The sequence below is a fragment of the Emys orbicularis genome, chromosome 1, assembly GCF_028017835.1.
Source record: "Emys orbicularis isolate rEmyOrb1 chromosome 1, rEmyOrb1.hap1, whole genome shotgun sequence".
Classification (NCBI taxonomy): domain Eukaryota; kingdom Metazoa; phylum Chordata; order Testudines; family Emydidae; genus Emys; species Emys orbicularis.
This window is the reverse complement of record NC_088683.1, coordinates 41,777,050-41,910,481: the sequence shown is the minus strand read 5'-3', so window position 1 is coordinate 41,910,481 and position 133,432 is coordinate 41,777,050. Positions and strand designations below refer to the sequence as shown.

Genomic DNA, 133,432 nt, shown 5'->3' with positions numbered 1-133,432 from the left:
TTTAAAAATTGAATACTTGCATAAGGGTTACTCCCACTACAATGTGCTGTTTTGCGTCAGTGCCAAGTGGAACATCTGTGGAAAGAGACATTTGATCTTAGTAGCTAATAACTGGAAAGGAACCCAGAGATGGCTCAGTTGACTTATTTTTTTACTCAATAAACATTTTAAAGTGGAAGGCTTCATCAACTCAGTTTTTAATGATAGTTTAATATAAAGCTCTATAAATACCAATATCTAGCAGAGAAGTATTTGTGATGAACACTTTAGCAGCCAGAAGAGATACATAGAGAGAGGAAATGGTAGCTAAAACCCTGCAATTTTATGCATGCACAAATAAGCCTTTTAAAAAAAACAAACAACATGCATAAAAAGAGGGAATAAATGCAACCCAAAGGAAAACCTTTTAGCACATAAGACACTAAGGAACGCACGTGTTGAGAGTCATGTTCCATTTTGCCACTATCATTTGCTCTCACCTTGAGCTTGGTCCTATGTTACTAAACTAAATAAGTGCTTTGCCATTTACTTCAATGGGCACAGGATCAGGTCCTTTAATATCTGAGACCGTCTGTATATGGAAACTCTGGGCCTGTTCCACCAAGGTGCTGAGAGCAAAATACCTTCAACTCTCATGGAAGGTAATGGCAGTTAAGGGTGTTCGATAGAGCTAGTCAGGAAAAATGGGACAAACACTTCAGTGCATTTTTTTCAAAGTTTGCGTTGCTTTATATTTTTAAAATACATCTCAAAACTCTAAATTTCACCAAACTTTTGGAAATTTTAAAAATTCCTTCCTGCACTACAGTTGGTCAAATCTCAGGATGACTGTTTTGTGAAAAATGTCAATTCTGTTTTTCCTGTCTGTTTTTTTTTTAATTTCATTGAGATTTGGAAAATGTTGCCCAGTTCTACTGCTCAGCACTTATTAGGATCATGCGACATCTCCTGCATTGGCTTGGAGATGGACTTTTGCCTCTCAACTTACCATGATTTCTAAATGTAGAGGTAGACAGGCACAATGAGACATAAGCAAAAGAATTTTAATTTTTCTAAAACATCAGTGAATATAGGATTGTCTTATTTTTTTAACCCTTTCTAGGAAAAAAAAGATGTTGAAAAGAAGACCTTGATGAAATATACAGAATTCTGAATGTACCAGGGAAGATACAGGAGATGATGCAATATTATGTGAGCTAGTGTCAAATGACCAGGGATCATAGAGTTAACATAAGCAGAAAGTAATATCTCTGCATCATATATCCTCAAAGAGCTTAAGATAAGAAAAATTGCTGAGGAGAGCAATAGGGATCATTATGAATAGCTTATTAAAAGAAATGTGAATGTGGAGGAAAGTATACTTTGTGTGATACAACTGCTGATTCAAAGGGGAGGCTAAGTTTCATAGGTTTTTATTTGCTATTTCTACTGGTGCTAGGCAACTCAGGTCAATAAGAACCCAATTTCTGTTTGCCTTAAGGAGAAATGTAAATATGATCTGCATGTACTCAACATGTATTGTGAAAAATAAACTGTTTTTTTAATAATAGTGGTCTCATTTTCCCACTCCTCGACCCCCTGCCCACACACACACACACACACACACACACACAAACCAGTTGTATTGTTGATGAAAGATGTTTGGGTAAAATATTTTTGCTGTCAAGAAATTGTATGAAACCCGATATTATAGATTTATCCCATTTTAATATGAGATGGTGGCTTTGTTTATTTTGGAATGAAATAAGACCATAGATTCTAACCTCCCCCACTCCAATGTCCAGCACTGTACATCAGCCACACAACGTGACTGAGTGTAGTGTTGCCACCTGGTTATTTCATAGGCATTCTCAGTTTTTACAGAAACATCATGACTTTGTTCTGGAGGGCAGGTTTTCAAGGCCTAGACATAAAACCATTCCCTAACCTGATTAAAGAACCATTGTCTTCCTGTCCACACTGACAATTAGTAAACCTGTTATGACGTCAACACCTCGTAAGTATAGAAGAGAACTTTGAGCTAGCAGCGTTCTGGAAGTGGAGATGGGCCCTAAATCCAACAACCTAAATGCGTCCTGACCATTTTACAATACCAATTGTTCAATTAATGTTCACTATCCACTACCCTAAAAAGCCATTGCTTAGAATAAAAAAGCTTATGAGCTGCTCTTTTGAGCTTCCTGCTCTCTTACCTTCTGCAAAATTCAAATATCAAGTGCCTTTTCCACCTGCTCCAGCTAAGGTTGTGTCAGATGTTATATCAGAGATTATTTTTTATTATAACTTGGACTAAAATACTCCCTTAGGGCTCATACTTGGCACATGCACATGGTCAGCCCAGAAAGCAGGCTATTAAAAATGAAGTTTCCATGCTAACCATTTGAACACTGAGCAGCAAGTCTACAACATAGATATGCTATAGGTTTAGAGAGGACAAGAATGAAGATGGTAACTTTAGACTTGTTTTAGGGGAAGGTCCAGGGGGAGCTGGGGGGTGCTTTATCTGTAGCTACAGAGGGGTTAGTGACATGTCTGGAAACCTTCCTGAATATGCTATCCCTGCCAATCCACCTTCCATCTCCTAATTCCCCATCCATTCCTACATAGGAAGTAGCACGTGACTTACTATGGCCAGTGGTTCTGTCCAGTTCGGTGCATGGGCCACCAGCGCCCCAGGCAGACTTTTCTAAACAGTTTGAGAACCAAGCCTTGGGTTGCTGGTAGTTTAGGAAAGGAGGATCTCTTTTATGTGCCCCCCCACACACACACCCCTGCCCCATGGTGTTGCTAGGTGATTCTCAGTGCTCAGAAGACTATTTGCACTCTGTGATTGTTATGCCACCATTTAAAATCTTACATTGCCACCTAGCAACCGCTTGCATCTCTCAGACATGGGAAGTATGTAGCTTGTTATGCTGCTGGTAGGGGGAAGGCAACTGAGGACAAAGAAATTGGTTTCAGAATGCAGTGTTACATAATATTGCAGTACAAGACACCCCACCCCCACCCCGCTTTAGTCCTGCTGAACTGCCTTCTGTAGTACAGTTTCCTTGAGCACTCCATGGTCTGCTACATCAATCACTAGTGTTTTACTTAAGGATGTGGGGACTCTCCCAATTGGATTTGACTAGTGCACTAATCCCCTCGCAATATAAACTCTACATTGCTTGTATTGATGTATTTGAAACGCTCTTATCACAAGTGAAGGGTAAGTGAAATAATGCAAATGTAAATTGACTGCTATGCATGAAATCAAATGAAACAAATTACTGTTCAGATCCTGTTTTAGAATCCTCTCAATTTTGCTGTGGAAAGTACTGTAAACATAACGTGCCTTTTCATGGCAGGGAATGTCTTATTGTGTTTGGACAATGCCTAGTTTGGTAGGGCTCTGATCCTAACTGGCACCTCTAAGCACTACTTGTAATATAAATAACAATCAAAGGCAGTGACTGGGGCCTAATGCAGTGCCCAGTGAAGTCAATGGAAAAACTCCCATTGATCTCAATAGACAATGAAAATACAGTACAAACTGTAATACTTTTGAGACCATAATTGTGGCCACCAGGGGGCTGCAGCAACTAAGTTTCTGTTCCCTTTCCCAAAGGCTCACTTTCTGTGCACATGACAGTGCAGTTAGTTTTGTTGTCTTTGTGACCTGTCATTTGGTGTGTGTCCAACCACTTGCAGTTTTCAGGAAACTCCCTACTTTTTTGTTTTTCATTTAAATTATTTAGCTGATATTTTTAAATGCAGTGGGTCATTATTGAGGAAAAAAAGAATTGGAGAAGTATGCACAGAAAAACTTTGAAACAAAACCAAGCAGTTTGCTTTCTGAAAAGCATTCTGAAGATGTGGAATATATTGCAACATGAAACAAGGTTACCATTAAAGGCACTGAAACTACCATTCAAGTAAAAACCCTCCTGAACAACAGTGGAATCACTTAGGCATAGTCAGTTAGAATAGCCTGAAGAAGAGCTCTGGGTAGCTTGAAAGCTACAGAAGTTGGTCCAATAAAAGATTTCACCTCAGCGATTTTGTCTTTGGAATAACCACACAACATTGAACTCCAAGTGAATGAACCCTGATGAACATTCTTTCTAATTCAGCAACTAACATGCCACTGCAAAACCTCCAGTTAAAGCAGGCAGAGTAAGGGTGAAAAGGCCCCAGTGAAGTCAACTGGAGTTTTGACTGTCTGTCAAGTGGATGGGCAGATGCCAAGAATTGTTCATCAATTCAGACAAAAATTATTTGGGGCACCTCTATTACTGTAGCTAATACAAATGAATGTTGTGTCTCTGTTTGCTCTCTTATAAGGTAACTGCTGGATTTGACAGCTTTTGATCCGATCCTAAGATGTGAGGTGGCTGCTTTGCATTGCATTGTTAGTGGGTTCCAGCCCTAAAGCTGTTGTACCTTGCCATGGGAGGATAACCCCAATATAGAGGATCCTCCTGTGGCACAGAACTGGTGTAATGACTCCTGTGCCATACCCCCACCTCATCATATCCTGCTGGCTGCTGTATGGCCCTCATGCTATAGGCAGCTACAATAATTCAGAGCAGCCTACAGACGCCTCCAAATCATGCCAGGAGACCAGCCCAGGATCAGGGCAGTGCAAGGGCTGCCTTTGTATATACTTCTCCCCGCAACTGCACTATGTTCCCCATCTATAGACAGAAATCTGGGCCTTTTGGTGTTGGATTTTGTTCAGAGGAACACAGCTTTTGTTTTTATATTTAATTTTGGCTTCCTTCCTGACAAAGGAATAAACTCTTTATATAACGCTGATATATAAAGCAATGGCTAGGTATGGAGTTCCATAACTAAAAGGGGAATTTGCCCTGAGTAATACATTTTCTTTTAAAGAAAGGTGCCTTCTTTGCTCTGACCACTTTGTATGTTGCATCCAGTTTCCCTCACCTTTCATCTGTTTTATGTCTTTCTAGATTATTTTATGCATAGTTACTAGGATACTAGTGACATTCAGCCTTCAATACAATGTAGTACAATACCATTAGCATTGGTGCTGGCAGGACCGCCTATTATTAAGGTAGTCTGATTCTTCCCATTATTATAATACCCTCTTTTCAGTTGCTTATATCTTTGCCAAACTTTAATCATCGAGACTGAAATTCTTCCTAACACTTCCCCTCTCCCCGAGACAAAACAGTTCTGCTGTTTCTGATAATGAAGCTAGGGGAAAATACATTGTTTTGCTGATGTTAAAAAATTCTGGTAACTTTTTCTTTCAAAAATTCTAGCACCCCATACTTTGGAGAAGGGGTATGAAATTTAGCAAGGGGGGGGGGGTGGCCTTTAAGTCAGGGAAGTGTCTTTTGCCATCCCTGTGAAAATCCCTTCAAATGTATCCAAGTTATAAGCCTTTGAAAAGTCTGAGTTTGCACATGCTCAGTAGAGACAGATCTCTATAAAGATTTTGTCCTCACTGAGCATGCTCAAGCTTTTCACAGCTCCTAATGCTGACCAGACTGCGCATTCTCCCTCTAGCCCAGGCCTACGGGGGCAAGGCCGACATAATTATATGTCTCCCGCCGACATAACTACCGCCGCGCATTAGAGGTGGTTTAATTATGCTGGCGGGAGAGCTCTCTCCCGCTGGCATAAAGTGTCCACACAGGAGACCTTATAGTGGTGCAGCTGCAGCGTCTGTAGTATAGACATAGCCTTAGTCTCTATGCCTCAGTTCCCCAACTATAAAATGGGGATAATACCATCCCTTCACTTCACAGGGGTACTGTGAAGATAAATTCATTAGTGTTTGTGAAGCACTCAAATACTATTGTGATAAATGGCACAGAAAAGTCCATGAGGAATAGGATGACCAGATGTCCCGATTTTCTAGGGTCTTTTACTTATATAGGCTCCTATTACCCGCCACCCCCGTCCCGATTTGTCACACTTGCTGTCTGGTCACCCTAATGAGGAAATTGATAATTTTGTATTCAGAGCACAGTTTGAATAGTATGGGGCCACATATTGAACAATGAGAAAACAAAATATTGACTAGCTTCATCTATCCTGTGGACTGAATGAGGCAGGAGTCCTGTGGAAAAAATAGTATGTAATCATATAGCTAAAGACTGTATCATAATGCATACGCACGAGGGGACCAAATTAAGGTTTCATAGGTGACCTTAATTCTGGTATTTCCTACTTTTCGAGTGCTTGACTTTGCAATCTTAATAATAGAGAGCCAAGGCGGGTGAGGTAATATCTTTTATTGGACCAGCTTCTGTTGGTGAGAGCTTTCAAGCTTACACAGAGCTGCTCAGGTCTGGGAAAGTACTCAAAGTGTTACAGCTAAATACAAGGTGGAACAGAATGTTTAGCATAAGTAGTTAACACATATTTTAAGGGACCATTCAAGGTGAAGTGGCCCATTAACACCCCTCCAGTCATAAGGATTATAGTAATAAGGCATAAATCTAGTGTCTCTATTCAGGTCATGATTTTTAGTGTCTAGCAAAGGTATGAATTTAAGCTTCCAGGCTCATGTTTTGAAAGTGTTGTGCAGGTTTCCTTTGAGGATGAGGACTGATAGGTCAGATATAGAGTGATCACTTTGTGATGTGGGGTTTTTGTCTTTTATCATTTTCCTGTGTGAGTTCGTTCCTGAGCATAGTGATTGTCTGGTTTCATGCACATAGACTATTGCTAGTGGGGCATTTAGTGCACTGGAGGAGGTACACACCACGTGTTGAGATAGGCATGTATAGGACTCAAGGATCTTCAAAGGTGAGTTGCGCAGGGGGGAGGGTAGCATTGATCATTGTAGCAGTGGAGATATGTCTGCAGGTTTTGCATCTGTTCTGGAAGGGTCCAGTGCCTCTTTGAATTGGTGTGTCCTGGTCTGTGGGGAGCTTGCTTCTGATGATGAGGTTGAAGAGGTTGTGGGGTTGTTTGAAGGCCAGAAGAGGGGGTTAAGGACCCAACCCTGAAAGAAATCTTTCCTGAATCTTTCTGGCTTCTCCTGTCGGCATAGATAATCTACCACCCAGAGAGGCGGTAGCGATGTTGACAGGAGAAGCCTTCTCATCAACATAGCACTGTCTACACTGGGAGTTAGGTCGGTATAACTGCGTCGCTCAGGGGTGTGTATTTCCCACACCCCTGAGCAACGTATTTATACTGACATAAATTGCTAGTGTAGACCAAGCCTTAGGCTATGGATACACTAGACAGCTTACAGCAGCGCAGCTGCGTCATCTAAGCTGACAGGCGAGATCTCTCCCATCGACTTAATTAATCCACCCCCAATGAGTGGCAGCTACTACATCAGCAGGAGAAGTACTCCACACCGGCGCTTAAATCAGCATAAGTTATGTCACTCGGGGTGGCTAATTGACACCCCTGAACAACATAACTTCTTCGAGTGCTGTCCCTGTCGGTGCTCCACTCCAGGTGACGGTGCGTCCCAGCGCCGTTGATTGGAGATCTTCGGTAGCAGTGCCTGGTCGGGACGCACGCACTCAACTGCTGTCTCGCGGCATCGTTAGGGTCTGCCTGAGTGTGCGTGTTACGCACCCCCCTCCGTTCCTTCTCAACCATCCTCTGCTGAAGACAGGACTCGGGGCAGTGCTGAACCTCTTCCCTGGTCACTGAAAGAAATAAGTACAAAGACATAGAAATAGTTAGTTAGAAATATCCCAGTTATTTCCCTTCCTTTAGAATAGTTACCTAGTTTGCAGGGGGGGGGGGTCTTTTTTCCTCATGTTTGTCTCCCGTTGAGACACCCTCCCCAGGCATTCCTAGTTCAATAATGCCAGCGTCCCCAGGATTTAAGAAATGTGACTCCTGCAAGGAGCCTATGCCGTGGTCTGACGGACACTCACGTGAACCCCCTGCAGGGCACCTACAAACAGCCTGCAGCACCCGCGAAAGCAAAGCAAAAGTCGATGCGGTTTCTGCTCACACATCGCGCTCCGCAGGATCACAGCCCATGGAGCAGCAGCAATTTTTAAATCAAGATGACATATCAGTGGCCCCTGAGCCTGACTCTCCGCTCCTTGACACACAGCGCTCACTGTTTGACCAGCCGCTCTCGCCGCCTGACCTGGCTACCCTCACTGACAGTGAGACCGACATGCAGCAGCAGGCAGAGTTCTCCCCACCTGCTTCTCCTCCTCCACCGGAACCATTTATACCTCAAGACACAGCTCACAAGCACCAGCCTCAGTTTCCCTACTTCATTCCCCCGTGGGCGGGACCTCACTTCTCTCACCGCATGCCTTGGCCTCAATGGTACTCTTGTCCGGCTCCTGCTGCCACTCATCCTCATGACTCTTCCACCGGACCGCAAGCTTGTTCTGCGCCTCTATCTCAGCTCTGTCTACATCCTGAGCACCTGAACCCCCTCCTGAAGAGGGGGGCTCTGAACCATACCCTGATTCACTGACTTCTCTCTCTCCATCAGCTCCAGTCAGAGCCCTCATGCCTCCATCTCCAAAGAATGTGGACGACTTTAAGCAATTCCAGGAACTTTTCAAGAGGGTGGCACTCAGCCAGGACATCCCTTTAGAGGAGGTCCAGGAGACACAACACAGACTCCTCAAAATCCTCCAACCCTCTGCACCATCAAAGATCGCACTCCCGATAAATTAAGCACTTCTAGAACCAGCTGACACTCTCTGGCAGACCCCAGCCTCCATCCCACCAACATGCAAAAAGGCTGAACGTAAATATTATGTTCCTGCTAAGGATGTAGATTTCTTATTTTCCCATCCACAACCAAATTCTCTTGTAGTGGGTGCAGCCACACACAGGACAAAACAGCCATGATACCGGCCCACCCCGCAGAACAAGGACACGCAGGACAAGGACCTCAAACGGATTGACCTCCTGGACCGCAAGGTTTATACCTCCTCCACTTTGCAATTCAGAATTGCAAGTTATTCTGCCCTACTTGCAAGCTATGACTTTGACAACTACAACAAGCTCTTTGATTTTACCTCCCATATCCCTGAAGACGGGAGAGCAGACTTTGTCAGTCCTTGTCGAGGGTCAATTGGTGTCCAGGACGGCGCTCCAAGCATCTCTGGACATGGCGGACACAGCAGCCCACACTACCGCAACTGCTGTGGTTATGCGCAGGTCTTCCTGGCTGTCTGCATCCGGCATCCCCAAAGATCTGCAGACCAAAGTGGAGGACCTCCCCTTTGATAAAGAAAAGCTTTTTTCTAAAAAAACCTGACAAAGTCTTTCACACTATGAAAGACTCTAGAGCAGGGGTAGGCAACCTTTCAGAACCGGTGTGCCAAGTCTTCATTTATTTACTTTAAGGTTTCGCGTGCCGGTAATACATTTTAACGTTTTTTAGACGGTCTCTCTCTATAAGTCTATATATTATATAACTAAACTATTGTTGTATGTAAAGTAAACAAGGTTTTCAAAATATTTAAGAAGCTTCATTTAAAATTAAATTAAAATGCTGATCTTACGCCACCAGCCTGCTTAGCTCGCTGCCAGCCTGGTGTTCTGTTCACCTAGGCCAGCAGCGGGCTGAGTGGGGCCTGACCTCTGAAGCCCCCCACACCCCCAGAAGGGTGGGTGTGGGGGGCTTCAGAGGTCAGGGCAGAGGGCTGGGGGTGTGTGGAGGTGCAGGGCAGAAGGCTGGGGGTGTGGGGGGTTTCAGAGGTCAGGGCAGAGGGGTGGGGGGGTGCAGGGCAGAAGGCTGGGTGTTGGGGGGAGGGCAGAGGGCTGGGGTGTGTGTGGAGGTGCAGGGCAGAAGGCTGGGTGTGGGGGGGGTTCAGGGCAGAGGGCTGGGGTGCTCGGCTCATGGGGGTGCTCCCAGCCCTCTGCCCTCTGCCCTGAGTGGCTCATGGCAGGGGGCTGGAAGGGATATGTCCTGTTCCACCCCCTTCCCCAAGGCCCCGTCCCTACCTCTTCTCTGCCTCCTTTACCCAGAGCCGGCTTTAGCAAGGGGCCGCGGGGTTGCCACGAGCCAGCTGGAGCTCCGGCCAGGAGAGCGGGGCCACGGGGCTTTTGCGGAGCAGCGAGCACGCTGCCACTCCTCCCCCCTCCCTTTGCAAGGACCGGCACAGGGAAGGAGAGGAGGAGGGGCAGGAAAGCAGGCTGCACCACGGCTGGGGGAAGAAGCTGGGGAGGGAGGGAGCTTGGCTGCTGCAGGACGAAGCTTCTGCCTCCTGCCCCAGCAGGGGAGAGCAGTGGGCGGGGGGGGGCTGAGTGCAGCTGGGGGTCGGAACCGCAGCAGGCAGCCGCGTGCCATTCAAAATCGGCTCGCATGCCGTGTTTGGCACGTGTGCCGTAGGTTGCCGACCCCTGCTCTAGAGCAACCCTGCGCACACTGAGCATATATCCGTCCCTCCCCAGGAGACAATGGTATCAGCCTTATCAGAGGCCACATGCACAACAATATCACCGGTCCCAGCCCAGACCATATGATATAGGGAGGAATTGCACTACACCTCCTAGGCGCAGACAAAACCATGCACAACCAGCTACCTCCCACCCTTCGGGAAACAAACAGCAATTTTGAAGTGTTAGTCGAGGGTTTACACGACCACCCCTTGACTCCGCTGCCTATTTGCCCATTTGGCCACCGCCTCCAGGTTTTCCACCATGCCTGGCAACAGGTCACACAGGACCATTGGGTCCTAGAAATAGTTCAGTCAGGTTACTCCATCCCTTTCATATCCTACCCGCCCATCCTTCCCCCTTCCCCATCCCTCTTCAGGGACCCCTCTCACGAGCACCTACCCTCGCGTAGAAGTGGCTCATCTTCTACAGCTAGGTGCAGTGGAACCTGTGCCGACACAACATTGGGGAAAAGGGTTCTACTCCCACTACTTTCTGACCCCAAAAAAGGTGGGGGATGGAGACCTATACTAGACCTACGCCGACTGAACAAATTTGTGTGTGTACAGAAATTCAAGATGGTCACATTGGGCATAATAATACCCGTGTTGGAACAAGGGGACTGGTTCACGGCCCTCGACCTACAAGACACCTATTTTCACATATCCATTCATCCAGCACACAGATGCTTCCTGCACTTCACATTCGGACATGACCACTTTCAATACAGAGTACTCCCATTCGGACTCTCCACAGCACCGAGAATATTCTCCAAGAACCTAACCGTAGTCATGGCCCACCTCCTCAAATACGGGATTATACTTTTCCCCTACCTAGACGACTGCCTTATCAAAGGCGGCTCATACGATGAGACATTATGAGCGACCCGTTTTGCCATCTCCCTCTTCCACAGTCTAGGTCTGCAAATGAACTTCCAAAAATCCACCCTGACACCCACACAGCAGATCAAGTTCATCGGAGCTCAGCTGGACTCAATTAGAACCAGAGCCTCATTCCCACACAACAGATTCCTCGCTATTACACATCTCATATGTACGCTCTCCATTTGCCCCAGGATACAGGCAAGAACTTGCCCACAGCTTCTTGGCCACATGACAGCCACCACCTTCATGGTCAAGTATGCCAGACTGCACATGAAATGTCTTCAGGGTTGGCTCAACTCCAACTACAAACCCAGCAGACACAGCTTCTGCATGACACTAACTCCTCCAGCGAACATATTAGCCTCCCTACAATGGTGGACAAACCCAGAGAACCTATGCATGGGTGTTCCCTTCCATCAACACTCCCCAGTGCTCATGCTCACCACGGACGCTTCCCTGATCGATTGGAGAGCGCATCTGGGGGGACACATGGCACAGGGCCGCTGGTCCCGGTCAGAGACACATCTGCACATAAATCTCCTAGAGCTCAGAGCAGTCAGATACGCCTGCCTTCACTTTCTCCCCAACATAAAGAACAAATCCATTCGGGTCCTGACGGACAATATAGCATATATGTTCTACATCAACAGGTGGGGGGAGCACAATCGCACTCCCTATACATGGAGGCCATCCGGTTATGGAACTGGTGCATACAACATCACATAGAAATCACCGCTTCCTACCTGCCCGGGTGTCACAACACTATCACCGACACACTCAGCAGACACTTCTCCAAGGAACACGAATGGGAATTGCATCCCACGATACTACGACAGCTCTTCTCCCACTGGGGCACCACATCGATAGACCTCTTTGCCACAACCCAGAACTGCAAATACCATCTACTTTGCTCCAGAGCAGGACTCGGGACCGCATCCCTAGGAGATGCGTTCCTCATCCCGTGGAACAACTCCCTCATGTACGCTTTTCCACTGATCCCACAGATACACAGGGTTCTATGCAAGATCAGAGAGGACAAGGCCAGGGTCATACTTATTGCTCCGGCTTGGCCCAGACAGACATGGTATCCTTACCTGCTGCCCATGTCCATCCGTCCTCCGAGGACTCTATCCAACACACCAGATCTGCTCTCTCAGAACAACGGCCGGCTTCTTCATCCGCAGCTCCAGAAACTCCATCTGATGGGTGGTTCCTTCATGGTTCCAAACCCACGAACTAGTCTGTTCTGAGCAGGTCCAATATGTCCTCCTGCACAGTAGAATAGACTCCACTCGTAAGACTTACCTGCAAAAGTGGAAACGCTTCTCCGTATGGTGCTCCCATAGACCCTTAACGCCCCATGCCGTGACCCTCCCTGACATCCTAGACAACCTTTGGAAACTAAAACAGGATGGACTCTCGCTCAGCTCCATCAGAGTACACCTCGTGGCCCTCACCACCTTCCATGATTTGCTGGATGGATATTCACTTTTTGCCCACCACCATAAAACGCTTCCTCATGGGCCTGCAAAATCTCTACCCTGAGATTCATCCACCAGCAGCTGCCTGGAATCTCAACCTAGTTCTCCGAGGTCTTATGAAACCTCCCTTTGAGCCCTTGGCTACCTCATCCCTGCTCCACATGTCTATGAAAGTAACTTTCTTGGTTGCCATAACGTCAGCAAGAAGAGTAGGAGAAATAAGCGCCCTGATGGCCTACCCTCCCTACACAACCTTCTCTAAAGACAAGGTTACCTTGCGACCCGTCACCCCACCCTAAATTTCTCCCCAAGGTGGTGTTTACCTTCCACCTTAACCAACCAATATACTTACCAATATTCTATCCCAAACCTCGTAAGACTCCACAAAAAGCGTCATTACATACCCTCGACGTCAGACGGGCAATCGCATTTTACCTAGACAGGTCTAAACCATTTCGTAAATCCCCTCGGCTATTTGTCTCCACTACCAAGAGATCGAAGGGTGCAGCTACACCTCTACCCCATATAACGTTGTCCCCGGGAGCCAAAAAATCTTACCGTGTTATAGGTGAAACCGATTTATATCGAGCTTGCTTTGATCCGCTGGAGTGCGCAGCCCTCACCCCCTCACCCCCGGAGCACTGCTTTACCATGTTATATCCGAATCCGTGTTATATCGGGTCGCGTTATATCGGGGTAGAGGTGTATCTCTAAGCAACGACTCTCCAAGTGGATCTCTGACTGCATCAGATCCTGTTACCAGACTCAGAATGCTCAACCACCAGAGGGCATCAGAACTCATTCTACTTGGGCGATGTCAACATCTGTTGCCTTCTTCCATAACGTACCTATTACTGACATCTGCAAGGCGGCCACGTGGATATCTGACCACACTTTCGCCAAACATTATGCTATCACACAGGATACCACGGCAGACACCATAGTAGGCCACACTGTACTGTCTACAGTTGTCACTGCCATAACTCCAAAATCCCACCAACCATAGTGGGTACTGCTTCACATTCACCTGGAGTGGAGCACCCACAAGGACAGCACTTGAAGATGAGAAGGTTACTCACCTTGCAGTAACTGAGGTTCTTCGAGATGAGTGTCCCTGTGGGTGCTCCACTACCCACCCTCCTCCCCTCTACTTTGGAGTACTACTCTGACATCTCTATGGTAGAGAAGGAACCGAGGGGGGTGCGGGACGCGCGTGCTCAGGCAGAACCTAACGATGCCATGAGACAGCAGCTGAGCACATGCGTCCCGACCAGGTGCTGCTACCGAAGATCTCTGATCAATGGCACCGGGACACACCGTCACCTGGAGTGGAGCACCCACAGGGGGACACATCTCGAAGAACCTCAGTTACTGCAAGGTGAGTAACCTTCTCTTATGTCAACTTAAGCTGTAGTGTAGCCATAGCCTTAGTAAGTTTCCCAGACCTGAAGAAGAGCTCTGTGTATGCCCAGAAGTTGGTCCAATAAAAGATATTACCTCACCCACCTTGTCTCTCTTAGGCTATGTCTACACTGGCACTTTCATCACTAAAACTTTTGTCACTCAGAGATGTGAAAAAAACACCTCCCTGAGCGACAAAATTTTTGTGACGAAAAGCGCCTGTGTGGACAGCGCTTTGTCGGGGGGGAGCCGCACTCCTGATGACAAAGCTACCGCCCCTCATTGGAAGGTGGTTTTATTTTGTCGCCAGGAGAGGTGATAAAGAGCAGCCACATGGCGCACCTTACAATGGCACAGCTGTGCTATCCTGAGATTGACACAGCTACAACACTGCATACAACCTTACTAATGTTCTTTTAATGTAATTGTGTATAACTACCATGTCTTATTGCTATGTTCAATATTCAGTTAATATTAAACCTGCATATTGGATCTCAAAGAACTTTACACACGACATAAATACAGCATCATTGAAAAGCTTCTACCTGGGATAAAGTGTAAAAGCCATCCAGCACATACCAGTGTGTCAAAGGAAACTCTTGGCCAAAGACACTAGCCCTTGTCCTTATTTTTTTATGAAAAGATGAAAAGTGCCATCAGATCTTTAATCAGAGAACCTCTGTTTTTAAGTGAAACACCCACAAATTTCATAACAGTACTTTGTGATCTGTCTTGGGAGGATGAAGGGTTGAGATAACCCTGCTGAAATTTGAGCCTGTTGGTTTGAGAACATCTAGTATTTCAAAGCTGGTTCTTAGACCAGGCATTCTGTATAACAGCATGATCAAATTATGGCTGAAAACATTTATTCATAATTCTTAAAAATAAAAAGAAACCTATTAGAAGTTTTCCTGTCATAGGGCATGATCCAAACCCTACTGAAGTGAATGTGAATCTTTCAATTGATTTCAACAGGCTTTAGATCAGACCCATAGTAAGTACAAAATTTAAAATACTAGAATATGTAATTTGCCCTAGCAATGACTAGCTTGCTTATGTGTGCAGCCCCCCCCCCCCCCCACCAAGATTAGTGTTGAGACAGAAAGGAAACCGAATGCAAACAAGTGAAGAAATTCTCTACATCTGAAATGAAACGTTCACACTCATCAGATAAGTCAAACCACTGAAGTGAAAAAATTGCAAACAGAGACAGAGTTCTTCAACCAGCAGGGTGAGAGGACAGAGGCACCAACTATATAAACAAACTTCAAATCCCAGGTTACACACAACAGGCTTTCAATATGACTCCTCTTATGGATTCCAAAATAAAACTCCCTGTTAAACTTTTAAGTTAAGGTTGCTAAATTACAGAACAGCTGTGAAAGAATGAAATTTAAAGAGGCAAAAGTTTAGAAATTCTCAGCATCTCAGTGTGACTTTCTCAGTTAATATGAATTCTCTAAAATTATAATTAATGGATAGATTAGCAATACCATCATAAGTCTTAAAAATGGAACTTTAACTCTACCTTCTTGTGCTGTAATATTAGGGTAAGTGGAATTACTGTGGATTCTATGGATTATGATTGGATTAATGCTATGATGTCACTGATCTGATTTGATCAATATAATGAGCTTGCTGCATGTCTTACTGCATTTGAACGGCTTTCCATAAACAGTATGTGTCTTCATTATTGGAAGTGCTTTGAGATGTATATTATTTATGAAAATGGAAGATTTTCCCAAAACTGTATCACCAACTCTGAGAAATGGCATATGACTGATCATTCCTCAGCACTTTTTGATGGAAGTCCAAAGTATAAAGCTGAACAAGAAGAGGAATATATCACCCAAGGTCAGCTATACCCAACGTGCTAAATTCATACGAGAGTATGCCTATACGCCCCTATTGAGGCTAATGGAGTACACTGGTGTGAGATCAGAACTTGGCACAGTGTATCCCTTATGATCAGCTACCTAACTTTAAAACAGGTTAAATTTCTTATGGCTCATCCAGCCCAAAAAGTTAGGCTTTAAAAGTTTGGGGATACTCACAAGATTGGCTACAAACACTCTTACCCCAAAAGTTTCATCCTTCCTGGAAATATATTCTCTGCCACACAAGACTGATAATATGGCATTTAGGCCCCAGTTCAGCAAAGCAGTTAAACACATGCTTAAGTGTAACAACATCACGTAAGAAGACAGTTCCTTATCCCTCCTCTGTTTTGTTGCTTTAAAGTTGTTGCTTTAAAGTTCACAGAAATTTCAAAGTGCAAACATATTTCAGAGGGGTTGTGTAAATGTATTACAAGCTTCATCAGTTCACATTAGGAAGGAAAAGATTGGTGATGCCAGCAATATTACATTGAATTTACACTTGCCAGCCACAGTTTAGACTCTGTATCTGAAAAGCTTTTAGAAGCAATTGCCTGTGGGACCTAACAAGTGAACAGAGAAGACAACTTTTTTCCCAGCAAGTACAATTTCTCATACAAGATTAAGATGAAATATTATCTATTTATAATTTAAGTGCCAGCAGGATAGGATGCTCAGTACTAAATAAGGTACAAAAACACACACTCTTCCCAAGAGGAGGTTACAGTCTAAGCAGGCAGTCCAGACAGAAAATGGAGTGAGAGAGCCAGAGGATGATTCTAACAAAGGGCCCACTCCACACCTACATAGATCTGATTTTACTGGAGAAAGTTGGGGGCAGGAGCACAAAAGAAGTGAGAGAAAGTGGGGAAATCAATAAAATGTTAAAGTGAGAAAAAGTAACAGTAGGAAAATTAGGGGGTGGGAGGGAGTCAAAAAGGCAGAGAAAGTATCTCCCTCTCCCATGCTTCATCCTTTAGTGTCATCTACCAAATCCATTTACCAAATAAAAACCAACATTACTACCTATGCAGTCAGCAAAAGAAATCATGGTCAGGCTAGTGGCATAATGCAAACGCAGGTGGAGGACCAAGTTCAATTCTGCACTTCCGGTATCTTTAACCCTGGGTGGGGCAGAACCTCTGTGTAAATAATCTGCTCAGCCCAAGGATATGCGTGCGGACTTTAAGTGGCAGAAGGCATTTTCTCCCCTTCAAGCCAGGCATGTGCATCTGCAGCATTCCTAGCCTTTGCTGGCACAGGGATTCTGAGAGACCCAGGATTTAGGGGATTATTTTAGCCATTCTCCCATGTGCCAGTGCAGGGTACTGGACTGAGGCATCCTCCCAGCTTAAATCCTTTTAAACGTCCTGTTTTGTAAATATGCATTCTTACATAACTACCTACGAGTCAGTTGAAAAACAGGAGTAGTATGGGTGGTCTATTTATATACAGCCAGGTGCTGTCACCTGTACCTGTGTTGAATAGTGCTGTACGCCATGAGTGGTCCACTGAAATCAGTAGCACTGTTCATGGTATATGATGATACTCAGCGTGAATAAGGGTGGCAGAACCTGGCTTTCAGGGCTTGATTCTGCACCATTTAAGTCACTGGAAGCTTTGCTATTGACTTCAATGGGCAGGATCAGGCTGCCAGAGAGTGGCTTCATTCCACTTTCAGTAGGACTCCTTACTGAGACAAGTACTACTTAACATGAGTAAAGGTGGCAGAGTCTGGCCCCAAATGGCAATAAAAATGTAACTATCTCCTGTGTTCAGGGGTGGAACGCTTTCAGTGTGATGACCCAGACTTGCCAACCATCCCCATTTAGGAAGCACACTCCCTTAGTTTTCTTTATTTTAGTAAAGTATCACTTTTCCTTTCTGTGCCTCAGGAAAACTCTCCTGCACCAATATATGAATGGTGTTTCAAATGGTGTCCTTACTTTTGTCCCCTAATGTTCCTGAGTCTAGCCTTCAAATGTTGTCAGCTAAAACAATCCCACCTCTATTTACTCCTCTATTATTTTAATAATGAAAATTGCCTCTTGAGAGCATCAAGTGACTCAAACATTACAGTCATCAATCTTAGGCCACAAAACCCAGTGTGAAGCCGGTAATGTTATTTAGAGAATGAAACCCCTGCTGTTCACTAAAATCACCCTCTCCAGATAAATATTCAGTCAATTACATGCATTCCATACTCAGCTTTCCTTCCCTGCTCCTTAGAAGACCAGTCAAAGCAAACCACATTCTTAAAAATAATTTTAGGCACCATTTAAGTTTAAACAGTTTATAAATTATTGCCTAGTAATTTTTTCCCCATTTATTTGTTCAGCTCCTGTTGTCATTCAGCTATTTAAGCTGGATTCATCGTAATTTAGTTCCCTGTTAGCACAGTTGGAAGAAAAGTGGCCCAAAGACAGCAAATGACTGTGCAAGCCAAGCTATGTTACATTTCACACAAAGGCAAAATATGTTCTGTTTCAGAGTATCCAGACTAGCAAATGGGTGCTGGAGTCATGGCCTCTAATCCTAGCCTGGAGGCTGAGCTGGTTCCATACATTTATTTTAGTCTGAATAGGGTTTAAGCATTAGGGTGGAGACATCTTTATCAGTGCACCTCTCAGCAAGACATGATAATAGAAAGTAATCGTCTTTGATCTCAATATAGGCAATGTGTGTTTCACAAACCTCCATGTAAAGGGAACCTGCCTTTGCAGTTGTATAAACCTCCTATTGAATTGAGATAGTGCCACTGGTATCATGGAGGCTGAAGAAAAAACTGTTAGTTCCCTGCACATCTTTCTCTGGCAATTGTTGCGTCTTTTGCTCTTTACACAACAAAAAGAAAATGAAACAATTTCTGAATGTGGGGCTAAATTAAGGAAGTTCACAGAGTGTTGTCAGTTTGGAGAGCATTTAAATGCTGCATTAAGGGAGTGGTTAGCGGGTGGTATGCAAAGTGAAGCAATACAACAACCGCTGTTAACTGAGGTTGATTGTACCCTAGAATGTGCCTCAGAAATTGTTATATTAATCACGACACCGACTAATAATGTCAGGGAGCAATTGTTGCATCTTTTGTTCTTTACACAACAAATGTAATATGAAGGCACCACAGCAGCACACTGGGGTCCAAGTGACCATGTTTACTAAGAGCTTTTCTACACATACAGCACTGCAGCTGCACCAGTGCAGTGTTTAGTGAAGATGCTACCTACACAACAGGAGACCGTCTCCCATCAGCCCAGGTACTCCATCTGCCTGAGAGGCGGTAGCAATGCCGAGGGTTAGGTTGGTATAACTACGGTATAACTACGTCACTCAGAGTGCGACGTAGTTATACTGACATAAGTTGGTAGCGCAGACCAGGGCTAAGTATACACAACATACGAGGCCTACCTATATGTACACACTGCTGCTCGGGTACGTTACTAAACATAGAACGCAGAGAGTGCCACTAGAGGACTCTCAGACTTTTTAAAGGGATACTGCCCAGTTCCTACACACTGCAGAGATAAAAATCAAAGTTGTTCATACTGTTAAAAAATGGCAATTTGTTCTGCAAACCTATTGCCACTCTTGACATTTAAATCGGGAACTGTATTGCTGTTCGTAAGAGCAGGTAATATATCTAACATAATCTCTGTAAATTAGTATTAATGCTAGAGCAATGTATTTGTGGGGCTGATGCAGCTTTGGAGGATTAGATGAGGGTGTCTGATTGTGAAGTCATGTTATAAACACTGAGAATCCCTGATTCAAGGTATAGATCTATATCTATAAATAGGCATATAGTGGGATGTGATGTAGCAATTAAGCAAAAGACTTGGTACCAGGACTCTTGGGTTCTATTCCCAGCCTGCCACTTAATGATGTGACTTGTAGCCTCTCACTGAACCTCTTTGTGATCAAAGGGAAGTAGTAGCTTTTGGCAGAGTAACAGATACTACTGGGAGTCCCATGCAGTCATCCTTATCCAGAAAGGGAGTGTCAGTAATAGGGGGTCTCAAATGGGGAGGAGGAAAATGAAAAGTAGAGAATATTCAGGCCTTTTGCAGATATTTGGAAGAGTCCCACTACCCCTCTGGGACGGGGCAGTGGGAATAGACTAGAACTATTCCAATGGGAATTGTTTTGATAGTGATCAGGAACAAATAATTATCACATTTATACATCAGTAGGATGTACATGATGCTCTATAAAAGACAGTCCCTGTCCTAACAGTTTTACACCTATTGCAAACATATTTTCTTTTTCATGAGCTCAGAATGAAGTTTCCTAAAAACAAGCTTGGTTATAATGTTGTATCAGTTGATGGATTTAAGACACAGGCATTTCTTATAAGAGAGCTAGCCAAAAGGGTCATGTACATTTACCTGTTTGTGTTTATCTGAATGCAAAAGTTTGGAAAGTCTAGAAAAAAATCTGAATCCAAGAATACTATTAAAGTAGAAAGTTCAAAAGTAAAGACTAATATTTCATCTGTGTAACAGTTTTTTCTTTGTAGAATTTTTAAAAGTAAATCCACTTACTTAAAAAGAATGTTATTATCTTGGTAGATTTATAGCAGGATCCATCAAAAAGAACCTACCAAGAAGCCATCAGACAGAAACACAATGCATCTGCAGGCTGTGGCTTTGACTATTTGCTGACAAATTATTATTTCTAAATCCCTGTTCACCAAAGCCATTTGAAAATAGAACTTTTATTTCACTCATTTATGTTACACTATATTTTCCAAACTAAATAAGTGGGCCAAATCTTGCCGTCATTATTCAAGCAAAGCTCTCACTGATGAAAAAGATCTCATGATTTGACCATAAGGCCCAATTCAACCTATGTACTTAAACCTATGCATAATCTTAATCACATATTTAAGACTATCCCTATTCTGTAGACCATTTAACTATATGTTTCACTTTTAATCACATGATTAAGTCTCATTGACTTCAACTGAGTTACATCAGCAGAGAATTTGGCCCAGTGTTTATTATTATAAATGCCAAGCCGCAGGTTTTTTTTCTCCAGGAACCTAGCATAATATGAAGTAGGATTCAGGAAGCTGGCAAGTCCAGTTGAAAGGGGCAGCTCCCGGCTTAATGGAGTCGAGTGAGTACTCATCTGAAAGTTTTACTTTCTTAACTGATTTGAGCTATCTCCAGTAACAGCCAGAGGCCAGACATAATTTTCAGGTCTTGATGTGTTTTTGTCTTATCATGCTAATCAGTAGCTGACTACAGGCCACAGACAAAGAAAGTGCTGGGAACAGACAAGATGACCCTGTTTACTTTCTCAATGGCCTACAAACAATTGGTATGTATTTGCTGTTTACTTTCATCCAAATGAATTTATCTTTGGCTTATGTTAAAGCATACATATACAGCATCTTTGGAACTACTTTTACATAACTTTTACTTCTAAAGGGGCTGGCAAATCATTCAATACACCCTACTGTACAGTGTAGTCTTCTTTAAATCATCCTGTTAATTATTCTTAAAACCTGCATATTCATTCCTATTATTATTTACTTACCAGGAACAAAGCATTCTCAGTGGAGGGGATCTGACTATAAAATGAACTTCTGCAGGAGATTAGGCAAACCCAGAGTCTGATCATCTTTACAAAATGCTGCAAAATCTGCCTCTTCATAAGACTCTTTCCTCTGTAACAAGAATGACACCCCCCAACATTGGCATTCCATCTACCTAAACTGGCCCCCACTTTTGCGCAAAAAAATTAAATTAAATTAAATTAAAACCAAGTAAATTAAAAAACTAAACTAAAAATTAAAAACTAACAATAAATACAAACAAGCAAATCAAACCATCAACAACAACCACTGTCCCCACAGGCATAGGTTAGTTTTTAATCCCTAACAAGGAGCTCCATGAATCCACTAGAGACATGGCTATTGCTACTGATTTTATGTGCCAGGTGCTCACATAGTACAGTGATGGGCCGCAGTATAGAATCCCAATGTAGATAGTATATTTCTAGCACCTACAGGTCCCAGTCTGGAGCTGGAGCCCCAAGTTCTAAGCATTGCACAGACACCTAATGAAACGATGGTCCCTGAGACACAAAACGTATGTATGTTTGAAGAGCAGGAATTTCACTTGCATTATAATAATCTTCAACTCTTGTCCTCCTTTTCTCCTTCCACTATCCTCTCAGAAACAACCTGTGTTGCACACAGCATTTACCCAACAACTGCCTCTAACTTTACTATCAGCTTTGTATTGCCATCCACTGAATGCAGCCTACAGATACTTCTAAGGATGTTTTACTTCTTTGTAGGCCTGCACTGAATTGAGGTTCTGAGCCTAAAAGCTTCTCATGCAAGTAGTCCAACTGACTTCCATGAGAAATGATTACTTAGGTGAGGCTGGACTGAAAGCAGAGTGGCCCCAGGGATAGTGCATAAAAGGAGATGTGAGTTCTTCTAGTCCTGCCTTTGCCAAATCACCTCACTGTGCCCCTGTTTCCTAGCCCAGCCTTTGTCTAGCAGGTCTATTTAAAAGCTGTTACTTACTCACTCTTTGTATGGTGCTAAGTACCCTGGGCCCCTGGCACTACTGTACTAGCTCCTGCCAGTATTTCCATGGCCCTTATTACCATTGTATCTAAGTGTCTCACAGTCATGGGCAGAGGGTATAATAGGCCGGGGGAGGCTGTACCTCCCCAAACAGCTTGGCATAACCCTGCCCATGCTCTGCCTCCAGGTCCCCTCCTGCAGTTCCTGCTCTTCCCTGGCCCAGGCTCGCTGGGGCTGGGGCGGGCTGGCCTGCCACCAGGACTCGGGGCAGTTGGCGCTGGGGCCATGCCACCTGCCTGGCGCTTGGGGCGCTGGGACTGCGTCACCAGGTGCTCTGGGGCTGGAGGTGCTCGGGTGGCCTGGGGCTGGGGCCCATGGTAGAGGTGCTCTAGGCTCCTGCGGGATAGGAGGGACAGAAGGGGAGGAGGAGGGGCTGGGACTCAAGCAGAAGGGGAGGGGTCGGGGGCTAGCCTTCCCCAAAGGCCAGTTCACCGGCTGCCCATGTTCACAGTGATTAATGTGTTTAGCCTCACCACACCCATGTGAGATAGATAAGTGCTATTATCCCCATTTTCCAGATGGAGAACTGAGGTACAGGGAGATTAAGTGAATTGCCTAGTGTCACACAGGAAATTTGTGACAGAGCAGGAAATTGAACCTGGGTCTCTAAAGTCCAAGACAAGCACCCTAACCATTGGACAATCCTTATTCTCCAATAAATAATTAATAGTAATAAAGATAAAGCTCCTCATTTGTAACATCCCAGGGCAGTAGCCCTGTTCTCTTGAACGATCTACAGTATTGCACTATGTGCACCTACAGCTCTTTTTAAGTAAAAATAATATTTCTGGTTTAAAAAAAATTAAAGCATATCTAAAACCATTCTTATTAACAAATTAAAGAAAACCCTTTCAGTACCAAACACAACTATTCCTCACAGTTATATTGGCGCCAGTATCTATTTACCATCATTTTTTGTAATCCACCAAAATCAAAACCAAAAGAAGAGATGATGAAATAATTGCGGTCATAGAAGAAAGCATGTTAGTGTGGCAAAGTATAATGGCAACTGGGATGTTAAAGTACAAAATATTTATTCTACTACTGACAGAGCAGGGCTTCTTGGAAATCTCTCATTAGGACTGTGAGTGGAGAGCGAAGGCACAAAGCTTTAAGGGTTGGGTCCTTTTCAAACCATCTTGCATTTCTACAATTATTTTATTTGTTTGATATCTAAAATGATTCTGGCTAAATAGTGCACCAAATCTTTAGTTTAACTTTTTTTTTTTAATACTTAGTTTTCTAATCTGTTCAGATTGCCCAAACAAACTCCTGCCTTATTTGAAGAGAATTCCAGTCCCATTTCTTATAGAGTCTGATCAATGGCTCCTCATTAATCTCTGTCTCCCTGGGAACAGTCGAAGGAAATGAAGGGAACAGAGTAGAGGAGGAGGGTAGTCTCCAGTGACTATTCAAGTTATCAGGGTCCATCAACAGGTGATTGTCTCTCTTAGGCCTGGTCTACACTAGGAGTTTATATCGAATTTAGCGCCGTTACATCGAATTAACCCTGCACCCGTCCACACCACGAAGCTATTTAGTTCGACATAGAGCTCTCTTAAATTCGACTTCTGTACTCCTCGAAAACGAGAGGAGTAGCGCTAAATTCGAAATGGCAATATCGAATTAGGCTAGGTGTGGATGGAAATCGACGGTAATAGCTCCGGGAGCTATCCCACAGTGCACCACTCTGTTGACGCTCTGGACAGCACTTCGAGCTCGGATGCTCTGACCAGCCACACAGGAAAAGCCCCGGGAAAATTTGAATTCCTTTTCCTGTCTGGGCAGTTTGAATCTCATTTTCTGTTTGGACAGCGTGGAGAGCTCAGCAGCACTGGCAACGATGCAGAGCTCTCCAGCAGAGATGGCCATGCAATCTAATAGAAAGAGGGCCCCAGCATGGACTGATCGGGAAGTCTTGGATCTCATCGCTGTGTGGGGCGATGAGTCCGTGCTTTCAGAGCTGCGCTCCAAAAGACGGAATGCAAAGATCTACGAGAAGATCTCTAAAGCCATGGCAGAGAGAGGATACAGCCGGGATGCAACGTAGTGCCTCGTGAAAATCAAGGAGCTGAGACAAGGCTACCAAAAAACCAAAGAGGCAAACCGACGCTCCAGATCCCAGCCCCACACATCACGTTTCTACGAGGCACTGCATTCCATCCTAGGTGCGGCCGCCACCACTACCCCACCAGTGACCGTGGACTCAGAGGATGGGATATTGTCCACGGCCGGTTCCTCGTCGGAAATGTTAGCGGACGGGGAAGATGAGGAAGGAGATGAGGAGGACGAGGCAGTCGACAGCGCTTGCACCGCTGATTTCCCCGACAGCCAGGAGCTCTTCATCACCCTTACCGAGATCCCCTACCAACCGTCCACAGCCGTTACCCCGGACACCGAATCAGGGGAAGGATCAAGCAGTGAGTGCTTTAAACATCTAAACATGTAATTTTAACATAACTGGAATATTTATATTGTTAAGAATGGGCTTTTCATTCACTCAGTTAAACATAGAAACTTTTATTTATAACAAAACAGGAATATTAACTCTATTAGCAATTTGGTGTTCATGATTTATTTGGCTTAGTCAACTATTTAGTCCTAACTATGTATAAAAAATCAAATAATGTCCGGATATTCATGATTAGGCCACCACAGGACGCTCCACTCTGTAGTCCCTTATACTGCACTTAAACGAAAAGACGGTCAATGTGCCCGGGAATTGACAGAGAGTCCTCCTGGGATAGCTCAGCATAGCTCTCCTGGAGGTACCGCTCAAGCATGCGCATCAGGTTCCGTGGCAGGGCGATCTTGTTCGGTCCACCGTGGTAACACACGTTCCCACGCCATGAGTCCATTAAGTAGTCCGGGATCATGGCACGGCACAGCATGGCGGCATACGGCCCTGGCCTCTGCATGGTCTCCCGAAGCATTCTTCCCCTCTCGCTCTCCGAGATCCTCATTAGAGTTATATCGCACATGACGCCCTGCTTTAAATTAGGGAGGGGAATGTTAGTATTGGGACTGCTTTACAGCCACGCGGTGGAGGCGGCAGAGGGGCAGCATACAGGGATCTTTCCCGGGGACAGCCGCGAGGTGGTGGGACAGGGGCAGAGCTCATGCTTCCCTGATTGCTGCCAGCAGAAAGTGGCCTTGCATTCAGTGCGAAAGGAGCCCAGTGCTACTATTACATTTTTAAGCTGCCACAAGTCTACGGCTTACCATGTTTTCCTGCAACAAAAGTAGAGGTGTCCTGCCACGCTTCTCTGATCGCAACTGCAAGACCCCAGGCACTGAAGGCGAGGGCCGAAAATTCGACCTTGTCCTGAGTGCGCATGTGAAAGGTGCAGTGCATGGTGTTGTTCACAGAGAAAGACTATGTTCTTTGTTAGCAACTTCATTTATCTGTCTCAGGAATTCACTCCCTTTTTCCCATTCCCACAGACACATCTGCGACTGTCTCCCAACCCAGCCTGGCATCACACTCCCAGAGGCTAGCGCAGATTAGGAGAAGGAAAAGGAAGACGCGTGAGGACATGTTTTATGAACTTATGGACTGCTCACGAGAGCAGGCAGCCCAGACGACACAGTGGAGGGAGAACTTGTCACAAATGCACAGAGCAGTCATGGAACGGGAGGAGAGGTGGCGCCAGGAGGACCAGCAGGCTACTCAAACCCTGCTTGGACTAATGAGGGAGCAAACGGAGACGCTCCGGCGCCTAGTGGATGTTCTGCAAGACCGGAGGCAGGAGGACAGAGCCCTGCTGCTGTCTATCTCTAACCGCTCTCCCCCGCCACCAAGTCCCACACCCCCCTCACCAAAAGTCCAAAGAAGGAGGGGCGGCAAGGGCCGTTAAAACTTTCAGTCAGCCCCTGCACACTGCTGCAGCAATGTAAGGCTCTCGTTCCACAAAGTTTGAAAAGTCCTTTCCTACCCATCTCACACAAGCCCACGTCCAAGTTTCCTCCCCCCCCTTTTCATGTGCGGTTCATAATAAAACATCTGTTTCTGTTAAGTACTGTTTCCGAGAGTGTCTTTTAGAGGGGATACTGTCTGAAGGGGGGGAAGGGGTTTGTTACTTGGACAGGACAGTCACCTTTAGCAGGCTACAGAGGCGGGGGCAGGTCCAGCATCAGGACACATACACAGTGCAGTCACCAGTTACCCTGGTCAGTCTGGGAGGCGGTTTTCATGTTCTGGGGTGCGAGGGGGTTGATCTGTGACTTTGTGGCGGGGGAGGGCAGTTAGAGATCTTATGCCGCGGTCCTTATCCTGGATCACAGAGCCACGCAGCAGGGGTCTGTTACCCTCCGCCCCCTGCCAGAAAGTCACTTGGCCGACACATACACGCAGTCCCGCCCAGGACTGCTGGCAGGCTCCGTTGAAACAACCAATCCAGCACTGCGGAGCCTGTCAGTCCCGGAGTTTAGAAGCATCATTTGCATCAGAACACTAAACCCGCCCCCCGCCACAGTCTGCGTCCCCGGTTTAAAACATTCCCGCGAAAACAGTAAGAAAGAGAACCTTGTTCATTAACAAAACGGAACAGATTTTATTTGTTGGGAAGGTGGTGAAGGGGGTATGTAACTTGGAAGGATAGTCTACAGTAACTGGGTAAAGAAACGGGGGCAGGTTCAGCATCTGTGTCCACAAAGTAGACAGTCACTGGAGACCCTGCTCAGTCAGGAACCTGGCTTTCAAAGCCTCCCTGATGCACAGCGCGTCCCGCTGGGATCTTCTAATCGCCCGGCTGTCTGGCTGGGCGTACTCAGAAGCCAGGCTATTTGCCTCAACCTCCCACCCCGCCATAAAGGTCTCCCCCTTGCTCTCACACAGATTGTGGAGCACACAGCAAGCAGCTATCACAATGGGGATATTGGTCTCGCTGAGATCACAGCGAGTGAGTAAGCTTCTCCATCTCCCCTTGAGACGGCCAAAAGCACACTCCACCACCATTCTGCACTTGCTGAGCCGGTAGTTGAAGAGTTCTTTCCCTGAGTCCAGTGCGCCAGTGTAGGGCTTCATGAGCCAGGGCATGAGCGGGTATGCAGGGTCCCCGAGGATGACTGTAGGCATCTCCACATCCCCAACAGTTACTTTGTGGCCCGGGAAGTAAAGACCTTCCTGCAGCCGTCTAAACAGACCAGAGTTCCTGAAAACCCGAGCGTCATGAACCTTGCCAGGCCATCCAACGTTGATATTAGTAAAACGTCCCCGATGGTCCACCAGTGCTTGCAGCACCATGGAAAAGTATCCCTTTCTGTTTATGTACTGGCTGGCCTGGTGGTCCGGTCCCAGGATAGGGATGTGAGTCCCATCTATAGCCCCACCGCAGTTTGGGAATCCCATCTCGGCAAAGCCATCTATGATGAGCTCCACGTTTCCCAGGGTCACTACCTTTGATAGCAGTAGCTTGACGATTGCCTTGGCTACTTGCATGACAGCAACCCCCACGGTAGACTTGCCCACACCAAAGTGGTTAGCGACGGACCGGTAGCTGTCTGGCGTTGCAAGCTTCCAGAGGGCTATGGCCACTCGCTTCTGGACAGTCAGGGCTGCCCGCATCCGGGTGTCCTTTCGCTTCAGGGCAGGGGACAGCAACTCACACAGTTCGAGGAAAGTCCCCTTCCGCATGCGAAAGTTGCGCAGCCACTGGGATTCATCCCAGACCTGCAGCACTATGCGGTCCCACCAGTCCGTGCTTGTTTCACGGGCCCAGAATCGCCGTTCAACAGTATCCACAAGACCCAGTGACAGCGAGATGTCCTGGGCGCTGGGTCTCATGTTTTCTGAGAGGTCGGAGCTAGTGTCCGACTTCATGCCGTCACGGTGGTGCCGTAGCCTCCTCTCCTGATTTATCTGCAGCTGCCTCTGGTAAAGGTGGATGAGAAGCTGCGATGCGTTGAGAACTGCCACAACTGCAGCGATGGTCGCAGCAGGATCCATGCTCGCACTGCTGTGGCGTCCGCGCTGTCAGTAATCAGAAAAGTGCGCGAACTGATTTCCCGCCGGCGCTTTCAGGGAGGGAGGGAGGGCGTGAGTGACGGATGGATGACGACAGGCACCAAAAAGCACCCTCGACACATTTTTTTACCCAGAAGGCATTTGGGGCTCGACCCAGAATTCCAATGGGCAGCGGGGACTGCGGGAACTGTGGGATAGCTGCCCACAGTGCACCGCTTCCAATGTCGATGCTTGCCCCGTTAGTGTGGACTCACAAAGTCTCACAAAGTCGAATTACTGTCCTTAGTATGGACACACACGTTCGACTTTGTAATATCAATTCCACATAGTCGAATTAACTAAAATCGAAGTACTCTCGTAGTGTAGACATACCCATAGTCAAGAACAGTAAATATGGCCTGTGGCTAAGGGAGTGACCTCACAACTTACTTAAAAAGTCTTGAAGAGAATCAAGCTTGAATCACATGTTCAGGAACAACATACCTGTAGAACACGGCAGTTACTTTTTGACTGGACAGCATCACATATTTCAAAGCTAGCAAAACTTAGTTTAATAATGACAAAAAAGGCATATAGGCCCTGCAATATCCTCACTCAATTTCCTCACCAATTCTTACTTTCTTTGTTTTTATGTAGTTCTTACTCAGGCAGCCCTTCCATTGAAGTCCCACAAGGATTTGGAAGAACAGCAAGAGATGCAGCACAACCAGATGAATGAAGCAAAACAACTCATCAAAGTGGGATGGGGGTGGTGAAACACATGGTAAAAGGATCCCCTTATGAAGCCACATGCAAATTCACATTGCAACTTTTCCACACCATGCTGATGAGCAGCTAAGTAGCCACAAAAAGAAAAGGCAACACCAAGGGCTGTAACTCCTACTTCTGTGGAGGAGTTAACATACTAATTGATGTGAAGTGCTCTGCAAGCCATGTCTCTGTTTAGTGACTGGCTTGCTAGAGTCTTGTTAAAAATGATGAAGTATAGCCAACTGCTGGCAGACTGCATGTCAATTGGAGTTCCCTCCATGGAGGATGTCAAACTACTGAGGACTACAAATAAATATAGCTTAAGAACTTCCTTGTACTTAAGACTGAACTGTGAATGTGTGGAACTGAAGTGTCAGAATGGAGAAGGCTTACCTGGGAAATGATGCTGCTGAGAATAGCACAGGATGAGCAATTTGACTCAGCTAATATACCCTTGAACTAGATGATTACCAAGGTGCAACAGAATCAAGAGCCCAATCCTAAGAACTTTGTTTTCAGGCAAAAGGCAGCCAGCAAAAGTAACTGGAACTATGGCCTACTAGGTAATGGTTTCAGTTGCTGCCTCAAACCAGAAGCAGTGACAAATATCAAGCAGAAGGGGTATGTGTTTATGAAAGCTAGTGAACACAGTAGGGCTGTGTGGTCACTGGCTTTTGATTCACATGAACTAAAAAGCTGAAAGTAAAATGCATTCGAAACCATCACATTTTATAGCTAACAATACATGTATTCGTTTTTTCCATACTCAAGGAGCAGATACTTTTAGTCAGAATGATAAGAATACACAGCAAAACAAGAAAGGGCAGAAGTAAAGCCTCCATGAGAGAGCACACAGTATGTGTCTCTTCTGACAGGCTGCACTGATCTCTCTGAGACAAGAGGAGCTGTCCCTCCAATTCCTGGTGGAGGCATATTGAGAGGCCAGCATGGAGACTCTTGATGTGGTCATTCTATTGTGTTGTACCTGTTCTATAAATTGAGATCTTGTGTCTCCAGGATGCTCAGTCCATCTGCCTCAATAAGCACCACATTCACTCACACACAATAGTTTTCTTTACAGTTAGAAAGTGCAGATCCTTTTAAAGACAGAGCACAGTAAGCAAACATGAAAATTGATTTAACTCCCTGCAATGCTAATTTGGGACTAGAGTGAGTCTTTAGATACAATGCTGAGTAAGTGGCAGCTCATAACTGCTCCAATCCAGGAACAGCCCCAGGAAGAAATTGTGACTCAGAGATTCATAATTCCTTACTTTGAAGGGGAGAGAAGGGAATAGTTGCTATATATAATACAGCCCTGGAAAGGGTTCCACTTGCTTCCCCACTCACACCTGGCCAGCATCTCAGAGCCAGGACCCCTCCTACTTCCCTCTCCCCACCCACTTGCTCACAACCCAGAGACCAGCAGTTGTTCTCCATTCTACAGACCTGGAACCCATGTAGGCTGAGCAAGAATTTGAGTGTTTAAAACCCATTATTCCCTTGCTTGGCTGAGAAATGCATGGGCACAATCTCACCATTTGAGTGAAAGAATTAATGTTGCCTGCAACAAGCTGATAATTTGTCTTAGATCTATGTTTTGCCATTATATAATAGTTTGGAAGAAATCAAATAGGATTTTTATATAAAGAGTGTGGGAATTATGTTCAAAATAGTTAATAGCCCCCAGGCCTTTTAATAATATATGTTTTACAGCTCTCAAAAGTGTGCTAGGAAGCTCACATTACAAATAAGAAGGCAGGGTCCCTATGCCGGAGAGCTTCCAACCTAATTTCAGACATAAAACAATGAAAAACACAACAAAATAATTCTGAGGGGCTGAAGGAAAGGGGTTACAACAATAGGATTATGAGGTAACTCAGCAAAGGCTTGTGCACAGCATGGATGAATACAGAACTCCTTGGGGTTTGTTTGAGTATTTTGGACACATTGGGGTTTGTTGGAGTTGTACACATTCTCCTGCAACTCCGAAATTCGCAATGCAACTAAGGCTGAGGGATGCAAAAGGGGCTGTAAACCACCTTTGTGCTCTCCTAGTCCTGCTTCAGTTGGGCATTGGGCCAGCCCATCAGCATATGTTACATCACCTGTCAAGAACCCCAAGCAGTTGTTACAGCTGCCAGGGATTGCCAGGACACAGAGAAGCCTTGATCACAACTCTGCTTCTTATTCATGTGTGCCTCCTACTTTGGCAATCAGAAGGAGCGGTGGTGCCCTAAGGGCCTTTTTGGAGGAGGATTTTACCTACATGGTGTTATCTTCCCATGGGTTATATATGTTGGGTGAAGGTGGCCCCATTAAGGCCTCCCCCATTGATTTAACTGGAAGTTATGGACGTAGAGGTTTTGCAGGATCAGGTCTACGACTTAGCTCTGTGCACACTGAGCAGCCAAACCATGTCAGAGGACAGTTTTAAGAGTTTCTTTGAATTGGTTTGAAACTCAGGCCCAGATTCTCCTGTGTTAAGGCTGCTTTGTGCCACACTGTCATTGCAAAGTAGCTCTAAAACCAACAGGTAAAAGCCTGGCCCAACTGAAGTCAATGATACTAAACCAGTTTCTTTGGAACTACATCTTTACTGAGTTTAAACGTGGCTCCTAAATTTGAGTTGAAGATGGAGCACTTGATGAACTTGACATTGATGAATAAAGGCTTGAAGTGTTTCCCCATAGCCCTAATTAGTCTTATTTTGTATTGCTTCTGTCTAGTTTGAGGAAATGGAGACAGGTATAAATAAACCATATTTGTCCTCAGAAACAAGGAGCAAGAAATGAAACAATAAAAGAAAAAAATCCGTGGAATATTTGTTTTTTCCAAACAACAGTATTAATCCCTGGGAACTTTTATGTTGTCATTTTTCAGGGTATTTAAACAGATCATGTAATTTTCCTGCTAGCTTACAAACAATAAAACAAAAATGTATGGTGAAATCCTGTCTCCCACGGAAGTCAGTGGGAGTTCTGTCATTGATTTCAATGGGTCTAGGATTTCACCCCTAGACATTTACACATACACTAGATACCTGATATCTAGTTATTGTCTTTCTAAAATCTGTTGCTGCTAGAGGTCTGAAAACATTCTGGAAGAGTCTATTTTAAATCAAGCACTATATCTACCATGTCTGAGCCCTTCAAAAAGCTATTATGAGCCTATTTGTTTTAATTATATACACATCTATTTATCAGCGAAAATACTTTGTAGTAGATTTATTCTGATTAGGACCTGACATTTTATTACTATCTAAAAAGTTCTTGAAATAAGTTTACATATTGTAAAGCAGCCGAATTATTGTGTGTTTCAGAGTAAAAAATGAATTATTTGAGGAGAAATGGATCAAGTGATAAGAAATGGATTTAAAAAATGATATAAATAGAGCTGATGGAAAAATCTGTTTTCATAAAAATGTAAAATTTCCATGAAATTTTTTTATCTAAAGTTTGAAACTCAAAAATTTTCAACCGTCTTTTGATATAATTTTTCTAATAGCAATATGTATGCTAGCTGTAACTCAGATCCTATACGGCCTCAACTAGTCTGCTCCCTTTTCTGGGAGATCTGGCACCCTTTGTTTTAATACTATGTAAGAAAATAACTTGCACTGTCAGCAATTCTATTTATTTTTAATTTACAAAACTGACAGAACTTGTGCTAAAAAAAGGGTGATGGGAGTAGTATTTGCAGTTATACATTTTCATGTATTTATAAAATGTTAATGAAATGATATTCATTTGTTAGTAAAATAATTAAAATACATAATCATCTGAATGCCTTAAATGTGTATCATCTTTCCTCTCAAACACTCCCAAAGTCCTGTACAAACTATAAGCAATATTCTGGCTTTGTGTAAGTATGTGTTGCCATAGATGACTTTAGCTGAAGCCAGAATATGGTCCTATACTATCCATTCAGGAAAAACTTCCCCCACCTCTGAACTTGAATATACCTTCTGCTAATCTAGTCAATGAAAGATGAACATTCCATAGCTAAATATATAACCCTGCCTCTGGATATCCTACTCAATGAGACAATACAGTTGTCACGGAGTATGGGGGGACTCAGGGCCCTGCACCCCCGGCTCCCTGCGATTCACCATGACTCTCAGCCAGCCAGTAAAGCAGAAGGTTTATTTAGACGACGGGAATACAGTCTGAGACAGGTCTTGCAGGCACAGACAACAGGATACCCCTCAGTTAGGTCCATCTTGGGGTCCTCGGGCACCCCAGGCCCCCTCCGGAGGTCAGAGCCCTCCCTGCCTCCAGCCACCTCACCAGCCAGCTTCCCAGAGTCTGCCTTCAGCGACCCCTCCCACAGCCTTTGTTCAGTTTCCCGGGCAAAGGTGTCACCTCGCCCCAGCCCCCTCCTGGGTTCTCATGTTACAGGCTCAGGTATTTCCCTTCAGTCATTCTCCCATCCCCCAATGGAGACCATCCCGGCCACACTCCCCTGTCAGCACTCACAGACCACAGTAAGAACAGTCCCAGTTCGTCACATCTCCCCCCTTCGAGACCGAACTGAGCGGGGTCACTTTAGCCAGTGACCCGGGGAAGTTCGAACCTACCCCCGTTCCCGTGGATGCCCCCGCATCCCTCCCATTCCTGGGTGAGAATTACACCAGGCCCCTCCAGTTTCACTCCCCCCCTTAGGTCGGGGTGCTCGAGGGCATTCGCAGTTCGCATGGGGGAAGGGTTATGCGGCCTGTGCCCTTTTCCCACCCCAATACCCCTGGGGTTCCAACTGGGCTGCGGTCTCCTCCCAGCGCTCCAGTCTGGAGGTCTGTGCTTCGGGCTCTCTTGGTTCAGAGCCCCCCTTTTTACCCTGGCCGCCCTCTGGAAAGGCTCCTCTATGCTGGGCAAGGGTCCTAAAGCCGTTTTCCCCTTGTCCCGGGCCTTCCTCCCCCTCTGACAGGGGTCACAGGATCGGCAGTACTGCCGGACAGTAACAAAGACCCCAGGCCAGTAAAAGCTCCGTAGCAGCCTCTGCTGGGTGCGCCAGGTTCCCTGGTGCCCTGAGAGGGGAATGTCATGGGCCCGGTACAGCAGCTGGCGGCGATACTTCTGGGGTACCACCAGCTGCCTCCTGATCCCCCCTGACTCCATTTTCCCTGGGGGAGCCCATTCTCGGTACAGGAACCCCTTCTCCCACAGGAACCTTTTCCGGCCGCCTCTCCCCATGGTCTGTACCGCACCGAGGTCGGCCAGGTCCCTTATCTTCCGTAAGGAGGGGTCTTTCTGCACCTCAGCCTGGAACTCAGCAGCTGGGACAGGGATGGCCACCTGCTCTCTCTTGCCGGCTGGGTCTGAGGCCGCAGCCTCCCTGAGCCGTGTCCCTGGGTGTTCCCTCCCCACCAGGTTAGGGTCCTGCGCCTCGGGCAAGGCACCCTCCCCAAGGCCAGGGCGCAGTGCCCCTCGCCGGCTCTGACTGCGGGTCACAACCAGTGCACTTGGTGGGTTGCTTGACCAGTCCTCCAGGTCCCCCCCCATCAACACCTCAGTGGGCAAATACGGGTGTACCCCCACATCCTTGGGGCCCTCCTTGGCCCCCCACTTCAGGTGTACCCTCGCCACGGGCACTTTGACTGGTGTCCCGCCCACCCCCGTCAGGGTCAGGTAGGTGTTGGGCACCACCTGATCTGCGGCCACCACCTCGGGCCGGGCCAGCGTCACCTCTGCGCCCGTATCCCAGTATCCATCGACCTTCCTCCCATCCACCTCCAGGGGAACGAGGTACTCTTTCCGGAGGGACCGCCCCGCGCCCACCGTATAAACCAAAAACCCTGAGTCTGGAGCATCCCGCCCCGCAGAGGAGCAGGCCTGGAGCTCTCCTCCCTCCTTAGCAGGTGGTACTCTGCCAGCCCCCCTTCCCTGGGAGTGCTGCCTCTCGCCCGGCTGGGTCTCTACCCAGTCAACCCTCTGTGGGTTTGGTCTGCTCAGTCTGTCCCTGAGCCTGGGGCACTGGGCCCGTATGTGACCTCTTCGGTCACAGTGATAGCAGACCATGTCCCAGGGGTCCCCTCGAGTGGGTTGGATGGACCTGACGCTGGATCTTCCCCTTTGGTGGGGTTTCTCCGCATTTTCCCGCTGGGATGGCCCATGGTGACTCTCGCTCTGCGTTGAGGTGGGACTGTTCCTTTGGGACTCCTCCCTGCCAGCCCCTGACCGGCTCTTTACAAACTCATCGGCCAGCCGGCCTGCATGTCGCGGGTTCTCTGGCTTTTTGTCCACCAACCACAGCCTCAGGTTGGATGGGCACCGCTCATACAGTTGCTCTAGTACCAGCAGTTTAACCAGGTCCTCCTTTGTCTGGGCCCCAGCAGCCCACTTGCTGGCGTATCCTTCCATGCGGACGGCTAGTTGCAGATATGAGATCTCCGGGGTTTTATCCTGACTCCGGAACCTTTCCCGGTACATCTCAGAAGTCAGCCCAAACTCACGTAGCAGGGCCTTTTTGAATAGTTCATAGTCCCCTTTTTCCGCCTCTTCCAGTTGGCGGTACAAGGCCAAGGCTTTGGGGTCCAGTAAGGGGGTGAGAACCCGGAGTTTGTCTGCAGGAGGAACCTGGTGCAGCTCGCAGGCCGTCTCAAAGGCATCCAGGAAGTCATCCATGTCCTCCCCCTCCTTACGTGGGGCCATGATGCACTTATCAAAGCTTCGTGCAGTCCTGGGTCCCCCCTCACTCACCGCAGCCGGGGGCTCGCGGCCCTTCAGCCTCGCCAGTTCCAGTTCATGATGCCTTTGTCTCTCATTCTCCTCCCGTTCATGCTGCCTCAGTTTCTCTTTCTCCTCCCGTTCATGCTGTCTCTGGTGTTCACGATCCTCCAGCTCTCTCAGTTTTAGCTTTATCTCCCATTCCAGCCCATTCCGCTCCACGGATGCTGCGCGTGGCCGGGAGGATCCCCTGCTGGCCGGCGAGCGTCGCCGGGAGGATCCCCTGCTGGCCGGGGGGGTCACTGCGCCCTCGGTATTTGCTGGGCTCCTCCCCACCCTTCCCCTAGGCGTAGGAAGGAGGGGTCTCGGGAAGCCCTCAGCAGCCGGCTGACCACTCCCAGATGGGACAGACACTGGGGCCTGCGCTGCATCTGCCAGGCTGCTTCCCTCAGAGACAGGGATCAGTTCATTCGCGCGATCTCCCTTCTCCAGCTGGGCAATGAGCTGTTCTTTGGTGAGCTTCCCAGTGCGCACCCCCCTCTGCTTGCACAGCTCCACCAGGTCGCTCTTAAGCCGCTTGGCATACATCTTCCTGCTGGCCACTCACAGGCCTGTGTGCTCACCGCTCCCCACAGTCTCCAGGGAGACCCCTAGTGTGCCAGCCCTTCTCGAGGTCACCACCTCTCTGCCAGGGTCGAGCTGCAGACTCCTCCGCCCCTGGGACCACTCGCTGCGATCCCCCGGGGGACCCTGTTACTGCAAAAGTCCTTCTCGCTGGTCACACGCTCCCAGGGGTGATAACCGTCTCTCTCTGACTCCTCAGCACGCCTGGTCCCCGTCAATCCCCCTTCGTTTTACTTCTCCCCAGTCACTTACTGCAGGAAGCGCCGTCCACGGGGTGCAGTAGATCCCACCGCTGCCACCAGTTGTCACGGAGTATGGGGGGACTCAGGGCCCTGCACCCCCGGCTCCCTGCGATTCACCATGACTCTCAGCCAGCCAGTAAAGCAGAAGGTTTATTTAGACGACGGGAATACAGTCTGAGACAGGTCTTGCAGGCACAGACAACAGGATACCCCTCAGTTAGGTCCATCTTGGGGTCCTCGGGCACCCCAGGCCCCCTCCGGAGGTCAGAGCCCTCCCTGCCTCCAGCCACCTCACCAGCCAGCTTCCCAGAGTCTGCCTTCAGCGACCCCTCCCACAGCCTTTGTTCAGTTTCCCGGGCAAAGGTGTCACCTCGCCCCAGCCCCCTCCTGGGTTCTCATGTTACAGGCTCAGGTATTTCCCTTCAGTCATTCTCCCATCCCCCAATGGAGACCATCCCGGCCACACTCCCCTGTCAGCACTCACAGACCACAGTAAGAACAGTCCCAGTTCGTCACAACAGTAAATTCCATAAGCGCTCAGTTCTCTGACTCCTATTGAAATCAACAGTAGTTGTGGTGCACTTTACACTTCATGGGATTGGGACTTAAGAGAAGTTTCCAGACAGAATATTCTTTTACAAACAGAAAGCTGTCTCCTTTGTAGTTCTTGGTCACATAAAGAAAGTGCCTCTTGAATTTGTAAAACAGTGCAAGAGACATGGGGCAATTATCAAAAGCAAAACATTTTCACTTGATAAGTAAACTGGGCTGTTTTTTTCTGCCAAATCAGCAATGTCTGACAACAAAAGAGACACACCAACCCCAGGAGACAGCCTGTCTGTCAAGTACTTTTCTAGGGGCTTGCTTAATTTGATTTAGCATGCACATAACAAAACTACCATGTGTCACAATTTAATATGCCACATAGCATGCTGCAGCACTGACATTTTCAGACTCATGAAATCCCATATGTAAATTTTTGCATTTAAGGAAAGTCATTGTCTCCACCTCCCTGGTTATCACAACAATCACTTGAATGGGCAATAAGCCCAGGTCTTGTCTTGAGTGTTTTGATAAGCTGTTGATAAACGAATGGGGCAGTGAGCTTGTATATAAACCACAAGGCTTGTGTGTCTGAACACTGGCGAGGGACTTGACAACTCCATATTTAGCAACTCAGGAGTCACGCAAAGATGTTTCCTGCAGCACAGATGCTCTTTGCTCTGAGTAGCTTCCTAAGATTGACAATGGGTTTTGACATTGGATTATCCACTAAGTGTGTAGCAATACCTATGGAGATGGGCATGTGCCACAGCATTGGTTATTCTGAAATGAGGCTTCCCAACCTGATGGGACACACAAGTATGGCAGAGGTTATTCCAAAATCTGCTGAATGGCACCACTTTGTGGAAACTGGCTGCCACCCTCATGCAAGGACATTCTTGTGCTCTCTGTTTGCGCCAGTCTGTTTAGATACGTAAGTACCATGTCATGTTCTAAAATCCTGCCTTGTGTACCTGAATAGATATCAATCTGAATGCATGTTGTTAATCTTAAAATGAAGATAATTCTCAGCCAAATTGTTTCTCTTTTGCTGAAGCATTATTTATTAACTTTTCTTTTGCCTGCCTGTTCCAGGAAAAAATTCCACACAAGTGTTCTACTTAAACGTTGGTCAAGATGTTAAAAAAAAAAAAAAAGAGAGCTGTGATCAAACAATGTTGGGTTTTATTTTGTTTGATTGCTGTGTTATTCATTTTAATAATTTAGGGTCCAATCCAGCTACTGCTGAAATCACTTATTGGACATAGAAGTAGGCCCTTATTGAATGCCTATCAAAAATGACATACAGGCATTTTTCTTTAAACAATGCATGAATTCTAAAAGCCAGCCCAAGGCCCAGATACAGAACCTTCAGCAGCACCCTCTGTCTGTGTAGAATTGCATCATTGATGAAGACTGAGGATGTTAAACACTGACATGTAAGAAAGACTTGCACAACTCTGTACAGAATTTACTGTAGGAATAATCACTATTGTCACTGACTTCCAATAAATTTAGCTGATTGGACCTGATTTTTATTTTTTCACAGCTTCATCCATCCTTGTAGGAGTATGTGTGTCGCTGTTCGTGACAGCTGTGCTCCTCTGCTCCTCTGCCATGGACTGTCTTGGCCTGACAGTTTGGACTGTGATCGTTTCCCTGCTGATGAGGACATGTGTCTGGCATCTCTTAGCAAAGAATACAAACATATTCATAAAGGTAGATGGAGTAGATGGGTGGGAGTGGCTGTGAGCTCTTTTAAAATCAAGTGTACAGAATCAATCAAATACAACTTGAGGGACACATTTCGAAAACAGTCTCTTGTAAATAGTTATTTCCATGGGTGCACATTTATTCAGTTTGTGCATGCATGCAGATCCATTTTGCACACGATCCTGTGAAGTGCTGAACACCTTCAGTGTAAACTGGGCCAGATTTTAATTGGTATAATCAGTATAACTCCACTGAAGTCAAGGAAGGATGGTCAGAAGGCAGGAGGAAGGCTAATACAATCATGCATATATGCAGCATAATCAACACTGTATCAATAGAGGTCAATGTATTTTATTTATTTACTGATAGGCGTGTCTATGGCCCTCATCACCATGTATTTGAGTACTTCATATACACAATAAATTTGTCCTCACAACAGCTCTGTGAGGTAGGGAAGGATTCCCATTTTAGTTCTGGGAAACTGAGGCACAGAGAGATGAATGCCCAGATTTTAGCACCCAGCAGCTCCTCTTAAAGTCACCTTTGGGAATCTGGCCATAAGTGACTTGCCCAAGCTCAGACAGGAAGCCTGTGGCAGAACCAATACCATTTCCTGAGCCCTAGTCCAATGCCTTAACCACAAGATCTTCCTTCTAATGAATTTAGCATAGCATCACCAATAGATTTGCTCCAATACACATACCATAAATGGTACAAATTGATACCCTTGTCACTCTTAGCAAGGACTGAAAGGGCATGGAAAATGAAACCCCTTTTCATCCATAGAAGGGGACCCATTTTCAGAGTACTGTCTGGAAGCTTGCCTATGTCACACCTGTTCTGTGATTAAGTGGAGAACATCACCAGGGCCGGCTTTAGGAAGTGTGGGGCCCGACTTGACTACCCGGCGGCGGCGGGTCCTTCACTCGCTCTGGGTCTTCCGCGGCACTGAAGGACCCGCCGCCGAAATGCCACTAAAGACCCGGAGCGACTGAAGGACCCGCCACCGAAGTGCCGCTGAAGACCCGGACCGCCGCCGGGTGAGTAAAAATTAAAAAGTTAGGCGCTCTTCTTTAGGGCGTGGGGCCCTCTTAGGCGCGGGGCCTGATTCAGGGGAATTGGGGGAATCAGCCTGAAGCCGGCCCTGAACATCACTCTTCAGGCCTGTCACTCTAGCACTTTTCATTGGCACTAAATTCATACAAAGGACAAAACATAACGAGACTTTAATATTTCTTACCAGAATTGCCAAAGCCTATATGCCAGACCTGCCCAGCAGTGGAGGAATTCTTTACACAGAAAAGAGTACTAGATGTTTTCTGTGCCAACAACTTTGGTAAGTTCTTGTTAGTATATGTATGATTAAAGACACTATTATTTTGATTCCTGAATAGTGGACATACTTTGTCACTTCAGATGTATTCAAAAACTATCTCTAATATAATTGGTAGTTTGTGAGGGGACATCAAGTGCTAAATCCTGATCCCACTAAAGTCAATGAGAGTTTGGTCACCGATTTCAGGGTGTGTGTCAGGATTTAACCCCAAATGAATATTTTCTGGAATTTTTTCTCCTATAAACCATACACAAATAGGTCCCATGCTGATTTCTTTTGAATGATGAGGTTGCCTTATTGTCTATTTTATAACCAAGTGGATTTTTTATTCTAATCTAGTTTGCTGTACTTTACTGCAGTGTACTTTATGGATAACATCTGTGGCAAAGGAGTGAAGTGGCTTTTTTTGGCAGTTAAAACCAAAAGAAAGCTGAGGCACTTGGCTGTTTGACATTAAGAGGAAAGTTCCTTACTGAGTGTGTACATGTGCATTATTCCTGTTAACCACACAAAGCAAGATTCAGTAAACAGTAACATTAAAAAAAATCTTACCTGATGAGGGTTGAAAGTTCTGGCTGCTGCCTCATTGGGGTTCCACTGACAATACTTTGAGATTACAGCTAGAAGCCTCTTCCAGAACCCACAGAAGTCAATGCTAAGACTTGTATTGACTTCAGTTGACTTTGGATCAGGCCTTAGGAGAAGCGTGTGTGGAAATGCAATAATGCAGTTGGATGTGGGGAAAGCTGGATGGGAAGCTTTATTGAGAAAGGGAAGAACTAAAGAAGGTGGAGCAAAGAGCAGGCAGCAGTAGCCAGATATTTTGCTGGTTGATTCTGCTGAAAAATGGACAAAGTCACAATTTCAATAAGACCATCTGGGATACTGGGCTGCCCTACAAAGCTGGAATACCAGTGTGCTGGAACATCTGGTCACCCTAGTAGTTGGACACATGCAGTGTCACTAAAGATATATGACAGTGATCTTTGTGAGCTTACATTTTCCTGATTGTGTGATTCACTGAAAAACTTCTCTTATTTATGTCCCTCTTTAAAAAAATACTGCCATAATCAATGGCAATGACCCAAAACAACGGTATGGCCTAATACTTATACTGTAGAATACACTATGGATCCCTCCACTGCTCATTAGGCAGTATTCCTTGCTACATTTAAATAGTTAAAGCAACTTATGTGTTTTTTCCCCCCAGCGGTGAAGGTAAAGCTGTCCAAAAAGAGAACAGTTTCTGGTGATCAGGAGTATAATATTGAATGCCAGGTGGAATTCATCAACCAGGGTTTGCTCTTGCCTTATGATACTCGGAATATGATACAACAGTGGTTGCTTATGAATGAAAATTGTACTCAGAGGATGACCCAAACCTACCGCCCCATGGTGTATCTCATTGTGGGGAATATTGAGGAGGGTATCGTTTTAGTAAACCAAATTTACCGCTGGCAGAGGAGGGACTCTCAGCTGACTTTGGCCACACGGAAGTGGAAACACCATAAATGTTTATAAATATTTATCTTGTGGTTCCTGGTACATGTAAAAGGTGACTACACTCCTCATACCAATGCAATCTTGTAAATAGAAATGTATTATAAATGCAATGTAAAATCTTACTGTAATTTTTTTTAAATATGTTATAATAGGTTGAATTCAACCTGGGTGTAAGTGGACATAAGTTCTGTGTGGTAAATGGTCCAGCCACTTTGGCCCAGCATGTATAAATGTGTATCCTCAGATTGTTGTGAAAAATCTTGCATAAAATGTATAACACTGTCATAAAACACTTTCTTATGCAAATCATAACAATGAATGCTTCTAATGCTGTTTGAGGTGCTCAGCACCTCTGAAAATCTGTCTGTCTACAGTTTCTTAAGTTTTCTGTATTGCTCATCACTGTAATATCTCAGTATTGACTTTTACATGCCTAACTGTGATTTTAGGTGCCGAATTTTAGGCACCTGCTTTGATAAAATTTGGCCTAGATCTGCACTAATAATCTACTTAATTTCTTACATTGATGGAGTGTTTTAAAAGAAGGTGGCCCTCTACTGGACATTTCTATATGGATAAAATGGTTTCCTTTTCTGTCAAATAGACATCAGTTTGAGTGTCTCAGGGCCAAAGGGCCTCAGCCTCAGAAGAACATGGTTGGATGGCTAGTTTTATTTTATAATGGGTAGCACTTACAATACCATAGTATTAATATTTTAAAGCATAAGACGAGTACAGTTTTTGAAAAAGTAATTTCTTTATCGTGTGTGATCATTTTGAAAGTGTACACTCCTACTGGAATCCGAATCAGAACTCTACTGAATGTATCTAGTCTGTTTTCATTTTATTAATTAAAATAAAACATTTGTTACTTTAAAAAAATCAACACAGGTACTCTGCCAGCTGTCTCTGGGAATTACACAGGACTAAGACAACTGCAAAAGGCACTGCTAATAGTCAAAAAATGTAAAACATTATACTGGCCAAATGATTGTAATTCGCATCATCAGTTGCAGTATGCCTGAGCTAATCTTAAAAAACAGTAGTGATGGATGGGGCTCAGCTTAATTTTAAACAGATAAGAACTAATTTCATAAATATGTATAATCAGCACAAAAACATGTAATAGCTACTGGATAAATTATCAGCTACACCAGTAATATGCTACCTCTTGTGTTTGTATATTTAAAAAGTTTAAAAAAGAATCTGGAATTTTAAAGCAAGGTCCTGTCTAAGGTCCCAACTACATCTGCTAGCACATGATTCTCTACCATGCTCCAGGGCATCCTTATTAAAACTAAGCAAATAGTTTTTTAGTGATTCATTAATCTCCCTCTTGTTCACTTACATACAAAAAATTAAAAATCTAGCTTACACTTAGCGAATATATACAACCTTGTGTTCCTATCATTGTTATCCCTGGCTTCTCTCCTCCCACCATTATGTCCTATATTCACCTGTCACATATTGTCCTTAGTTAGACCCCAATCCTTTAATAAACTCTTTGATTGAGTCTACCCTTGCAGAGCTCATTGGGGACTGTAAGCTCTCTGGGGCAGGGACTATCTTCTGTCCCATGTTGTTCAATTCCCAGCACTATGGAGTCCCACTCTTTGCCTAAGGCCAATAGTAACAACATGGCTTCTTCTTACCAGTGAGGACAAGAAAATACGGGACTGAATCAGATCTTAATAAATAACCCACTTCCTTCCCTGACGAACCGAGGGACGCACCCCACCCATGTACTTATTCTCTACACCAATATCGACTTGGACTCTTAATATATTCCATGGGTGGCATACCCGAGCCCACCTATCCACTGATGCTTTAAAAACTCCCACACCCCAATCTGGATCTATGCTGGTTATGTGATATGTATGTACCTCGTGAACCTTGTAACCGATACTCGCAATCCCCCATAACCCAAGCCCGACCCCAGATGTACAGTACCTTCCCTCTTGTGTAAATTTGATTTCAAACATTAACTTTAATAAAATATTTTTAGAGCTGTTTGCCCATCCATACTGGCAAAAAAAAAGTTGTATTTAAACTGTTATAACAGTATCCCCTATTCATAACAGAGAGTTGTGTACAAGCATGTTTATTCAAGTAGTGCAGATAGGCCCCAATATGAATCTTTTCTAGTAATTAAAATCCATATGGCATAGAAGTTTCTGTATATATTGTGGAACTCTTGTTATGAATTGAGTAGTATTGTTACTGGGAAAAATCCCATCCTTAGGTAGGTGTCCACAATTCCCATTGACATTAATTAAATGTAAATCATTTGCCAGAGGATGTTGTGAAGGCCAAGACTATAACAGGGTTCAAAAAAGAATGAGATAAATTCATGGAGGGTAGGTCCATCAGTGGCTATTAGCCAGGATGGGCAGGGATGGTATCCCTAGCCTCTTTGTGCCAGAAGCTGGGAATGGGCAACAGGGAATGGATCACTTGATGATTACCTGTTCTGTTCATTCCCTTTGGGGCACCTGGCATGGCCACTGCCAGAAGACAGGATACTTGGCTAGATGGACCTTCGGTCTGACCCAGTATGGTCATTCTTATGTTCTTATATACATGCATCTGAACCAGAGCTAGCCCATAGTTTGATATTATGGACTGGAAAACTAATACAGATTGAGAAATATCCAGAAGCTGAAACTTGGAAGCTGTGTTGTATAATGAAGCAACTGGTTAAAAAAGCATGTCGTTCAAAAGCTCAGGTCATTCTGTCCTGTGGCTTGTTTGTCAATCTCTGGTGATACAATGGTAAATATTTAAAGAACTCTGTCAGTGCTTATACAAGTACCAACTCCCCCATAAAGGTCACATAAAAAGGCTCTGTTCAATGTAACAGTCACACCCAGCAGTTGGTGACCCATTTTAGAAGCACAATAGCTCTCAGAATAGTCAGCAACATCACTAACCTGGTTTTGATCATACTAAAAGGTACATTTTGAGTATGATCCACAGGGAATTAGATTCGTGGTTCTTTATAAAAAATAAAATGGGTTATTTCCTTAGTTTAGTTTTATTTACCTTTATATTGGGGGATTTAGTCAGGGTTTAGGTTGAAGGGTTTTGTTGGATTATGGCAAAAGTTTAATAAAATACTCCTGTTTTAAACCGTCCCTGTCTGGGAGTGTAACAAAGACTGGCCCAGAAAACACATTCAAAACAATTCCTGACAAAGGGGCTGATACCAGTTTGCACTAATGATATGTTTACGCTACAGCGGCACAGCTGCAGCGTGGCAACTGTGCCACTGTAGTGCTGTAGCGTAGACACTTGCTACAGCTATGGAAGGGATTTTACCTTGAGAGGGGGTAGCTAGGTCCAAGCAAGAATACTTCTATTGACTTACCAGTGTCTATACTGGGGTTTAGATCAGCGGACTGTCTCTGAGCGACATAGCTAGGTTTCAGGTGTAGATCAGGCCTAAGTTTATTTACACAGCTCTGGTAGTGTAAAGGGGCCTCAGAATGGATATAACTTACATATTTACCCACCATAAAACCTCTTTACACATGAGAGAGGTGTAAAGTGGCCTTAGTGTAATGAAAACCAGGCCCTTTAAGTTTCCTCAGTGAGGTTCACACACACACTGCCCTGCCCCTCACACATACACACAGTGTCCTGCCACCCCTGCCCCAACACATACATAGAGTGCCCTGCTGGTGCCTCCTCCCCCCCAGTGCCCTGCCACCCTTGCCCCTCACACACACAGTGTCCTGCCCCTCACACACACACACAGAGTGCACTGCCACCCCTGCCCCAACACATACAAGAGTGCCCTGCCAGTGCCCCCTCCCCCACAGTGCCCTGCCACCCCTGCCCCTCACACACACACTCAGTGTCCTGCCCCTCACACACACACTCAGTGTCCTGCCCCTCACACACATACACAGAGTGCACTGCCACTCCTGCCCCAACACATACACAGAGTGCCCTGCTGGTGCCTCCTCCCCCCCAGTGCCCTGCCACCCCTGCCCCTCACACACACACACACACACACACACAGAGTGCACTGCCATCCCTGCCCCAACACATACACAGAGTGCCCTGCCTGTGCCCCCGCCGTCCCAGTGAACTGCCACTCCTGCCCCTCACACAAACACAGTGTCCTGCCACCCCGCCCCAACACACACACACTGCCCTCTCCCTCACACACAGAGTGCCCAGCCCCACTAGTCCCTCGCACACACAGTGCTCTGCCATCCCTAGTTCGCGCTCTCTCTCTCGCACACACACACGCCCTACCATGTAACTCCTCCCTCAGAGATCGGTCACGTGAGCCACTTCAATGGGAAGGATGAATGAGGGAGGTGGAGCTGGTTGGGGGCGGGTTTCACTCCGGATTCATGGGCTGACAAAGGAAACAGGAAGAGAAGACAAAGGGTCCACGCCGCAGCAGCGGTACAAAGACAGCCCAGGTAGGGGACGCAAGGCCCCAGCTCAGAGCAAAGATACAGTAACCCACCCCCCCTTCTCCTTTGCACCCACCCCGCCTTCCCCCGAGGGGCGGTAACCTGAAGCCCTTTACCAGCCCCACCCCTAAAGCCCAGGCCCAGCCCGGGAAGAGAACGAGGAGTGCGTGGCCTCCTCTTCCCGCAACTTGCAACGTTCTTCTATGCGCCCCCCCCCCCGTGGTGGTTGCCTGCCTGCCTGCCTGCAGGACAGGTGCATTCTCATACCCTCTCCCCCAACTTCTTTTTATGTGTTTGCACGCCTGAGCCAAGCGGTCTCACGGCCTTTTGTGGGGTGCCACTGACCTCGGGTTATGGTGTGAGAGCGCTGGAGCTTCACTAGCATCCCGTGTTCAGACAACTCGCTCTTCGGATTATTTTTACTGGTGGAGGGTGGGGGTGACTGGATGATTTGATTTTGCAGTTGGTCCTGCTGCAAACACGCGATCTATTTAAATAATAGGGAAACCCCGTGTAATTTAGACGTTCTAAAATAAACTGATACGAGACTGAAGTGGAAAGCTGAGCTGATATGGGCAGTTCTAGGTTACATATTAACATCCCACTGACTGATCTCTGGTCCTTGCCTTTGATGACACCAGTTTATTGTTTTGCATTTGAATTTCCTTTTGTCATTTTATATCCGTTTTTAAAATTAATTTCTTTTTATGTCCATAAAACCCATCTTCTAAAAGTAAACCTTATAAAGGTTAACGTGATAAATTATTATAACTGGTGAAACCAAAGTGTTATTATTTATACCATAGCCATTACAATCTGAGGATTACCCAATATTTCACAAACATACATTCGGACCTGACAGATAGGTATGTATTGCAATGTTACAGTTTGGATAACAAAGAGTCTAGTGCTTTAATGGCAACAATGTTGCTGCGTATTCAGACAATTGCAGGGCAATTTTCTGCCTGAATATGCACAAATATATCTTGGGATGTCTGTTTTGTTTTGTTTAGCAATGGCTTCAGGAACAGCTTTGATTTACGATGATGAAATGACAAGTTACAAACTACTTTGGGATGAGTAAGTCAGCTGCAGATTTGCTGCATTTTTTATCAACAATCCGTTATTAGAGCGTTTTTAGAAATGCTGTATACAAGAGCTGATGGGTGGCCCTGATTTCCATTTTGTGAGCTGCCTTCTCTTGGGACCCAGAGAGTATTTTGATTTTATTGCTTTTGATCAAAGTAGAATCCTGCTGTAAATCCCTTTTTCTTTGCTGGCCTTGAGCATTATTTATCTCTGATACTCTTTTCATTTGAGTACTCCTGCCTTCTTTATTTTGGGTCTCTAGCTCTATTTTTTTATTGAGTTTTTTTTTTGGCTTCGTTCTTTGTTGGTTACACTCCTGATGTTTTTAAAGAGCCACATAAAATTCCTTTTTACTCTTGCATTTTTATAACCAAAAAATGTTTGTTGTTCCCACACCTCCCCAATTCCACAAACTGGAAAGTTTTCAAATATCTTTTTTCTATCATTCACCCCTACAAGAAAAAGGAATCTTCTCACAATGAAATATTTAAGCCTAAGCATCCCTGAAGAGGATTTATAATAAACCTTGTTGATATTGTATTGTAACAAGATAATTATTGTTTATTTGTAGCCCTGAGTGTGATATTGAAGTGCCGGAAAGATTGTTATCCTCCTATGAGCAACTTAAACATTATCATCTTGTGGAAAGATGTATCCATGTACCTGTCAGGGAAGGAACCGAAGAAGAAATTATGTTGGTTCACAGGTGTGATATCAAGTATAATGTTAATTTAATCACCTGGATCCTATTTGATCTTTACAAAAACTGTTCATATATTTTGCTGCTATGAAAGGTCCTGACCCAAATCTCATTGAAATCAATTGAAGGATTCCCGCTAATATCAGTGGGGAATGGATCAGGCCTAAAATGATAGACTGGCTAGATCTAGGTGTAGTGGGGGCAGGTGCTGAACAAACTTCCCTGCACAAGTCTGTAATGCACCTGAATCCTGTCCAACAATTTTCTTGCTTTTCCTATTCTGGGCTTCTTTTGAGCAGAGATTGCCAATTGTATACAGCGCTAACTGCGTACAACTGAGGCTCTGTACATGTAAAACTTTAAAAGTAATCTTTAAACAAAACTGGTCCAACTTTGCCAGAAAAAATGAACACAGGAAAAATGGGGATTTGTATAAATCAAATAGGAAGAGATGTTGAGGAGAAAAGGAGGGGAAATTATCCAAGATAAATTGAATCAAATAGAAAGGCATTGTATTTAATTCTGCAGAAGGCCCTGGGCCCAGAGGGACTGTGGCATACATACTCAGAGAGGGTGCCCCAGAGATGGGATTCCTGAATTCAGAAGGCCCTGGCTGTAGCCCTGGCCCAGACTTAATTGTGCCATGTTGTGCAGTGGTTTTTCAGTATGGGCAAATGTTGATTGTACATTAGGATGAAACCACCAAGCTCAATTTTACTTGTGATCTGAATCTGGATTGGTGCACAGGCATGTAGAAAATCAGGCCCAAAAGAGGTCAGATGCCAACATGGTGAGCCACTCTGCCACCTGCCTCCCTCAAAAGACATGTAAAGTTCTTACACTTCCTAAGGGATACCATAATGGATTGGGACTCAAGAGACCTGGGTTCTATTCCTAGCTCTGCCATTGGCCTGCTGGGTGTCCTTGAGCAAGTCTTGTTTTCTTTTCACATTAGTAGAGATTTTTCAGGCATATCTGAGCTCCGTTAACCTGCTATCTCTTTTTTTTTATTAAAGTTCAGAATACTTGGAAGTTGTAAAGAGCACCCAGACAATGAATGAAGAAGAACTCCGAAGAGTCTCAGAAAATTATGATGCTGTTTACTTTCATCCGGTATGTGGGCATGGCCATTTCCCTGTTGTGATTTATATAAGTGTTTCTACTGTTGTGTTAGAAATCCATTTTTTTTAGCTGGAATTAAAATAGCCAACATTTTTTGTTTGTTTAAATATACTAGTAGTTTTTTTCACGAGGTACTTACAAGTATCAGTCTAGTAATTTTAACTGACAAACATAACAGCTCCACAGCTTCTGCTCTCTAACCACACCACCCGATTGAAGTGTAGTTCTGGATTTTATTTTAAACTAATAAAAACAAGGCGACTGAGAGTTAAGGCCAACACTTTCCTCCCATAATTCTTCCCATTTTTGCCTGTGTATTGCTCATGCTTCAGAACAGTGCATGATATACACAAATATTTCTAGTAAAAGTCATACTTGAATTTCCATTGTCAAATTCTGTTCTCAGTTACATCCAACTTCACTGGGGAGGGAACACTTCAAATAACTTGTTATAGTGATGCAAAAAATGTCAGTTATGTTTAGTTTAAACCAGCTGGTGGGTGGCTGATGATAATAATGAGATTTCTTTTCTTAGAATACTTACCGCTGTGCTAAGCTAGCAGTAGGAGCAACTTTGCAACTGGTGGACTCTGTGATATCAGGAAAAGTGCGCAATGGAATGGCATTAGTAAGGTAATGAAGCACTTAAGAGTTCTGACCCTCACAGAGGTACCGGCAGCAGGGATAAACCATGGGACCTCTTGAGCTAAATATATGAGCCTCTACTGCCTGAGCTAAAAGATATGTCTCTTAGCCATGGCTGTAGCAGGCTCATCAATCTCTTGCTGGCGTAGCCACCACTAGAGCGGGACAGGGTGCCACTCCAACCAAGCAGGGGTTACATTACTTTCAACCAAAGTTCATTCATAGTGAGTAACCATGTCAAGCTTTGTTTCAGGCCTCCAGGTCATCACAGCCAGCGAAATGCAGCCAATGGATTCTGTGTGTTCAATAATGTTGCTATTGCAGCTCAATATGCCAAAAGAAGATATGGTCTTCAGAGGTTAGTGTATATTTGTCTCTGGGGTAGGTTTTCAAAGGCACAAATGGCAGTTAGGTGCCTAACTTCCACTGAAAGTCCATAGGCTTTCGGCACCTAAGTGCCTTTAACAATCTTCTCCTCTGTCTGTTACTTTCTATCCTCTTGGCTTGGGTTGCTGTGGTGGTTCTAGTGAATATTTCCTTTTGATTCATGCAGAATTCTCATTGTTGACTGGGATGTGCACCATGGACAAGGAATTCAATATGTATTTGAAGAGGATCCCAGGTTTGTAATTTTCTTTTGCATGTCAAATTGGTTTATTTTTGGTTGCCTCTCTGTAGAATAAAACCCTTCTTATTTTGAAAATAGAAATTCCTACAAAATGCCTCTCATTCTTCTAGGTACTTCATTCTCTCGGAAATTGTATTTATTTATTCTCATTTGTCAAACAAACCGAAACAAACCTTTAAACCTAATTAAAAGTAATTTGTAACTCTACTCTAGAAAAATTGACACAACATGAGCCCTGTGGCTACCTTTGTTTGCTGATAGAAAGCTCTCTCCGCACCTGTTTTCTAAAAGCTACAAACTCTGAGCCCATCAGCAAGACCCCTCTTTCGAAAATTCCCTTTCTTTGGCCCTAGAGCAGTCTAGCACTTTTGCCAGAAACTTACAGCAAAAGTGCCCTAGCTGAATTTGACTGTTGTGCTAGACTATACAGAGCTTTTCAAGTAAATGAGTGCCAGTTTGTTCAGCGATATTAGTGGAGAGAAAGATGGGGAATGTTTGCTACTTAAGGCCTATTTTCATGCTTTCTGTGAAATGAGCCAGAGGGGGTCAGATGTGAAAAGATCCTTCATAACTTTTGTTTCAGTTGGGTTTGTTTCTTCTTTCTTTCAGTGTTCTCTATTACTCCTGGCATCGCTATGAACATCAGCAATTCTGGCCCTTGCTCAGAGAATCTGATTATGATGCTGTTGGTCAGGGAAAAGGAAAGGGATTCAATTTAAATGTACCTTGGAATAAGGTAAATGTTGCTTGACAGCATAACAGTGCACATTCAATAGCTTTGTCTGTCATGCATTCAGGGCAATGTCTTAGCAATTTTAGAAGTAATACTTTTGATGAGAAATGCATTGACTTGATTACTTGGCAGAGGTCACATGTTCCGGCGAATGGAATCTCTTCTGAGAAAATGACTTCCAGTGTGATGATTTAAACAATCTTTCACCAATTCACACATTCCCCTTCCTTTATCTGTATGTTATTTAGTTAGGCCCCAGTACAGCAAAGCATTTGAGCACATGATGAAATCCATCCCTCTTCAGCAAAGAACTTAAGCACATGCTTAAGACCCATTGAAGTTGAATGCTTACATACTTTGCCGAATAGGGATGGATGGCTGTACTGGGGCCTTAAAAGCTAAGGCTCCAGCTTTGTATTCTGTTCCTCCTGTTTAACAGGTGCACCTGGCTTTTCCTAAAATCTTGAAGGAACTGAGACCTGGAGCCACAAAGGGACTTAAGCATTACAGTGCTCAACATTGCAATGCCTAACTTTTAGGCACCTTAAAAACCACAAAGCCTGAGTTAGGATGCTAGGCCCTCTGTACAATACTTGGGGAGAGATAGGCACCTGAGAATGGGATCCATAAAAGCCAGCACTGTAGGCGGGGCAATGGGAGATGCTGACAAGAGCGGGATGTCCTAAGTCCCTCCGCTCTTATAGAGTTAGGCACCTAAGTCCAGCCTGCAGAGAGGCACCTGTCTCTGCTTGTGGAAACCCTTTGCCTGGAGTCAGGTGACTTAGGTGCCTAAACTATTTCTTATGGCCTGTCTCACTCCGCACAAGATGGTAAAGGAAGGAATTGAACCAGGGTTTCCCACATCCCAGGTGAGTGCTCGAACCACTGGGCTAAAGGTTATCATCCTCACTGCCTTTTTTGTTAGTGTTAGGCATGCTCTGAGCTTGCCTGCTGGATTAAAGTAAGAGGCATACCTCTGTCTGTCTTCTCCTGGTTTGAGGATCAGGTTGGAGCTTAGCCATGAGATAGGCATCCAGATGCCTGTCTTAGGCAGCAATGTGCATGCTCAGAGGCAGAAACTTACCTGCCTAAGGGACTTTTACAGCAAAAGTTTAGGTACTGAGTGAATTTAGGTACCTGTGGGGTTAGGTGGCAGCCAGGCGGGGTTTTGCGGATTGCAGTGGTGCCTAAAACTGGGACATAGGCACCTGTCATGGGGTTCAGGATGCAATCCAGACCAGTGAGCAGTTGTCATCATTTGCCCTGCAACCCTGAATGCTTTGCTGTTGTAGCTCCCAGCCTGGGATGTTCACAACCTACAAACATACAGGTCACACCCTGAAGTGTCTGTGTACTAGACAGTCCTAGTTCAGCAGCTCTGACCCCAGCAGCCTGTCTATAGCCCCACTCTGTCTTCCACCAGCCTTGGTTACAACCAGCAAGGTGACCCCAACACACTCCCAATCCCAAATTTTCTCAAAGCCATGTGCTCTGCAGTGTCCAGTCCTCACCTGGACAGTGCAGAGAAATAATAAGGTTCATTTGTTTCTCTAAAGACACACAAGCACATTACAGCTTATTAACTTAATTTGAATAAATGCAGCTTTCCCTTTAAACACAGCACTGAGTTGGTTTATAGTAAAAAAAAAAAAAAAAATTAATTAATGACAAGACATCAGTTAAGTGATGCCAAGTAAAAGGAATATACTTAGAAAGAGCTACAAGCAAATAAAAGTGAAAAACACACATCTAACAGTCTAAAACCCAGTCTAGCAAGGTAAAGTAACTCCTCACTTAAAGTCGTCCCAGTTAATGTTGTTTCGTTGTTATGTTGCTGATCAATTAGAGAACATGCTCGTTTAAAGTTGCGCAATGCTCCCTTATAACGTTGTTTGGCAGCCGCCTGCTTTGTCCACTGCTTGCAGGAAGAGCAGCCTGTTGGAGCTAGCTGGTGGGAGCTTGGAACCAGGGTGGACCGGCAGCCCCCCTATCAGCTCCCTGCTCCCCTAAGTTCCCTGTGCGGCAGCCGCCCAGCAGGCTATCAATTGCTGGGCAGTTCAGCTGTCCCTCCCCCCACTGCCGTATGCTGCTCCTGCCCTCTGCCTTGGAGCTGCTCCCGGGAGCCTCCTGCTTGCTGGGGGGGAGGGGTGCTAATGTCAGGGTGTCCCTCTCCCCCTCCCACTCTTGTCCCCCCCCGCTCCTTTACCCCATCGGGCCATCTCCACAGAGCAGGGGGGGGGGGTCATTACAGGGCTCAGGACGGAGGGAGCTTGCTGGCAGTAGCTGTTGTCTCAACTTGCTGATCTACTGGAAAAGGCAGTGTTCTTAGAGTGGGGTCAGAGTACTTAAAAGGGCAATGCATCACACACACACACACAGACACACACACACAGACACACACACACACACACACACACACTCTGTCCGTCCCTCCCTCCATTTGTGCTGCCCTGTAGAGTGTAAGGCTACATTAACAACAATGTGTTAACCCTTGAGGGCTCAGCCGAGTGCTAGTTCATCATTTAGCAGTAGGGCATTCCCTGGGAAATATTCCACCCTCTGACTTCACCACCTCAACCAAATTTCACAATCATCATTGCTGTGTACAGTATTAAATTGTCTAAAATGTATACTCTGTGTGTGTGTGTATAGTCTTTTGTCTGGCGAAAAACATTTCCCTGGAACCTAACCCCCATCCCCATTTACATTAATTCTTATGGGGAAATAGGATTCACTTAACATTGTTTTGCTTAAAGTAGCATTTTTCAGGAACATAACTACAACGTTAAGCAAGGAGTTGTTGTACAAGCTTTGTTCAAGGTGGTTTCTCACCTACATTCAATTACCAGAGACTTCAACCTCTCCTTGGTTGACAAACCCCTCTTTCTCAGCTTGCAAGAACTCTGTTCCCTTGTGTCTATCTAGTGATGGATGCCAAAGATCGCTTCTATCTTCCAAAGTTCAATAACTTTGCTTCAAGAGGCGGGATGATCTCATGCTGTTGTTCCCTTCCTGTGAGCTTCCCACCCCCTTGCATGTAAATGGGCTTCCATTTTTTGATTCCACCATGCTTAATTTACAGGAGACAGGTAAATAGTTGCATTCTATCCTGTCTGGAAGGGAACCTGTTTCACCTTGTTTGGCCACAGAGTTTAAAGCATAATATCATTTAAGTATCCATATTTCCTCATATAGTGTTGATAAATACCTTTCACAATTATATTAATCACCAGTGTGTCATTAGCTTCCAGAAAAGACCTCTGTACACTGTATACAATACTACAGTATTATAAAAATCAGTTGATTCAGTTGCTTATCACTTGAGGTTCGCCACCCTGTGCTTATGACCAGTAAACCTTTGAAACGGATTCTTCTGAGGGTACCCCTCAAAGTAAAGTTTATTCAAGCTGTGAGGAAAGCAAAATGGAATCTGGTGGTGAAGGAAGCTCCATGCTTCCCCTCCCCCCCACTTGTTAGTTTAATAGCTTTGTTACCTAATGTTTAAAAGTTGACCGTCATTGTCTTTAACAGAATACTGGGCTGGTCAGAGAATCAAATACACATCGCTTTGTGTAAGTCATTCATATTTACCAGCTCCACCGCCATACCTGATTTCAACACACTTTAGTCATCATTCCACCATATATCCATAACTCTTAATATATACCGCATACATATATTACACAAGAATATAAATGGTCAATGAGTTATTAATTTTCAAATGATACCTCACAAGGCATATTTTGTACAAAGATTATTACAATAGTATACAGGCATACTTAGGATCACAGCACCTAAAACCTTTTGTGGATCTGGCCCCTAGAAAATAAACACATTACTTTCTCAGAAAAAAGAGCTGCTTCATATCTCATGTATTGGTTTTGCAGGTTGGAATGGGGAATTCCGATTATCTAGCTGCATTTTTCCATGTGTTGCTTCCAGTTGCTTTTGAGGTAATGTTTTTGTTCTGATTTTTGAATAAAAATAATTAAAAAAAACCTTTTAAAGTGGTGTTTTTATAAATATCTGTAGGTATAGGAATGCTGTGTGCATTTGAAAAGCAGTCAGTCCATTGTTTCTACTGAAAGGAGTGGTCTGAATGACTGATGTCTGAATAGTGAAATATTGACATGAATGAGATTTTTATTTTTACATATTCAATATAAAAGGCTCTAATGAAAACAATACAAAGGCTAAGGCATGCAGCCTTTACTCAGGAAAATTCTTTATTCATGTGTGTAGTTCAGTTGACAGGACTGGGCCCAGGGATTGCAAAAATGCCATATAATAGATCTTTGTTTTATTGTAGTTTGTTCCAGAACTTATTCTGGTCTCTTCTGGATATGATTCAGGAATTGGTGACCCTGAGGTAAGCAATTATACAGGATTTTGCACCTTCTCTCATCTATAATTTTATTTTTAAAGTATATTTATATTTTAAATGTCATAATTGTCCAGCTATTGATAGGTAGATTTCACTTTGACCAAGCATAAAACCTCATGTTTCAGGCCTTAAACTAATCTTGAACTTTTAGGGCTTAGGCTGAAACATTTATGGGTTGGTGGAGGGAGGTACAGATTTTTCCACATGTTGCACATTTGTCTGAAATATATGGTGCTGGAACCAGGATATTGGGCTACATGGACCATGGGTGATCCACTATAGCAGTTATGTTACCAGCTTTGTTGACCAAGGCTTCTATTTCTTTCTAACATTTTCCTGGTTTTTAGGGTCAGATGAATGCTACTCCGGAGTGTTTTGCTCACCTTACACATTTCCTAATGCAGTTAGCTAATGGAAGGGTGTGTGCAGTTCTAGAGGTAAAGCTTTAAACGTGTCATTTTTTGTACGTTTTGGAGGGGAGGGTCTTTGTATAAGAGCCTCACATCCCTAGCCTGGAGCTAGAAATAAAAAAGCTCAGCAAAATAAATTCTTTCCCTATGCATGTAAAGCTTTACTACAATGTCTTTTTTTTTTTAAACCAGGAATGCAAGAATGGTTAAGATTTTACAGTGCTCTTGTGAGTGTGTAGGAAAACTGCATCTCTTTTAAACTGACATTTTGTAGTCTACATTTTTGAGGGAGAGAGAATGTATATGATGATTTTATATTCTGATTTAAAAAAATAAAGCTTTCAATGTGGGTTCATAGTGCTTGTGCACAGCAACTGGAGTGCTATTCTGAACCGTATCAGATCCATTAAGAACAAGGCTGCATTATGGACATTTTTGCAAGTAAACCTTGTCCCAGTAGAGCTTTTAAAGACATCTGCCTAAGTACATATTTACCCAGTAATGGAGTCCTTATTGATTTCTCATTGTATTTATTAAAAAACCTCTACATGACCTACTGCTGTTGCAAGCTTTCTTTTTAACTAAGAAAATATTTTATCTTTCTGAACATTTCATGGTGCATCCTTCAAACTCACCCTCTCGATAGCATCCTAAAGAACTGATGGCTCTTTTGGGCATGTTGAGTTTGTAGAGATATTACTACTCACTCAAGGCATCCAAGCCTGGTTTCTTTCCTAAGGTGAACCCATTTCTCACCCTCATTCTCCATTAAATAGTGACAAGGAGTCCTGTTGCAACTTATAGACTAACAGACGTATTGGAGCATAAGCTTTCGTGGTTGAATACCCACTTCGTCAGACGCATGTGGTGGAAATTTCCAGAGGCAGGTATAAATATGCAGGCAAGAATCAGTCTAGAGATAACGAGGTTAGTTCAGCCAGGGAGGATGAGGCCTTCTTCTAGCAGTTGAGGTGTGAACACCAAGGGAGGAGAAACTGCTTTTGTAGTTGGCTAGCCATTCACAGTCTTAGTTTAATCCTGAGCTGATGGTATCAAATTTGCAAATGAACTGAAGTTCAGCAGTTTCTCTTTGGAGTCTGGTCCTGAAGTTTTTTTGCTGCAGGATGGCTACCTGCAGCAAAGGTAGGTAAGATATTGATATAAAATTATTCTACTTAACTGCCAGGGGGCAAATTTGTCACGTACACATGGGAGAAAGAAGAAGGACAAAATGCAGGGTCAGCTATTGGTAGTCAGGAAGTTCCTTCAAGAGGAAATGTAGTCAAACTCCAAACCTGGAGACAATGAACCTTTCTGTGCCTGCGTCCTGTAGATAGCTAACCACTTAGTTTGCAAAATAAGCAAGGAGGAGGGGGCAAATAGATGAACAATAAGGGGTCATAAGAGGGACAGATACATGTAGCTTGCTAATTATGTATGGTAATGATGGCAAATTTTGGCCAATCGTAGAGCGATAGATTATCATAAGCAACTGCATATAATGCTTTGGTGTAAGTGTTTTCTTTGTTCTTGCTGACTTATGAGCTCGAACCCAATTGCAATTGAAATAAACGGATCGCCCCTCCCGGGGCTCCTTGCTTGGCTAGCTGTGTCCGTCTCTCCTTATTCCTCAGCTGGAACGGACAGAAATTTCTATGACAATATTGAACAAAACTGGCTCCAGGACCGACCTTGGGGCACTCCGCTTGATACCACTGCCAACTAAACCTGGAGCCATTGATCACTACCTGTTGAGCCTGACAATCTAGCCAGCTTTCTATCCAACTTATAGTCCATTCATCCAGCCCATACTACTTTAACTTGCTGGCAAGAATACTGTGGGAGACTGTATCAAAAGCTTTGCTAAAGTCAAGGAATAACACCTCCACTGCTTTCCCCTCATCCACAGAGCCAGTTATCTTGTCATAGAAGGCAGTTAGGTTAGTCAGGCATGACTTGCCCTTGGTGAATCTATGCTGACTGTTCCTGATCACTTTCCTCTCCTCTAAGTGCTTCAGAATTGATTCTTTGAGGACCTGCTCCATGACTTCTGACTAAGTGCTTTCAGACTGAAACAGAAACTGTAGCTGACTATTTATTTCCATTAGATCCTACTAGCCATTAGATCCTACTTTCCATTTAGCTAACATGGAGGCATATTTCAAAAGGTGGATGTAGAATATTTTTAAATGAAAAAATATACTTTGTACAAGCATGTTTTACAGGTAGTTTATTTACTATGCATTTGTTCTTTGCATTACACAAAACATAGTTTAATTTTCCCAGGGTGGATACCATTTGAAATCATTGTCTGAATCAGTCTGCATGACTGTAAAAACTTTGCTTAGAGACCCTCTCCCCCAGATCGCTGGAGAAATGGCACCATGCTTAAGGTATGGCTCAAGAAATATTTTGTTTCATGCTATATGTGTCTGTTCTTATTGTTTGTGGAAGACACTGATTATACATTGAATTGGAGCTATTTGAGTGTGAGCTAGAAATCAAGTCATATGGGCATTTCATAATATTTTTTCTACTTTTATCATCAAGCCTAAAAGTGTAAAGAAAACTACCTTAAAACCTAAATGTGGGAAACAGAACATTTCATTAAAAATACTACAATTTCCAGAAAATAATAAAAATTCTCATTCCTCACATTCTTAATCCTGATGCTCAAAAATATTAAACAATACGATGATGATATTGATAAATGCAAATTAAGAAGTTAGGCCCCAGTTCAGAAAGGTCCTTAAGCACATGCCTAGCCTTAAGCACATGAATAGTTCCATCAATGGGACAGTTAAGCGTGTGCTTATAATACCTTGCTGAATCAGGGCTTTAATATGCTGCTAGAATGCATTATTTTTCTGACTCTGATCACTCCCACTTCAAAATGATCAATTTATTTCTGGTTTTGTTTTCCTTTTCTGGGATTATTTCCAATTAAGATTAAAATCTGAATGAACTCAGGAGGGGAATTATTTTTACTATCTCTATCCTTAAACCTCATTTCTCTATAGACATCCACGTCAGTCAAAGCTGAACTCATAATGCCGTGAGTGGCCATATCAAATAACAACAGCCAGTGGGAGCGAGCTATGAATGCACACAACATCTTGTCATTCATCTAGATTGTAATATCTTTGGGGCAGCAACTGTCTCTTTACTTACTGTTTGTACGACACCCAGCCAAGGGTGCTGGAACAGGGGGGCCAGGGGCGGATGGCCCCATCACTTAAAGGTGGGAGGACTGTGGGAGGAGGCAGAGAGAAGCAAGCGGGAGGTGGGACCTCGGGGGAAGAGGCGGTGTCGGGGAAGGGACAGTGAGAGGGTTCGGGGGGAAGGGGCGGCGCAAGGACAGAGGCTCGGGGGGGAAGGGGTGGCGTGAAGGGGTGGGACCACGGTTCAGTTGCTGGTGGCCCCCCCACCTTCCGTCGCCCCTTCATCCAGCACAGCGGGGACCAGGGCTCTGGATGAGGCTTGTAAATGCTACTGTAATATACTTACATAGCAATAATAATATGAAAAATGACCTATTGCTTCCAACACAATGAAATAGCAAAGGATATATCGCTATTTTCTTAGGTCCCAAACCTGTGTTGCATTTGCTCCTTGTGCCTGCACAGATCCCCACTGACTTCAAGAGGGGTCCACAAGTGTGTGCATGGATAGATGTGATTGCAGGATTGATGTCTTAATCTGCTGAAGCAATGGAAAGATGCAAGACAACAGGTGAAATCCTGGCCTCATTGAAGGCAGTGGCAGTTTTGCTACTGACATCTTGAAGGGCAGGATTTCACTCAACAGTGTATATGCACTTCCAAGGTACTGAAAGAGATGGAAAGCCATGTGTTCATGTAATGGAACACTAAACTGTATTATACTGTTCAGCCTCTAGGTGGCACTGAGAGAGAAATACCTTATTCAAGCTAACCTCAGCTGTACCTGCGGGCAGAGCATTAAAGGATGGTATAGTGAACACATCTGGTGTGTCTCTTGCTCACAAGCAAGCTCTGTACTCAGTCGATAGCTGGTACAGGACCATAACACTACACATTCCCTTTCATTTTCTGTGACTGACACTTGCAAGTAATCCTTCCAAGTAACATGCCCTTCTCTTTGTTTTTCTAGCCAAGACTTCAGAAACAGAGTCTTATGTTTAGCTTGGCAAGTAACTTTCCCTATATTTTCATCTGAACTGATGATGCTAATCATTTATCTTTTGTAGTGCTGTTGAGTCTATACAAAATGTGAGAGCTGCACATAAACCATACTGGAAATGTTTGATGTATGAAGGTAATTGCTGTTCTGTTTCTTTTTGCTAATGTGGTTGATAAATGTGATACATACTTGAACTCTAGAAAAGATTTATAATTAATATCCATAGGTTCAAATAACCTATATACTTCACGGGAGCATTGTGAGGGATCGTTATTCAGGGCCAGATTCTTTGCTGGTGTAATTTGGCATAGCTCATAAGAACATTGGTCTGACCCCAAGTGGCCATTCCTATGTTCCGTCTAGTTCAATATCCTGTCTTCCAACAGTGGCCAATGCCAGATGCTTCAGTGGGAATGGACAGAACAGGGCAATTATCAAGTGATCCATCACTTGTCGTCCAGCCCCAGCATTTGGCAGTCAGAAACTTAGGGACGCCCTAAGCATGGAGTTGCATCCTTGACCATCTTGGCTAATAGCCATTGATGGACCTATCCTCCATGAACTTATCTAATTCTTTTTTGAACCTTGTTATAGTTTTGGCCTCATAACATCCTGTTTCACAGGTTGAATGTACGTTGTGTGAAAAAGTACTTTCATTTGTTTGTTTTAAACCTGATGCCTATTAATTTCATTGGGTGACCTCTTATTCTTGTGCTATGTGAAGGGGTAAATAACACTCCCTTACTCACTTTCTCCACACCAGTTATGATTTTATAGACCTCTATCACATCCCCCACTTAGTCGTCTCTTTTCCAAGCTGAACAGTCCTGATCTTATTAATCTCTCCTCATATGGATGCTGTTCCATACCCCTAATCATTTTTGTTGCCCTTCTCTGTTCCTTTTCCAATTCCAATATATCTTTTTTGAGATGGGGTGATCAGAACTGTATGCAGTATTCAAGGTGGGGGTGTACTTTGGATTTATATAGTGGCATTATGATATTTACTGTCTTATTAGTAAGGCTGCGAGTCTGTCATGGCGGTCACGGATTCCGTGACTTCTGCAGCGACTGGTGCTGGCTTAGGGGCTACCCGACCCGGGCAACCCCTGGGCCAGCAGCTGCAGTTTGGAGGTGTGAGAGGGGATTCAGGGCTAGGGGTAGGGGGTTGGGTGGTGCTTACCTCGGGGTGGGAGACTCCCCGGCTCCCACTGACATGGCCCTGCCGCTCCTAGGCGGCGGAAGGACCAGGGGGCTCCGTGCGATGCCCGCACCCATAGGCCCTGCCCCCACAGCTCCCATTAGCTGCGGTTCCAGGCCAATGGGAGCTGCGCAGCTGGCGCTTGTGGCAGGAGCAGCACGCGAAGCCCCCTGGCTCCTCTGCCTCCTAGGAGCTGCAGGGACACACACGGAGCCAGATAGTGAGCCCCTGACAGCCCTGCCAACCGTCCCCCAGCACCAGCGGGGTCCTGGGCCACCTTGCTCAGCACCCGTGGTGCCCCCAGACCGCCCTCCCACCCCTGAGCACCTGCGGCCCCTTGCCCAAGTTTTAGTTAGGGGTATATAGTAAAAGTCATGGACAGGTCATGGGCCGTGAATTTTTGTTTACTGCCCGTGACCTGTCCATGACTTTTACTAAAAATACCCATGACTAAAACATAGCCTTACTTGTTAGCTATCCTTTTCCTAATGGTTCCTAACATTCTGTTAGCCTTTGTGACTGCCGCTGCACATTGAGTAGATGTTTTCAGAGAACTGTCCATAATGACTCCAAGATCTCTTTTTTGAGTGGTAACAGGTAATTTAGACCCCATCATTTTGTATGTATAGTTGGGATTATGTTTTCCAATGTGCATTACTTTGCATTTATCGCTAATACAAGTGATACATTTATCAACATTGAATTTCATCTTGGTTGGAAGTGCTAATATGTATGACGGGATGCACAATCAGTATCTGGTGCCCAGTGAGCAAAGGGTTAATCTTTGCTCAGCTTCCTCCTCCCTTTGTATGCTTGCTCAGATTGGCCGCTTGAGAGAGAGAGGGGCATAGGATGCTTTTGTGAGGGTTTGGCACCAGTGTCATAAGTATGGGTTAAATCTCATGCTGAGGAGTATTGTGTGTTCTTTTTCTGTTTATGTTAATTTATTTTGCTTTCTTCTTACAACTACTATTGATACTCCTTGAGACAAAAAAACATGCTAACTGCAACTGGTTTTTCTTTTTGCTGAATCATTCTACCAATTGAGAATATAAAAGCGGTACATGTTCTGAAAAATATTCCTTCCATGTTGTTTATTTCGTTCCTTCTACTGTGGTCCATCCCAGCTAATGGTACACATTGTAGGCTTTTTTTTATTTGAGGTTGGTGGGTAAAAGCATCATATTTAGGATTCTAATCTCTTGAGATTTACAGAGATATTCCCAGTAATGTTTATGGCTTTTATTCAAATAGTGGTACCTGAAGGATGAGTATACCTTTAGGCCCCAATCCTGCAAACACTTACACATGTGCGTAACTCAGTGCAATTAACTCAGTTAAGCACATGTAGGATTAGGGCCTCAAAGAATACGGAACAATTTATTTTACACTGTAAATAAAATCTTTTAGAAACAGCTTTATTTGCTCATCTTTCATATTAACCAAAGGAAGGTTGAAGCCATATTTTTATGAAAATGAACACAGTAATGCCGAATATCACTTCTGAAAATTACATATTCTTTGTAGCATAAATGTTTTAAATCAGCATCTGAAAATATATATTTGCACCTGCCAGGCAAATGCACCCCTCTATGGTAAATAAATACAATTACTGAACATGTTAATATGTAACATTTTTAGTGCCCAGGAATTACACTTGTGTTTTATGGATACTTGTGAAACTAAAATACATTTTTTTTTTCTAGAAGCAACTCCTTTACACAATCTCAGCACCAAATCACAACAGATGATGGAGGCTGAGCTAATTCAAACTAGTACACATCCCACAGCAAAGCAAGTGGTTGGGACAACTAACAGTGATGAAGCCATCAAAACAGACCGGTTTTTGGAATCACACATGAAAAAAATTCTCTTTCCAGTGCCTCCTGTTAAAACAGCAGCAGCAATTGTCTCTAAAGTTGATGCACATTTGCTACCACTATCTGTTCAAGTGGAGATGGAAATGAATGCACAAGAACTGAAAACTCTCGTCAGGTTGGCCTTATTTATGTGGCTGTCAACTTAATGTTGCGGAGAGGGCATGGTATAGTGATTTAACCACAGGACTGGAAACCAGTGATGCTTGTCTTCTAATCCTAGTTCTCTGATACTAACTTTCTCTTTGGCCTTGGCCCTCCTTAATCTCTGCCTCAGTTTCTCCATCTGCAAAATGCGGTAAATGATATTTACCTCCCATGTCGGCAAAGCTCTTTGTAGAGCTTGTCAGAACATTTGTGACTAAAAGTAATTTAATCAAATATGCTCTTTTTTCCAAAACTGAAACATTTTGCAGAAACATACCGATTTCAATGAAATTTGCAGTAGGAAGTTTTCTGAGGGCCAGGGCTCTCTGTTCACTTAAAATAAATAAATAAATTAATGGAGATATCCTATCTCTGGAAGGGACCTTGAAAGGTCATCGAGTCCAGCCCCTAGCCTTCACTAGCAGGACCAAGTACTGATTTTTCCCCCAGATCCCTAAGTGGCCCCCTCAATGATTGAACTCACAATCCTGGGTTTAGCAGGCCAATGCTCAAACCACTGAGCTATCCCTCTGACCAGAGAGAGATAGATGGAGACCTGAATTGAAAACCTGAGCTTTTCAATCCATAAACAACTGTTCTGACACAATTCTGTTTTGGAAAGTGTCCCAAAGGGGTTTGTGGAGTGAAAACAAAGTTCAAGATCTCAAAAATTGTCATGAAACAAAATTGTCATCCTCTGACCACCTCTAGTTCTTTGAGGACGAATGTGTAGCACCTACATAATGCTTTAGAAACATTTAGTAATTAACATTACTACTGAAAAGCCCCCTATAACTGTACTATTCAGAATATAACATTATTATTCATAACCCAATTTTTAATTACGGTAGTTTTAAAAAACTTATTTTACAGTGCATTTGATGCGGAACTTGTGAAGGAAGAGAAAGCTTTACTCTCTCTTCAGAATGTGCTGGCTGTCCTAGATAAAATACTAAAGAAAAAGGTAATATTAACTGCCTTGATTGTTTTCTATGTTTCTTCTGCTCTTTTATTTGTTCTTCAGTGTTAGCTCAATATTAGTTATGTCTTTTCCTATCCTGCTAGTCTCCGCCAGATTGTAGCTATGTTAAAATTGTGTCTACTTACTAAAGTAAATGTGAAAGATGAGAAAATATATATGAACAGCATCTTACTTCAGTAATTTTTTTGATTGTGTTTGATCAAGATTGTGCCCTGCCTTTATGTGAGCAGGGGCATGTGAGGGAGCAAGAATCCCCCTTGTGCATTAGGCCTACCCAGATCATTGCTCTGACTCTTAAGGGAGTGCAGAGGGCTGTGCGCTAGATGCTTCATGCAAAACTGGGAGGGGAGAAGGTAGAGCCATGGCTATGCAAATGGAGTATGTTGCACCCCATAAAGGAGCGTCACAAATTATTCCTTTCCCAGTGCACATTGGAAGTAATTTTGCCTTTTGGTCCTACTATAAGGGCAGTGCACTTACACATCATCCCTTATTATGGGTTGCATGTTAAATGCGCAGTTTAGCCCTTTTATTATTATTTTTGTTGATGTCTGAATAACAGTTTACTCAGAACTGAGCTTTTCTCTATGTTTAACTCTCCCGCGAAGCAATAATCCTGTTTGTTTTGTTTAAAACATCACAGTATATTGCCACAAAAATTAATGTGATAGCCCAAATTCAGTGTGATGATTTCACTGCAGGATCAGGAACTAAGGAAAGATTATATTTAAACACAAATATCATCAACAATTAGCAAGTGTGACCAGAAGAATTACAAATAACAAGCAAAACCTAAATGAGTTTGTATTTTGTCATTGTACAATTGCAAACTTTCTGTCTGGATGAATGTCTCATTCTAAAGTACAGTACTTGTCAGAAAAGTAACTGTGTCAAAATGACCGCTTTGTACTCAACAGGTCTGCTTCCTGCTGTTGATATTTAGAGTCATTTTTGCAGATGGTGGCAAAAGCAAGTTTTTTGATGTCTGCTAACATTACAGACCCCACGCAGCTCTGGGAGAGGGAGCTGGATTCTACAACAGTCAAGAGAACTAATAACTGAATTGCAGTTGGAGAACCTTTATTGTTCAAAATCCAAAGAGTTCCCATTTTGACTTTCAGATTCTAGGCTGAGCTTGCCATGCTGGGAATTGGGAAACCCTTGTTTTACTCCGTATTTATGTAGCAGCTGAAGACATGACACAGATGTTAGCTAATTAATCCTTGCAGGGGGTAGGTATTGTACAGATAGGGAGACAGGAAGGTGAAGTGACTTGGCCAAGATCACAATGACAGTGACAGTTGGAACTCAGGACAGCCTGATTCCCAGACCAGTGTTTGTTCCTCCTGAGCAGTGCCTACTTGTAAACTGAGCAAATTTGATCTCTAAGTCATTGAGAGACAATAAACATGGAACCCCATGGTGCCGTTTTACAGTCACTTTTCAGCATAGAACAACACTTCTAAATAAGTTGCCAAACAGAGCAACTATGTAGCATAACAACCAAACACATCCTCTTTGCAGGTAGTGGACCATGAAGTCTTTTACCAAATCTTGTTAGGCTACATCATTAATGTTCCTTTCACACAGCTGTAGCTTTGTTTGCATTTATATATAATATATAGACAAAAACAGGTTCAATTGGTACAAATTTAAAAAATGGTATGGTACAGGATTTATTATGATTTATTAATACAAATTTTTATTTTTAGGTGTGCAATGGAATTGCAGAATCATCTATGGCTTCTGTTTCTACTACCTTTGCACTAAAGCACTGCTTTGATTTTGGATTACAAAGGTGAGCTATGCTCATTGCATATGGAGCTCTCTTATAAAATTTGAAAATGTGATACAAGTTCATAAACTAGAATGGGCTGCCATAAAAACGTTTCATTTGCCTCTGTAATGAAACAACATCACCTCGCTATGTATAGCATTGCCTATACCAGTGGTTCCCAAACTTGTTCCACTGCTTGTGCAGGGAAAGCCCCTGGCAGGCCGGGCCGGTTTGTTTACCTGCCGCGTCCACAGGTTCAGCCGATCGCGGCTCCCAGTGGCCGTGGTTTGCTGCTCCAGGCCAATGGGGGCGGTGGGAAGCGGCACGGGCCGAGGGACGTACTGGCCGCTGCTTCCAGCGGCTCCCAGTGGCCTGGAGCAGTGAACCGCAGCCACAGGGAGCTGCGATCGGCCAAACCTGCAGATGTGGCAGGTAAACAAACCGGCCCGGCCCGCCAGGGTCTTTCCCTGCACAAGCGGCAGAACAAGTTTGGGAACCACTGGCCTATACTAAATATAGGCAACCCTGTAAATGTGACCATAAAGCTATCTAGTTATCAAAGGCAAAACTCAAAATTTTAAGGGTGATTGTTAAATAACAGTTTTTCTAACTCTGTTTTTTGATTGCCTAAGTCCCCATTATTTTTATCAGCCTGTTGTTTTCTTTGTTTTTTGTCCTGAACTGCCATAAACCCATAAGCTATCCCATTGTTTTTATATTGCTAATAGGTCAAATTCAGAACAGACCCACAGTCGTTTATTATTTTTTCTGGATTGAATTCTCTTCCACACATGTAAACCCGTTAGCCAAATGGCCACATTTTCTCTTGTACTGATTACTTAATTGCACTGCATGTTTTTAAAAGTTAGACACTTATAAGCGCGTGCGCGCGCACACACGGATGATTATTCTTTGTGTTCTGTAGAGTGCTCTGCATAATTGTTGGAGACATGGATCTTGAACTCGACTTAGATGATGGGTAAGGTTTTCCATTCATTTCAGAATCAGAGGATCATTTATAAATGATTCTAGGTGCACATATGTCTGAGGAAACTTGCATTAAATGACTACCCAAGCCCCCAACAAACATTAGTTGTTTAATGGAGTTGATCACCTAATAAAGTTGGGGCAGAATTGTACTCAGTATGTTTAGGGATATTTTGGGATGGTCTGTAAAGGCAGAAGGTTGCCTTATAAGGCTTGTCTCATGTAGGTTTTGCTGTAGGTTTAAAGTATAATCCTTTCCGATATTATTGAAAATTGAGATTGAAATGACAGGCTATTTAAAAAAGGATCTAAAAAAGAGAAATATGTGATAAAAGGTATTGCTGTTAATCACAGGTATTTTATTTAAGTCACTAAGAGCCCAGCACAGGTGAATGTGATGGTGGGGGGAGGGCACAAAATACCTTCTGCGTTCCCAATCATGTGCCCCTGCACAGGGGCCAGATATGCTCCCAGTCCTTGTCTAAGGTAATGCCACCTCCAGGCTGGAACAACAGTGAAACTAGCATCAACAAAGGGTCAGACCATGGTCATGCCCTCTTGAATAGCCAATAGAACTAGCGCCATGTTTAGGAACTATATGATGCATGCTGTAAAAGAGGTAGCAAGGGTCGTCTTGCCCATGCTCATCTAGAGCCCTAGACTCAATGGGTCTCTATGCTGTTCTCTAGATCTGCATGGGGAGAGGAAGAAGCAGGACTGGGCAGATAGCAAGGAGAGGGCATGCATACATCATTTCCCACCCAGCTCTGCGGTTTATCAAAAAATGGCTATAATATCTTTTCCTTGGAGGTCTCTCCATGGCTTGGACCCGGGAATGGAAAGCTACCGGGGCACAGAACGGCTGCAGAGACACAAGACCTCCCTGCTGCTGGCCCTGGTCCACCAGTGTTCCCCCCAGGATCCATGTGTGTCGCAGGGGACACAAGATTTCCTCCATCTGAGTCACCTCCAGTGGGTTTTACCATGGGGGCTGGGGGTTTTCTTGGAAATCCCAGCATAGCAATGGCTCAGATTCTCAAAGGTATTTAGACTTCCACTGAAATCAATGATTGAAATTCAGTTGATTTCAGTGGAAGCTAGGAGCCTAAGTATCTTTGAGGATCTGGGCTAATATGGCTACACATGCTCATCACAGAGCTGTCCCTTAAAGATACAGTATATTCCAAAATGTATACAAAATACCATGTAGGACTTGAATTTGCTAAACAGTATCAAACTACCTCAGTATTAGAACCTAACATGGAAGGCAAATTTCTTGTTATTTGTACAGATGTAGGCATATTGTGTTGGTACAGTATCTAGCACAATTGGGTCCTAATTAATAATAATGCTATGTAGAGGTTTGTGAGGCAAGCCAATTGTGACATTCAACACAAACTTTACATGATCACGATGGTCCCCCTCGCCCACCCACTCCTGTAATAGATTCCTAACCTTTGGCTGAGTTACTGAAGTTCTCAAATCAGAGTTTAAAGACTTCAAGATTACAGAGAATTCACCATTTACACTAGTTTAAACCTGCAAGTGACCCGTGCCCCAGGCTGCAGAGGAAGGCAAAAACCCCCAGGGTCTCTGCCAATCTGACAAGGGGAAAATTCCTTCCTGACCCCAAATATGGCGATCAGTTAGATGTTGATCATGGGGGCAAGACCCACCAGGCAGATACCTGGGAAATAATTCTCTGTAGTAACTCAGAGCCCTCCCCATCTAGTGTCCTGTCTCTGGTCATTGGGGATTTTTGCTACTGGCAGTCACCAGTGGGCCACATGCCATCATAGGCAGTCCCACCGTGTCATCCCTTCCATACATTTATCAAGTTCAGTCTTGAAGCCAGTTTGGTTTTTTGCCCCACTTCTCCCCTTGGAAGGCTGTTTTACAACTTCCCTCCTCTGATGGTTAGAAACCTTTGCCTAATTTTGAGCCTAAACTTGTTGATGGTCAGTTTATATCCATTTGTTCTTGTGTCCACTTGGGGGCTTAATTTAAATAATTCTTCCCCCTCCTTGGTATTTATCCCTCTGATGTATTTATACAGAGCAATCATATCTCCCCTTAAGGTAGGTTTTCCATTCCTTGGATTATCCTAGTAGCCTTCTCTGTACTTGTTTCAATTTGAATTCATCTTTCTTAAACCCTGGAGACCTGAATTGCACACAGTATTCCAGATGAAGTCTCACCAGTGCCTTATATAATGATACTAACACTTCCCTGTCTCTACTGGAAATACCTCACCTGATGCATCCTAGGTCTGCATTAGCCTTTTTCACGGACACATCACGCTCATGGTTCATAGTCATCCTGTGATCAACCAATACATCCAGGTCTTTCTCCTCCTCTGTCACTTCCAACTGGTAAGTCCCCAGCTTATAGCAAAAATTCTTGTTGTTAGTCCCTAAATACATGATCTTGCACTTTGCACTATTAAATTTCATCCCGTTTCTATTACTCCAGTTTACAAGGTCATCCAGATCTTCTTTTAGGATATTCCGGTCCTCCTCCATATTGTCAATACCTCCCAAATTTGTGTCATCCACAAATTTTATTAGCACACTCTCACTTTTTGTGCCAAGGTCAGTAATAAAAATGCTAAATAAGATTGGTCCCAAGACCGATCCCCGAAGAACTCCACTAGTAACCTCCCTCAAGCCTGCCAGTTCATTTTTAAATTTGAACTGTTGTAGTCCCCCCTTAAACCAGTTCCTTGCACCTTTCAATGCTCATATGAATCAATAATTTCCCACATGTAACTGTATCAAATGCCTTACTGAAATCCAGGTAGATTAGATCTACTACATTTCCTTTGTCTAAAAAATCAGTTATCTTTTCAAAGAAGGAGATCTGGTTGGTCTGGCACAATCCATCTTTTGTAAAACCATAATGTATTTTATCCCAATTACCATTCACCTGTGTCCTTAACTACTTTCTCTTTCAAAATTTGTTCCAAAGATCTTGCATACAATTAAGGTCAAACTAACAGGACTGTAGTGTCCTGGATTACTTTTTTCCTCCTTCTTAAAAATAGGAACTATATTAGCAATTCTCTAGTCATAGGGTACAACCCCCAAGTTTACAGATTCATTCAAAATCTTTGGACTTGCAATTTCATGTGCCAGCTCCTTTGATGTTCTTGGATGGAGATTATCCGGGCTCCCCAATTTAGTCCTATTAAAATGTATGAGTTTTGACTTCCACCTCGGATGTGGTAATTTCTACCTCCATATCCTCATTGCCATTAGCTACCCTGCCACTACCCCTAAGCTCTTCATTACCCTTATTAAAAACTCAGGCAAAGTATTTGTTTAGGTATTGGGCTAGGACTAGATAATCTTTAAACTCCACCCCATCCTCTGTGCTTAGCGGTCCCACTTCTACTTTCCTTCTTATTTATATGGCTATAGGACCTTTTACTGTTGGTTTTAATTCCCTTTGCAAGGTCCAACACTGCTTGGCTTTTTGGAGTTCTCACTTTATCTCTACACTTTCTTACCTCCAAAAGGCTAGCTTTCCTTGCTGATCCCTCCCCTCTTCCATTCCTAGTAGGCTTTTCCGCTTTCTCTTAATCACCTGTTTGAGATGCTTGCTCATCCAGCTTGGTCTGCCACTCTTCCTTACAAATGTTTTCCCATTGCAGGCTTCAGATAGTTTCTGCAACTATGACTTAAAGTAATTCCAAGCCTCCTTCACCTTCAAATCCTTGAGTTCTTCAGTCAGTCCACCTCCTTAGCACACTCTCACCTTAATTGTTTAAAGTTAGTTTTTGAAATCAAGGGCCCTTGTTGCAGATCTATTTTTGTTTATCCTTGCATTTAAACAGAATTAGCTCATGATCATTCAAACCAAGGTTGTCCTCTACAACCAGCTCTTCTATGAGGTCCTCACTACTCACGAATATCAAATCTAAAATGGCATCACCTCTTGTTGCTTCAGCGACTAGTTGGTGAAGAAATCAGTGAACTATCACATTCAGGAAAATCTGGCCCTACTATTATTGGTAGCACTTGTCCTCCAATCTATATGTGGGAAGTTAAAGTATCTCATAATCACACAATTTCCAGTACTATTTATTTCATTAAAGAGGTCTCTAGCCATATCCAAATTGTATCCTGGTGGTGTGTAGTACACCCCAAGCACTAACCCAGGAGAACTTCTAGAAGCTTTCTTCCCCAAAGTGATTTTGTCACAAACAGACTATCTTATCCATTCCATCACTTCTAATTTCTTTACAGTCTATCTTATCATTTAATATACAGTGCTACTCCACCACCTTTGCCTTTATTTTTCTTTCCTGAACAGCACATACTCTTCAATACCTGTACTCCAGTCATGTCTACAATTCTACCATGTTTCTGTTATCCCTATAATATCTGGTTTCACTTCCTGCACCAATAGTTCTAGTTCCTCCATTTTGTTACCCGGGCTCCCTGCATTGGTATACAAACATCTTAATTGTTGCTGCTTGGCTTCCCCCACATTCCTCACCCGATTGGGTATGGTCATTCTACTGCCAGTATCACCTATCTGACTGGTATCAGCACTATTCTTCCTCTTAATGTACATTGTCGTACCCACTGCTGTTCCTTTCTCCATTCCTGTATCCTTTCTTACTTGATTTTCCTCCCTCTCAATGTTAAAATCAAGTGTGGAAATTACATGAGCATCTCCCCTAAGTTGCTAGTTTAAAGCTCTTTTAATGAGTTGTGCCAACCTCCATCCTAGAAGTCTATTTTCCTCCCTACTCAGGTGGAGTCCATCCCATGAGAACAGTCCTCTCTCCATGAATGCCTCCCAGTGGTCAAACATCCCAAAGTTTGCACCACTTATAGCACCACTGCCTGAGCCATCTGATCATCATAAGCTTATCTTGCCTTCGTTCTCCTCCTCTAGTGATAGGCAGAATTCCACTGAAGGTCATCTGAGCCTCCATTTCCTTAAGCATCTTTCCCAACCTGACATAGTCTCCCAGTTTTGCTACTGTGAAAGTAGTTATTTCTTTATTGCATACTATGAAAATGTGCTTGCTAATCATATGTGGGGTGGGGGGAAGAAGAGTCAAAGGGACAATTCTTTACTGAAGGCCAACTTTACATATCAATATCCTACTTCTCCAGATTCTCTTTCCACTAAAAGTGAATTGACCATTATTTTCTTAGAAACTTTAATACAAAAAATTACTTTATTGAGATTTCAGTTTTAATTGGTATTGACCTTTTTTAAGCTTACTTGTCATAATTTAAACAAGGGACTACAATGATTCAGAAGTGTTTGCTGCCTAGATAAATTTATATAAGGGGCCACGAATATCATCCAAAGAATAATTTTTAATATCCACTTTCACTAATTTTAGTAGTATTATTTATTATCTCATTAGAAGTTGTTGATGAAATAGTGAAATGTATTTTTTATCTACAGAAAAATACTTTTGATGAACATTTGCCAGAAACAACAAACTGAAAAGACTAACTCCAAATACCATATTTCTCTGAATTGGAAAGAGGTACATTAAAAAATTCTGGAAACCAAATAAGATAAAGGACATTTTTTTTCTTTTTTAACTAAGTTAGAATAGAATCAAGTATATTTACTAGTTCGTAAAACTGACAATAGTGTCTAAGATTATCAGTTTGATTCAAGTTTTTACTAATGAAATTGGGGGGGGAAATTTCAAAGAGACATCTAACTGCCATTGGGCCTTTAAAAATCTCCTTCTTTATTTTTTTTCTCCATTTGTGTACAGTGCATCTTAGGCACCAAAGTTGTGACAGCTTGAAGCAGGTTAAAATGGCCTCTGACACCAGTCCTGGAGGGGTGGAGTTGTAATGAAAGGGGAGATGAATAATGCATACTGTGTAATTTATACAATGAATGACTCATATTAAAATAGGAACACTACATAGGATCTGACAAGTATCCTGTTTCCAACAGTGATCTATTCTAGAAATTTTTTGTAGTTCTTCTCCTTTATTTCTGTGTTTTGTTTATTTTTTATAAAATCTCTGTTTTTTGGTTCATACAGGGATTTTGGAGTTTCACATAAATGTTAAACTGTTTTCTGTTTCTTGTTAAAGGATGCTGGAAGAAACAATTTCTTTTGTGCTGTACTTGGATTCATTCTTCCTGTAGCGTATAGCTATCAACCTGACTTAATGATAATAGTCATTGGACCAAACAGGAGCCTTGGTGTAAATGCGATTTCTCTGCTTACTTGTTTACTGCAAGGATTAGCTGAGTCTCGAATTCTTGTGGTAATACAGGTAAGAAGTTGTGCTAATCTTGATTATCCTAAAATCCTTTTAGCTGACAAAGAGAAACTATTTTATTAAGCACCATTGTCTTGAGTAGAAGTAATAGTAGGCTGTCAGCATCCTCATTATCAGAGCCTCACCAGAATACATTGTGCTGGGAGATATTCAATTTTATGTGGCCAATTCCCTTTAAAATAACAAAAACAAAACATAGCAATATTACCAAAAAAAAAAAAAAAAAAACCTATATAAAAGAAGCCTATATAATGGTAGGAGCGTGTGTGTGGCCTAGTCCAAGTCACTAAAGATCAGATTTGTAAAGGTAGTTAGATACCTAAAGATGCAGATAGGTGCCTACTGGAATTTTCAAAATCCCCTGTGCATTGAAATAATTGAGGGTTAGCTATTTTTGAAAATCTAGCTAGGCACCTGGTCTGTAAGCATCCGAATACCTTTACAGATGTGGCTCTTACTCTCTCTGCTCCAGATGTGTAAAACTGGAATAATACTGCTTTACTTACCACAAAGGTGTTATGCACTTTAACTCTTTTTAAGATAATTGCATAGTAGGTGCTATTATAAGTACAAAGTAGTAGCAGAATTATATAGCAGGAAAGAAGCAAAGTGAACAAAAAGAAAAAGTGGAAAATATAAGTTATCATGATTCCATTTACAGACTTACTGACAAGTACTTATGTGGGGTAAATGTACCATTTATTTATTGTTTTAATTTAATGAAATACATAACATGGAATCTCTTTCTTGGAAACTGCCCCAGTTAGGGACATGTTATTTCTCAAGATGTCTATTAAGTGATCTTACCATACTTTATTCTACATTTCTCAAGCATTTTCTTTGAATTTACTGTGCTATGATATTTAAATTTTGTGAACTAAAATAATCCGTACATTGATATACAGTATACTGAAACATTAGTATATTTGTGCACACTGATTAGGAGCATGCAGCTGGGAAGAATTATTGGGAGTCTGAAGGGTAGGCTGAGAGATGAAAGAGAAGTTTAGATGGACATGTGAGCCTCTAATGAATGACTGAAACAAACAGATTTATTTTAACACTTAGCAGGTAGTTCCTATAATAAAAATGTGGAGATTTTATATGGTGTGCATGGCCTAGAAGAACTAAAATCCATGTTATTACTTTTCAATGAAATTCAGTAACATTATTGAAGAATGAAAATAATTGGCATGCTCTTCACCATTAATCACAATGACCACAGAAAATGCTTTCAGTGACTTTACAGCATTGATTTAAACTGTTAAAAGATCCCAGAAATTTTTTATAATGTCATGACTGGTCAAAGCAAAATAAATCACTGTTTATTAGTGATGGAAAATACAGTGATCTATGAAGTAAATAATTTTTTTTTTTTACTATTTTTACTTTTACTATTTTTCTCCATTTTTTCCATCTTTAATTCTGTGCTATTTCTTTTGTCTCATAAAAGAGTAACTGAGAGGTCATTTGTATTTGAGATAAATTAGTTTTATAGGCGTTCACAGTATGAATTCCTTCATTATCTGCTTCAACTCCTCCATTGGTAGTACTTTCAGACTTGAAAACTGAAAGTTACTCATTATTACTACTGATACTGTCAACTTCATTACAATAGGTTATTATAAAATATTGCATTTTGTTGTTGAAACGAATAGATGTTTGCTTCACCACAATATTATTTTTTTTAAAATAGGACACAGAAATAAAACTAGTGCAAAGTGTGGCCAAAGCCTTATCAGGTGTTTCTACACCTGACTTTGGAGCCTACGCACCTGCTTCCCAAGAAAATTTTCTTGAAATAAAACGATTAAGAGACCAACTTCAACAGGAATGGAAAATGCTTCGATGTTCAGGTAAGTACTCTGTTTGTAGTTCCACTTCTTGGTACAGTTAGCATGTTTATGAAAAGGCTATAAACTTACTAAGGGTTCAGTTGTGTACCATTAAAGTCAATGGGAGTTTTTCCATTCACTTGAACAGGAGCAGGATCAAGACCTTAAATGCCTAGTGAGATCTGTCTTTCTGGTGTTCCCATCATTGAAGTAAGAAAGCGCTAAATTCAGTACCACAGTGGCTGCATAGAACATGGAATGCAGCCACTTCAAGTACTTAATGTTAAGCACTCACATTGAAAAGTAGTTTTCGTATCAAAATATTGTATATTAAGTGAACAATTAAGAGACACACAGGCTCTGAATCTGTTAATCTTTTTCAGAATGTGGCTCAGAGTCTTCTATCACTTATTCACCTGTTTACCTATTCTCACATTAGTAGTCCCATTAAACTTCATAGAGTCTACTCATGTACTCAGAGTTAAGCACATATATAAGTATTTGCAGAATCAGGGTCTGGGTTGGTACAGGACTCTGACTTTAGCAGGGAAATATGCTTTCAAACTTCTGGATCCAGAAAGCTTCCTCTTAGCCAATACATGTATGTTAGGGATAGGGCACACCATAATAACGTGTTTTATCCAGCAAGTGGGCGGTTATGTTAACGTTTTTGCTTATTTCTGTCAAGACAGAGAGATCCCACAATCATCTGCAAAGCAAAACGTAGCTTTTGGCAGTAGTGAATATAAAACCTGCCAAAAGCAAGATACATAAATATTTGTCTTGGGTACAAGCTTAGGAAGAGCCTTCCCACCTGTTGGTACCTGGAATGTGGTAAACCAGAGATAAGGAAAGGTACAGAACAACAAGTTAAGAAACTGGTATGAACGGTGGGTTGGATCTTAGGTAACATATAAAGTGCTTTAACTTGTAAAAAGCCATGACATAAAGGTAGTTTTGGGGAAATATCTTTTGAAGTACACTTACTGGGCAAGGTGAATATGCTGGGAGATAAAAATTGCTTCCCGAAATGTCTCTTTTGCATATTATACAATCTTGCTTTAGGCAGTAAACTGCCTGAGCTTGGTTATTTGGTCTTTTGAATATTTTTAATATGGAACCAGAACTGTAGTCAATCAGTTGGCTATATACTTTAAACACTCTCTACTAAATAACGTTTTGTTTTGGAAGGGAGGGGAAAGGGAACAAGTTTAGACAAACAAAATTAAAAGTGGGGATTCAAACACCCCTCCACCCCCCCCACCCCCCACACACACACTCAAAAAAACCCTGCAGCTGTTTGTGGAAGTGGTTGAGATCATCTGACCAGCTCCTATAGACAGTAAAAATGTAATCTGGATTTTTGGGATTCTGCTGTGTAGCTTCACTAATAATTGCGCTTTTGTTTTTTCTCTTTGTAGTAAAGGACTGGATTTCTGGAAGCTGAGGTCACTTGACTACCTTTGGGCTCTATCATTTAACACATTTCATCATGACAGAAGGAAAAAGTGTGTTGTCACTTTTGGTTGTTTTCTTTTAAATCAATGAACAAAGAGATTATCAAGATATGGCCACAGCAAGAGCCATTCACAATTGTTTTATGACTTTTTTTTATTACATATTTTTGTTTAAAAGGGCCACATTTTCAGCTGAGAGCTCTTGGTGTGTTTCTGCAAAAGTGTGCATGAGAGGAAAGTGATCAGGAACAGTAAGCATGGATTCACCAAGGGCAAGTCATGCCTGACTAACCTAATTGCCTTCTATGACGAGATAACTGGCTCTGTGGATGAGGGGAAAGCAGTGGATGTGTTATTCCTTGACTTTAGCAAAGCTTTTGATACAATCTCCCACAGTATTCTTGCCAGCAAGCTAAAGAAGTATGGGCTGGATGAATGGACTATAAGGTGGATAGAAAGCTGGCTAGATCATCGGGCTCAACAGGTAGTGATCAATGGCTCCAGGTTTAGTTGGCAGCTGGTATCAAGCGGAGTGCCTCAAGGGTCAGTCCTGGGGCCTGTTTTGTTCAATATCTTCATTAACGATCTGGAGGATGGCGTGGACTGCACCCTCAGCAAGTTTGCAGATGACACTAAACTGGGAGGAATGGTAGATACGCTGGAGGGTAGGAATAGCATACAGAGGGACCTAGACAAATTAGAGGATTGGGCCAAAAGAAATCTGATGAGGTTCAACAAGGACATGTGCAGAGTCCTGCACTTAGGACGGAAGAATCCCATGCACTGCTACAGACTAGGGACCGAATGGCTAGGCAGCAGTTCTGTAGAAAAGGACCTAGGGGTTACAGTGGACGAGAAGCTGGATATGAGTCGACAGTGTGCCCTTGTTGCCAAGAAGGCTAATGGCATTTTGGGTTGTATAAGTAGGGGCATTGCCAGCAAATTGAGGGACGTGATCATTCCCCTCTATTCAACATTGGTGAGGCCTCATCTGGAGTACTGTGTCCGGTTTTGGGCCCCACACTACAAGAAGGATGTGGAAAAATTGGAAAGAGTCCAGCGGAGGACAACAGAAATGATTAGGGGGCTGGAGCACATGACTTATGAGAAGAGGCTGAGGGAACTGGAATTGTTTAGTCTGCAGAAGAGAAGAATGAGGGGGGATTTGATAGCTGCTTTCAAGTACCTGAAAGGGGGTTCCAAAGAGGATGGATCTAGACTGTTCTCAGTGGTAGCAGATGATAGAACAAGGAGTAATGGTCTCAAATTGTAGTGGGGAAGATTTAGGTTGGATATTAGGAAAAACATTTTCGGTAGGAGGGTCGTGAAGCACTGGAATGGGTTACCTAGGGAGGTGGTGGAATCTCCTTCCTTAGAGGTTTTTAAGGTCAGGCTTGACAAAGCCCTGGCTGGGATGATTTAGTTGGGGATGGTCCTGCTTTGAGCAGGGGGTTGGACTAGATGACTTCCTGCAGTCCCGTCCAACCCTGATATTCTATGATTCTATACCAAGTTGTGCATGCAAAACCTGCATTTGCTTGTAACTGCCTGCCAAATTATGGACCCAGTCCTGCAAACATGTATAGGTGTATCTTTTCATGCATAGAATCATAGAAATGTGGAACTGGAAGGGACCTTGAGAGATCATCTAGTCCATTCCCCTGCACGCAAGGCAGGACTAAGTATTATCTAGACAAGGCGTAGTCAATAGGTGGACCGTGGGCCAAATCTGGATCACCAAATGCTTTTGAGCAGACCCCGAAATCTTTTTTATGTACTTATTATTTATTATTATTATTTTCTCTGGTGTCTGGACCTTGACTATATCTTGACCAAGAAATTTGGACCTTGACAAAAAATAATTGACTACCCCTGATCTAGACCATCCCTGACAGGTGTTTGTCTAACCTGCTCTTAAAAACCTCAAATGAGAGAGATTCCACCTGAATGGTCCTATTTAACTCAGTGAGACTGCTCATGTGTATAATGTTTGCAGAATTGGGCCTATGTGATTTATGAGTGCAAAGATGGGTTTTGCACATGCAGTAAGCTGAGTGTACAAGAATTGTGAAGCTGATTGGAAACTTGGGCCCAAGTGGAGAGCAGGGAGAAAATGGGATTCTGAAATGAGTGGTCATAATATAGTAATTGAGGAGTTTTCTGAATTACTCCAAATACTCTGCACTGCCTTCCAGCAACATGCATCAAACCCATTTAATTCTGAATATAAACATGGTAGCAGAAACTTTTTATTGACCGAGTCCTCCAACCTCCTTTTATCATCCACTAATCTCCTATTGCAAGCTTCCATCTTACTTTCCATGGACCAGATGCTGGTACCCAGATTGAATTGCAAAATAATTTCATTTAGGTCAATGGGACTACTCGTGGAGTAAGGTTCACAGAACCTGACCATATGTTAGTAGTCACCATTCCCCATGCCTCCCCCCCCCCCCCCCAACATAGCCACACTTTCTCTTGTTTCTTAATTTTTTTTGATCAGCAGTTATCTGCCTAGCTATTTCCAGGAAAGAATTTAAAAAGAAAAACACTTAGGCGCATATTATATTTTGAAAATATGCAGCTGGTGTTAATGTTTAATATCCTGTGTGGCAAATTGCCGGCACTACTATGATGGGTCTCACGCTTTCTCTTCTTGGGGTTCAGGGCACCGTTTCTTGCCCCTGAACTGGGATATTAACTGCCCCACTAGTGTCCTAGAGGAGGGGAGTGGAGAGGGAGGGACCTGGGCCCACCCTCTACTCCAGGTCCCAGCCTAGGGGCCCTAGGGATAGCGGTAAACCACTTGAACTAGCGGTTCCTTCCCCTGGGCTACTTCCCTCTCCTGCCCTTCAGCTTGTGGGGGCTTCCTGCCCTCCCTCTGCACAAGCCAGGTGTCCCTTTACCTAGGGTCTTGGTCTTCTTAGCCTACCGCAGCACTTCTCAAACTTTCCTCTGCTTCCCTCCAAACTGCTCTCTGCTCCAACACCAATCCACTCTGCTTCAACTCCTTCTCCTGTCTGATTGAAGCAGGGGTTTTTTATCAGGTGACTGGCTTCAGGTGCTTTAATTGGCTTCAGGTGCTTCAATTAATCTATAGCAAACTTTCTTCCCTCTACAGGGAATAAGGATCCCTTCTAACCCTCTCCTGCTGCCCTTTGGCCGTGCTGTATCACACCTGGCATATACAGCATTCTTTTAATCTTTATATTACTTTATTTAATTTATTAAGGCAAGGAGCCAAAAACTCCTGAGTTATCTTCCCTTTGTTAGTGGCTTCTTCTGTCGCTTTTGAGTCCTCTGGCCAGTCTCTGCCTCAGTTTCTCCGGCTGTTAAATGTAATCGTACTCCCCTCCCAGGATTAAATAGTTCACTTTTATGAAGTGCTTTGTAGCTGAAAAGCACAATATAAGCATTAAGCCAGGGGTCGGCAATCTTTGGCACCCGTCCCGTCAGGGTAAAGCCGCTGGCGGGCCGGGCCGGTTTGTTTATCTGGAGCGTCGGCAGGCACGGAGCCGGGAACGGCGAACTGCGGCCAGTGGGAGCTGAGGGGGCTCTGTGCCTGAGGATGCTCCAGATAAACAAAATGGCCTGGCCCGCCAGCGGCTTTACCCTGACGGGCCAGGTGCCAAAGGTTGTCGACCCCTGCACTAAGCAGTATTATTAAATGGAGTGGTTTGAATAGCTAACACTGAAGTAGGATCTGTTTTGTTTCTTTTAAGATATTTACATAGGTGGTAGCTAGGTGAGCTGAGAAGAGTTTTGATTTGTTGATGTACTTCAATTTGTATGACAGATTTCTACAGTAGGAGGGATGAGCTGCAGTGCTGATGAGAAGCGCAGTCAGGAAATGGACAACCAACCTAATTCTCAATTACTGAGGGACAGTCTCCTCTCATTGATATATTTTGCTTTCCACAACCAAATCTCTGTACAACTTTTCATGAGTGATGTACCCGTGTATTCAGATTCTAATACCTAAACTGTATTGTTAAATCTATTCACCTAAATTTGGGTTATTGCTGATCATGTACTCTCTGTATCATATGACTTTTAAAAAACTAATTTTGTATTTGTGGATAATCTAAGCACTATACCCAGATGTACAGACATTCTTTTCCCAACCTATGTATTATATATATTTTTTTAACATTAGCTTTAATAAAATGTTTAAATCTGTTGGTGCTGTTGAGGCTCAGCAAGGATTGACTAGGCATAGAGACTGGACTGAACCTAGTCTGCAGTTTGTGCAGACGCACCTATGCTAGGTGTAATCTAGCTATCTTGCTAAAATTATCAGTGAGGAAATGCCAATGCAAGTTTCAGGTGGGCTACCAATGCAAGTACGTACCCAGTGGGGCCAGGTGGGCTTATACATGCCACCATGTCCTCACTGCTATCTTAGGTATATTACAGCTAGTGCCGGTACATTTACATGAGCTGCAAATTACACCCCTGGATAGCAATGTAGATGTAGCCTTAGAAGTAGTCCTGTCCAGGTCAGGCTTGAAGCACTGCTCTGCAAGCGTTGTACATGTTCAGTGGACTTTTCAGGCCAGCCTTTCTCATGAGCAGAAAGTTCCCTGTACAACAAAGTTAAAGAAAAAAAAAAAAAAAAAAAGAAAAACAAGGCATGGAGTGTTGCAGTGCTGGAGTAATGTGCCCTCCCTAATGTAACTAAAATTAATGTATAGATTCTAAAGCCAGAAGGGACCGCTGGGATTATGTCGTCTGACACCCCCCCCTCCACACACACACACACACACACACACACATAACGAGGCCATAGAATTTCCACAAAATAATCCCTGTTCGAACTAAAGCATATCTTTTAGAAAAACATCCGATCTTGATTTTATGATTTCCAATGATGGAGAATCCACTACAACCTTTGGTAAATTGTTCCAATTATTAATTACTCTCACTATTAAAAATGTACATCTTATTTCTAATGAAGGCCTAGGGTACTGGGATTAATAGCTGCTTTGCTTCTGAACGCTCCAGGAATGTTTTGGCAGAATACACCTGCTGTGTTGTTAAATGTGGCTGCCAATCTTGCATTCCACTGTTTTCAATGGAATGTTAATGGGCAAACACCTACATAGCAGGGAACAATCCGCTACAACAGTAGTGCTTCTTGATCAGCTTTGGTAGGGAATTAGTCCCAGGTACAGCATTGTTTTTTACTTTTGCTTTTAAATGCATGTTCTGCTAGGGATGTAATTTACCATATGAATTCTCTTGCTATACCCAGGAACTTTCTACATGAATTCCAAGGTTTGAATACCTTAAATTCTTTGTAGCTAGCTCATATTGAAACATGCATAATTTTAAAAGTACTCTATTCAAAGGGACTTTATGTTCTTCACTCCCCCAACTAACACTGGAAATTAGTAGGGTCTGTAAATGTTAAATGCAAGAAGTAATTAAAAGAAGAAATATCATATTTAAAAATAGAGCACTTTAACTACTAAGAACAGTTTTAAATGTTTCAAGCAATGGAGAGATTGTATATAGGAATATTAATATTTTATCATGATAAAGCAACATGAACAAGGTGAAAATTTGAAAAGAATAGCCTACTTGTTAATCTGGTGACATAGTTCAGTTCTCAGCTTCAAAACTAATGCTTCTAGCACAATGAAATCAGAGTACACCTCTACCTCGATATAACGCTGTCCTCGGGAGCCAAAAAATCTTACCGCGTTATAGTTGAAACTTATATTGAACTTGTTTTGATCCACTGGAGTGCGCAGCCCCGCCCCCCCAGAGCACTGCTTTACCGCGTTATATCCGAATTCGTGTTATATCGGGTTGCGTTATATTGGGGTAGAGGTGTATTAATTCCAGGTTCTAATATAAAACAGTGTCTTTTTACTTATCTCTACCAAGTCCATTCCTGTCACTTTGACTGAAATAAATGGTAAATATTTTATACATGAACTTCATCCTTAAAACACACATACTTACATGCTTAACTTGCTCAAGTCAAAGGTAAAGTTATCAAAAGCACCTAAGATGAGCCACAGAAGGAGGAGCCTTGCCAGCCCCAGCAAGTTTGGTCCCTGCTAAGGAGAAAGGAGCCTAACAGCCCCCAGAGATCCGGCTCCAGCTGTGTTTTATATTAGTTTTGACAAATCTGCATAGATTTAACAAAACGTTTTGGTCCAGTGACTCAGCCTTTACTGAAAATTTCTGACTAGTTCTACTTATAAGTTACTTAGGCGCCTACAACACATTTAAAGTCAATGAGACTGAGGCTTCTAAGTGACTTTAGATGCTTTTGAAAATTTTACCTAAAGTGATTACTCGCATGCTTAAAATTTAAGCATATGCATGTGTTTGCAAGATTGGAGCCCATATGGGGATATATCACGTAACAATACTTATGTCCTAAACAATCTGAATATCACAACTTTAAATTGTAGTAGTATTTTGTTAAGATGGGTCTTATTTGGCTATTCCTATTTTGGATTTTCTAGCTCATACTGACTTTTGACTTGAGGTGGGCAGGAAAAGGTTTTCCCGTTCTGTGAGAATTTTTGAGATTTTGAAAACTTTTACTGTTCCAAATTGGGATGAAATGTCAACATCTCAAATACTCATGAACCAAAACATTCAAATCAGGTCAATGGAAACATTTCATTTTGATTTTGACTTTTTTAAACTATATATTAACTTAAATTTTTAAACAAAATTTTGTTTTAAATTGGAAAATTGAACTTTTTGTGTAAAAAATGTCAAAATGGGACATTTTGACAATTTCAAAACTAATTTTACCATTTCTAAAATTCTGCATATTTTATTTGTCAAAATAACACAATATAATCACACCAGTTTCAATTATTTTTGGTCATTTATTTCAAAATACCTCTCAGCAAGTATGTCTGTAACAATACAGACAACAGAAAAGATTCCGATTTTTTTTTGACAAATAGATTCCTTACTAGGCATATTAACACAGAACTCTGAGTAATAATCCATTTAAACTACAATACAGAACCATATTTCCCATGCCCCCGCGAAGCAGTGCAAAGGCTGGGGGGAATCAGGGGTAACGGAGGAGCAAAACTTGGAGGGTTGTTGGGTGTGGATGGGAAAAGTATGGAACAGGTTTTTTTGGGGAGTGGAGTGTGGAGGGACTGTTAGGGAGCTTCCCCCATGCCTCTCCCATTCAGTCAGGCACATGTGTCCCTCCACCTCCACTCAGACACCCATTCCTCCCATCCTCATGTGGCCCTGCACCCCCTCCCCATCCTCATGTGTATCTGTGCCCCTACTCAGACACCCTCTGTCCCTATGTTGCTCTGCACCCCCTCCCCCATCACCATGTGGCCCTGCACCTCCCTCCCCACTATGTCCCTATGCCTCCACTCCAATTCAGCCCCGGCCCCAGCCTGTCCTCCCCTACTAGCCCTTATGAGCCCCTGTCTGACACCCCCCCACCCACCCACCCACACTGCTGTCTCCCCATAACCCCTGTCTCCTGCGTAGAAGGCTCTGCAGGCTCTTTCTCTTCCCTGGCTTACTGAGAGCTGCTGCTGTGTTCTATCGCCAAAGCGCCCTCTGGTGGGCAAAAGGAAGCACTGCAGAAATTATTTTCTGCTGGGAGGTGCTGCTGTGTTCTGTCACTTCAGTGCCCTCTGGTGGGCAAAAGGTGGAACTGCAGCAACTTTTCAGCAGAAGCTTTTTTCTGCACAAAAAGTTTAAAATATGCACGGCTAATTAATTATGCACGCGTGCAGTGGCACAGAATTCCCCCAGGAGTGAAAAAGACTAGGAGCCAAAACTCATCAGTTCTATTCCAAAGTGCTACATTCTGTTGCCTTAATACTACTTAACATATACAGCATATCTCATCCAAGAATTTAAAAATATTTTACAAATATTCTTTATGCCTTGTATTCCCTGTACTGTGATATAAATAAGTATCACTGTTCCCATTGTTCAGGTGGCAAAATTTGAAGCTCGGAGAGATTTAAGTGTCTTGCCAGAAGCTACAAAGTGAGGGAGTGGTAACACTATGATTAGAACTCAAGTTGCCTGACTGTGTCCCATATCTAATCAATTGAGACTTAAACTGTGTCCCATGCAACCCACTTAATTCCTCTATTCCTGTTTGTGTGTATATAAAATAGGGATAACTTATTTATCTTGTGCTTTGAAAACATAAAGCAATGTAAAATTATTATTATTGTTACTAGGGGCAGATCCAAGAGCAGCACTACAAATAGACAAGTAAACATTGCTCCCTTCATCTTAGCTCTGCTGTTTCCAAAAGCCAGCAAAATCTTAGCTTGGCAGATCCAAACCGAACAGAGCAGGAGAAGCTTGTTAACGATGCTGAATTCAGTTTTTAGTGGACCAAAATATGGCAACCCTTGAACTACTGGCTAGTGTGATACATGGAAGCAAATGATGTACATGAATGTGTTGCAGAGCGCCTCTTAAAATTAAGTTGCTTAAAGCCAAAGAAAATTCCCAGACAAAAAATGTTGAGCTGGAATTAGTACAATGTAACTGAAACTTAAGAGGAAAATACCTTTGAGAATTAAGCATCTTTGGGGCTAAATCATTGTTATGAAAATGTTTAGAAAAATCAGGTATACAGGTAGCACATACTATCATTTTAATGTACATGCTAATTTTGTAGCTTAGAAATCAAGTAACACATATACTTTGTTATAACTTGACACTTTTTTCACTGACAAATACACATAACAAAATGATTATTAAAGATACAAGTCTTCTGTAGCACTTCTTTCACATATTTATAGTAAAATCACACCAGAATAAAATAAAAGAATTCACTAAGATTGTATTCTTTTATTTCGGTTTCTAACATACCATTTGGCTTCACATTACTGAAAGAAACAGGAAAGTCACACAAAATGGCTTTTTCAATGTCTGAAAGCCAGTAAATTCAAAACTGATGTTACACTTTTTTTTTTTTAAGGCATGGAAATGCAGAATGGAGGTACCCATTCTTCTGCCCTAAATCAAGACAATCATCTGTCTGCAGGTCAAGCAGTTTCAGAACTGTTCCACTGATCTACCCTGACTACTGACAGAGGGAAGAGAGGAGTTTAAATAGTACTCGTGGGGGAATTCTGCACCACTATGTGCATGCAGAATTCATGTCCCCCACATTTTTCTTTAATTTCCTGCAAAAAAAAATGACTTTCTGACGGGGAAGCAAATGGAAACTGCAAGAGTGGTCACGTGCCCCTTTTCAGCAGCATGGGCACATCATTTCAGGCACCCAGAACAGCTGGCAGAGAGGTAAATCACTGCGGCGGGGAGAGGAGGGGGATGCTGAGGACGCCCCAGCTGGTGGCTCCTACCCTGTACTGGGCTTAGCTGCTATTCCCAGCTGGGCTGGGGAGGACAAGACTTCCTCTTCCCCTGCAAGGAGTGACGGGGTTTGGGTCAGACCCACCCCCAGAAACCTCCCCTGGCTGCAGGAACCTCTTCCCCATTCCTGCCCCTATCTAAATCATGGGAGGAGGGGTCATTGAGGATGGGGAGTTGCTCCCCCATCCACCCAAACCCCGTGCATCTGGACCCCCCATGCCCAGGCCCCCCTGCCAAGCCTCACCTCCCCCAGAACTCCCCGCATCCAAACTCCCACCCTGCCATGCCTCACCCCCTGCATCCAGAGCCCCTCTGCACCCAGACTCTTCCTGCCGAGCCACAACCCCCCACACCCAGGCCCCTATGTGCTGAGCCCCATCCCGCCACACCCATCCCTCCGATGAGCCCCAACCATCTTCACCTGGACCCCCCGGCAGCATCCCATTGCTCCTGCGCCCAGAACCCCACAATGAGCCCATGTGCATCCAGCTCCTCCCTGCACCCAGGTCCCCCACGGAGCCGGAGGGTTGCCAACTGTTTAATTGCACAAACCCAAACACCCTTACCCTGCCCCCTGCCACACCCCTTCCCTGAGGCCACAGCCCTGCCCCATTCCTTCTCCAAGGCCCCGCCACCCGCTCACTCCATCACGTCACTCGCTGTCCCCCACCCTCACTCCCTTTCACCGGGCAGGGGGTTGGGTGCGGAAGGGGGTGCGGGCTCTGGCCAGGGGCCGAGGGGTTAGGAGTGTGGGAGGGGACTCCAGGCTGAGCCTGGGGCAGAGTGTTGGGGTGCAGGATGGAGTGTGGGCTCTGGGAGGGAGTTTGGATGTGGGAGGGGGCTTAGGACTGGGCAGGGGGTTGGGGTGCAGGAGGTAGTGAGAGGTGCGGGCTCCGTCTCGGCGATGCTTACCTCAGGCAGCTCCTGGAAGCGATTGGCATGTCCGGCACCTAGACTCAGGGCCGGCTAGAGGGCTCTGTGCGCTGCACCTGCCTGCAGGCACTGCCCCCGCAGCTCCCATTGGCTGCGGTTCCTGGCCAATGGGAGCTGCGGAGTTGGCGCTCGGGGCAGAGGCAGCACACAGAGACCCCCTGGCCACCCTTGTGTCTAGGAGCCAGAGGGACATGCCGGTCGCTTCCCGGAGCCATGCGGAGCCAGGGCAGGTAAGGAGCCTGCCTTAGTCCCGCTGTGCTGAGGACCGGACTTTTAGTGGCCTATTAAAATCTCCCAGATTGGTTTCAGTAGCCACCAGGAGATCGATTTTGATTCTGGGAGGCTCCTGGCCAATCTGGAAGAGTTGGCAACCCTACTGAGTGCCTGCATCAATTGCCCCACACAGAACCCTCTCTCCCACACCTGGAAGCCCCCACACTTGGATCCTGCCAAGCTGAGCCTGTCTACCCACACCTGGTGCCAGGGCCGGCTCTGGCTTTTTTGCCGCCCCAGGCAAAAAAGCCTCCCGCCGCCCCCCGGCGGGGTGCGCGGCAGGGGAGGGCGGCGAGCCCGGCCGGGGCCCCGCTCTCCCCGACCGGCCGGAGCGCCGGGAGGAGGGCGGAGAGCCCGGCCGCGGCCCCGCTCTCCCCGGCCGGCCGGAGCGCCGGGGGAGGGCGGCCCCGCTCTTCCCGGCTGGCCAGAGCGCCAGGGGGAGGGCAGCGAGCCCGGCCGCAGCCCCGCTCTCCCCGGGTGAGCGCCGCCCCCCTCCAGGTGCCGCCCCAAGCACATGCTTGGAGGGCTGGTGCCTGGAGCCGGCCCTGCCTGGTGCAGAGGGGCAGGACCCTGGGGTGTTTCTGGGGCAAGTCCGGCCCTTGCACTGTGCCAGGGTTGGGTGTAGCCTCTGTGTCTCTGGGTGGTGCTGCAGGGTGATCTCCCATCTCCGTGCAGCCAGTGGCCTGTACTCCCCACTGCCATGCTAGAGTAGGGTTGCCTGGTGTACGGTTTTCGACGGGAAAGTCTGGTTGAATGTCTGGTTAGCACTGCTGGCTGGACACTAAGTCTGGTTATCTGCAGTAACCAGCCTCTGCCACGAGGGGCAGGGGAAGAGCAGCAGCTGCTGGAGCCTGGAGGAGCACTCAGGAACAGCTCCCACCAGTGGAGAGAGGTACCGGCGGCTCCCTTTCCTCTACCCTTCCCCACTCACCCCTCTGCCCCTGGAGCACGCCTGCCCCGCCCCAGTCACCCATCTACCCCTGTAGCCCTGATCACCTGGTGGGAGGAGGGAGGTCAGTTGCGTAGCCAGGTTCTAAGAGCAGGAGGAGCAAACATTAAAAAGGCGCCCCCCCTTGGCTCCTCCTCTGGCCACGCCCCCTTGGCTCCTCCTCCGGCTACACTACTGAGGGAGGTGGAGAGAGCAGTGAGCGGGAGAGGGGCAGGGCCTCGAGAGAAAGAGGTGGAGCAAGGGGAGATTCTGGTGCTCAGTGCCTGGTTTTCACACTTTAGAAAGTGGGCCACCCTGTGCTAGAGCCTCCACATTTATTTATTGACAAATAAAATTTACAGAATCCTGCAGAATTTTAAAATAGTGTGTGCAGATTTTTTTTTTTTTTTGGTGCAGAATTCCCTCCAGAGTAGGGTGACCAGATAGCAACTGTGAAAAAACGGGATGGGGTTGGGCGCCTATATAAGAAAAAGTCCCAAAAAACGGGACTGTCCCTATAAAAACGGGACATCTGGTCACCCTACTCCGGAGCAAACAACAGGTTGATCTGGAACCCCCTGTCAATGCAAAACCATCCCGCCTTCGCAGCGACCTTAAATACGCCCCACAATTACCAGCAAAAAGAAACAACCCAAGCGCAACACGTGGCTTTACGCGCCCCCTTCCCGCGCTGCCCCTTAACCCCGTCCCTCCCCCAGTACACCCGCTATGGGAGCCCCGCCCCCTCTGCCATCCCATCCCCGTGAGCCCCGCCCCTTCTGTGAGCCCCGCCTCTCCCGCTCACAGCAGCCCCAGGCCCCGCCCTGTTCCCCCGCCCGCGAGCTGAGTCCCCCGCTCCCGCCTCCCCCCGCCCCTGGCTGCCAGGGCCCGTCGCTCTCCCGTGACGTGCCAATGGCGCCGCCGCGCTCTTGCTGCGCTCCGGAGCCGGAGAGCGGGACGGGGGACGCGGGGCCGGGGGCTGCTCTCGGGCTGAAGCGGCCGGTGGGCCCGCGGGAGCGAGCAGCCCTGAGAGGCGCCTGGGGCTGCTCAGCGCGGGGTAGGGGCTGGGGGATCTACCCCTGGGCATTGGGATGGGCTGCCCCAGGTCTGGCAGGAGAGGCTGGGGGTTGCCCCGGGACTAGCCCGACTATTGGGGGGCTGGGAGCTGCCTGCTGCCTCGGGTATGGGGGGGGGGCGCGTCACCCCAGTCACTGGGTGAGTGTGGGCTTGCTCGACTGGGACAGGTTACAGTCACTGTATGTTTTGAAGGGGACGTGGACTGGTGCACTTCTTTTGGTGGGAGCAGTGGGGACAGGGTGGACTAGGCACTAATGTTTTTACTGTTGTGTGCCCATGGGGACAGGGTGGACTAGGCACTGCCCCTATTTTTAGCAGCTGTTGACTACGTTCCCTGTCTAGGCTAGCACTCAAACTATTACTATCGCCAGAATAATTTTTATCTCACACCCTTTTTATACTGTATTGTTTGAACTCATAGTATAAAATTTAGCTGAAAGTTATTTTTGTTAATCAAGTTGTTAGTGGGAAATATCCTGAAAAAAGTTAGTATTGACAAGACACTTGGATGTGTTAGTGCTGGACAGCGAAACACTCCTCTCCCATGGTAACCTGTGTTCATTGAAGTACCACGTAACCTGTGTTCGTTCATGTACCACGGCAGGCTTTTTCTCATGGTGTAACCTGTCCTCTTAAAAAAAGTGTGAGATCAAAATTAGGGTGTTTATATATAATGAAACAGAGGTTATGATGTAGCAGTTTGGTTTGGTTTTATCTGTAACACTACACATTGGGCTAACCGTATTTTAAATTTAAGTACATTAACACATACTTACAGAGGTTCTACGTGTGTAATTAGTCACTGTCTCTTTTTTTTTCTTTGTATTTTCCAGGTCTTGAAATGGAATCAAAGATCAAACATACAGTTGTATTTGCAATGAATTGACTTTACCACTCATTTGTGTTGAAATGGAGAGTATTACACAGCTGTTTAGTGATTTGTGTGAAGCACACATGACAGGTTTGTCATGGAAGGTACATCTGGGCAGACAGAAGATCAGCAAGAAAAGGGCTAAGCAAAATCTAAAAAGGGTTGCATATAATGCCCTGTTCATGAATCTTTTTCAGGAGGAGGCACGTAAAGTGCCGTCAAACATTTCCAGACTTCCAGTGAAAAACAAAATTTTAATGCTGTCTTTCAACTTGAGAGTTGGCGGAATGGGCGCTCAAGCAGATAGGCTGGAGAAACTCGTGGAGGAACTGGAAACATCTGATTGCTTACCATTTACGGAAATTAATTCTATTCTGGATCTTCTAGTACAGCTTGTAGGAACTGGTCCCCCTCAGCTTCTACCACAAAAAAAGGACTATTTTCTGAACAACAAGTATGTTGGGAGAAATGTTAAATATCAGGGTTATGATTATTATGATGTGAGTGTATTTGAAGCTGATATACAGACTTTAATTACAAATGAAGAGTATCAGTTTAATGACACAATTCAAAAGACAGTTCAGATAATGGAGGCTGCACCCGGCACTGGACTTCCTGCCATCAGATTATTTTCACAGAACTACCCTATTGGTGACAAGTTTGAGAAGGAAACACGTGTCTCACTCTTTGGTGCTCTTGTCCATAGCCGTACTTATGACATGGACATCAGGTTGGATCTGCCACCAGTACCTGACAGTGCGGATTTGTCTGGACTTGCGATTAAAGTATGGTGTCTTTATTTTCACTATACTTATTATTTTACTTCAGAGTATATACATACTTCCAATATGCCTTTTTGAAACTCTTTTGTTTAATAAACAGCCATTTCTTGTAGTAGTATCAACATTACAAAGGTGTGGATTAAAACATTTGCTTATGTCTTTTCCTGCTCATAATATTTAATTTACATGTGAGCATCCCTCTGTACATATCTGTTCTAGTATCCAGTTTTGCTGTCAAAGTCTACTTGTATATAAAATAAGTAGTTTAAGCTTTTTTTAATTGGAGCTCTTCTTGAGATGGATTGATGTAGGCCCCCCCCCCCCCACACACACACACACATGAAACCTTTCACTAAGCATAGTTTCCACTATCTCTTTTTTGCTATTGTTTTTCTCTTCGTCTTGTATTGTTATATAGCACTGATAGGCACTGCAGAAGAAGCTAGATTAACAGATTTGTTCTTTTTTTTTTTTTTTTTTCCTGTGGATGGGTATCTTTTGCTTTTTCTGTTTTTAATCTTTCTTTTTTCCTCTTGTTTTATTGTTGCCCCTGTAATTCTCCCATTTAATAGAGAAGGCTACATGCTACTTAGGGTGAAGTTGGTCCAGTAGCAGTTTCTTTTGCCTAGGCAGTGTATGCTTTTGCTACTGAGCTAAGTTTGGTGGGAGCAGAGGCATGGGCTAGCACAGTGGAGGGAGCTGCGGGAAGTGGCGTGGGCTGCAGGGACGTGTTGGTCGCCGCTTCCTGCAGCTCCCATTGGTCGAGAACAGTGAACTGCAGGCACTGGGAGCTGCGGGCAGCCGTGCGAATGTAAACAAACTGTCTCGTGGCCCACCAGTGGATTACCCTGAAGGGGCTGCAGGTTGCCCACCACTGGGCTAGCAGGTTGCTGCCTGAATCTGCAGCCCTATACACAGGAATTTCAGATTCAGCTTTCATTAGGATTTATGACAGGAACATGGAAGGAAGGCTGGCATGCTTAAAGGAGCTGCATGCCACTTTACCTGTAGCTGTGGGTGCACATTGTAGTTGAAGGGGTGAGTCAGATCCTGGGTCAAGGAAGCAACTCTTTTTCTTTACATGCCTGTACCCCTTCTCTCAGGTTGGAAAACACCGTGTTAAATGTTCTTAGGAGCAACTTGCGTCCAATCAATTTGACCTATTACACAGACTTGGGGTATTACATTGCACACCAAGCTCCCAACAAAGTCAGTGGGAGTTCCATGATTGGGATGTTTAGAGGCCCTGATCCTGCAAACACGTGCCTGATTTTATGCACATGAGTAGTCCCAGTGAAAACAATGGAACTGGTCATGGACACTTTAATCACATGCATAAGAATTTGTGGGATCAGGGCCTAAGTCACTTATTTTGTGAAAAAGAAAAACTAAACAGATTTATTTTTCTGGAGCATTATGTATTATTCGACATCTAGTTTCTGAACTGACGTTATATTCAGAGTAAAATATTTCCACTTCTGGTACTAACAAATTGTTAATATCTTAGTTTGATTATTCCATTGGCTACCAAAAAAAAAGGCTTGTCAGAAATTGAAGTGGATTTTATTGTTTTTGTTACAAATAACAAAGTTTCAGTTTGTATAAATAATAAAGCCCAAGTCCTTAAAATGAACATCTTTGATTAATTGTTAAATTGAGGCCAACAATTAAATGGGATTAGCATAATTTTCCTCAATGAATGTTGCATATATGTGTAAAGTTTGAACTCTCATGGTTATTTACAGGTTCCTCAAAGTATAGATCAATCAGACGATGAGGGATTCCAATCAGCATCCAATCTGACTCCTGATTCTCAATCGGAACCCAGCATGACTCCAGACATAGACCTTTGGGATGCCGTACTTACTTATGGACCCAGCAAACGAAGATGCTGGGAAAGAATTGGATGGTATGTGTTTGATGTTAAGATGCAAAATAATTGCATGCTTTATGTATGGTTTGTATGTATTTTAGTTGGAAGTGACCTTAATTAGAACAAACAAAGGAATATACCATCTGATTTGGAACATGGAGTTCAATATCTTGAGGCTCTGAAGCTTATTTCTGTTCCCACCGAGCTATGTTTTTGCCAGATGACAGTGTAGCGCTCTATGGCATTTTTCAAGGGGCATGACAGTTTTCCTTGCTGCCATTTAGATTTTGAGATTTTAGTGGCATGGACTGTGTCTTCATATGTGTGTGACAGAGACTAGCACATAGTGGGTGCTACCATAATAGAAATCAATAACACTTTAGGTAGAGGGAGTACTTCTCATTTTATGAACCGCTATTCTTGTTCTAAGGGGGGGAGGGGATTTGCATATGTTAATGCAAGTACTTGGATCCTTTTTCCTCTTCAAAGCAATTAACAAACATGAACCACAAGTTAAATAAATATTGTCCTCATTTTGCTGATGGGGAAACTGCAACATTTTCAGGGCTATGGAGGATCTGGTAACTCCAGTCCAGTGTTCTTTCTGTTTGTGAACAGTTGACACAAATAATCTATCAGTGGGAATTCTTGACATGTATATAATCCCCTTCACTCTACTGATTCATTTCAACCAATAAAATGGCATTATGCAAATTAACAGTAGCATCCTAATGAACAGTTTTAGTTGATTGGTTATGATGGTTGTCATTTTGTCAAATGGCAGCATTTAAGAATGACTTGAGCTTTAACATGGGCTTGACTACCCAATAACCATTATTAATGGTTGATATTTTTAATGTAGCTAATTTCAACCTATTTTCTTCAAATGGAACTTTTGCATAAGGTTTTAATATGAATTATATGGAAAATGTTAAGAGCCTATTTTGTTCCATTATTCAGATCATTTGGGTCAAGAAAAAGTCAGGGAATGTTGAATTTCAAAAAGTGATTATTTTTAAAATATTTGTGCTAGGGAATATAAGGAAGTACTTAACCCAGAAATTGATCTAGAATATTCACTTGTCCTGTGAAAAGCAATTATGCCAATTCTTGAAACAAAATTCATTAATTACACTGTATAATAGACTAAACATTAGCTGGACTTACCTATCAATATGGATCTATAGAAGGTGTATGATCATGTACCATGAGAACTATTTTGGTGGATTTTGTGATGGAGAGGTGTGCCAGAAGGGTATGTCCATCTTATCGAAGATATGTATGATGGAGTGACTACCGTAGTCAAAACTAAATGGGGCTATGTTACAGAATTTCCTGTAAGCATTGGCCTGCATCAGAGATCAGCATTGATCCTCTTTTTATTTGCAGTTCTCATGGATGTGGAAAGTGAGAGTATACAAAGAACTGCTTTGGAAAATGCGGTTCACTGATGACCTAGTGATATGTGCAGAAGATTGGGAGATCCTGCAAGTCAATTTTGAATAGTAGCAACATAGTTTTGAGCAGGCTGGACTTAAAGTGAACATGGGTTAGACCGTGGCTATGATAACTGAGGGAGAAGGACTCTCCGTAAAGGATATCACAGGCAGAAAGCTCAGAAGAGTGAAATAGTTTAAATACTAGGATCAGTGGTTGCTGATGATGGTGTCCTCCTGAGTGATATCCAGCATAAAGCTGTGTGGTGCAAATGGCAGGAGCAGATCCCAGTTCTCTATGACAAAACGATGCCAGTAAAATTAAGATAGACTGTATAAAACTGTAATTCGACACATCTTAATGTATGGAACAGAGACTTGATCAGTCGCAAGAAATCAATATGCTTAGAGCCCTTTGCTGATACAAAATTTGTATCCGTATCCGATCCGCAATCTGCAAAAATGATCCATGGATATAAAGCAGATATCTGCAAATTTGCAGGGCTCTAAATATGCTCTCCACCATGGAAATGAAGATGTTGACGTGGTCAGATGGTTGGACGCTCCATGATAGGAAGTGAAATGAGGTTGTAAGGGGCCTAAAGGCAGGTTGCTCCAATTGAGCACAACTTGAGGGAGGCAAGGCTCTGTTGGTATGGGCATATCAGTGGAGACGAGAGAGCTCTATCAGCAGCAGACCTCTTGCAATTGTTGTGGATGGAAGATGACCAAGGAGGAGACAAAGACTCAGTATGTGGACCAGATATCAGCAGAGTACAGTGAGCCCAATCTGCACAAGAGCCTGACATACACCTCATGAGTTTTGAAAGAAGGCTATAAAAGTTGCTGACCCCCAATAGGGAAGTGGAAAGAGAGGAGGAGGAGAAGTGCTGTTTTAGCTCATATGTTTTGTTTTAACCCAGTAGTTCTCTACCTGTGGTCTGCAGATCCCTGGGGGTCTGGGTTTGTTTACCTGCCGCGTCCGCAGGTTCAGCCGATCGCTGTGCTGGCCACAGCTTCCCACAGCCCCCATTGGCCTGGAGCAGCGAACCATGGCCAGTGGGAGCCGCGATCGGCCGAACCTGAGGATGCGGCAGGTAAACAAACCGGCCCGGCCTGCCAGGGTGCTTACCCTGGCAGGCCGCGGGCCAAAGGTTGCCGATCCCTGTTATATAAGGTACGCGGACTTGTGAATAAACTTGTGCTTAAGTGTTGTGGGACCAGGTCATGTGTGATTGTTTTCTAGTGGCTTTTCAATGCCATTTAGCAATAGTGATTTTTATAATTAAGTTATTACTGGAAGCTGTGTGTAATATATGAACAGTATTTTGAATGTTTTGGTTCTGTGTTTAGATTTCAGGTTCTTTAATGCAGGGACATGCCTTTCTGTTTGTTCTGTAAATTCTCTAGAACACATCTGGTGCTGTAAAAATTATCGTAATTAAGAATGAGTTGGTAGTGGAGAGATTTTTAGGTTGTAGTTCAGAATTGGCTCTTGGCAGTTGCCTAGCATTTTTAACACTTGCGCTGCAGAACTTCAGTTACTATTTTAACAAACATTATTTGTAACTTCAGCAGTTAATTTGTATAGGTAATTTTGTGTAAGCAGTGGTAGTCTCCTTCTCTTCCTCTTTGGGAACCCAACCTGGTCTTTTCACTCTTCCTGTCAGGAGCTGGTGCAGACAGGATCTTGGGGTCAAATACATCTATCACAGGGGTCTCAAATTCAAATGACTACGAGGGCCACATGAGGACTAGTGCATTGAACCGAGGGCCGCATCACTGACACCCCCCTCGCTGCCCCTGGCCCCGCCCCCACTCCACCCCTCCCATTAGGCCCTGCCCCTGCCCCACCTCTTCCCACCCCTTCCCTGCCCCATTCCAACCCCTTTCCCAAAGACCCCACCACAATGCTGCCCCCAGGGGGTGCAGAAAGGGTGCAGGGTGCGGTGGTGGCTCAGGGCAGGGAGTTGAGGTGCAGGAGGGGTGCGGGATGTGGCAGGGGGCTCAGGGCAGGGAGTTGGGGTGCGGGATGTGGCAGGGGGCTCAGGGCAGGAGGTTGGGGTGTGGGATGTGGCTGGGGGCTCAGGGCAGGGGGTTGGGGTGCAGGAGGGGTGTGGGATGTGGCAGGGGGCTCAGGGCAGGGGGTTGGGGTGCAGGAGGGGTGCAGGGTGCGAGCTCCAGCCCGGCGCCGCTTACCTAGAGCAGCTCCGGGGTGGCAGCGGCGCGCACCGGAGCCAGGGCAGGCAGGCAGGCAGGGAGCCTGCCCTGGCCCCCGGCCCCACGCCGCTCTGTTCCAGGAAGCAGCTGGAACTGTGTCCCTGCAGCCCCTGGGGGGGGAGGGGGAAGCTCCCATTGGCCGCGGTTCCCTGTTCCCAGCCAATGGGAGCTGCAGGGGGCGGTGCCTGGAAGGAGGCAATGCAGGAGCCCTCTGCCTCCTTCCCCCTCCCCCCCTGGCCCGAAGGGGCGTGCTGCCAGCTGCTTCAGAGAGTGGCGCGGGGCTCGCAATGCCACAGGAGGCAATCCTGCGGGTAGGCAGGGGGCGGGGGTGGGGCGCGGGGAGCTTGGCGGGCCACACGAAAGAGCCCCGCGGGCCGCGTGTTTGAGACCCCTGATCTATCACTTTCTTCAAGAATGCCATTTCCTGCATGCTTTTGACAGTTGTCCACACAGCCTCCTTATGCAAATGTTGCATTGTAGATAATCCACTGGGGTAAAACATTTTAATGACTGTGTAAAGTTCTGAAATGTCTTTATTTTAAAGGAAAGCAGTTGATTTATTCTTGGCTTTCATTGTTTTTTTATTTTTTCTGACACAGCCCACCTGGTAAAAAAGAGGAACCATATCTTACTGAAGCTGGAAGAGAAGCTTTTGACAAATTTTATAGGCTTCGAGAAGGGGAATTAGAAGTATTTAGTAATACCATTCTCCAGCTTCCACAGCTTGTGCTAATGAAAGAATTTGAACTGGTTAAAGATGTTTTGAATGTCCTTATTGGTGTGGTATCAGCTACATTTTCACTTAATCAGGTATGAAAAACTTTTCTAAGAATGATCATGTTCAGTCACATCAGATTTCATGATTTTTGGTAGAGATTTTTGCAAGAGAAATAATTTTTTTGCATTTGAAGTTTTGTGACTCCTATTAGTATAACTTAAAATAATCAGAGAACTCTTTTACTGCAGTTTAAATGTCCAAAAAAGTCTTCAGAGATCTGCACAAGAAAACGTGTGAGGAAGTAAATTAATGGATTCCATGAATGCATTAAAGTGATGAAAATAATGTATAGAGAACTGTTTGGTTAAAAGATTAAGTAACAAGAATTTTTATATACACTTTAAAATAATTATGATTTAATTTTCCTTCTAAAATTGTGCTACCTTTTATATCTGTTTATCTTTTTGTTTTAGGTATTTAACTCCAGTCACCATAATATTTAAACTGTAAATCTGTGTGCTGTTATTTTAGGCGGGGGGGGGGATTGTTTTCAGGCAGTTGGGGGTGAGGTTGTGTAATTATATAGCACTGAATATATAGTTCTGAAATAACTAACTGGTACTGTCTCCCTTTCTGCACCATTCTAGGCTGCTCAGACATTTGTGATAAAGCAGGGGATATATGTATCTGGAACATCACCTGAGAGCATGAACAATCTCCTGTCAGAAGTTGCTGAATATGGAACATATTACACACGATTGAGTCGCTTCTCTCTTCAGCCAGTCTTAGACTCCTTGTACAACAAAGGGCTTGTATTTCAGGTAATGTACTTGAATGGTGCTAGCCTGCTCAATAGTGTGTTTATTCTTCCTGTAGAGGAATGATCTTGACATGCTGTTTTATTGGGAAGTAAAGGGTGACTGTTTCTCAGGTTCTGCAGTATTGCTAAATATTTGTATAGTAAATATATTAAAAATATAATAGCTCTTTTTTTGTACTTTACATGCACTTCACAATGTAAAAGAAATAAAATGAGTGAAACAGTCCACTTTAATACCTTTTATTAGATCATGTCAGTTTGAAATTGCTTACTGCTTCGTTGTAGATTTTAGTTCTCCAAATGTGATTTGGATTAAGCAATGCAGTGAATCTGTGCATGGTGAGGTGTAATTAATTTTGTTGCTGTCAAATAAGTATTATTTTTTACCCAGAAGGTCAAAGGAAATCTTTGTTTGTAATACCCTATTACAACTATGAAAATAAAAAATGACCTAATTTTGATACATTCTCTTTTTAAATACTCAGTGTAATTCACATTAATGTTAATAGGTGTTGTCCATATGCATGAAAAGGAAAAAATCCTATTATCTTTCAAATACACATCTGTTCTTGTCTTACCATTGAAACTGGACTTTTTTTTTTTAAGATAACGTACCCAAATTAGAATGCAGTAAATGTGTTTTCATGTTGATGTACTGTAATCAGTGTGAACGTAAACTGAGCATTAACAGTTTTAACAGCAGGGTGTTGTCAATGTTTTTTCTTCTATTAGGCATTCACAAGTGGATTGAGGAAGTACCTTCAGTATTATCGAGCATGTGTTTTGTCAACACCTCCCACTTTAAGCCTTCTAACAATCAGTTTTCTCTTCAGAAAATTAGGACGACAGTTAAGGTAATATTATAATATTAAAGCATTGTAGGACTGAAAAAATGAAATCCAGTCCCTTCTTTATGAACACTGAAAATACACTACTAGAGAAGCCTTCCTATTCAATCTTTGGTGTTCATTTTGTAATATTTTCACAGAAAAAATTCTTTACATTCCAGAGGCTGGTGGTAGTAATAATACTACGTAGCTCTTATAGAGTCTTTTTCATCAGTAGATCTCAAAGCACTTTACAGATAAGCTCCTATTATATATCCCCACTTTTTACAGATGGGGAAATTGTGGCACAAGGAGGTGAAGTGAGTAAGGATATACAAGGGCTGATAAACTAGATAACTTTAGTATAAATAGACCTAGAGTCCTGGCCAAATTCCAACTTGAGTCACAGTCTGGTTATCTAAATATTTTCTATAGCTTGAATTGGAGAAATGTTCTCCACCTCCCCTCCCTACACCTGTTCTAGTTTGATGCTGCAGAATGATAGCCCAAGTGTGGCCCATTTCATTGATCACTGTAAATGCCCTGGGATACTTCTGTTTGAAAGATGCTACATAAATGTAATTTTTTTGTTTAGGTATTTAGCTGAGCTCTGTGGCATAGGAACAACTGTATTGGGGATCAGCAGAGGTGCTGGTGCTTCATTTCCTACGGTGATTATTGATCTTTTTTGGAAACCTATTGTTTTAGTGTTAATATCAGTATATCAGCTTCAAATACAATTGAGCAGGTTTTTTAAATGCTCAGTGTTGGCCTCTGCTCCCAATGAAGTCAATGGGAGTTTTAGCAAAGAACACTATTAGATCAGTGCTGAATGCTTTTGAAAATGCCACATAAGTGTTGCATTAAATGAGAGAGAGAATTCATATACTGATTATAAATTGTTAAATTAATGTTGGATGTCCGTCACTGTTCTGTAAGTGGGTATACAATAAAAACACTTTTATAATATAACATATACAATTTTAAATATTTTTCTATTGTATTAACAAAATAATCCAAGCATTAAAAGCAATGCTCAACAGAAGACAGCCTGCTACAATCCTTCCTATTTAGCTTTGCCGCTCTGAAAAGTTTCAGTGAATAGATAAGACCTGAAGGTGAACATACAGGCTCAGTGAGACCAAAGAGGAAATGTGAACTTCAGCATCTGTGGCTTTCCAATGAGAATGCCATGCCAGCCCCAAATATTTAAATATTGGGACTTTACCCTTGTGATTTCAATGGATGAGGGAAAGCTCAAAAAACATGGACCCTAAGATACTCAGGACCCAAATTAAAGCCTTTTATTAGAGTTCAAAATCAACCCCTTGAATTGTCCCTGGAAACTGGTTGGAGTGTAGTGCAGTCTATCGAGCACTGGTGTAATATGCTCTATGCTTGAAACTCTGCTATGTACGTGGGCTGTTTACACTATTGAAGTTTCTATGGTAAAGAGTTACATAGAGTATTACAGAAATTCAGTATATAGAGGTGGTAAATGCAGGGGCAATGGTGGTAAAGTGTACATCTAGTAGGTAAGATTACAATCTCGTGTTCAAGTAAAGATGAGAAAAGTACTCATGACTACAATTGCTATCTGGGTATCCAAAAGCAATCCAGGATCCAGAAAGAATCCTGAAGATTCCAATAAAGCTTTGTCAGTTGAAGGGGCATATGTCACCTCTACCATTTCCTCTGGTTGTTATTGACCCATCCCACCAATATCATTTCAGTTTTATCCAGACTGAGCCATGACCAAATGGTCTCTGTCTAATAAATAGATGTAAAGATGTGTATATTATTAATCTTTTTTTTTACTAATAGTACAATGGATTTTACACTTTTGAAATTTAGTTGTTTATCATTTCTTTTCAGGGAGTAAGATTGCTTTCATACCTGTACAAAGAGGCTCTCAATAACTGTAGTAATGAACATTACCCAGTTCTTCTGTCATTGTTAAAAACCAGCTGTGAACCATATACCAGGTGGGTTGCAGACTATTTGTTTTATAATTGTGCTTAGCAGTGGCTCTGTAATAATAACCTACTGATTTTCCATGTGGGCATTTTTAATGTAATAACCACTCTGAAAAAGTGGATAACTCGGCTGGTTTAGTTTATATAGGGCAGATAGCTTGAAGATTTTCAGAGTGGATGTGAATTATTTTTAATGATTTAAGGTGTGGTTCGGCTCTGAAAAGTGACTGCAAAAATGGCATTGTGTGGTTCCATATTTGCTTCCCAGTGACTTTCGTATCAAAACTTTATTATTATTTTTTTTTAAACAAATAAAAGGATATTTTTTTCCTAACAGCCAACCCAGCAAATTCACTCAGGGATCTGAGACTCAACCAGGGTTCGTTTTCTTTCCTTCTCGTACATAATCACCACCAGTAATAAAGATCCTGCAGCTGACATTTAATTACGCCCAAAACCAGGAGAGATCCCACCTCACTCTCATATACCTGTGTTGGCTCTTCAGTGTTAATAGCAGTTCAAAAGTAGTAAAAACACCTTTTATATCACTAACATAAGCATAGCTGTTGAGTAAGCAGATGTTATCTTTAATAGAGTCCCTTGGATTTAATCAATAGCCACACAACTTTGGAAATTACTTATCTACTTCTATAGAGATGCTAAGGAGTGTATAAAATATTAGACATTTTTAGGAACTACAATAGTAATTTAAAAATAATCAATAATAATGTGGTAAGTATAATAAAATTAAACAGGACAAAACAAACCCATCAAGATATTCTGAACTGAAGACTCCTCCCACTGCCACCCTTTCCGTATGTTCAGTTCCCAGTCAAATTTTGGGCCTCAGACCTTCTCAGCTGTAAACCTGTTGAAATACTTAATTATGGCTTCAGTTCTGCAACTTATACATTGGCAGACTGCTGGATCTTCCTTGTGTTTATTGCAGGATTAGGACAGTAAAGTTATAAGTACATGCATAAACATTTGCAGGATTGAGGCATAAATGTGTTTGTAACAAGTCACTATGAGAACATCAATTGTTTAAGCAATAATGGTTGCCATAGAGGTCATTTCCTGCCAGCTAATGGCTGTCTTGAGGATGTTAACCCAGTCATTAATTCATTAACTTCCAGGAAATGTACAACCTGGAAGTTGTTGTTGCTGTTATAAATCATAAAAATATAAGGATATTAATACACAAAAGGTCTTATTTTTAATTAGGTTAAAGTTGAATTGCGGTTGCTATGGATACATTTTTCTGTTTACAGTACCAGTCTGTTCCTAGGCATTAGACCTTTACAGTAACCAGTAGAAAAGAAGGACTGGGCTGATGCTGCTGTGGGACCCTGAGTTTCAATATCTGTAACTTAGGATAATTTTGTTTCCTCTGTACATACTGGGAGTGTTATCATAAATATATGAAAAAAAGGAATATTTTCTCCCAAAATAATAGTTCACATTTCTCCAGATATATCAAAAGCTGCTCTAGCTCAAAGGAAAAATTGTCTGAATTTGTGTCCTAGAGTTCTATAGCCTCTCTTCTCCTTCTAAACAAGTTGCATCTAATTAAAATTCTTTCTTCCTACCCCCTTCCCCATAAAATGTATTCTATCATTATGACAGTGCAAAGGTTTTTATATATGTCCAGATCAGTAAAAAAAGATTGTTACTTGAATTAGAATGATTTTAAACTGAATGTTTGCAGTTAAGATTCTCTAAAAAAGATGTTGGTTATGCCAAAATGAGGTTTTATATTTTTGGGGAGTTAACTATAGATGTGATCATGCTTAACTTTTATATTTATCCTCCACATGACTTAAAGATTTACCTTTTTGTCATGACTTTGACAAATCTGCTGCTGATTTAATATTTGCGGTGTGTGTATGCACACACACATGTGCATACATACAGATTGAGATATATATGTCAAAGAAAATCATCTGTTGTGTGTATTGGTTCAAAATAAATAATTTTAAAAAGGAAAGAGGGACTTAACTCTGTTGTATAATAATCTTCATTTTTTAGGTTTATCTATGATTGGGTGTACAGTGGTGTATTCCGGGATGTTTATGGCGAATTCATGATTCAAGTGAATGAGGATTATCTTAGCTTCAGAGGTACAGTACATATAAGTAGAACTTTTAGTTTTTTCAGTTTGCATTCTTGTTATCTTTATTAAATACAATATACTTTGATCTTTCTTGTCTTTGATCTATAGATAAACATTACTGGACCCATGGATATATTTTGATTTCAAAAGAAGTAGAAGATTGTGTCCCTGTGTTTCTGAAGCATATTGCCAATGATGTATACATTTGTGGGAAAACCATAAACTTATTGAAATTGTGTTGTCCCAGGGCAAGTACTTGCTTGGTTCTTTCACATTGTGCTACAAAAACAAATTCTTAGCATATGTTGACTAGCTCTGTGGCAAATAAATTTATGCTTTTATTGATAAGTGGCCCTGCCAAGGATGGATGTTGAAGAATGTTATTTAGCTGTTTACATTCAAGTATTCGTGACCTCAGTATTCCAGTGTAACCCAGATGTTGATAGCAAATTGACAAACTATGAATGTGTAGAAGCAAGTTTAAAGTACCCTTTATACAACTTTAGGTTTCATATTTTCCTTTGTGTAAACCCTGAATGTTTTAGGCCCCCAAGCTATTGTTCTCCAACACCCAGACAACACTGACCAAAGCAGAGGGCCTCCTCTCCCTAAAGAGCTGAGTTTAGCCAATCTGGAGATCATACCTTCTCCCCCCATTATTTTGGCTTTTTTTTTTTTGCTGCACCCTTATTCAGACACACTGTAATAGTTCCACTGTAAACATTTTTTGCAAAACAGATCTGTTTGTCGTAGGAAGAAAGATTGAAATAATAAATTTAAAGTTCCCTTTAATTTACACTTTGATCTTTTCATCTGATTTCTAAGATCTTGTCTTTATATACCTTGCAGGTCTTGGTCACAGGGTATAGAAACATGATCCTGTTATATCAGTTCCATTTTAATATCTGGATGTACGTGTTGTACCTAAAGGCAAGCAGTGGCCATTATTGGACACGTAATGCCATAAGCTATTCAAGAATGTAATATGATTAAAAATAGATATTTAAACATCTGCAGAATGGCTCGGAACAAGACTCCTTATAGGAAATATCTCAAACAGTTAATATATGCATATGCAATCATAAAGCCTGATTAGTCATTTAAAATTCACAGACTTTTTCCCCCACTATTTAATTGTATAATATTTCTTATTTGTAGCATTACATATGCTGGTCAGATATCCCTGTTCCTCGGATTTCTGTTATTTTTTCCCTTGAGGAGCTGAAAGAGATTGAGAGAGACTGTGCAGTATATGTGGGTCGAATGGAAAGAATTGCCCGTTACAGTTCTATTAGCAAGGAAGAAAAGGTAAATGAGTAATAAAGAAGAATGAATTTTATATCATTAGCATATTTAAAGAAAGCTCAGATTTCTAATTTTATTGTATATGTAAAATACTGATATTCATGACTATAGTCTTTCTGTGGTGGTCTGCTTGCTTAGTATTGCTATCTCAGGGGGGGAAAAAGACTAACATAATTACTTTCTTCATTTTGTTTAACTGGCATGTCATTATTGTTGACATTTTCATGATTTTTGGAAATAGTTTTGGAGGACGTTTCACCAGGAGTTTGTTGCATCTGCTTTAATCTATTAGGGAAAGGTAATCAAGACCCAACTAGTACACTATCAGAGTCGAACTTGTTTATTTTAACTAATCAGATTGTTCCATTTGTCAGTCTTTTAATCATTTGCATGGCTAATTGTTTTAGTAGAACTTCATTACTGTGAACAGATCATTGTGTTAATAAATTTTAGTATAACCTTAGATTTTACATTCAGTGATTTGCTGAATTAAGTGTCCCATTTATTAAATGGCTATAAATCCTGGAAGCCAGCTACTTTAGGACATTATTGCTATGTGTATGAAAGTGTACACTTTAAATTGCAATGCTATCTCTTCATGTTTGAAAAGCATAATAAAACTATATATATTTATCTCCTAGGATTTGCGCATGGAGATTGCGAAACAGGAGTTGATTGTTCATGCTCGAGAAACAGCAAGTAAAGTACTAAAAGCCATTAATGGTAAGTTCCAGTGGTGTTTTCATCTAGTGAATTTTTTCTTTGTTTTTTCAGTATGTTGTAAAGTAACTATTTTAAATTTAAATACAGATCAACAAATATCAGAAAGAATGACTTTGGATGCAAGGAAACGGGAACAGTTTCAGAAATTAAAAGAACAGTTTGCAAAAGATCAAGAGGTATTTGTGTGGTTTGATTGCATTGAGAATTACATTATTTGCTAAAGAAAAACAAAGAGAAATTCCAGTTTTACAGTGAAACATCAATTATTATGAAATCTAATCTTAGGAACGACCAATTACACTGCTCTACAGCCAAAATGCTTCTGAAATAAATGTAGTCAAACTTTACTAATTCTGGGTCACTGAGAACGAAAATGATGCTTAAAATTGTTGATTGGCTCTAGTTTTCAAGATATGCTATTGGGTCAGTATATACGACCCTTGACTTGGAAATGGCGGAGGATAAGTGAGTTATAAAGGGAAGGGATCTCAATTTAAACCAGAAATGACTAAAATACATCTTTAACTGGATCTATGAATAAATCTATGACTGGGTTTGGACAGTACTTGCTTTTTAGGCAAAACAATGAATGATGCAATCTGAAGCTGGTATTGCATCATACATGATATGAATTGCATCATGTTATTCCTAGAAGTCATGGATGATGCAATCATAACGAAGCTTACATCACTCTGCTGAACAAATTGCCCTATATCAGCTCTAGAAATCATACAGTGTCGTGCTCTCTTATTTGTCAGTGTTTGATTTTGCAAAGGGACACATTTCTGTTTAGCCAAAGTGAGCAGAGATGCCTCGTACTTGTGTGAACAGTGCAGATAACTTGTGCTATGTTTGTGGTGAAGTGACTTTTGCATCACAAAAGCGCAGTATAACCACTATGGTTAAGAAAGCCTATCACCTTTATTTTGGCTGCAAAATTGGAAATCAGGACAAGAGGTGGGCCCCACACATATGCTGCAACACTTGTGCAACAAATCTTCGCCAGTGGTTGAACAGGAAAAGGAAATCTATGCCTTTTGCAGTGCCAATGATTTGGAGAGAGCCAACAGATCATACCAGCAATTGTTACTTCTGCATGGTGCCTCCAGTTGGGAAAGGTGTGTCAAAGAAGAAAAAGTGGACTGTGCATTATCCAAACATTCCATCAGCTATACGCCCAGTACCCCAGGGAGAAGGACTGCCGGTTCCTGATGCACCAGAATCATTCTCACTTGAGTCAGACGAGGAAGAGGATGAAACTTCTGGTCCTGAACCATCAATGTCACAGGACCCACATTTTCTCCCATCCTCCTCCTCTGAACCACACCTCATAACACAAGGTGAACTGAATGACCTTGTCAGGGATTTGGAACTACCCAAGAGTAAGGCAGAGCTGTTGGGCTCCAGACTACAGCAGTGGAATCTCCTGGCAGATGATGTTAGGGTTTCCATGTTCCGTGACCGTCAAAAGGATCTTGTCCCATTCTTCTTCATGGAAGGTGATCTTGTAGCCTGCAACAACATCGATGGTGTGATGGCAGCCCTCAACATCGTTCACGATCCAGATGAGTGGAGACTGTTCATTGATTCATCGAAGACGAGTCTTAAAGCTGTTTTACTGCATAATGGCAATGTTTTGCCATCAATTCCAGTTGGTCATGCAGTCCATATGAAGGAAACCTATGACAACATGAAACAACTTTTGAGGTGCATAAACTATGACCAACATCAGTGGCAGCTTTGTGGTGATTTGAAGGTTGTTGCTCTCTTGCTTGGTCTGCAGACTGGATACACAAAGTACTGCTGTTTTCTCTGCGAATGGGATAGTCGTGCAAGAGATTCCCACTACATCAAGAAAGATTGGCCACTCCGACAGTCATTGGAGCCTGGGAGGAAAAGTGTTCAGCATCCACCACTTGTTGAATCAAGGAAGATTTTGTTACCACCCTTACACATCAAGCTGGGTCTGATGAAGAACTTTGTCAAGGCCATTGACAAAACACAAGCAGCTTTCAAGTACCTCCGTGGAAAATTTCCAAGGTTAAGTGAAGCTAAAATAAAGGAAGGTGTCTTTGTTGGTCCTCAGATTCGTGAACTTCTTCGAGATGATGCATTTGACCATGCACTGCGTGGCAAGGAAAAGACGGCATGGAAAGCCTTCCAGTTAGTGGCAATAAATTTTCTCGGAAACAACAAGGCAGACAACTACAGGTTGTTGGTAGAAAACCTCCTCAAGGCATACAAAAGCCTTGGTTGCAACATGTCACTAAAGATACATTTTTTGCACTCTCATCTAGATTTTTTTCCACCGAACTGCGGAGCAGTGAGCGACGAGCACGGCGAGCGATTTCACCAGGACATTGCAACAATGGAGAAACGCTATCAGGGCAAATGGAGCCCATCGATGCTTGCAGACTATTGCTGGACAGTGACAAGAGATGCTCCATTTAATGAATACAAGAGACAAGCCAAGAAGCGCTGAGTAGACACTGAATAGGACTAAACTATGTACATAATAGTTTTTTGCCTTTTGTTTCATAATAAATTTTATTTATATGACCCTTTTGCTGATTTTTAAAGTGTTACATAAACAGGACAGGTGAAATATTATCATGTAAAGCAACCATAAACACATGAAAAGACCTAGGTTTACAATTTATGATTAAAACTCTACTATCTACACAATATACATAGACATAAAATGTAAAAACTTAAATATCTTAGAAACAGTAGCCAATCAGTTGTTTTAATTGTCATATTTGAATTCAGCACATCAAAATACATAATAAATAGCACATTTTATCTCTGAAGCAGACGACTTCTCAAAAATTGTAGACCAGTGTTATACAAACCATTTTTTCTGAAGGGAGGGAAAAATCACGTAATAGTGATGTCTATGAAGAAAAAGGCAACAACCCTTCACATTCTGATGTTTTCAGTGCATTGGAAATCACCTTGCAGTGGTTTGAAGGAGAAGAAGACAGTAATGCAGTGGACCATACTGCAGTTTATGCACTGTACCTATTTGTAATTTTGAAATGTTCAATTTTATGATCTCCTCAATCCCCAATTAGTTTATAAAATAAGGGGTCTACTGCACATTCTGAAATCACTCAAACACCTAATGATATACAGTTTAAAAAGCTCTTTAAAATGTGTACATCTATCTGACTGGGTTGGTGTTGAAAGTGATTTTTTTAAGAGTTCTGAATGTTTATGTAGCGTCGACTTACGATGAAACAGGAAGAGATTGATGATGATTTCAGCTATGCCCGAGAGCTCAGGGAGAGAGAGAAAAGACTGAAAGCCTTAGAAGAGGAACTGGAAAAAAAGGCAAGGTAATGTATTAAGAAACAGTATTTGTGGTTAGTCTTCCAAAGGTTTCAGATCACATTTTCCCGTAAGGTCTGGCTTTAAAAACCAATTAAAATATTGCTCTTCATTTTGGAATCCTAGCAATGCTCTAGAGAACAGACAGTCTACACCAATGACATCCAGATTGGTTTTTGTCATAATCTTGGCTTTAGAAAAACTTTAACAACAAAATTTGTGATCAAAAGCTGCCCCCGCAGCAAAAGAATCGGATGTCAGAGCAGATTAAAAACCAGTACATGGGAATTAACATAGACTTTTTTTTTGTTTTACTGCTAATGTTAAATGTGGGTTACAATACTTTCCTCTGAGTCTACATGGACCCCAATCTTACTTCAGTGGGGCTGTACTTGGGCCTAAGGTCCACCCAAGTGGGTCTGATTGCATGGTCAGAGCCACAGTTTATACATTGGTGAATGCGATTTGGATTATGTTTTGAATAGCTGTCAGAGATTAAGGGCTGCATTTTAATCTAAGGGCACACATTGATGGTGTCTGAGTACGTAAGGTGAAATGTATCTGTCAGTTCCTTTTAGTTTGATATATAATTGGGACTCACATGCAGGTCAGGTATTTCTTGGTAGTTAGTCATTAGCAGGGGTAGAGCCTTGGGCTTCAACATGTACCTTCAAAATCTCCAGCTGGAAGTGGTGGATTCTCCGTCTCTTGATATCTTCAGCTCAAAACTGGATGCCTTTGTGGAAGATATGTGTTAGCCAAACACAAGGTACAGGGCTCAATACAGGGTAATTGGTTTAAGGGGCTGTGATATATAGGAGGTCAGATTAGATAATCACTCCAGGACGTAGCCAGGAGTCATTACTGCTCCCATTAACCATCAAAAGGACAAATACAATATATTTATGTGATTAAAAATTAAATTGATGAGGACAGTGCCATGGGTGTGGTGTTCTATTTTTAATTGTTTTTATTTATCAGGTAGACTTAAACAGTAATGAGCAGGAAAGGAACACTTTTTTCAGTGTTAAAATTGGTTATAATTAAGACTGCATGTCTGTCACAGAGGTCACTGAAGTCATGGATTCCATGACTTTCCATGATCTCCGTGACTTTTGCAGCAGCTGGTGCGGCTGGCTCAGGGGTTGCCCGAACACTCGGGCAGCCCCTGGGCCAGCAGCATCAGTTTGGGTGTGGGAGGGGGCTCAGGGCTTGGTCAGGGGGTTGGGGTAGAGGGCAGCGCTTACCTCGGGGGAGGAGGACAGGGGCTCCTCGGAAGCAGCTGGCATGTCCCTTCAGCTCCTAGGCAGAGGGGCCAGCTTTCAGGCACCGCCTCCATAGTTCTCACTGGCTGCAGTTCCCGGCCAATGGGAGCTGCAGAGCCGGAGCTCATGGTGGGGCAGTGCACGGAGCCCTCCTGGCCTTCCCTCCCCCTAGGAGCTGCAGGGACATGCTGGATGCTTCCGGGGAGCTGTGCAGAGCCAGGTAGGGAGCCTTCCAGGCCCTCCAACCCCCCCGTCCCAGCACCAGCGGGAGTTCTGGGCCGCACTCTACCACCTGCGCGTCCCGTCCCCCCCCAGCACCAGCGGGGATCCTGAGCCGCCCAAGTTTTAGTCAGGGGTATATAGTACAAGTCATGGACAGGTCACGGGCTGTGAATTTTTGTTTACTGCCTGTGACCTGTCCATGACTTTTACTAAAAATACCTGTGACTAAAACGTAGACTTAATTATAATTGATGTAAGTTCTGCATAGTAATTATAGCTATTACAGACTTTGACATTACTCATCAATATATACAGCTAATGGTAATTTGTCTTTGTTTTCTATTATACATTTAAGCACATTTGTTATGAAAAATTAGTGTCCTAATAACATGGTTCTATAAAAACTTACTGACAAAAAATACCATCCTATTTTCATTACATTTTCTCAACTGGATTCTGTACTGTGGATGAAACCTCTGGTTTTTAATTTTAAAAATATATAGTCTGAGAGATCTATCATTTTCTTGCTCTTCTACACCAGCATATGGTCTCAATATACAGAGTGCAAGATGAAAAATACGCAGGTGGAGTGTCTGTAATATAGTATCTTTACTATCCTTCAGGCAAGAATTAATTGACCATTATAGCAAACTTTCTGATGATGCAGCCCGTAGGGAGCAAAGAGCTTTATGGAAAATCCAGCGGCACAAACTGGAAACAGCCCGTCTCAACTTTCTATTAGAAGATCAAAAACACATTGAGGTATCTTTTACATTTTTATAAGAAATATCATTTGTAGCATTTTAACATTTAATACATTAAAAGCTTTTTGGTTTTGCTATTTTGATTTTTAGGAGATGCTTGAAAAACTTCCTGATGGGAAGTACAGGAGGAAATTAGACATCATTCCGCATAAGCAGTGCCAAACAGTCTCAATTATGGATGCTGTTGTAGAAGAACCGAGCTCTCAGGTTGGTTTATTTTCTGACAGAAGCATTGCATGACAATTCCAAGTTTTCTAATGTGAATTTTGTAAATCTGTGATCACTAAATAGAAGAGTCACCATGGCAGAAATGTGAATGAGTATTATAGTATTATGGTGCTGACAATAAAAGGTGGGACTGGAAATAAAATCTTGATCTGGAAAAATAGTTTAAAATACATACCAACTGTATGTAAATGGCTGAAGAATGCAATAATTATTTATATTTTAGGTATCTACTGTGGAACCTGTGCATTCTGACAATAATGTTGTCAGAGGTGATTCTGAATCTGGACTGAAGAGTATTACTTCTGCTGATAAACCATTGGCTTTGCCCCAGTTAGTAAATACTCACATAAATCAACATTCTGAGCCAGCTGCAGCAGGAACTGAATCCCAGCTACTAAGTACAGAACAAACATGGGATCCATCACAGAGTGCTAATGCTCTTCCTGAATCCAGTCTAAATATTGAGGATTTCCTACCAGAATCACAGGAAGAACAACCTGCTGTCGTTGGCTCTTTACTAGATGAAGGATCTTTACTAGATAAAGCATTTCAAAATATTAGCTCAGAACTTCCTGAAACTACTCAAATAAGTGAAAGTCAGCCTCTTTTGATAGGAGCTCTGCAAGGAGAAGACAATACACAGTTACATCAGCAAAGTGAATATGATTTTAATACAATTCTCAGGCCAGCTGCTGTTTCACAAGGACATGGCAGAGTTGGAGAAAATGTGTTTGTGGAGAGTAGGAGACTTCAGTGGAATATTCATGGACATGTATCCAATGCCAGCATTAATGTAGGGGAATATGTGCCTCATGCAGAGACTTCCCAGTCACATTCAAATCCATATGGACATTCTTCAGATTCGCACATAAAGATTGGGGAATATACCTCTGAAGTTGAATCTAGTCGGCCTCGCTGGAATATTCATGGGCATGTTTCTACAGCTCATATTAAAATTGGGGAATATACGTCAGAGGTAGAGCCCTCAAGGCCTAGATGGAATATTCATGGACATGCCTCGGAAGCTAATATTAAGATTGGCGAGTACGTGTCAAACATAGAGCCTACAAGGCCTCGGTGGAACATCCATGGTCATGCATCTGATGCCAATATGAAGATTGGGGAAAATGTGTCGGAGCCTGTACCGTCTAGACCTCGGTGGAGCATCCATGGCCATGCATCTGATGCCAATATCAAGATTGGGGAAAATGTGTCTGAGGCTGTACTATCTAGACCTCGGTGGAATATCCATGGACATGTTTCACAATCACACATTAAAATGGGAGAGCTAGTTTCAGATACTGAGCTTTCAAAACCTCGTTGGAGCCCTTTTGGCCATGCATCTCAGTCAAACATTAAAATAGGGGAGTGGTCTCCATCCACAGAAAGTGATCCGATACCTCATAATAAAACTATCTCTGGTCACTCATCAGACTCTACAGTTCAGACATTTCTGTACAATGGAGAATTTTCTCCCACAGATGAAAGTAAAAGAGACAATAAATCATCAGAAGGCAAGGAAGAGGTCTTACCCCAATCACAGTCCTCAGACAGTGTTCCAGTCCTTTCAGATTCTAATATTGAAGGTGAAAAGCAAGAAAACATCACAGAAGAGAGAGAGAAACAAGAAGGTTAGAATAAGACAATCAAACTGTATTCAGTTGGTCAGTAGTTTTTTAGGACCTTATAAAAATTACCATCAAGTGTGTTTGTTCTATCTGGATACTTATGAATTAATTCATTGAGTATATGGCTAAACACTATTAGAATTTTTAGGCAAGAATTTGCATCTAGTCTAGTCTCCTGCATGAAAAGGGTGAAATATTTGTTAAAATTTTCCACTGGTTTGAAACTTTGCAGACCAGTTATAATTCTAGTGTGTTTTTAAATAGCTACCTTGCACTCTGAAATTGAAAAATGTTCTGACAATACTTTAAATATATTAATGCTAATAGTGTCACTGTGTAATATATACAAGCATGTGAACCTAAAGTTCCCTGTTTTTCAAGTGCATTGTAATGGTGGTTTTGTTACAGATTTTGCATTCTTTTGGAATTATGATCAGGTCTGAGATATGATCCAGTGACTATAGGCAGTCAGCTGTATTTTGTATGTTCATGGGTGGTTTTTTTTTTTTCTGATACTGTTTCAATTTGTGTTATTACAGTAATTGCAAAAGATGTCTGCAAAGATCTCCCTCTAGAGCTTCCTCAGGGTTCACAGGTAAGGAACACATCATTTGTGCATGGGATTTATGAGATGATGGTCTCTGAGAGGAGGTGTTATTATTGTCTGCATTCTCTTAGACAGAGGAACCTGAAAAATCGATTGCACTGACTGTTACACCTCAAGAAACTTTATTTTCTGAGGCTTGTGCTTCTGAGACTAAAGAGAAGGAAGATGATGATGATACGTGGAAGAAAGAACAAGCTTATCTGAAAGCCTTATCAGACCAGTATTGCCTTGAAAAATACCAAGACAGCTATGATTTAATGTGTGAGTAGAACTCTTGAAATCTTAGTTCAGCAAGATGATGTAATGGTCTTGAGTGAGACATTAGGCTTTTAGCATAAGGAAAAGTTCTTAGATGATTTTTATCGTCAAAATTATTAAGTACAGTAGCAAAACTATTTTTCTTTATATAAAAATCTGAAGTCTACTGTAGCGTGTTTTGATTTTTTCTAATCTGGAATGACTTTCAGGAGATTAATTGAAATAGCTTAAGTATAACAGCTTACAATTTTTATATGTATTCTTCAATTTAGCAGAGTTGCCAGTTTCCCATCTCTTGCATCATGTGATACCCAGGTCATACACTTTCCCAGTGGATCCTTTGGTACAGTCAGCAACAGATGAAACAGCTGTACAACTTAGTGAGCTTTTATCTCTGCCAGTGCTGATGAAACACTCTATTACTGCTCCACTAGTGTCTCAGTAAGTATTAATTAGGAAAAACAAATCCACTTTTATTAACTCAGTTATTTTTTCTTCATTGGGCATTTTCCCTTGAGACAGAGCTGCACGAAAAACTACTTACTACTTCTTAGAGTGCTATTCCACACATGCGTACACATGCATGCCGTGTGCCTGAGTCTGGAAGTTCTTCAAAGGAGTGTCCATTGACTCTCACGTGCGCATTGGCTTCCCTCATGTTCCCGACCAAGGGTATAATAGGCGGCGCAGGTTGATGCCGCTCCAGTTCCTTCTTAACGCTGCATGGCTTTGGTTGGAATTGTGTCCTTCAGTGTATAACCTGTAAACTAAATTTGTTGTGAATAGTTTTTATATCTAGTTTAGTAAGTATAGGGTATAGGATAATTTCCTCCCGCCCCTGCCTTTGGGGAAAATCCTCCCCGGTCTCGGGACTATCCCCAGAGTTCCAGGATTCAAGAATTGAATCTCTTGCCCTCTCACCTTCTCTGTCAGTGACTAGCATCAAAGGTGCCTGTATTGCCTGGGTGAAGTATACACCTCTCCAAAGATACAGACATGACACTTTTGCTTAACCAGTCTGGATCCCACCAGGTGAAAGCTTCATAAAGAGAGGTTACTGCTAATATTTTTCCTATGGTCCATGTAGTGTCACTAAAGCCCTTTATATATAACCAATCTTCAGATATGCTGGCAATTCCAATCAAGCTATAGTTCTCAGTAGTGGTAGGTTTTAGTTCTGGTTCATCCTGGATACTATCTGTATATAAGGTTTCTCCCATTTTCTTTAGTGCATGTGAATGTCATGCAAGCTTGTACATTATGCTAAATATTGAAATGTTAATTTTATAGTAATATCCATGACTGCATTTTAATAGTAAGGAAAGAATTGTTCTTAAGAGTGATTGTCAGTTCATGTTTTTATTAGTGTTTCCCTTGTGAACAAAGCAATAGTCGATTACTACTTTGTGGAACTGAACATAGAGAAGAATTTTGAAGCACTACGGCATTTTTTGTTAATGGAAGATGGAGAGTTTGCTCAGTCGCTTAGTGACCTACTATTTGAGAAGGTATTTGTGCTGGCTTGTTTATAACTCTGGTATTTGGTCATTTGCAATAGGCGTGATGTTTGTGAACCTCTAATATCTCATAAAGTGATATTAAGGACCGTTCCCAGTGTTGACATAGGTAGCTAAAAAAACCCAATATGAGTAAGGGTGGTAGAGAGGTGTGGGTTAAAATCCTATCTGCTATTTTTCCCCTTGTCCATTTTGTACCCCCTTGTGCCACGGCAGCAAATTCTGTAGCAAAGAGGCCCTGCTGAGGCCTTAATGACTGTGAGCCAAAATGCACCCTTTCTTAGAAATGCACCCTCTCTTAGGGATACATGAGGCCCAAGAAACTCTGTAAGAGCAATATATTTTGCTGATATTCTCCCTGAGGAATGGGGTGATGGGATTTGGCAGACTGCAGAGGAGGCTAGCGGTATGACCTCTAAACTCAGCAGAAATTGGAGCTGTTCAGGGAAGAGAACCTCCAGTCCTGTGAAAGGCTAGACTGCGCTATTGCTCTGGCCCCTGCTGGGAGGACACTGTTGCCACTGGTTGAGTCCCACCACTCCCCTCCATCACCCTGTAGGGACCCATGCTGTGAAAAGTTGGTCTACGTTCCCACTTCAAAAATCCTACAGTGCACTGTTGAAGGAGAATTAGGGAGGGGAATGTTGGAATCTTCTGCAGAGGTGGCACTTGTATGCCTCATTTCTGTGACCACGGGTGAGGTCCACCTGAGTAAGGACACAGGAAGCATGGTCTGGGCTTATGTCTGGCTATCAGGACATGCATGGGCACACCAACTCTCTAGAAGCTGAGATCATTTTGGTCACGATCGAGAAAAGCACTTTAGCACATGCTTAACTTTGAGCATATGTGAGAAGTTCTGCTGAAGTCAGTGGGGCTGCTTGTGCTTAAACGTTTTGCATCTGAGTCTTATGCTCAGTATTGTCATTTTAATAGTTGCAGGGGGATCAGAATAACATAAATGAAATGTTTAGAATGACATGATTTTTTTCTTTTGTTCTTTATTCATTCTGAGACCTGACGCCTGCAATTCTGAATTTGCTATGTACTTCTATTTATATTTTCCATAACAGCAGTTAAGGCTTTATATTTGTATTTTGAAAAGTGAATTAGCAAGTTCTCATTTGGATTTTCAACAAATAAATTAATTTCATTAGTAAACATATGTCAGAAAACACATTAAAGTTGCTTTAAAGTTCTAAAGGTGAAAATTGAGAGGTTTATTTCACAGTATTAATTTTGATTCTGTCACATTAATTTGTTAATTAGGTTGTTCTGATGTTGATCATCATGGTACTGAGCCAAAAGACTATGGGTAAAAATTTCAAAAGCAGTCAAGTCCCATTTTCAAAAATGAATAAAACACTTGTGCCTAAGCCACTTTTGAAAATGGGACTTAGGCTCCTAGGTCACTTAGGTGCTTTTGAAAAATTTACCTTAAAGCAAGAACATGACTTGTCTGTCTCTAAAAATTATATGTGTAATGAGTTAAGATTTCTTTTTTTCAAGCTTGGTTCAGGGCAAACTCCTGGTGAACTTCTGAATCCACTGGTTCTCAATTCTATCTTAAATAAAGCATTACAGTATAGCCTTCACGGAGACACCCAGCTTGCTTCCAATCTTTCTTTTGCACTCAAGTACCTTCCAGAAATGTTCAAACCCAATGCTCCTGATGCTCTGAACTGCTTGGAGCTACGGTACAAGGTAAGAAAGCATGTAGAAAAGATTATATGAAAGTTTATACTTTGCTCTTATACCATGATCATTTGAGCATCCATGTTTCTTTGATGTATAGTAACTGATGATTTACTACCTCCCAGAGGAAAAGAGTCAAGAAATTAGGCTAATCTAAATGAATTCATAGGGTTTGCTCATCCTGGTCATTCTATGATGCCATTTATAAATTCATTCAATTATGTTTCAGCAGCCTGTAGTACCTGTGACTGAAAGGGCTGTGAAATATTCTGAAATGATCAAATATGACATGGACAGGTAACGTTAATGACACTTGGTTTTATATATATATTATATATACTTTTAGGTTGATTGGCCTCTGAACATTGTCATTACTGAGAGCTGCATGAATAAATACAACAAGATCTTCTCCTTTTTGCTGCAGTTGAAGCACATGGTGTGGACTCTCAAGGATATTTGGTTCCACTTAAAACGTACTGGTAAGACAAATTAGAAAAGGTACTACATAAAAACGTGTTTAGCTCCATGTGCCAGACAATAGATTGTAAACATACCATTTAAAACAGGTACTTTGGTCCTTAAAAGTCAAAATTTATTCAAGGAAACTTGTTTGGAATTTGAGACAGGTTTCTGCTGATAGTTTTGTCAAACCATGATTTTTATGGGAACAGTCTCTACAGCAGAGGGGGGCAAACTACGGCCCGCGGGCCACATCTGGCCCACAGGACCCTTCCCTCTGGCCCCCGAGCTCCTGCCAGGGAGTGGGGTCAGGATAGGCTTGCGGAGGAGCCAGCCCAACGCCCCAGCCGCGCGGCGAGTGGGGCGGAGGCTAGCCCCTGGCCCCTCCCTCGTAGTCACAGTTCCCCCAGCGCCTGGGCAGTGCGGCTGTGGCTGCAGCTCCAGCCCGGCGGCACAGCTATAGCGCCATGGTCAGGGGCCGGCGAGCAGGGGAGTTCTGGGGGGGTATGCGAGGAGAAGGGGTAGTTGCAGGGGGGCGCTTAAGGGGCCTGGGCCCTGCTGCTGGGGACAGAGGCAGAGCAAGCCAGGGCCCCCCCTCCACCTCCAGCATGCTTGGCCCCTGTCCCCAGCAGCTAAGCCTATACAGGGAGCGAGCCCTGCCCGACTGCCAGGGAGAGCAGCCAAACAAGCAGGGGAAACACACAGGGCAAGGACTGAGTCCCCCTTCCCCCCCACAGGTAACGTGGGGCAGGGAGAGCAGGGAGGGTTGGATAATGGGCCCCAGGGGGGCGGTCAGGGCGTGGGGAACGGGGGATTGGATAGGGGTTGGGCATCCGGGGGGATGGTCGGGGGCAGAGAGCAGGGGTGTTTGGATAGGATGCGGGAGTCCCGGGGGGCAGTCAGGGGTGGAGAGTGGGGGGGTTGGATGGGGATGGGGGCTCCAGGGGGCTGGATAGGGGGCCAGGCCACGCCTCGCTCCCCCAGCCCTCCCTACCCTCCATACAATTTCCGTATCCGATGTGGCCCTAGGGCCAAAAAGTTTGCCCACCCCTGCTCTACAGTGTCAACAATAATATCTTTCTGTTTTTATTTTCAGCATTAGTGAGTCGTGCATCAAATTCTGTTCAATTTCGACAGCTCCAGCTGTATAAACATGAAATGCAGCACTTTGTTAAAGTTATTCAAGGTTACATTGCTAACCAAATATTGCATGTAACATGGTGTGAATTTGGAAACAAACTGTCTTCTGTAGGAAACCTGGAAGAAATTCACAGAACACATGCAGAATACCTCAACAAAGCTATTTTCAGGTAAGCAAAGCAGGGAAACACTTCAAGGAAAAACAGTGAAGTCAACTGAGCTGTTTCAAGCAACAGAGGGTCCTGTGGCACCTTTAAGACTAACAGAAGTATTGGGAGCATAAGCTTTCGTGGGTAAGAACCTCACTTCTTCAGATGCAAGTAATGGAAATCTCCAGAGGCAGATATAAATCAGTATGGAGATAACGAGGTTAGTTCAGTCAGGGAGGGTGAGGTGCTCTGCTAGCAGTTGAGGTGTGAACACCAAGGGAGGAGAAACTGCTTCTGTAGTTGGATAGCCATTCACAATCTTTGTTTAATCCTGATCTGATGGTGTCAAATTTGCAAATGAACTGGAGTTCAGCAGTTTCTCTTTGGAGTCTGGTCCTGAAGTTTTTTTGCTGTAAGATGGCTACCTTTACATCTGCTATTGTGTGGCCAGGGAGGTTGAAGTGTTCTCCTACGGGTTTTTGTATATTGCCATTCCTGATATCTGACTTGTCCATTTATCCTCTAAGTCAGATATCAGTCATTTATCCTCTAAGTCAGCTTATGCTCCCAATACTTCTGTTAGTCTTAAAGGTGCCACAGGACCCTCTGTTGCTTTTTACAGATTCAGACTAACACGGCTACCCCTCTGATACTTGAGCTGTTTCAGTTTACTCCAGCAGAGGATTTGTAAATATGGTATAGCACACATACACCGTCTGTGTGTATGTGTGCGTGCGTGTGTGTCTATATATATATATATAGATAGATAGATATAGACACACACACAAAATGATTTCAACAAACATATATACAAAGTAGTAATTATACAAAAAAAAATTGTAAAATCTTTGCATAGGTACAACAGAAGCACCCAGAATATTAGTGCTGTGATGAAAGGGAAGTTCGTGATTTGTAGTTAATACCTACTACTTAGGGAAATGAGTGTTGTCTGACTGAATAAGTAGTATGTACAAATAATCCAAATTCAAAGATTGCGCCAGGGCTGTCTCTATACATTGTTTATATTTTTAATACCTATGCAGAGTAGTTAATTTCAGGCTGCAGGACCATTCCCTGGCAGAGCAGTTGTCATCTGATGTACACAGACGTTGTCTCTGAAAAAAGACCACCACCAGGGTTCATGAGTAGTGGAAGTAGTACTACTTGCTTTATGAATCAGAGGCTGTTAACACTTTGAGCCTCATACACTACAGTTGTTACTAACACCAAACTGTAGAGGCGCTGAGATGTTGTGATAGAGAACAAAGCGAAGAGGACTAGGATAAGGAGATTGGGGTTGAGAGGTAAGTAGATATGGGAGTGGTGGGGTAAGGAAGGAATAGAGAGACAAAGAAGAGGTCAGAAATGACAAGGGAGGAAGAGAAGATGGCGAACAGGAGGAGTAGATACAAGAAGAGGCAAAAAGAGTGTGTCCCACTAGAAGTGGCATCTCTTGTTAGTTACAGACAAGCACAGGTGCATCCAGAATAACCAGTTCAGGCATTGGGAAGTGGCAGAAATGATGACGGATGCCAAATTACCTAGGCAAAGTTAAGATGAACTAGAGCATGACACTTAAAATTTAATCCCACCAACATAAAAATAAAGGACAAGTGTCTGTACTGAGCTCTTCATATGTAAATGTCAGCAACCTTGAAAAGTAGGTAAACCATACTGGACTCAAGAGTTACATAAATTCACTCCTGTAGAGTCACTTGTTTTGTTTTATTTTGAAATGATTAAAGAGGGAACCCAAAGGATTCTCTCTGCCTTCTAACCGCTCAAATAAAAAATGGCTCTTTAGTTTTTTTAAGTCTGTTTTTTTTTCCCCCTAGAGGACTATTGACTGAGAAGGCCACTCCTGTGATGAACATTATTCACAGCATCTTCAGTCTCATTTTGAAGTTCCGCAGCCAGTTAATCTCTCAGTCATGGAACATTGATGCTGGCAAGCAAATGGCTGTTCATCCCAACTTTGGTTTGATGCAACAATCTTACAATACTTTCAAATATTACTCTCACTTCTTATTCAAAGGTAGGAACTCAGATACGTTATTGGGCTAATTTATATTGCCTCAATCAACTGACACCTGAAAAACCCATCAGTTCTTGCAGTTGTCTCTGATAGTACAGCCTAAAAGCAGGAGAAAGTATATATTGAACTCATTTTGCTTAGTGCTAATCTCTCCACGTCCACTAATGTAAAGCATCAGAAGTCTGAATTTTTTGGCATGTGTCCCATAGCTGACAATAAGTATCACATTTGGTGGTTTACGGGGAGTAAATCTATGGTAAATAATTGCTTCTTAGCCTGCTATATGCTTAGATTTACCATTTATCTGCAATGTAGTCCTTGAAAACGTATGACAGACAAAAGTATCTAAAATGGCAACACAAAAAAGTCCTTTGAACTGTATTTTACATCTCCTGATAAGACAAATACTACATCTTACTGTAAGATTGAATTTCCTGGCTCCTGCAAGGGGTTAAGCGACTAAGGCCCACAGTCTGCTCACCTACTGCAAGATATAGTTAAATCTAGTTCTGCAGACAAGAACTTTGCCACTGTGCAGATTGCTTGCCACGTAGTTCATGTTCTTTTTCACAATAGAATTCCTCGTGACTGTCACCTCAGCTTGCAGGGTCGGCAAGTTAGAGAGACCTTATCTAATCTTCTGCATTTCCCAAATAATACTGCTCTTGCAGACCCTTCCCGTATTTCTACCAAAATAAATTCACCTTTTCATGTGAATACAGGCAGCTCCTCACTTTGCGTTGTTAGCAGCCCCAATATCCAAAGGAAGTGCCACTTTTTCCTTTAAATATCAGTCATTAGATACTGTTTCCATCAGATTGTATCCTTCAGGAAATGAGATGCCCTTTTTATTCATTAAGAGTGTCTAAAAGTGGTGTCACAGGACAAAAAACAACAAAAGCAAATATTTCAGGATGAGTTAGAATGGCTGCTTCCAAAGCCTATGGGAAGTCAAAACACTTCTGGGAGCCATCTAAGCCAATCCTATGAGATCTATGGTTGCTTCACGGACAGAGATTAATAGAGCCTCCTGTAAGGAAATATGCAGTGACCTGATCCTTTGCACTCCCCCATATTAATCACCACAAAACAGATATGTACTTACACATGTCCCTGTAATCTACAAGATTCTGTCTTTCACAAAGGGCGTGATCCAAAGCCTACTGAAGCCGGTGGAGAGTCTCCTGTTGATTTGAGTGGGCTTTGGATCAGGCTTTAATCCTGTATATTCTACACCTTTCCTTCTTCCTTGCATGCTGTTACTGCTTGCAAATCCCCCTTGGTGCATGAGATGTTTATGAAGCCAGGGCAATTTTTCTTACTTTGATTTAAGCCCATCCATTGGAAAGATCCCTTCTTTATTGTTAATGATGGTTAGCATTAGTAAAGATTTGCAATCATCCCAGGTGTTTGTCTCATGGTCCCTTCTGTAACACAGTGGTCTTGGCATAAGAAAACTAGCAGAGCTGTTTCTTTTACAGAGGTAGGGCATCTCAGTAGTGCCTGCCCACTGTTTAATATGATGTTATGGGAACCTAAAATTGTCCTTTTAAAAATAGTTTGGATAAAATGTACTTGTAATTAGAATAAAATTCCATTTATATGCACACTGTCTAGGATTGACACTTCTGTTCCTTGCCTTGCATCTGATTTGTTGTACAGACCGTTAATGAGAGCACTTTGTAATTCCAGAAATAGAGGCAGGGGCTCTTTTATACAGTTTTCATGATTTGTTTCTATCTACATCAGACTTCTGCAATAGGCTTTTTCCATGATAGTATTCGTACATTTAATCAACAGATTGACTTGTTAGAGGTTTAAATTAAGATTTGTGTATTTGCTTTTCCTACAGTGGTAACCAAACTTGTAAATAGGGGATACCAACCTCACCTGGAGGACTTCCTGCTGCGAATCAACTTTAATAACTACTACAAAGATAACTGAGCTCTAGTATACTGTAAGGAATACTGGTAGCATGGTAAAGAAAATACAGCTACAGCTTTATGCTTATTATTTATGGAAATTGATGCTAGTAACAGAGGCTTATTTTAAGAAGTAATCCATTGTTCAAAACAACTTTGAAGAGTGAAACCATAGCACTTAGAAAATGATGCCATTTAGAATCTGTACAAATCACCACTTCATCAGCACATTGAGAATTGATCCCGTCATTACAGATACAGGGAAGAATGGGGCCTAGTGTTTACATGTATGCCCTTTCCCATGTTAATTGGTTAATATATAGTATACATTTTTCCTTTCAGTGTTGTGAATTCATGTTCAATGTAAATACATGTTTGTGAAACAAATAAACAAAAAGATATCTTTTAAAACTTCTTGGTGTTCAGTATGCCCAAATTTGGTCCATTTAATTTATTTAAAAACTGACGCACATTCTCAGTCTAAATCACATTTACATTTAATATTCTATAATTATTTCTACAAGTCTGCTATTCACAAGGAATGAATAATATGGCTGAAATATGACATTTTGAGTACATCTGCTCAGCTGCTGGAAAGTGAGACTGGATTTGGAATATTTGTGAGAAACAGTAAGTCATTGGATTACATAACACAAAACAGTTATTTAAAAAAACAAACAGTTTGGTTGAAGATGTGCATAAAATGAGATTGGTATGTAAAATGGCAAACACGAAAGTTTAGTATCACTAACACAAACAAAGCTCTAACTATGAATAACTTCAAATCAGTGATTTTTAACCAGTAAAACTAGAAATCCCATATACTTATAAACCATTAAGTTGCAAAGATAAATCATATATTCATATTTAGTAGAGCTGGTAGAAACTCAGAATTTCTACATCTCAAAAATTGATTTTGTTCTGATTCACATGGTGGGGCTATACCAAAGCCACAGACCCTAGAAACGCAGGGTTCCCAGCACTGGGGCAGTGTGCATAGTGGGGCAGTTTTGAAAATTTGAGCCAAATGTGTTTATCCTTTTAGAGTTGCATCCGGATTTTTTTTGCAGTTAGTTTCCCCCGTCCCCAAGTACATTACTGAATTTTGAAGGTTCACAGTCCGCATGGAATTATGGTTCATGGAGGTGTGTAATGCCTATGCTAGGTTTGAAATATTTTGGTTTTGAGTTACTGTTTTTTACAATGTTGCTTTGTGCATGCACAGTAGAAAGACCTTAATAAAGCCTACAAGTGGGCGCTTAGCTGAACATGTGTGTTCACTATATATATGTGTGCTCTTTTTGCGAGTCTAATGTGACAGACCCAGACCAGTGGGGTACAGGAGTCTGGTAGAGGGCAAATATACTGGTCACTGGATGAGTAGTTTTCTGTTCCCTGAGTGACCAGAGCAGGGGCTGCACTAGAGTGTGAGGAGCTGGGAGCAAGAGGCGCAAGGAGCTGAGAGTGAGGGGGTGTGCTGCTGGAGGACTGAGGAACACAAGCGTTATCAGACACCAGGAGGAAGGTCCTGTGGTGAGAACAAGGAAGGTGTTTGGAGGAGGCCATGGGGAAGTAGCCCAGGGAGTTGTAGCTGTCATGCAGCTGTTACAGGAGGCACTATAGACAGCTGCAGTCCACAGGGCCCTGGGCTGGAACCCGGAGTAGAGGGCGGGCCCGGGTTCCCCCCAAACCTCCCAATTGACCTGGACTGTGGGTTCTCCCAGAGGGGAAGGTCTCTGGGCTGTTCCCCAACCCATATGGTGAATCTCTGAGGCAAGAAAATCCGCCAATAAGCGCAGGACCCACCGAGATAGAGGAGGAACTTTGTCACACTATGCACCTGTGTACATGCTCCGTTATTCACAATTAAGAGACATCAGAGGTGTTTGTTAGCTGGTGAAATGGCGACCTTCTTTTCTTTGTGTTTCTAAAACGTACCTGAGGACTTAGATGCAAAAACTTAATATTTCATTGTCACTAGGTTGTGAAATCAAACATTTCGGTCAGAAAATCCCAAGTGTAAAGTTGGCTACAGTGGAAGCTGAGGCTGCTCACTTCCTTGTAGGAGCAAGTCCATATTTAGTATCAATGGATTGCAGTGTTCAAACATGGCAATGTGTATCTCTCAGATTGTTTCACACCTGTGTCTGTAATATATGTACTTAGTGTCTTTCTTTGTCCTCAGTGGGAGGGGGAATTCACACCTGTAGAGTTATTATATAAATTTATTCCCCCAAAATTTAGCCAGTTAATAATAAATAACTGGCTACATTTTGGGGAATTATTAACTGGCTAAATTTTGGGGGAGTTAAACCTAGTCACAACAGCAATACTTTGGAGGGGGAAAATGGCAACAAATCAGCAAATTTCCGATTTTTGTCTGTCCTGGCACACGAGCCTCCACTAGAGGTCAGCCAAGCAACTTTGAAAGGGAATAGTGAATAGAAGGAAATAGACCATTAGAAAAAGAGCTCCTGAACCACACACATTTTTTTCTATAATACAATTTCAGAAGGGCAGTGTTAACTTTCCTATGGGTTCAATCCGCTACACTCTGAAGTCAATGGAAAGATTCCCACTGATTTCAGTGGGAGTTGGATTAGATGCTATGTTATGAAGGGATGATAGATAGTGATGATAGGAGAAAATTAGACATGGAAGGCACCTATAGCTTACCTAGTTCTTCCCCCAAGGGAAGCCGGCAAACAGGGCTGCTAACAGGGGAGTTTGAGTGGGAGTGAGTCTCATTGGAGGAGAAGGTATCTGTATTTGCATCTGTCTTTGTAGTGCTTGTGTGTGTAGAGGCCTGTAGGGGCAGTGTGCTGGGAGGACAGCTGAGCCCCGAGCCCTGAGTAGGGGGCGGAGCTTGGCTGATTAGGGGGCCTATAAAAGCGGCCGCCTAGCCAGGCAGCGGCACAGCTGCGAGCAGCGGCACCCAGGGCTGCTAACAGGGGAGTTTGAGTGGGAGTTTGCACGGGGAGGAGGACGGCGAGGCAGGAGGGCGCGGTGTCCCATGTGCTGTGTTCCCCCAGGTGCAGTGGGCAGAGACCACAGCAGCCATGAGCCAAGCAGCGGGGGACACAATGCAGATGATTGCATGTGGCAGCTGCGGTATGTACATGGTCCTAGCGGGGGTGTCTGGCCAGAGGTACGTCTGCATGAAATGCCGCCTAATAGAGCTGCTGGAAGAAAAGATCCGAGGTTTGGAGATTCAGGTAGAGACCCTGGTAGAGTTTAGAAGGGGGTTTGAGCAGCTAATGGAGCAAAGGCAAGGGGTGGCTGAAGGGGAATGCTCAGGGGTACAGGTGGAAGCAGGGGCCAGGGTCTGTGAGGGGGGAATGTCGGGGGGAGAACAAGCGCAGTGGAAGCATGTGACCGTGAGAAGCAGGCCAAGGAAAAGGAGGGTCAGTGAAGGAGAAATAGAGCTCAGAAACAGGTTTGGGTGTTTGGATAACGAGGAAGGGGTGCAGCAGATGGTCACTGAAGGGGGAAGGGTGAGGAAGAAGAGAAGAGCGGCTAGTCCCATAGAAAGAGGGGAGGAGTTGATGGAGACAGCACCAAATCTGGGCCCCGGGACAGTACAGGGTGGCATAAGAGAGACTATAAGGGAAAATAGGAACAGACAGGGGTTGCGACTACAGGGAACAGGGGATAGATTAGTAGATCGCACTGTCACCAGGCAAAGGCAGGTTTATGTGATTGGGGACTCCTTACTGAGGAGGTTAGACAGGCCTGTGACCAGGGCGGACCCAGAGAACAGAAGGGTGTGATGTCTGCCGGGTGCTAAGATACGGGATGTGGACCTGTGGTTGAAAAGGATCCTAAAAGGAGCAGGTAAGAACCCCTTGATCATCCTTCACGTAGGAATGAATGACACGGCTAGGTTCTCGCTAGAGAGAATCAAGGGAGATTATGCCAGGCTGGGGAAGACGCTTAAGGAAATCGAGGCTCAGATCATTTTCAGTGGGATTCTGCCTGTTCCTAGAGAAGGGCAGCAAAGGGCTGACAGGATTGTGATGATAAATAGTTGGCTAAGGGAGTGGTGCTATAAGGAGGGCTTTGGGATGTATGGCCACTGGGAGGCTTTCGGGGACAGGCAACTGTTCTCATGGGATGGACTTCACCTAAGTAGGGAAGGAAATAGACTTCTGGGAGGGAGGCTGGCTCATCTCATCAAGAGAGCTTTAAACTAGGAATTCAGGGGAGACGGTTGGGAGATGTCCAGTTAATCTCCACGCCAAATTACAACATTGAGAAGGAGGGTGACGAGACAAGAACAGACATAGCCAGGGGGAAGAGATTGGACATAAGGAAGACGGGGGGGATGGATACTAGACTAATAGGTCATACTGGCTGTACAGTGTCCGTACCAAATCGGATAACAAATGGGAGGGAGGCTAAACGGCATAAATTAAGATGTTTATACACCAATGCGAGAAGCCTAGGTAACAAAATGGAGGAATTGGAGCTCCTGGTCCGAGAAATGAGACCGGATATTGTAGGAATAACCGAAACGTGGTGGAACGGTAGTCATGACTGGAGTTACAGGTATGGAAGGGTATGTGCTGTTTAGGAACGACCGGAACAAAGGTAAAGGTGGGGGAGTAGCATTGTATGTCAATAATGAGGTAAACTGTAAAGAAATAATAAGTGATGGAATGGATAAGACGGAGTCTGTCTGGGCAATACTCACATTGGGTAAAAAAACTACTAGAGCCTCCCCTGGGATAGTGCTTGGGGTGTGCTATAGACCGCCGGGATCTAGCCTGGATATGGACAGGGAACTCTTTAATGTTTTTAGGGAAGTAAATACTAATAGGAACTGTGTAATCATGGGAGACTTTAACTTCCCGGATATAGATTGGGGAACAAATGCTAGTAACAATAATAGGGCTCAGATTTTCCTAGACGTGCTAGCTGATGAATTCCTTCATCAAGTAGTTGCTGAACCGACGAGGGGGGATGCCATTTTAGATTTGGTTTTGGTGAGTAGTGAGGACTTCATTGTGGAAATGGTTGTAGGGGACAACCTTGGCTCGAGTGATCATGAGCTAATTCAGTTTAAACTAAATGGAAGGATTAACAAAATTAAATCAGAGACTAAGGTTTATGATTTCAAAAGGGCTAACTTTAATAAATTAAGGCGACTAGTTAGGGAAGTAGATTGGACTAACATATTTATGGATCTAAAGGCGGAAGGCGCCTGGGATTATTTCAAGTTGAAGTTGCAGGAGCTGTCGGAGGCCTGTATCCCGAGAAAGGGAAAACGGATCGTAGGCAGGAGATTTAGACCGAGCTGGATGAATGAGCGTCTCAGAGGGGTGATTAAGAAAAAGCAGAAAGCGTACAAAGAGTGGAAGAGGGGAGGGATCAGCAAAGAAACCTACCTTATTGAGGTCAGAGCATGTAGAGATGGAGTGAGAAAGGCCAAAAGCCGTGTAGAGTTGGACCTTGCGAGGGGAATTAAAACCAATAGTAAGAGGTTTTATAGCCATATAAATAGGAAGAAAACAAAGAAAGAAGAAGTGGGACCGCTGAAGACTGTAGATGGAGTGGAGATTAAGGATAATCTAGGCATGGCACAATGTTTAAGCGAATATTTTGCATCGGTCTTTAATGAGGCTAATGAAGGGTTTAGGAATAGAGACAGCGTGACAGAGGGGAATAAAGGAGGGGGGGTTGACATTACAGTACTCGAGGTAGAAGCCAAACTCAAACAGCTTAACGGGACTAAATCGGGCGGACCGGATGATCTTCATCCGAGAATATTAAAGGAACCGGCGAGAGAAATTGCAAGCCCGTTAGCGATAATTTTTAATGAATCTGTAAACTCGGGGGTGGTACCGTTGGACTGGAGAATAGCTAATGTGGTTCCTATTTTCAAGAAGGGGGGAAAAAGTGACCCAGGTAACTACAGGCCTGTTAGTTTAACATCTGTAATAGGCAAGGTCTTGGAAAAAATTTTGAAGGAGAAAGTGGTTAAGGACCTTGAGGTCAATGGCAATTGGGACAAATTACAACATGGTTTTACGAAAGGCAGATCGTGCCAAACCAACCTGATCTCCTTCTTTGAGAAAGTAACAGATTTTTTAGATAAAGGAAATGCAGTGGATCTAATATACCTCGATTTCAGTAAAGCGTTTGATACGGTACCGCATGAGGAATTATTGGTTAAATTGGAAAAGATGGGGATCGATATGAAAATCCAGGGGTGAATAAAGAACTGGTTAAAGGGGAGACTGCAGCGGGTCGTACTGAAAGGTGAACTGTCAGGTTGGAGGGAGGTGACCAGTGGAGTTCCTCAAGGTTCGGTTTTGGGTCCGATTTTATTTAATCTATTTATTACTGACCTCGGAACCGAATGTAGAAGTGGGCTGATAAAGTTTGCGGATGACACAAAGTTGGGAGGTATTGCCAATTCGGAGAAGGATCGGGATATCCTGCAGGGAGACTTGGATGACCTGGTAAACTGGAGTAATAGTAATAGGATGAAATTGAATAGTGAGAAGTGTAAGGTGATGCATTTAGGGATGACTAACAAGAATTTTAGTTATAAGCTAGGGACGCATCGGTTGGAAGTAACGGAGGAGGAGAAGGACCTCGGAGTCCTGGTTGATTGCAGGATGACTATGAGTCGGCAATGCGACGTGGCCGTGAAAAAAGCTAATGCGGTCTTGGGATGCATTAGGCGAGGTATTTCTAGTAGGGATAAGGAGGTGCTGCTTCTGTTATACAAGGCGCTGGTGAGACCTCATTTGGAGTACTGTGTGCAGTTCTGGTCTCCCATGTTTAAGAAGGATGAACTCAAACTGGAACGGGTACAGAGAAGGGCTACTAGGATGATCCGAGGAATGGAAAACCTGTCGTATGAAAGGAGACTCGAGGAGCTCGGTTTGTTTACCCTAACCAAAAGGAGGCTGAGGGGGGATATGATTGCTCTCTTTAAATATATCAGAGGGATAAATACCAGGGAGGGAGAGGAATTATTTCAGCTTAGTACTAATGTGGACACGAGAACAAATGGATATAAACTGGCCGTCAGGAAGTTTAGGCTTGAAATTAGATGACGGTTTCTAACCGTCAGAGGGGTGAAGTTCTGGAATAGCCTTCCGAGGGAAACGGTGGGGGCGAAAGACCTCTCTGGCTTTAAGATTAAGTTTGATAAGTTTTTGGAGGGGATGGTTTGATGGGATAATGTGATTTTAGTCAATAAGTCAATAACGTGCCATCGCAGGTAATTAGTATCAATGGTCAATGTGGGTCTGGCTGGAGAATCTTGCCCGCATGCTCGGGGTTCTGCTGATCGCCATATTTGGGGTCGGGAAGGAATTTTCCTCCAGGGTAGATTGGCAGAGGCCCTGGAGGTTTTTCGCCTTCCTCCGCAGCATGGGGCAGGGGTCGCTTGCTGGAGGATTCTCTGCGACTTAAAGTCTTTAAATCATGATTTGGGGACTTCAACAGCTGAGTCATGGGAGAGAATTATTCGAGGAGTGGGTGGGTCAGATTTTGTGGCCTGCATCATGCGGGAGGTCAGACTAGATGATCATAATGGTCCCTTCTGACCTTAAAGTCTGAGTCTATGAGTCTTTGCTAGTAGTTGATCTAGTTAGTTTTTAAATTTCTTGAGCACTTTTTGAGAATGATTATTCCACAGTTTAATATACTATTCAATGGCAAAAACTACATCAAAGCAGAGTTGTGGTTGCTTGGTGATAGGTCATTCCCTTGCAGAACACTGAGCTGAGCAACACCAGGAAATGCACAGTAAAGATTGCCCATGCAACATTAACTCCGCCCTGCTTCAGCATGGCCCCATTTTCCCTGTTAATATACATACCTTTACTCTGCCAACCACGCAGCTGCTGAAATGTACAAGTTGTTTATTTCCTTTTATAACCCATTCACTCTCACCCATTGCATTCCATCTAACACTAGTAAACACTATTAAAGGACAAAAAGAAAAAAAAGTTTCCCACTAATCAATTGCTAATACGTGGCAGCAGAGTCCATGCAGTTGCCCTGACCATAGCATGAAATTGTCCATTTTTTTAAACTGTGACCATGCCCTGAATTATGCATAATGTTGCCATGACAAAATGTATCCATAACTATGTTACAGTGGAATAGTGTTGGGGTGCACTGGCAGTGCTATGTCTCCTTCACCCTACCATGCATCCCCATTTATCCCTCTCCTCACTGCAGCCCCAAGCCCCTGTCTTCCTATTCCCCCACTCCTCTGCCCCCTAATAACCCTCCCCGGAAGCAATCACATGTCTAATTATTTTCACCCGAAGACTTTGATTATATTCCCTGCAAAATAAAATTGCCACCCATAACTCCAGCCATTGAGTTCAAAACTCATTTTGCCTTAAACAGAAGCCCCCAGCTAATTTAGCCTTAGTTATGTTAGCTGAAGGGGGAGTTCACAGTCAATTAGAAGTCTGTGATTCATCTAAAGAGACAAGATGGGTGAAGTAATATCTTTTATTGGACCAACTTCTGTTGGTAAGAGAGACACACTTTCGAGTTTACACAGAGCTCTTCTTCAGGTCTGGGAAATTCAGGGTTGGTCTACACTAGAGAGTTAGGGCAACTTAAGGCAGCTTATGTTGACCTAGCTATGTCAGTGTCTACACTACAGCCTTGCTCCTGCTGATATAAGAGCCCTACTACAATATCCTAATTTCATCTCCACGAGAGACATAGGCTTATGTTGGTGTAGTTAGGACGATGCAGTATCTGTGTAGACGCTGCGTTCCTTACATCGGCTGTTGGCTGTCATTCCCCTGCTGCCTGTCTCCGCTCCAAGCTGGGCTGCCACCCAGGCTCCTGGCTTAGGCTGCCGCCTGGGCTCCCCACTCCCCACAAGGAGCCTTGCTTCCCCTCTGGGTGAGGATTCACCTGCTGGAGGTGAGAAGCCCGGGGTGGCCGCCTCCTGGCGAGAAGTGCCCTAGGATACGCCAGGGAAGGATGGTGGAAGAGATGGGGTGAGCCATGAAAGCCCCCTCTTCTCCCCGCTTTCCCCAGCAGCCTGGGTGAACCTGTAGAAGGATCATTAACGGCTTTGTCTCTGGGGGGTAGCTAGGCTCCTGGCGGAGAGTTGCACAAAACTGAGAGCCCTGGCTCTCAGCCCTCCCCCCCCCCCCCCACACTGCCCCTCCTCAGTTGGTGGAAGCGCTCCTGGTGAGGATGCACACCACTAACAGGAGGAGGGTAGTGTGGAAGGAGGGTGGTGCACTGGCTGTAAATTGACCTAACATAGGGCGACTTAAGATTATAGTGTAGACATGCCCTAAAAAATGTACATTTTCTTAAATACTGTTCTCAGTTCAGGTCCACCAAGGATTTAGTGGGTACCATGCACTACCATATTTAAAACTTAATAGATGGAGACCATTTTGACTTGCACCACATCAATAGTTTGATCTCTAGCTCTGAGCAAAACAAAAACAAAACTCAACCTAGAAACTTTTTTTAAAATGGCTATTGGGGGGGTGGGTTATCTCTGGAACTCCTGGCTCAAATACCTCCAAATTTGGATCACTAACCCCACCTAGACTCCTCCTGAGGCACACCAAATTTCAAAGAAATTCGAGTGAGCATATCAATTTTACATGACTTAGAAATGTTCACCTTTAAACAGATGTCATGACACAAACTTAACTATAGTGATGCAACCTTAACTACAATGCAGCTAAAGTTTTCCTGATATAGAATATCAGGGTTGGAAGGGACCTCAGGAGGTCATCTAGTCCAACTCCCTGCTCAAAGCAGGACCAATTCCCAACTAAATCATTCCAGCCAGGGCTTTTTACTCTAAAATCCTCTTAATCCTATTTTAATTAATAACCCCTTCTACTGCACTTCTTCCTCCTTGGCATTTATCCCTTTCAAAAGCACGTAGAGAGATTGTCCTTGTTTTCACTTAGCTAAGCAGCAGTTACTTTAATCCTCTTTTGTAGCTCCCTCCACCCCTGTAGTTATAATTGCTGCTTTACTCTGAACTTCTTCTAATTTCTAGGTATCTGTCTAGTACAGAGAGATCCAGAACTAAAGGGAGCACTTTAAGTGCAGTCTCAGCAGAGCCTTATAGAGAGGGGACTCTCTATTTAAAGACAAAAATAGCTTTAGCAATTAGAACATAGCTTCTAAAATATATGACAGTCAAATGGGTTTATATTTGAAAGGTTTCTTAGTGAGAAAGGGCCAGTCTGACGGTCTATATATATTATATCGACCAGCAAAAGCAAGGAAAACCAGTGCTATGGCAGACAATGTGTGTAACAAATGCTGCTCCATTTTTTTCCTAATCACTAAGGATTTGATATTTTACAAGAAAAATGCATGTGTGAGAGCCACTGCAACACCAGTGCTCTCCATAGGAATATTTTGCACAGCCAAGTTTTTTTTCTTACATATATGTATAGGGAAACCATTAATCATAGGGGATCAAAATGAAAGGCAACCAAGTATTCAAGAACTGAATTATTACAGATTCATAGCGTCCAAGGCTAGAGGGGTCCATTGTGATAATCTAGTCTGACCCCCTGTATAACACAGGCCATAGAACTGCCCCAAAATAATTCCTAGAGCATGTCTTTTAGAAAAACATCCACTCTTAATTTAAAAGTTGTCAGTGATGAAGAATCTATCAAAATCCTTGATAAATTGTTCCAATGGTTAATTACCCTCACCGTCAAAAATGTACGCCTTATTTCCAGTCTGACTTTCCAACTTTGAGCCACTGGATTGTATTATATCTTTCTCTGGTAGATTGAAGAATCCATTATTAAATAGTTGTTCCCCATGCAGATATCTATAATATAGACTTAAGCAAGTAACCCCTTAACCTTCTCTTTGTTACGCTTAATAGAATGGGCTTCTTGAGTCTATCACTATAAGGCATGTTTTCTAATCCTATGATCATTCTTGTGGTTCTTCACTGAACCCTCTCCAATTTAATCAACATCCTTCTTGAATTGTGACCACGAGAACTGGACACTATATTCCAGCAAGGGTCACACCAGTGCCAAATACAGATGTAAAGTAACTTCTCTACTTCTATTTAAATTCCCCTGATTATGTATCCCAGGATGGCATTAGCTCTTTTGGCTACACCGTTGCACTGAGAGCTCGTATTCAGTTGCTTATCCGCCACAACCCCCAAATCTTTTTCACAGTCCCCAGGATAGCGTCCACGATTCTGAAAGTC

At 43.2% G+C, this 133,432-nt stretch overlaps 3 protein-coding genes across 3 annotated transcripts; all 3 read left to right on the top strand.

Moving 5' to 3' along the window:
- The first annotated feature begins 38,027 nt into the window (after positions 1–38,027).
- Positions 38,028–41,947, top strand: LOC135895672 (secreted frizzled-related protein 2-like). The gene is made up of 4 exons (XM_065423813.1): positions 38,028–38,311; positions 38,927–39,096; positions 40,334–40,426; positions 41,637–41,947. The coding sequence occupies exons 1-4, from the start codon at positions 38,028–38,030 to the stop codon at positions 41,945–41,947; spliced, it is 858 nt and encodes a 285-aa protein (XP_065279885.1).
- Positions 41,948–46,235: 4,288 nt separating this feature from the next.
- On the top strand, positions 46,236–76,795 carry HDAC10 (histone deacetylase 10). The gene is made up of 21 exons (XM_065420601.1): positions 46,236–46,365; positions 47,373–47,439; positions 48,020–48,154; positions 49,165–49,261; positions 49,806–49,903; positions 50,169–50,273; positions 50,469–50,537; positions 51,153–51,279; positions 55,164–55,229; positions 55,586–55,645; positions 56,008–56,097; positions 58,357–58,463; positions 60,299–60,366; positions 63,139–63,427; positions 64,330–64,420; positions 66,151–66,236; positions 67,141–67,194; positions 72,633–72,717; positions 73,289–73,474; positions 75,177–75,336; positions 76,737–76,795. Exons 1-21 carry the CDS (start codon positions 46,236–46,238, stop codon positions 76,760–76,762), a joined length of 2,196 nt encoding a protein of 731 aa, XP_065276673.1. The 3' UTR covers positions 76,763–76,795.
- A 13,451-nt stretch (positions 76,796–90,246) lies between these two features.
- TUBGCP6 (tubulin gamma complex component 6) lies at positions 90,247–122,594 on the top strand. The gene is made up of 25 exons (XM_065413189.1): positions 90,247–90,993; positions 92,736–92,899; positions 97,119–97,329; positions 97,885–98,058; positions 98,790–98,911; positions 99,480–99,555; positions 100,760–100,869; positions 102,889–102,980; positions 103,082–103,221; positions 104,132–104,281; positions 104,920–105,001; positions 105,089–105,177; positions 108,224–108,339; positions 110,442–110,580; positions 110,673–110,789; positions 111,034–112,441; positions 112,978–113,033; positions 113,117–113,306; positions 113,576–113,744; positions 114,670–114,811; positions 116,330–116,524; positions 116,862–116,994; positions 118,071–118,284; positions 120,099–120,298; positions 122,151–122,594. Exons 1-25 carry the CDS (start codon positions 90,247–90,249, stop codon positions 122,240–122,242), a joined length of 5,328 nt encoding a protein of 1,775 aa, XP_065269261.1. The 3' UTR covers positions 122,243–122,594.
- The last annotated feature ends 10,838 nt before the right edge of the window (positions 122,595–133,432 follow it).

Bases quoted from the DNA above. Each gene is read 5' to 3' on its own strand.
- HDAC10 (XM_065420601.1), top strand. From the start codon at position 46,236: ATGGGAAGGATGAATGAGGGAGGTGGAGCTGGTTGGGGGCGGGTTTCA. The intron at 72,718-73,288 runs GTACATTAAAAA...TTCTTGTTAAAG, and splicing joins TTTCTCTGAATTGGAAAGAG to GATGCTGGAAGAAACAATTT. The intron at 73,475-75,176 runs GTAAGAAGTTGT...TTTTTAAAATAG, and splicing joins GAATTCTTGTGGTAATACAG to GACACAGAAATAAAACTAGT.
- TUBGCP6 (XM_065413189.1), top strand. From the start codon at position 90,247: ATGGAGAGTATTACACAGCTGTTTAGTGATTTGTGTGAAGCACACATG. The intron at 102,981-103,081 runs GTACAGTACATA...TTTGATCTATAG, and splicing joins GGATTATCTTAGCTTCAGAG to ATAAACATTACTGGACCCAT. The intron at 116,995-118,070 runs GTAAGACAAATT...TTTTATTTTCAG, and splicing joins GTTCCACTTAAAACGTACTG to CATTAGTGAGTCGTGCATCA.
- LOC135895672 (XM_065423813.1), top strand. From the start codon at position 38,028: ATGTTTCCTGCAGCACAGATGCTCTTTGCTCTGAGTAGCTTCCTAAGA. The intron at 38,312-38,926 runs GTAAGTACCATG...ATTTTTTCACAG, and splicing joins GCGCCAGTCTGTTTAGATAC to CTTCATCCATCCTTGTAGGA. The intron at 39,097-40,333 runs GTAGATGGAGTA...ATTTCTTACCAG, and splicing joins ATACAAACATATTCATAAAG to AATTGCCAAAGCCTATATGC.